The following is a 142,358-nucleotide window of genomic DNA, read 5'->3' as shown; positions in this document are numbered from 1 at the left end:
ACTTCTACTGTCACTTTGAAAGACAATGGGACAGTCCTGACACCATCCCCCACACCATCACCCACCAGCTCCAGCCCAACACCCTCATCACACCTGGGGCTGAACTCTCACACCTCCTACCACCACAGCTGCCCCCCACAGCGCCCCCCACTCCTCCAGTATCGACACCTCTGTCTGTCCTTGAAAGAGATGTGAACAGACTCTTCAAGAGACAAAACCCGCGTAAAGCTGCTGGACCAGACTCCATCTCCCCATCCTGCCTGAAGCGCTGCGCCGATCAGCTGTCTCCAGTGTTCACAGACATCTTCAACACCTCACTGGAGACATGCCACGTGCCAGCCTGTTTCAAGGCCTCCACCATCATCCCCGTCCCCAAAAAACCAGGGCCCACAGGATTAAATGACTACAGACCCGTTGCCCTGACCTCTGTGGTCATGAAATCATTTGAACGCCTGGTCCTGTCCCACCTCAAATCCATCACAGACTCTCTGCTGGACCCCCTGCAGTTCGCCTACAGAGCCAACAGGTCTGTAGACGACGCCGTCAACCTGGCTCTACACTTCATCCTCCAGCACTTGGACTCCGCAGGATCCTATGCCAGGATCCTGTTTGTAGACTTCAGCTCTGCCTTCAACACGATCGTCCCGGCTCTTCTTCAGGACAAGCTCTCCCAGCTCAACGTGCCTGACCCCACCTGCAGGTGGATCACAGATTTCCTGTCTGACAGGAAGCAGCACGTGAAGCTGGGGAAACACGTCTCAGATTCGCGGACGATGAGCACCGGCTCCCCTCAAGGCTGCGTTCTTTCTCCTCTACTCTTCTCCCTCTACACCAACAGCTGCACCTCCAGTCACCAGTCTGTCAAGCTCCTGAAGTTCGCGGACGACACCACCCTCATCGGACTCATCTCTGGTGAGGATGAGTCTGCCTACAGGTGGGAGATTGACCACCTGGTGACCTGGTGCAACAGCAACAACCTGGAGCTTAACGCTTCAAAGACAGTGGAGATGGTTGTTGACTTTAGGAAGAGCGCAGCCCCACCCGCCCCCATCACCCTGTGTGACTCTCCAGTGGACACTGTGGAGTCCTTCCGTTTCCTGGGCTCCATCATCAGCCAGGACCTCCGGTGGGAGCTGAACATCAGCTCCCTCATCAAGAAAGCCCAACAGAGGATGTACTTCCTGAGGCAGCTGAGGAAGTTTAACCTGCCACAAAAAATGCTGGTTCACTTCTACACTGCCATCATAGAGTCCATCCTCACCTCCTCCATCACCGTCTGGTACGCTGCTGCCTCCACCAAGGACAGACGCAGACTGCAGCGTATCATCCGCTCTGCAGAGAGGGTGATCGGCTGCAACCTTCCATCTCTTCAGGACCTGTACTCCTCCAGGACCCTGAGGAGAGCAGGGAAGATCGCTGCCGACCCCTCCCACCCCGGACACCATCTGTTCGACCCCCTCCCCTCTGGCAGGAGGCTGCGGTCCATCAGGACCAAAACCTCCCGCCACAAAAACAGTTTCTTCCCCTCTGCAGTCAACCTGACAAACTCTCACTGACCCCCCCCCCCCCCCCCCCCCAGAACACAAACACAATATACGTTATATTAACGTACATCACCCCTGTCCCCACTGCGTTACATTAACGCTCCCACCCCCTACTGGACACTTTATCTGGACACTTTACTTTATTCTGGTCACTGCACTGTTGTTATTTATCTTATCTTATTTTTTATTTTTATTCTTATTCTTATTTTAGCTTTTATATTCTACTACTTACTTCTATTTGTTATCAAAACAATAGCACCTTCAGACCACAGCAAATTCCTTGTAATGTATGTTACTTGGCAATAAACAGTTTCTGATTCTGATTCTGATTCTATCACCCTCATCTGTTTGGCAGGCCACGGAGCTTAGCTTTCTAGAGCGGTCATCACCCATCCATCCAGACTTCTGGCGTATTTTCAGGGTTTGCTGGAGATGAGCCTATTATTTTTCCGTGCGCCTTATTTTCGGCTGCAGAAGCAGTCCCAAGATCTTTGACTCTCTTTCAGAAGCCCTGTGCTGGATCATCACTAACAACTACAGACTCCCTTACATACTCCATCTTCCCCTCCTTACCTCGGGCTTATTACTCTCACGAAAGCTTTCTCAGACCTTGCCGTCCCTTTTTCCAATGAGAAAACCTTGGGGCCTAGCACCTCCATGGAGTTCTTAGGTATCACCCTGGACTCAATCTCCTTTCAGACATCTCTGCCCTCAGCAAAAATACAGCGCATCACTCTGCTTCTTTCGAACTATCTCCTGGCAGACAGATGCACCAAACGTCAGCTAGTAGCCCTCCTTGGCCACCTCAATTATGCCATTCGCATAATCCCACAAGCAAAATCTTTCCTGTCCAGCTGTTGCTGGTAAGCTTTAACTAAAGCTGCCCCTCTCTCCACGAAAGAGAGGTGCTGGATGGTGTATGCAAAATGAAAATGCGTCTTTGTCAACATTTCCTGTCTTCTTGGAATGGCATTTCCTTCTTTTACAACAACTACTATGGAGGGAGATGGTTTGCTTCCGCATGGCCCCCAGAGTTAAAATCTCTCGACTCTGAGTCCCATTTTCCTTCTTCCGCGCTTCACGAGCTATACCCCACCGCCACTCTTTGGGGGCATGAATGGTCCAGGAAATCCATACTCACCCACTCTGATAACACTGCAGTTGTAGAAATCCTAAACAAGGTCGATCCCGTTCTCCAGCCATCATGCAATTCCTGCGCAGACTCACATTAATCTCAGCTAAACATCAGTTAATCCTTAGGGCAGCCCATGTTCCTGCTTCGCTGATTCATTATCTCGTTTTTCTCATTTCAGATATTCAGACAGATATTCCAGAATCAAATTTTCATCCCACACACGTTCCACTGTTTTCAGCCACAACATTGCACTAGCTCCACAGCTGGAAAACCTCCAGCTTCACTCCAAGTACTCTCTCAGCCTACCTAACCGGCTGGAATTATCATCTGCTATTTCCTTCTCTGGACATCATGTCCATCTGCAATTTTATAACCCATGTTCAATCCATCCAAAAAAATCCGGTCCTCCACTATCCAGCAAGGCAGAATATAAGTCTAGTGTGTCAAGGTGCAACATTATTCAGTATTAGCTCAAAGACAAAAATGTTCCAAAACAATGTTTCTGTATCTACAGTAGCTGTTGAATGTAGAGAGAAGCTGAGGAGTTAATCTTTGACTGAAGTGTGAGACGCAGATGACGACGAGCAGGTTGAGAGCTACAGTGAGCAGAGAGATGGAGGACATCACAAGATGTATGAGCAGTGCTTCGGACCAAGGAGTCATGGGCTTCCTGCAGGAGGTGTTGAAGAGTTGTGGAAAGCAGAGCTCCGCTCCATCCTTAACCTCCATCCTCAGAGATCTGCAGATAGCTGCAGCTCTGGCAGCTTTCTGCCCAGAACTCTCTGTCATACAGCTGCTTTATCTCTTTCTACCATCGTCTCCATCCCTCCCCTCCTCTCTCACTGTCTCTGTTGGACACTGATGTCCTTCCTCCCTTGTCTACACATCCCACCATCTTCTTCATCACTTGTTCTGCCATCCTCTCTCTCTCTATCTCTCTCTCTCTCTCTCATACACTTTCTGTTATTCAGCCCACGTACCGGGAGCAAACTTCCTGGACTCCACCCCGACAGGAAGGGTCCCACTCAGCCACCAAGACTGAGCAAACAAAGGCCTGGACACGTGGAGACGTTGGCCTCTCTCTGTTGTTTGGGGAAGAGCAGTGGTTGGTGGACCAGGGAGCACTGGAAATGTGACAGACCAGTGGCAGAGATGCGGAGTGTGTTGTGCATATACTCAACCCAAAGCAGTTTTTTTGACTAAGAGGAAGGGTGGTTGGAGAAGATGCACTGCAGGACCGTCTCCATGTCCTGATTCATGGGACTCAGGGACTTCAGACCATCATCGACATAGAAGTCGCACATCACAAAGTTCTTAATATCAGAGTCGACGTTGAACTGGCTGACCTGAACAGACTGGTGTAGGCCATGAATTGCCGCTGCAGGTGAGGGGAAAGAAAACGTAGGAAGTCCCTGTCATCTTCTGTTACCAAAAAACAATAGAACATATGTTCTATAGTCCACCGAGAGGCCTGTAGCACCCAGTTAGCAGCGCACTGTTGAGCGATATATACCATAGTATTGGCACTAGAATCTAACAGCACTTGGATTTTTGGTTTGGGTTGGCAAGTACCATCATTCTTTTTCCTCACTGAGAAGAGGGGCTACGTCAGCATGGGCAGTTTTAAACATCTTGTCCATGAAGCTGAGGAAGTGGCCTTTTATTTCACGCTTCCTCTCAAAGTTGCACCTGAGAGACATGAGACAGCTCAGTGCTTGGGGCCTGTTGTTGGGAAGCCGTTGATGTGGACACTTAAATGGTAATGGTGCTACTCACCTGTTGCTTGAATCTTTCCGTAATGCTTCGTCCATCATTTTCAAGAAGGAGGCATCCTGAATCAAGTCACCTGGTTGTCATCTTCGGGCCACTTAGACACATTGCATCCCAAGTGGTCACCGTCACAGGTTGATTTCTCCTCTCCGCTTCTCCCAATGTTGGGGGTGATTGGTGTCCTGGATACGGAACATGTTCTAGCTCAGTGGTGTTTGTGTAGAACAGGGGTGCCCAATACGTCGATCGCGATCTACCGGTCGATCGCGAAGGTAGTGTGGGTAGATCGCATGGCATTAAAGAAATAGACGTCAGCCTATCATCCATCCTCACTATGAAATTTGTCACTTGATTGACATACAGGGCAGCCAGTCTGACATCTGATCTTTTCTGACACATGGGTCACCACGCATGCGCGTACAAGCGCGCCAAGTGCAGAAAAACAAGCTGCCGAGTTTATTAAGTCCAAATACCGTTTCACCTTCACTGATGATCATTTGGAAGTGTGCTACTGTCCGGACTATGCATCCCTGGCTGATTCCATTCAGTGCAAGTCATTGTCAGTAAGGTAATGACAAAAAATGTACAGAGTTATATTGTGCAATATGGGTTCATGCAGTTATGCAAGGTACACCAACATATATTGTACATATAAAGAATACTCACTATATTTATAAATAAATATATGTTTTGCATTTTTATAGTAGGTAGTTCATTTTGACTTGGTCATTTTATAAGTAGCTTGCATGCTGAAAAAGTGGTCAGTGGTTTGTGGACTTTACCTAGACATACATGCCTACAATGGTCCTCCCCAGGTTTAACTTCTGAGCATAGGGCAGGATGTGCGAGCCATTCACCTGTTTCCGGACTTCATGAACTCTGATAATTTCCCAACCCAAGAGAAGCATAAGTGGGGCTTGTGGGTCATTGTCTGGGATGAGGTGTGCCGCTGACTTTAGGTGTGCATGTTGAAGAGCCGCATTGGGGGTGGGGGGCTACGAGGCTGGGTGAAGGGATGCGGACAATGCCATCCAGAGATTCCACTTCATAGCCACTGACGCTTCTTCCTGCCAGTACCTTTACTCCAGCCAATTTTTTATAACGTGAAAGGAGCACTTGGACTCTGAACACTTGACAAACTAGTGACCTGTTGCTCTGCTCGTCCAGAATCACATACAGTTTCACTGCTTTGTTTCTGTGGCCAACTGGATATACTTTTTTCAAGAGATATTTTAGAGCAGGATTTGTCTGTAAGATTTGTGCCTCATACTTTTTTGCATTTGGTGGTAACATGAGATTGAGGTGAGGTTTCCTCCTCCTCCTCGACATGCTCTTGAGCAAGGTCCACCTGCCATGTCCAGGGTGTGGACCTCAATTCACTTCTTGTTTCTAGAGAGAGTTTCACAGACTCCTAGGTCCCACCATCAGGCTGTCCTCAGTGTTCCACCCACAGTCCATTGGCCTGACGTACTGCATGAATCAGGAAATGGAGACGGCCCTCCAGTGCATCTCATCCAACAACCAGTATTTGTGGTCAATACAACTGCTATGGGTTGAGTATGCGTACAACACACTGCCACTGGTCTGTCACTTTGCCAGTGAACCCACAGCGACAAACCACTGCTCCTTCCCAATCAAGAGAGTGGCCAACGCCTTCCCCCGTCCAAGGCCTTTGTTCACTGACTGTGGCTGGCGAAGTGAGACCCTTCCTCTCGGGGTAGAGTCCGGGAAGTTGGCTCCCTGTTTCATGGGCCCTTTCTCAAACTCAAAGGTGATCAACCCAGCTTCGGTCCACCTGCAACTGCCTCGGTCCATTCGGATCGATTCCACCATCATTGTTTCCAGGTTAAGCCTGTGAGGGAGTGCCAGTTATCTTCCAGTGTAAATACCAATTGAAAGTGGACAACATTAGTGCTAGGGGATTACGCCATTCAGTGTAAAGTCTGTGTACATACTAACAGCAGCAAAGTAGCACTGTGTGCATGGACTTAGCACAGAGTTTATGTGCCAGGAATCAGAATGAGATCTAATCGATTCACCCAGGCTTAGGGCCTCTATCCACAGAGCGTTTTTCTCTGGCAGAAAAGCGCTACCAGGGCGCTGGGATGAAGGCTTGTGCTGTGAAAGTAAAAACGCTGCATGTCGGTTTTGCTTCTATGACAACAATATCTAAACGCTATGTTAAGGGGTTTACTACACAGCTAACAACGTGTAGGGTGATAAAAGCACAACACCAGCAACATTCAGAGTCCGGCCGATCTTCTCCCACAAATGGGCTTTTCTGTCTCTCCAGTGCCTCTCTGACAAGTTCAAAGACCTTCAACTCGGAGCGTTCTGAAAAACCCTGCCGGGTGCAGCGCGTTTTCTCTTGGCAGGTTCATAGGGCCGCATACGCTCTCTCCTCATTGGGAACAATTGAAAAAAACACTCTATGCTAACACTGCTACGTGGACACAGGTCCTTACCGTTGTTCAACAACAAGCCTCTGTGTGTATTTAACCTGTGTTCTCCCCTCCTTCTGGGCCAGTTTGTCTTTGTCCTTTGTGCAAGCATTCCAGCGATCCCCTAGTGTTCTATGTCTTCTGTCTACCTGGGTTTTGATCACCTGTTTTGGATTTTGACCTCGCCTTTTGCCTACTCCCTTCAGGATTATCTGCTTTGTTTGACACATCTCCCGTGTAGTTTGTAATTACATCAGAGTTGTGGGAAGAGAGAGAGAAAGGGCGGCAGAAGAAGTGATGATGGTGATGGTGTGATATGTAGAAGGAGAGAGGAAGGACATCAGTGTCCAACAGAGACAGTGAGAGAGGAGGGGAGGGATGGACACGATGGTAGAAAGAGATAAAGCAGCTGTATGACAGAGAGTTCTTGGCAGAAAGCTGGCAGAGCTGCAGGTTCTCCTCCTCCGACTCCTCCTCTCTCTCATGATGGAGACCCAGGACGGAGCAGAGTTCTGTTTTCCACAACTCCTCAACATCTCCTGCAAGAAGCCGACACTTCCTTGGTCTGAAGCTGTGCTCCTGAACATTCTGCTGCCCTCCATCTCTGTGCTCACTGTAGCTCTCAACCTGCTTGTCATCATCTCAGTCTCCCACTTCAGGTAAAATTTAATGTCTCAGCAGAACCCACAGTTTAAGTTTTATAACTAGAAGAATTGAGCTGCTTTTGAAATCTGGCAAACTATGTATGTCTCCAACTGACGATATTCATTTGTTTCTTTGAACCAAGCCTGTGAAGTCTTTCATTGTCGAAGCTGAACCATACATTTTTCCACAGAAGATATTTTGACATGTCACAGTGACATATTTATTTTGTCAGTTATATATGAGGACTTGTTGGGTTATCGACTCTTTTCTCTTTCCCTCCAGGCAGCTCCACACCCCCACCAACATCCTCCTCCTCTCTCTGGCTGTCTCGGACTTTCTCGTGGGCCTCCTGCTGATGCCGGTAGAAATCCTCCTCAAAACATCCTGCTGGTTTCATGGTGACCTCATGTGCTCTTTGTATGTGTATGCATCGTACATAATAACCTCTGCCTCAGTAGGAGACATGGTGCTCATATCAGTTGACCGCTACGTGGCTATTTGTGACCCTCTGCATTACCCCACCAGAATCACTGTGACAAGAGTTAAACTCTGTGTTTGTCTGTGTTGGTCCTGTTCTGTTCTCTACAGCAGTCCCTTTTTAAAAAATGACCTGAGTCAACCAGACAGACATAATTCCTGCTTCGGAGAATGTGTGGTTGTCGTTGACCATGTTGCAGGAGCTGTTGACCTTGTTTTGACCTTTTTTGTTCCCATTACTATCATCATTGTTCTGTATATGAGAGTATTTGCTGTGGCTGTGTCTCAGGCTCGTGTCATGCGCTCTCACATCACAGCTGTCAGACTCCAGCATTCAGTGAGTCTAACAACTAAATCTGAGCTGAAAGCAGCCAGGACTCTTGGTGTTCTTGTACTTGTGTTTCTCATATGTTTCTGTCCATACTATTGTGTCATTCTTGCTCCTGACAACGTGCACAATGCTTCATCTGCATCTTATGTGCTCTATTTTAACTCCTGTCTAAACCCTGTGATCTACGCCTTGTTCTACCCCTGGTTTAGAAAAGCTATTACTCAAATTGTTACGTTCAAGATTCTGCAGCCTGGCTCCTGTGAGTCCAACATACTGCAGAGAGGCTATGGAGTCCCTTTTAAAATTAGACCTGCTCATTAATTTGATCATGCGAGTGAATTCACTAATCCAAGAGCAAAGAAAATGTGCTGTCTTCTCTTTAAAAATGTGTATATGAACAAAAGCATGTATGTTTTATGTGCAAACAAATGTTCATAAAAACAGGTTGATGGAAACACACCTTTTTTTAATTCTGCTCAATGTGGGCTTCACGTCAGCTGTGAAGAATTCTTTCTTTTTTAAGCAATTGTGATTATAATCAATATTCAGTTATCGTTTGAGTGTGTTGCTTGTAAATTGTGGCTGTATTATGACCCTCGCTGGCTGTTAGCTTGTGATTAGACAGAAGGGGTTTGTTGTCATTGTGTTCATTCCATGACTGTATGTATTCTGTACTCTGTTGCTGCTGTCATTTTATTAAAAGAACCCCGCACTTTTTCTCTGCCTCATCCAGTAAGCTGTGAATTGACAAATATATTGCACCTATGCACTAATCCTTTCTCTCAAGAAACCTTTTTCATTGCAGCACAACAGCATGGTACAATCACAGCGTGCGGTGGAATGCAATTTCAAAATATTGAATGAATTAAAATTCACGTAGTGATACAACATCCTCTATAGTACAATATACACTGTATATGACCTTTTTATCAAATTTTCACAATTAAAACAACAACAAAACACACACACCAATAAGGTAAACATTTTGCGCGTGCCAGGAAACATTCTGCTCTAAAACAGCTGTAGTGTAAAATAGGGCTCATAGTCTAATTAGTAATTATGTACAGCCAAGCCCCAGGTTATGTTTGTCTTTTGTGAAACTCTTGCTTTAGATGGGACACCCGGCAGAGAGCTGCATACGGTCATATTTGATTGCTTAACAATATGGTGGGCTTTGCAGCAACATGAAAAATTCTATACTGTATGTCATATAGAATTCAGTCCGGGAATTGAAGTAGTCTACCCTCTTTCACAAGTTCAGGCAAAAGTTCTGTAGCCAAAACAAGTCTGTTAGAAGTTAATTATAGAAGTAATACCAAACAAGAAAGACTGTAAGATTTAGAAGATTCTGAGACAGTGAAATGTTTGTGTATATGTCTATTTCTATCTCTATATATCTATATGATGTATATAAATATACTGTGTGTGTATATATATATATGTATATGTATATATATATATATCACAGGAGGCTTTTAAACACATCTAGTTCCACAGCTAGCAACTAGCAAAGCGTTAGCCGACGCAACAGTTTGTAGCCGACCTGAAGGACTGTTAAACTGGTGACGTTAATGGTTTTGGACTGGGGGGGGGGGGGGGGGGGGCGGTGAGTCAAAGGTCACAGCCGAGATTTACAAGAAATATTATTTTCTAATATAGTAACAACTAATAAAGTACTTTGTGATCCTCATGGGGAGGACATTGACAGTCTCACGCACTGCATGAGACTGTACAGGACTGTACAGTGTTTTTCCAACAACAAACCCTGGATTACCCCGGACATAAAGGCTCTCCTCAAGGAAAAGAAGAGGGCCTTTCAGTTAGGAAACAAGGAGGAGCTGAAGAACGTGCAGAAGGAGCTGAAGTGGAGGATCAGGGGTGGTGAGAAAAGCTACAGGAGGAAGATGGAGGATCAACTGCAGAAGAACAACATCAGTGGAGTCTGGAAGGGCCTTAGACCCATCTCTGGTTATAGGGAACCCAGCTCCCAGCCTGTGGGGGAGTGGGTGAATGATCTGAACATCTTCTTCAACAGATTTGATCAGCCATCTGCCCACCCCGCGGCTCAGTCCACTCTGCTGCAACCCCCATCGTCTACACCCCCAGCATACAGCCCCCCTGCTCCAATCTGTCCCTCACAACAAACCAGGTGAGGGATGAACTCAGGAGGATCAAGGCGTGGAAGGCTGCGGGTCCCGACGGCATCAGCTCAAGGCTCCTCCAGTCCTGTGTAGTCCAGCTGAGCCTGAGGCTGGAAAGAGTACCACAGCTGTGGAAAACATCCCGCGTGGTACCAGTGCCAAAGACCAGACCCAGCTCCCCAAGGACTTCAACAGCTACAGGCCGGTGGCACTGACATCGCAATTGGGAATACTGACCTAGAACTGACCCAGGACTTTGTGGACCGGTGCCGGCGGAAACGCCTCCACATCAACGTGGGGAAAACCAAAGAGATGGTGGTGGACTTCCGCCGGTGCAAACGCACCCCTCCCACACCAGTGAATATCCAGTTCTTTCCTCACGGCTGCTGTCAGGCTTTACAATCAGACCTGCTCCCAGTAGACCACCCTCACCGAAATGGACCATCAATCCACATATTTCAGAATGTAACAATGGTGCAATACCCACACCTCGATGTGGAATACAGTATAATCCCTTTGCCTTTCTTTTTTTTTTCTTTCTGTGAATTTGTAAAATTGTACACTACAGTTGTTTTTTACTTTTAGTAGCTTTTCAACAGTCTTTATTGTTCTGATTTATTATATCTTGATTTTCTACTTATGTCTCTATTTCACTCTCATGTACGCTGCTGGAACAAAGCAAATTTCCCCGCTGAGGGATCAATAAAGGATTATCTCATCTTATCTTATCTTATTACTGAAAACATATTTCACAGGTCATGTGAAGCTGACACTGAGCATAGTTTCCCTTCACCTCTTTTTATGCACATTTTCAATTTACACATGAAACATACACATTTTGGATTTCTGAATTCACACACTGAACAACATGATCAAATTAATGAGCAGATCTTCTGTATCTGCAGTAGCTGTTGAATGTAGAGAGGATGTTATTCTCTACCCTTGTTTCCTCATTTGTCCTACGTCTATACTGCTTTTTTAAAGACTGATTTAAGCAGTGTTTAGACAGACAACAATACTACATGGGAAAAACATTTATTTTAGTGAGGCCACTCCACACAGCAGGGGTGCCAACAAAGTGGGCTCCAGGGAAAAGCGCACATTTGTGGTGGACTATGCTGTAGTACCGCAGTATTTAGACTGTTTATCTGGCAACGCTCCTCCCCGAGGAGGGCGGATCTCTCTCTCTGTATTGGCTCTGAGGTTTTCTTCCATCTAACTATTAATTTGCTTTTACTTTCTTATTAAATGAAAAAAGCAACAGAGAGAAAAACACATACAACCATCATATAATGCAACTGATGAGAACCAAATAATTATTTTGTCATAACTTGTCATAATTATTCTTTTGCCCTCAACATGCAATGAGTTATAATCTTTACATAAAATTGACAATGAGTAGAACAAGGCGTGAGTTTTCTCATATACAGTTTATAAACTGTATACAGAGAGAGAAGAGAGGGCTTTCACTTCAATTTTTAGGATTTTGAATTCAGTGAAAATGTTTGTTTAGCAGATCTTGTTTCAGTCAGTCCACAGTCTCTCTACAGTATGTTGGCCTCACAGGAGCCAGGCTGCAGTATCTGAAGAGTAATAATGACTTTCATTGCTTTTCTAAACCAGGGGTAAAACAGTGCATAGATCAAAGGGTTTAGACAAGAGTTAAAATAGAACAGATACATCGCTAAGAATTCAAATGAAGGATTGAGCAAACTGTCAGCAGCAAGAATGATACAATAATATGGGCAGAAACATATTAGAAACACAAGTACAAGAACACCAAGAGTCCTGGCTGCTTTCAGCTCAGATTTCCTTGTTGAATTTACTGAACGCTGAAGTGTAGCAGCTGTGATGTGAGAGCGCATGGCACGAGCCTGAGACACAGCCACAACAAATACTCTCATGTACAGAACAATGATGATAGTAATTGGAACAATAAAGGTCAAAACAAGGTCAACAACTCCTGCAACATGGTCAGTGACAATCACACATTCTCCGTAGCAGGAATTATGTCTGTCGGATTGACTCAGGTAATCCTTTGAAAAGGGAATGCTGTACAAAACAGAACAGAACCAACACAGACAAACAGAGAGTTCAATTCTTCTCACAGTCATTCTGGTGGGGTAATGCAGAGGGTCACAAATAGCCACATAGCGGTCGGCTGATATGAGCATCATGTCTCCTATTGAGACACAGGTTATGGTGTATGCTATTAAAGTGGAGAAAGAACACATGAGGTCACCAAGAAACCAGCAGGATGTTTTTTGGTGGATCACGCCCGGCATCAGCACGAGGCCCACAAGAAAGTCTGACACAGCCAGAGAGAGTAGGAGGATGTTGGTGGGGGTGTGGAGCTGCCTCGAGGGAAGAGAAAAGAGATGATAATCCAACAAGTCCTCATATCTAAATGACAAAATGTTGTGTCATTTCAGTGCCTTCAAAAATAATCAAGGAAAAAGGTTTTCTTTGCTGATCTGCCGCACCAACAGGCCTTTTTCACGGCAGACATTTTGACCTGTCATAGTAGGAAAAGAACAGGTGTTACAGTACTAACATTACTGTTGTCATTATTCCCAGTAAAACATAACAGCGAGACATCACCAGCATGCACAATACCAGGACCCTGAAACTGAAGCACCTAAATGGAATTCAGCCATCATTCATTTTATGTTTTACACCTTTGTTTTTCCGACTGTGACATGTCAAAATATTTTCTGTGGTTCCATTGTTAAGGTCTGGTTCATCTTAGGCAATAAGACTTAACAGTAGAACAGTTAACAGTTAACAAAAGCCACAGAGTGTCAGAAACCATCTGACACTGTATGTTTTATACTTACAGTTGACATACCACTCGATTTCTAACTCAGTATATCAAGGTCATATATAAACTAGGGGTGGGACTCGATTAAAAAAAATAATCTAATTAATTAGAGGCTTTGTAATTAATTAATCTCGATTAATCGCATAACAATATTTGCCCCCAAAAGCAACATTTTTTAATTTCAATGGATTTTAGTAGAGTACATTTCATCGAGTTTGGGCTGCCGACACCGCTTGTTCGTACTCGGACCGGGACTGCTAGTGCCTGGCTCTGTGCTCGCTGCAACATGCTTTGCATTTAGGTGATACCGTAGGGTTGACGTGCTTCGGTGGTATGCAAACTCTTTTTTGCACAATTTGCATAAAACCACACTTTTGTCAATACTTCCATCGGATAATTTTTTGAAATGAAATTTTCCTTCCATCAGTCCTAGCAAAGAGCTTTCGTCAGATTCCTCCATTTTGGTAGCCGTTAGCCGAGCTCAGCTGTGTGCACCAGTGTAATCGGTGTACCAGGAAATCGTGCAGTGACAAACGTTCCGCGTTGTTTGGAATGCAAACTGCGATTAAATGCGTTAATTTTCTTAAATTAATTAATCGTAATTAACGCGTTAAAGTCCCACCCCTAATATAAACCTAATCCACTATACACACTGTATATACTGCATACTGCCATGTATACATGCATATACTGTACATATCCACATACATCATCTATATAAAGCACCCTGTTACATTAATCATTCAATATTTCTTCCAGCATGATCACACCCTGCACCATTATACTATCTAGCTCAATTCTTCTTGGATCTCAGTGTTCATAGTTGTAAAACTTAAACTGTGGGTTCTGCTGAGACATTAAACTTTACCTGAAGTGGGAGACTGAGATGATGACAAGCAGGTTGAGAGCTACAGTGAGCACACAGACGGAGGGCAGCAGGGTGTTCAGGAGCACAGCTTCAGACCAGGGAAGTGTCGGCTTCTTGCAGGAGATGTTGAGGAGTTGTGGAAAACAGAACTCTGCTCCGTCCTGGGTCTCCATCATGAGAGAGAGGAGGAGGAGGAGGAGGAGGAGAAGCTGCAGCTCTGGCAGCTTTCTGCCCAGAACTCTCTGTCATACAGCTGCTTTATCTCTTTCTACCATCATCTCCATCCCTCCCCTCCTCTCTCACTGTCTCTGTTGGACACTGATGTCCTTCCTCCCTCGCTCTACACATCCCACCATCATCTTCATCACTTCTTCTGCCGCCCTTTTTCTCTCTCTCTCTCTCTCTCTCTCTCATACACTTTCTGTTATTCTGGTTTGGGTTGGCAAGTACCATCATTCTTTTTCCTCACTGAGAAGAGGGGCATATGTCCATGAAGCTGAGGAAGTGGCCTTTTATTCCACGCTTCCTCTCAAAGTTGCACCTGAGAGACATCAGCCAGCTCAGTGCTTGGGGCCTGTTGTTGGGAAGCCGTTGATGTGGACACTTAAAGGGTAATGGTGCTACCCAACAGTTGCTTGAATCTTTCCTTAATTCTTCATCCTTCAAGAAGGAGGCACCCTGCATCAAAATAGCTACCTGGTGGTCTTTGGGCCACTTAGACACGTTGCATCCCAAGTTGTCAGCATCACAGGTTGATTTCTCCTCTCCACTCCTCCTGATGTTGTAACGGGTAGGTATGGGACCCAATTGTTGCAGCACAGATACAGGCAGGTATGGTTGGTCGTGAGCTCAGCTGAGCCGAACCAGAGTGGAGGTGAGTACAGGACAGGTAGACAATTCTGGTACTCACAACACAGTTCCGCGGGGAGCGGAGGAGCCACGAGAAACCCAGCAGTAGAATCTCTCGGGGAGCCGGTCGGTCCGGAACCAGTGGAGCCTGCAGCCGAAGCTGAACCACCAGGAAGGGGCAGACGAAGGGAGGACTGAAGGGTGGAAGAGAGGCGAGGAGCCAACATCGAGTATGCGAATATTCGTCAGAGACGTCCATGGCGGGATCCTCCTCCTCAGCATCAGAGGGTGTCTCATCCTCAGGATCATCTGACGCCTCGGACGACAGGGAGGAAGGTGGTTCAAGGGTGGTGTGCCCTGAGTGCGTGGCTTGACTTGGCCGGCTGGTCCGGGTGACGCCTGTGGAACTCCCTGATGAGCCGGGTGTCTAGGATGTGTCGCGCCGGAACCCAGGACCTCTCCTCAGGGCCGTACCCCTGCCAGTCGACCAGATACTGGAGACCCCTCCCACGGCGGCGGGAGCAAAGGAGGCGGTGAACTGTATAGGCAGGACCTCCATCAACAAAGCGGGGCGGAGGAGGAGGAGGTGCCGCGGGGACCAGGGGGCTCTCTGGGACCGGCTTGACCCTGGAGACGTGGAACATGGGGTGGATCCACATGGACCGAGGCAGCTTGAGCCTCACTGCTGCAGGGTTGATGACCTTCTGAATTTCAAAGGGACCGATGAACCTGGGTGCCAACTTCCTCGACTCTACCCGCAAGGGTAAATCTGAGGTGGACAACCACACCCTCTGGCCAGCATGGTAGATGGGGGCCTGGGTGCGGCGTCAGTTGGCAGCGGTGGTGTAGCGGTCAGCAGAGCCAAGAAGAGTGGCCTGAGCTTGGATCCAAGTCCTGCGGCAGCGGCGGATGAAGGCCTGGACTGACAGGCAGGACATCTCCTTTTCCAGGGCCGGAAACAGGGGAAGCTGGAACCCATAGGCGCAATGGAAGGGGGAAAGTCCAGTGGCCGGACTGGTCAAGGTGTTATGGGCGTACTCCACCCACAGTAGCTGCTGGGACCAGGACAAAGGGTGTTTGGACACCATGCAGCGCAGAGCCATCTCCATCTCCTGGTTCTTGCGCTCGGTCTGGCCATTAGACTGAGGGTGGAACCCGGGTGACAGGCTGACGGTGGCCCCAATGAGCGTGCAGAACTCCCTCCAAAACACAGAGGTAAACTGAGGTCCCCGGTCGGAAACCACATCGGTGGGGAGACCATAAAGACAGAAGACATGAAGGAGCATGAGCTCAGCTGTGGAGGGAACGAACAGGCAGTCTGGCAGACAGGCACTGGGTCCAGGTTGGTCCTCTAGGGCTGCCTTGACTCTTTCCTCCACCTCCCAGGTGAGAGAGGTGACCCGGTGTGGAGAGGGGAGGATGGTATCAGGACTGGAGGCGGAGTCCTCCTTCTCCAAAAACTGACAGGACAGGGCATCAGGCTTCACGTTGCAGGACCCGGGTCAGAAGGACAGGGGAGAAGTTGAACCTCGTTAGAAAAAGAGACCATCGGGCTTGGCGGGAGTTGAGCCTCTTGGCCGACTGGATGTACTCGAGGTTCTTATGGTTGGTCCACACCAGGAAAGGCAGCTTTGTCCCTTCGAGCCAGTGGCGCCATTCTTCAAGGACCAGTTTGACCGCCAGGAGTTCCCGGTTGCCGATGTCGTAGTTTCTCTCTGCCGGGGTCAAATGTCGGGAGAAGAAGGCACAGGGATGGAGTTTCTGGTTGCCGGCCGACCACTGAGAGAGGACTGCCCCCACCCCTACGTCAGAGGCGTCCACCTCCATCACGAACTGTCTCTCGGGGTCTGGTACTTGGAGGATGGGAACCGACGTGAACCAGGCCTTAAGAGACAGGAAGGCCTCGTCAGCAGCGGAGGACCACCGGAACGGAACCTTGGAGGAGGTCAGGGTTGTGAGGGGATTGGCCACGGTGCTATAACCTCGGATGAATTGGCGGTAGAAATTGGTGAACCCCAGGAAACGCTGTAGCTGCTTGCGGGAGTCAGGAACGGGCCAGGCAGTGGCAGCGGACACCTTGGCGGGGTCCATCTGTATGTTCCCTTGACCCACGATGTAACCCAGGAACAGATGAGGAATGGAACTCACACTTCTCGGCCTTCACGAAAAGGGAGTTCTCCAGGAGCCGTTGAAGAACTGCCTGGACGTGGTGCACATGTTCCTCCTTGGTCCGGGAGAAGATCAGGATGTCGTCCAGGTGGACGAATACGTGCTTGTTTAGCATGTCTCTGAGCAGTTTGTTTACCAGAGCCTGGAAGACAGCCGGGGCATTGGTGAGGCTGAAGGGCATCACCAGGTACTCGTAATGACTAGTAGGGGTGTTGAACACTGTCTTCCACTCATCACCTTCCCGGATGTGGACCAAGTGGTAGGCGTTGCGCAGGTCCAACTTCGAGAAGATGGTGGCCCCTTCCAGGAGCTCGAAGGCAGACGAGGTGAGTGGGAGGGGGTAGCGGTTCTTGACTGTGATGTCATTGAGGCCCCGGTAATCGATGCAAGGCCGTGGAACTTCGTCTCCACAAAGAAGAAGCCAGCGCCAGCGGGTGACGATGAGGGACGGATGACGCCAGCAGCCAAGGAGTCGTTGATGTATGTCTCCATGGCGTGTCTCTCAGGTGCGGACAGAGAGTATAGCCAGCCCCTGGGAGGAGCCGTGCCGGGCTGGAGGTCGATGGCGCAATCATACGGTCGATGAGGAGGAAGGGAGGTTGCCTTGGCCTTGCTGAAAACCTCTCCGAAGTCGTGGTATTCCACCGGAACCCCTGACAGATCCGGCACCGGACTGGAGCAGGTGGACTGCTGGGGGGCAGCTGCCTGCTTGAAGCACACTTGGTGGCAGGAAGGACTCCACCCGAAGATGAACCCCATCACCCAGTCGATGTTGGGATTGTGGCGCCGGAGCCAGGGATAACCCAGGATGAGGGGAAGGCGAGGAGACCGCAGGATGTGGAATTGGATGGTCTCATGGTGGTTACCGGAGAGGAGCATGCGCACACGGACCGCCTGGTGGGTGACTGTGCCCAGGAGATACAAAGCCAACAGCAGCACAAGAGTCCCATCCAGCAACTCAAAGGGCCGCACCACAGGGTAATCAAGTTGGCGACTCTCAGCCTCCTCTTTCATTTCCAACAGGTCTATCCTTTCCCCCCTCCCTCCGCATCCCCACCCCTTCCCTTCCCCAACACCAAAATGTATTTTCTCCGTGTCAATAACTACACTCTAGCAACAGCAACACCACCGAGCCACCCACCTTCATCAGCTTATCGCCCTTCTCCCTTCTTAACTCCCGCTGAATTTTCCTTGCCCTTGCTTTTTCTCTATACCGCAACATTATCTGCACAGCCTTTCCCGCACGGAAAGCCAAGCTAGACGATTATCTATCGTGCTAGACATGGCCTTACGTTTTGGAGGCACAGGTTTCTATAGCTGCCATGTTCATTTTGCTAATCAAGCTGCTGGCCGGTTACAGCAATTTATCCAGGGAACATACTGGGGCGCCCTGGACTCTGAACTCTACTGCCGAATCTTTGCTTCCCGTACGTCCCTCTCCTACAAGTTATGCGGAGCCCCTTCCCACCACTGCCACAGCATGCACTCCAGTGCTCCACCATCTCGCTCATGTCCCTCTTCCTCGCGCAAAGCCTCAGTTTATAACCGTTTATCACCCGCCGCACCCCCATCATCCCTAGGCCAAGAAGACATACGTCCTTCAGTTTATGTCCCCATGCCGAAGTAGACAAACGAAGATGGCCAATCCTCGACCAGGGAGGCAGGATGGTCTGCAACAACTTCAACCACCTGAGCTGCACCCTTTCTAACTGCCGCCTCCTGCACGTCTGCTCCTTCTGCGGGGGTGCCCCCACGATCCTACCATACCTGCGGACTGACTAGCATGGCACCTTGATATATCACTCTATATACCTCTGATATATCATCCACATTTGGACTACCTCCATCCCATCTTGTCAGATACTTTCAAATATGATAGTGTACCTCAACCATTTTTCCCAGCTTTTCATCACTTCCCCCAAAACAACCATGGGTTGATCTGCTTTCTTTGAAACTACATCAAAGAGCATCAATTTCCAAACTCAAACTCCCTCATGTCATTTAAAGATAGTGGTACAATTAAAGCAAAAACTAAATGGGAACAGGAGCTGGAGATGGAGTTAAATAGCACGTGGTGGGAGGCGGCTATAGACAGAGTGTATAACTCCACATCCTGTGCTCAACACAGCCTCATACAACACTAGGTATTGCATAGGGCTCATCTTTCCAAATCTCGGCTTTCTGGAATGTATCCAGATGTTGTCGATAAATGCAGTAGATGTAACGACACTCCCTGCAACCCAAGTCATATGTTTTTTCTATGTCCAGCACGGCACAACTATTGGGAAGGTTTTTTTAAACAATGTCTTGAGTGTTCAACCTCAACCTGCATCCATGTCCACTAATAGCAATTTTTGGAACCCCTAATGGAACTCTTGCTCTTAACTCTTAAAACAAACAGGTAAGTGCATTCACGTCTTTCATAGCCAGACGAATCGTACCATTACATTGGAACTCTGCCAAGAGTGCTTCTACATCCCAGTGGCTTAAAGATGTTATGTTCTTTCTCAAACTCGAGAAAATAAAATATACTCTCAAGGGAAAATTTTTTCATATATGGCAGCCCTTTATAACCCATTTCAATGTGTTGCACCGCTTGCCCTCCGATTAATCCCAGTACGTACCTGCCCAGCTATGTATGTTTGTTAAGTAGTTTCTCCATTTTTTTTTCCTGTTGACTCTGTATTTATTTTAGGAGTGTGATCACACCCCAGGTACAGTTATGTGAAGGTGTGTGTGTGTGTGTTTGTGTATGTGTGTGTGTGTGGGATAGGGTTGGTTGGGGGTTGGGTGGGGTTTGTAACATGCAGAGTTTAGTATTTTTATTCTCTGATTTTGATTTATTATTATTATTATTATTTTTTTATTATTGCACTAAATTTTTGTCGCTTAAATTGTACCTATATGTATATATTTATGTTACTTATATATTATAACGTTTGTCATTAATGTTACTGTTATTTACTTTTAAATGGTAATTAAATGGTAAATGATCTCACTTATATAGCGCCTTTCAACCTTCACGGTTCCCAAAGCGCTTTACAGCTAAGTCTCATTCACCCATTCACTCACACATTCACACACCAATGGCGACCGAGATGCCATGCAAGGTGCTGGTCTCCATCGGGAGCAACTTAGGTTTCAGTATCTTGCTCAAGGACACTTCGACATGACGGGGGCAGCCCAACCCGCTCTAACCAGCTTTACCTCCCGTGCCACAGTGCTAACCACTGCGCCACCATGCCGGATTTGTTTTTGTACAAATCCCTGTGATGTTGGGAAAACTGCAATATATATTGTACTCCATCTTACTATTAATTTGCTTTTACTTTCTTATAAAATGAATAAAGCAGCAGAGAGAAAAGACGCACAACCATCATATAATGCAACTGATAACAAAATTATTAATTTGTCATAACCTGTCATAATAATTCTTTTGCCCTAAATATGCAATGAGTTATAATCTTTACATACATTTCACAATGAGTAGAACAACGCATGAGTTTTCTCATATACAGTTTATAGTGAAATCTTCGTATAGCAGATCTCATTTCAGTCAGTCCACAGTCTCTCTACAGTATGTTGGCCTCACAGGAGCCAGGCTGCAGTATCTGAAGAGTAACAATGAGTTTCATTGCTTTTCTAAACCAGGGGTAAAACAGTGCATAGATCAAAGGGTTTAGACAAGAGTTAAAATAAAAAAGATAGAGTACAAAGAACTCAGATGGAGTATTGAGCAAACTCTCCCCTGCAAGAGCGACACCGTAATATGGGCAGAAACATATTAGAAACACAAGTACAAGAACACCAAGAGTCCTGGCTGCTTTCAGCTCAGATTTAGTTGTTAGACTCACTGAACGCTGAAGTGTAGCAGCTGTGATGTGAGAGCGCATGGCACGAGCCTGAGACACAGCCACAACAAATACTCTCATGTACAGAACAATGATGATAGTAACTGGAACAATGAAGGTCAAAACAAGGTCAACAACTCCTGCAACATAGTCAACAACAACCACACATTCTCCGTAGCAGGAATTATGTCTTTCTGATTGACTCAGGTCATCCTTTGAAAGGAGAATGCCGTACAAAACAGAACAGAACCAACACAGACAAACAGAGAGTTCAATTCTTCTCACAGTGATTCTGGTGGGGTAATGCAGAGGGTCACAAATAGCCACATAGCGGTCAGCTGATATGAGCATCATGTCTCCTATTGAGACACAGGTTATGGTGTATGCTATTACACTAGAGAAAGAACACATGAGGTCACCAAGAAACCAGCAGGATGTTTTTAGGTGGATCACGCCCGGCATCAGCACGAGGCCCACGAGAAAGTCTGAGACAGCCAGAGAGAGGAGGAGGATGTTGGTGGGGGTGTGGAGCTGCCTCGAGGGAAAGAGAAAAGAGTCGATAATCCAACAAGTCCTCATATCTAAATGACAAAATGTTATTTCATTTCAGTGCCTTCCAAAACAATCATTCGAAAATGTTCTGATCTGCCGCAGCAACAGGCCTTTTTCACAACAGACATTTTGACCTGTCATAGTAGGAAAAGAACAGGTGTTACATTATTGTTGTCATTATTCAAGTGTCCCAATAAAACATAACAGCGAGACATCACCAGCATGCACAATACCAGGACCCTGACACTGAAGCACCTAAATGGAATTCAGCCATCATTAATTTTATGTTTCCGACTGTGACATGTCAAAATATCTTCTGTGGTTCCATTGTTAAGGTCTGGTTCATCTTAGGCAATAAGACTTGGTTGAATAGTTGACATACCACTCGATTTCTAAATGAGTACATCACGGTCATATATAAACCTAAGCCACTATACACACTGTATATACTGCATACTGACATGTATACATGCATATACTGTACATATCCACATACATCATCTATATAAAGCACTCTGTTACATTAATCATTCAATATTTATTCCAGCATGATCACACCCTGCACCATTATACTATTCTACACGAGACAATGTGTTGTTGTTCATTGCTGTATTGTTTATACTATATATATATTTACCTTCATTCTTATATAGACATCATACCTAAATGTCTACCTTTGTTCAGCTTTGCTGTCCTTGGTTTTTAGCTGTATTTCTATTCTGTGTAAGTGCATTGAGAGCAATAAAAACATGTGTACACATACTTGGCCTTCTTCTGATTCTGACTGAAACATTACAGGCGTGGTTCAAAGAAACCAACGAATATTGTTAGTAGGAGGCATGTAGTTTGCCAGATTTAAAAAGTAGCTCAATTCTTCTTGGATCTCAGTGTTCATAGTTGTCAAACTTAAACTGTGGGTTCTGCTGAGACATGAAACTTTACCTGAAGTGGGAGACTGAGATGATGACAAGCAGGTTGAGAGCTACAGTGAGCACACAGATGGAGGACAGCAGAATGTTCAGGAGCACAGCTTCAGACCAGGGAAGTGTCGGCTTCTTGCAGGAGATGTTGAGGAGTTGTGGAAAACAGAACTCGGCTCCGTCCTGGGTCTCCATCATGAGAGAGAGGAGGGGGGGGGGAGAAGCTGCAGCTCTGGCAGATTTCTGCCCAGAACTCTCTGTCATACAGCTGCTTTATCTCTTTCTACCATCGTCTCCATCCCTCCCCTCCTCTCTCACTGTCTCTGTTGGACACTGATGTCCTTCCTCCCTCGCTCTACACATCCCACCATCATCTTCATCACTTGTTTTGCCACCCTTTTTCTCTCTCTCTCTCTCTCATACACTTTCTGTTATTATTCCTATTAGTCCATTGTAAGCATATATTTAGCAGTGGCTGCAGCTGTCTCTTTCTTATCAGTGAAAAAATCATAGATGCTTTCAACTTAGCTTTTTCTAGCTTTAGGCTGTCTTCTGGGGGACCGAAGGCAAGAAAAGGCAGTCACATTCTGAACATCTTGCTCCCAGAGCCTGTCTGCTGACCGCCTGCCAGACATGCCCTCAGCACAAGAACTCCTACCAGTTTTTTTCCAAGGCAACACATTTCATTCCTATCCCCAAGCTACGTACAGCTAAAGAAATTCAAACTCAAGCTAAAACATACTGTATATTCTGCCTGAATGCTCTCCCCAGGAACATAGTTTCTGACTGGGGACCTCAATTCACTTCTTGTTTCTAGAGAGAGTTTCACAGACTCCTAGGTCCCACCATCAGCCTGTCCTCATTGTTCCACCCACAGTCCATTGGCCAGATGTACTCCATGAATCAGGAGATGGAGACGGCCCTCCAGTGCATCTCATCCAACAACCAGTCCTCATGGTCAATACAACTGCTATGGGTTGAGTATGCGTACAACACACTGCCACTGGTCTGTCACTTTGCCAGTGAACCCATAGCTACAAACCACTGCTCCTTCCCAAACAAGAGAGTGGCCAACACCTTCCCCCGTCCAGGTATTTGTTCACTGAGTCTGGCTGGCCAAGTGAGACCCTTCCTCTCGGGCTGGAGTCCAGTAAATTGGCTTCCTGTTTCATGGGCCCTTTCTCAAACTCAAAGGTGATCAACCCAGCTTCAGTCCACCTCCAACTGCCTCGGTCCTTTCGTATCCATTCCACCATCATTGTTTCCAGGCCATTCAGTGTGAAGTCTGTGTACAAACTAACACCAGCAAAGTAGCAATGTGTGCATGGACTTAGCACAGAGTTTATGTGCCCGGAATCAGAATGAGATCTAATGTAGCATTGATCTATCCTTTTGACGCTAGCATTGATAGTCTAGACAAGACTTAGTATCCATAATATGAATAGTTAGGGTATCGATTCACCCACCCTTAGGGCCTGTGTCCACTTAACGATTTAACAACAAGCTAACAACGTGTAGGGTGATAAAAGGACAACACTCACCAGCAACATTCAGTGTCCGGCCTATCCCACAAATGGGCTTTTCTGTCTCTCCTGCTCCTTTCAGAGCGCTCTGAAAAAGCCTGCCGGGTGCAGGGCCACATAGGGAGTACTTCGCCATGTCTTCAACATGAGCCTGAGTCTTCAGAGGGTCCCCATGCTATGGAAGACGTCCTGCCTCATTCCTGTGCCGAAGATGCCGCGTTCCAGTGGCTCCAAGGACTACAGACCTGTGGCACTGACCTCCCACATCATGAAGACCCTGGAGAGACTCGTCCTGGAGCAGCTCCAGCCCTTGGTCAAGCCACACTTGGACCGCCTTCAGTTCGCCTATCAGCCCCGACTTGGAGTTGAGGATGCCATCATCTACCTGCTCAACCACGTCTACGCCCACCTGGATAAGCCAGCGAGCACTGTGAGAGTCATGTTTTTTGACTTCTCCAGTGTGTTAAACATCATCATGCATCTGGCTGTACTGGGTGAGAAGCTGACAGAGATGCAGGTGGATGCCCTCCTCGTGTCCTGGATTGTCAACTACCTGACTGGCAGAACACAGTATGTACACTTGCAACACTGCGTGTCAGACAGAGTGGTCAATAAACTGGACTGGCCGAAGAACACTAATGCCCTCTACAGGAAGGGCCAGAGCCGTCTTTATTTTCGGAGGCGGCTGAGGTCCCTCAACATCTGCCGGACTATGCTGAGGATGTTTTATGAGTCTGTGGTGGCCAGTGCTATCCTCTATGCTGTTGCATGCTGGGGCAGCAGGCTGAGGGTGGCGGACTCCAACAGACTCAACAAACTGATCCGCAAGGCCAGTGACGTTGTTGGGGTGGAGTTGGACTCTCTGATGGTGGTGTCAGAGAGACGGATGCTGTCCAAGCTGCGGGGCATCTTGGACAATGTTTCACATCCTCTCCATGACGTACTGGTCAGACACAAGAGCACCTTCAGTGGGAGACTCATTCCTCCCAAGTGCATTACAGAGCGCCACAGGAAATCATTCCTGCCTGTGGCCATCAAACTGTTCAACTCCTCCCTCTGAGTGTCAGACACTCAGAAGAAACAGACTGATTCTGGACTTTTGGAATTTCACCTCCGTCAGCAACTACGACCTCATTATTTATTCTCTATTTATACCAGTGCAATACATAAATATACAGACATATACATTGTTATTGTATATCATTTTTACTTGTATTTTTCACTTAAATATTGTAAATGTGTTTTTAATTTTCTATTTCTTATTTTTCTTATTTTTTATATATTATTTTTGTACATACTCTCATTTCTAGATTCATGCTACTTTCTACTGTACTCTTGAATGGAAGCACCGGTATTGTATAATTTCCCCCCAGGGATCAATCAAGTGATTCTGATTCTGAGTCTGATACTCACTGTCAATCTTATGTAAAGATTATAACTCATTGCGTATTTAGGGCAAAAGAATAATTATATCATAATTATTTTGTTCTCTTCAGTTGCATTACGTGATTGTTGTGTGTGTTTTCCTCTCTGCTGCTTTTTTCATTTTATAAGAAAGCAAAAGCAAATTAATAGTAAGATGGAAGAAAACCTCAGAGCCAATACAGAGAGAGAGATCCGCCCTCCTCGGGGAGGCCGAGCTAATAGCTAACAGTGCTAACAATATGCAGGGTAGATATCAGAGGTCCCAGTGTTTATGGTTGGTGACTTTTAACAGCTGTAGACTCGACAGTGTTCTGCCTTCATTTCAACAATACGTGGACAATATGTCTGACAAGAAGGGGAAACATTCTGGACTTCTGTTATGGAAAGACAAAATAACTGCTCATTAACACTTTAAGGGATTTGGCTCTCTTCAAAATTTAGCAATTTAACCACAATGGATCTGGGACGACCAGCATGGTCCTATTGTCCAGTCCGATGAGATCTTACGATTTCTATCAGCTTGGAGTCTATTTTAAGGTGATCAGATAATACTTTCTTGGCCTTGATCTCTGTCCCAATCCAAAATTCAGATTTTGAGTCCGGCACTCCATCTATCAGCAAGTTGTTTCTTCTTGACTGATTTTCCAAACAACTCATTTTTGTGCACAGATTATTTCTGGAAGTTTGGTAATCAGCAAGGCTGTCAGAGATGTGGTCGGTGTTCAGTGGCTGTGAGTATGTCACATCCCTAACGGCCTTCCCCTCTGGAGCCACAAAGCCCCTTAGAACACAAAGTGTGTACAAAATAGAAATAGCCGTTAGCTGGATGTATCTCCGGTTTTATGAGTACGTCTGGAGTGTGGAGTCCCAATGACTAATGTCCAATAAAAAAAGTAATGAAATAAATCAGGTTCTGATTAACTATCCTGTTTTTCTTACATACTACAAAAACACAAATACATTTTTTCGGAATGCTATGGAGATGTTGTGTGGGGTAGCAGAGGCACACAGGGAGTAGGACCCAAATGCAGACAAAGGCAGCAATGATGCAGATAAAAGGGTGTATTACAAAAAACAGGGGAACAAAGACTTACAAGGTGGTGAGGCAGGCAGGGGTCAAAACCGGGAAAGCAGTCCAAACAGGCAAACAGATCAGGCAAGGAATAGGCAAGAATCAGCGTCCAAAAACGTCCAAAGTCCAAAAATCCAAAGGGGGGTCAGGGGGACAGGGAAGGCACAGGGAACCTCAGGCGGACAGCCTGAGTGCAGGGCAGAGAACGAGCAGGAGACCTCAGGCGGACGGGTGAAGCAGGCTTGAGGCCAGCAGGCTGGGGTGAAGGCTGGAGGCCAGCAGGCTGAGGTGAAGGCTGAAGGCTAGCAGGCTGGAGGTTAGCAGGCTGGAAGTTAGCTGGCTGGATAGCAGGCTGGGGTGAAGCAGGCTGAGGTGCGGGATAGAGATCAGGTGTGTCAAGGAAGTCCTTGGTCCATTTAGGTAGCAAACTCCTCAGCCAAGGCTTGAAGGACACTAGTCAATGCTGCTTGTCTGTAATCATCATTAGGGGCCCTCCACATCCAACATAAATGACTGAACTAGACATACAGGAAGCACTGTGACAGGTTGGTTGGTCAGTCTGGTGTATGTCACTTCACTGTTTTGGCTCGCTCGCCCCTAAAGACTGTGGGCATAAGCAACGTGCGGACTGGCGCTCACTTAACGGCCACCAGTAGCTGTACTGAAATGGTTATATGAACATTGTTAATTTGGAGTTTCACTCAATGACACCATATGTGACAGATTGGTGTGTGGTCTGCACTGTGAGGCTATTCAGAAACGACTACTTACTGAGGCTAACCTGAAACTGGAAGAGACCATAGAGATAAGTACATCAATGGATATGGCTGCCCGAGAAGCACCACGTGTATAAGATGCCTTTGAGTCCAAGAACAAGGCAGCAGCTGTCAAGGCGTGCTACTGTTGTGGAAAAACAGGGAACCAGGATTGGTGTTGGTGTAAGGACTTGCAGAAACTGTGGTACGAAAGGACATATCCAACATGCCTGTAATAATAAAAAGACCCAGACAAACAAACAGCGCATTGAGGCAAAGAAAACTGACTTCGATAGAAACAAGAAGCAACATGTGAAGATGCACAAACAGGACAATAGTGACAAAGCAGTGTGGATGGACATCCAATACACGTGTATCCATGGTATCGGAAGCTGCTTACAAGGAGAAGCTGCTGCACCTAACTCTTCAAGTAACTGGGTTGACGTTAAGGACCTACATTGGTGCGGCCGTTCCAGTGTTAAATGGCAAGAATTGTTCCTGATTAATGATGGAGACACAGACCCCCTACAGGAGATCTTGAAGAAGCGCTCCAAAGTGTGTGACGGAGAACTTGGCAGCGTGAATGACATTACGATTAAGCTGAGAGTCAAAACAGGAAGCACACCAAAGCTCTCAAGGCTCAGGTTACCTGTCACACACACTGACCCAACACAAGCTAAGATCTTCTACTTCGAGGAAGTGACTGCTGCTCCAGTAACTTCGACTCGTGAAGAAACACACACACTGACCCCAGTCATGTCAAGTCTGAGCTTATGGACATCGTCAATTGAGGGAGGAGAGGTAATACGACACCAAGCTTGAAGCCTTACCTGTTGAGAAGTAACAAGCTTTCAGTCCAGTTGGGATGCCTATTGTGTGGCTATCGTGTCATTATTCCACCGCCGCTAAAAGAGAAAGTGCTTGACAAGCTACGCTCTGGACTCTGTGGTGTGGTGCAAATTAATAAATGAATGAAACTGAAATGAATAAATTGCAGCTATTTCTGGTGGCCAGGCCTGGATGCAGCTATAGAGGTGAAAGCAAAGTCATGTTCTGCCTGCAAGAAATCTCCCACAGCTGGGTCCATTACATCGGTGGAACTGGTCTGAAGAACCATGGCAAAGAGTCCATTTAGACTTTGCTGGACTGCTGGAGAACCATATGTTCTATGTCGTAGTCAAAGCTCATAGAAAATGGTCTGAGGTTTCTGTCATGAAGAGCACCTCCAGAACCATTGAAGAGATAAGGTCTATCTTCAGTCGTTTTGGTCTACCCCAACAGCTTGTTAGTGATAACGGCCCACAACTAGAGTTTAAGACACTTATGGAAGAGTATGCCGGTATTCAGCACATCAATTCTGCGTATAACCCAGCTACAAATGGGCTCACCGAAAGATTTGTGAAGACCATGAAGCAAGCTCTCAAGCCCTCACACGGTGCACAGTCCCTCAACAGGCCCTCAGTGGTAATACCGAAACATACCTCATGTTATGACAAAGGTGTCTCCTGCCTTGGCTAAGCTCAAGAGACAACTCCGCGCTCAACTTAACCTCCTGAGACCTCAAAAGACAAGAGAGGTTGTGCATCTTCAACAGAGAGCTACGGTGGACAGACAAGCGAAGGCAAAGTTTCCGAGCCTCGCAGCTGGAGATAGGGTTCTGGTCTGGAATGATACCACAGGTGTAAAGTGGACGCCTGGGACAGTTGTTGCAAAAGCAGGTCCTGCGTCATACACAGTAGAAATCAGTATTCATCTTCTCTGGAGAAGACACATTGATCAACTGCTCCTCACTTAGGGTTAGGGTTAGGTTAGTTCCTGTGATGACTCGCCTCAGCCAACATCCCTTGTTCCAGAGTTGGAGGCCTACCAGGAGCAGCATCCATCACCAGAAGAACCCCAGAAGCAGACTTCGGGAATGGACACTATTCCAGGCACACCTAGACCTCCTCAGGTGCCTACCCCAGGCATCACTCCTCCCACACCAGGACTCACACAGTCCTCACCAAGAGACAATGTGACTTACTTACCTATAGGTCGTACTTACCCTAGAAGAAACAGACGACCTCCTGATAGACTATCATTGTAGTCTAGATACCAACCCTTGACTATCCAGAGGGTAGAATAATCCAGAGGGTTCAATCCGGGAATCGAGGTAGTCCATCCTCTTCAAAAGTTCAGGCAAAAGTTCTGTAGCTGAAACAAATCAGTTAAAAGTTAATTATAGAAGGAATACCAAACAATAAAGACTGTAACATTTAGGAAAAGAGAATGTTTAAACTCAGACTTTTAAGAGAAAATTCTATCTATATATATATCTATATGATATAGATATACAGTATATATCAGAGGAGTCTGGTCCATAGAAGCAGAGGAGGTCCCTCCTCCTCTATTTGTGAGAGGCAAGAGGGAGAACGAAATATAAAAAGCGTAATTGGTTGAAATAAACCATCAACAAATCTCAGTTTCATTTATGAAATTATTTTTCTCTCTTCTTTGGAAAAAATCCATTGTTGAAATGCTGATTAAAGTGTTGCTGCATTCCGCTCACCCTGGACCACACTTCCCGACAGCCTCGAACCGCAGTCTGGCTGAATTTGGGTGGTGCAGTCTTGTTTATAGGTAGTAAACATATAAAGTAAAAGATAACTCTGTAAGTGCACCATCGGATCGACGCTCTGCAGGACTGGTATGCACAGAAGGTGCGGAACAAGAACAAGTATGCTATAGTATGCTGCTATAGGCCTAGACTGCTGGGGGGACTTCCCATGATGCACTGAGCTTTCCTCCTCTCCCTCGCCATCTTTACACATTCATCTCCCTCCAATGCATGTTACTAACTTTATATCTTCGCCCCGGAGCTTCTTTGTGCTTTGTCGTCTTGCAGGTTCCTGTGGATCCTGCTGCCATGGGCCTGCTTGACTCTCATCGCTATAATTATTATTATTATTAGTCATATTTCAGTTATTATGACAGCTGTAACTACTATTATTAGTCATACTTCCATTATTATTAGTATATTATATTATACATGATATCATAGTAGCTATGGCTATTACTGATGCCCCACCACCTAGAGTCTGGTTCTGCTCGAGGTTTCTGCCTCTTAAAAGGAAGTTTTTTCCTTGCCACTGTCTCCATAATGCTTGCTCATGGTGGGAACTGTTGGGTCTCTGTAATAAGATTATAAAGAGACTTTTTGGTGCTATATGAATAAAACTGAATTGAACTGAATTTAAAAGTAGGATCATAAAGGATCCCCATCACACCGGCAACAGACTATTCCAGATTCTTGGTCTTTAAGGTGGTATACCCTTAAGGCTGCAAACCCTGCATTTCACGGCACATGTTAGCGTACGTTGAATCCCTTAGGTTCATTGAATTTGTGAGTTTAAGTTAGTTTAGCTGTGTTCTGCTGGGTTTACCATGTGTGTGTGTAAGTGTGTTTTCCCCTATGTATGAATTCTTCTGGGAATATTGATACAATCCTCCATTTCCCTTTTTCCCCAAAATCAAGTTCATGATGTTTATTCAATTCAATTCATTTCAGTTCAATAACCACACAGTCAGCCTGGTGGAATGTGATACCTGTAAAACATGTGAGAGTTTGGTTACAACATCAAACAGCCGCAATATAAATACAGTAACACTGCTGTTGTGTTGTATTGTTTACTGTCACAAAGAGAAAGGTTTCCTTAGAGGAAAGTCTAAAAGATGATCAATATGTGCATTTTACATTTTATGAGCAACACACTCAAACTATAACTTAATATTGATCATAATCATCATTACTTAAAACGCATTTCACAGGTTATGTGAAGCTGACATTGAGCATAGTTTCCCTCCACCTCTTTTTATTCACATTTTCAAATTCACGCATAAAACATACACTTTTTGGATTTGTCAATTCACACACTGAACAACGTGATATGACATGAAAGTATAATTCCATTACCTTTCTGTGAATTTTTAAATTTGAACATTATAGTTGGTTTTTAGTTTTAGTAGCTTTTTTATAACGGTCTTCATTGTTTTTATTTATTATATCTTGATTTTCTACTTATGTCTCTGCTATTGCACTATGCTGCTGTAACAATGCAAATTTCCCTGCTGAGGGAATAATAAAGGATTATCTTATCTCATCATCACATTAAGGAGCAGATCTCATTGCATTCACTCCACAGCCTCTCTACAGTACGTTGGACTCACGGGAACCAGGCTGCAGAATCTTGAACGTAACAATTTGAGTAATAGCTTTTTTAAACCAGGGGTAGAACAGTGCATAGATCACAGGGTTTAGACAGGAGTTAAAATAGAACAGAGAGAGCACATAAGATGCAGATGAAGCATTGAGCGCATTTTCACCTGCAAAAGAGACACAGTAAACTGGGCAGAAACATATTAGAAACACAACTACAAGAACACCAAGGGTCCTGGCTGCTTTCAGCTCAGATTTCCTTGTTGGATTTACTGAACGCTGAAGTGTGGCAGCTGTGATGTGAGAGCGCATGGCGCGAGCCTGAGACACAGCCACAACAAATACTCTCATATACAGAAGTACGATGACAGTAATGGGTACAACAAAGGTCAAAACAAGGTCAACAGCTCCTGCAATGTAGTCAACGACAATCACACATTCTCCGAAGCAGGAATTATACCTGTCTGGTTGACTCAGGTCATCTTTTAAAAAGAGACTGCAGTAGAAAACAGAACAGAACCAACACAGACAAACACAAAGTTTAACTCTTCTCACAGTGATTCTGGTGGGGTAATGCAGAGGGTCACAAATAGCCACATAGCGATCAACTGATATGAGCACCATGTCTCCTACTGAGGCAGAGGTTATGATGTATGATACATAATTATACAAAGAGCACATGAGGTCACCAAGAAACCAGCAGGATGTTTTTCTGAGGATTTCTCCCGGCATCAGCAGGAGGCCCACGAGAAAGTCTGAGACAGCCAGAGAGAGGAGGAGGGTGTTGGTGGGGGTGTGGAGCTGCCTGGAGGGAAAGAGACAGAAAAGTATCATTATACATAGCGTCACACAATTGTGGAAGGTACAAGTTAACCCTGTCGTGTATCATATTTGACACATGAGTTTTTGAGACCTCTACATCATCAGTGTGATATTTTTTTTCCTGAAAAACCTGATGTATACAATCAGACACATGTAGTGCACCAGAAGAAATTGAAGCCCAGGCAGAAACCCATGCCCCCTGCGAAGGTTTCAAGCTGCTGTTGGCACCTCTCTCACAAGTGGGCAAAATCAAGTGTGGCAGACCACTATCCTCTCCAGAAGCAGGAGGAACACCCCCCCCACACACACACAAAAGGCCAACCTCTAGTGTGCCTGCTGATGTGAGAAAGGATGGCATTGAGACTCAAAGTTTAAGGGGTTAAAAATGTTGTGTTTTATATGTTTTTGTACAAAAATGATACAAATTAAAACTCATATATGCATTAATCTCTACCTGAAGTGAGAGACTGAGATGATGACAAGCAGATTGAGAGCCACGGTGAGCACAGAGATGGAGGACAGAAGAGTGTGCAGAAATACAGTTTCCGACCCATCAAGTGTCAGCTTCCTGCAGGAGGTGTTGAAGAGTTGTGGAAAGCAGAGCTCTGCTCCATCATTCGCCTCCATCAGACAGTGAGAGGAGGAAAGGAGAAGCTGCAGCTTCTGACCAAATCTCTCATATCATATACAATCTCTTTCAGACATTCAGTTTGTCCCTCCTCTTCTCTCGCTGTCAGTCTCTGGTGGATGCTGATGTCCCTCCTCTCTTGTTCATCTTCACACCATCATCATCCTCATCACTTTCTCTCCAATGCTCCCTCTGTATCACTCTCCTACCCCACCTCTGTTATTCTCCATCTTACCCTCACTAGTGAACAAGACCATGAGATACTCCTTCACTCGAAGCAAAAACTCATTCCCAACCCAAAGGTGGCAATCCACCATTTTCCAAGGACCATGGCCTCAGACTTGGAGATCCCGACCCTCATCCCAGATCAGATGCAATGAATAGATGAAGGTTGGAGGTAGACAGCAGAAGAGTCGGGGGAGATGAGCAGGGCCCACAGAGTCAAATCTGTTAAAAAACAGATTCAGTTCGTTGGCCCGGTCCACACTGCCTTCAGCTCCTCTGTTGTTGGTCGGCCTGAAACCAGTGGTGGTCCTCATTCCACTCCAGACCACTCTGGTGTTGTTCTGCTGGAGTTTCCACTCCAACTTCCTCCTGTACCTCTCCTTGGCCTCCCTGATCTTCACCTTCAGTTCCCCCTGGATAGTTCTCACTTCCTCCCTGTTGCCAGCTCTGAAGGCCCTCTTCTTTGCATTCAGGATTGCCTTGATGTCCTTTGTCACCCATGGCTTGTTATTTGAATAACTATGAACAGTCCTTGCTGGGACAGTGGAGTCTAGACCTGCTCTATTTTGTAAAGTGTCATGAGATGACTTTGTTGTGATTTGGCGCGATATAAATAAAATTGAATTGAATTGAATTGGAGTCCACACAGAAGTTGATATAACCCGTGAAGCACTCTGTGAGCCCATCAATGTCCTCTCCATGCGGCTCACAGAGCACCTGCCAGTCAGTCACCTCAAAACATCCCTGAAGTGTCTCAGAAGCCTCCTCCGACCATCTCCTCACTGTCCTTCTGGTTGCAGGCTGGCTCAGCTTCACCAGAGGCACATAACAGGGGATGAGGTGCACTAGCCTGTGGTCTGACCTACCCAGAAGGGGGACGGGAGAGGAGCTGTATGCATCCTTCAAGTTAGCATACAGCAAGTCCAGGGTCCTCTCCTCTCTAGTAGGACAGCTCACATACTGAGTGAAGGTGGGAAGTGTCTTAGCCATGGTGGTTGAAGTCACCAGAGATAGCAATGAATGCCGTTACACGCAGAGGGAGGGATGTAAACATTCACAACAATGGCATGTGAAATTTCCCTGGGCAAATAGTACGGTCATGGTGGATACACACTAATCACACACTGCACATCACATCATCAAGCTGTTTTTCAGCGGGTTTCATCAGGCAAAAACACAAGACTAGTGAGGTAGTCTGAGATGGTCAGCAGGAGAGGTTGGGGACGTGAAGCTGCCTGAACAGAGACAAAAGCATCATTTGACATAGTACAATAGCCATAGTTATAAGTATAATTAGATGCAGCGCAGGCATAGATATTGATAATAAAAATGAAAATAACTTCCAAGGTCACTTTACAACCAGGAGGCAGACAAAACAAATAACACGAGAACATAAATGATAGTAGCAGTGATTGCCAGGGATAGCAGAGGTAATTTAGTCCATAGGCCTTGGTGAAGAGGTAGGTCATCCGAAGATGCAGCATTGAGGATCTCTGCAAGGAGAGAGTTCAAAAAGGGCGGGGGGTGAGCAGACGTCTGTCCGAGGACCACAGATTCCAGGATGGCGTATAGGCGTGTAGGAGGTCTGATAGGTCCTGGGGGCAAGGGTATGGAGGGATTTGTAGGTGAGAAGGAGGATTTTGTATGAGAACCCTGGAAGCTGAAATCTGCACATACTGGAGCCTGTCCAGGTCTTTGGTGGACAGGACTCTGTTGCAGTAATCCAGGAGGGAGGGAGGGAGGAGTCCAGAATGACAACCAGGTTGCAGACTTCAGGGGATGGGCAGATGGAGCAGCCACTTCAAGGAGAAGACCTCCAACCTTCCGGAGCAGGGCAAGGCACAACCATGAGCTCTGTTTTGTTGCTGTTTAGCTGGAGTAGATTGTACGACATCCAAGTTTTTATGCTGTGCAGACAGTTGAGTAGGGAGTGTGAGGGGAGTGGATGGTTTAGTGCTGAGGTAGAGCTGGGTGTCATCAGCGTAGCAGCGGAAGCTGAGGCCGTGGTGGCAAATGATGTGACCAAGGGGGAGCATGTAGATGGTAAAAAGGAGGAGAGGCACAGAGCCTCGGGGCATGCCTTGGATGACTGGGGTCAGGGTGGAACTGGAGTTTCTGATGGTGACAAACTGTGTCCTGTTGGAGAGACATGATTGGAATCAGGAGAGAGCTGTACCGGTGCGGCGTAGGTATTCAGATAAGTGGTTGAGGAGGATGGTGTGGGAAACTGTGTCAAAGGCTGCAGAGAGGTCCAGGAGAATGAGGATGTGGCTGATTTTGATAAGGGTGGTCTCTGTGCTGTGGTTTGCTCTGACACCACATTGGAGGGGTTCGTAGAGTGCTGCAGGAGTCGGGCAGCAACTGCTCTTTCCAGGATCTTACTGAGAAAAGGGTTGGAGATCGGCTGGTAGCTGGAGAGGTAATCCGATTTGCTGGTGGATGGAATCTACTTCAGCCAGGAAGAAGTCCAGGCACCAACACCATTACAGCAATAGAGGAGCACCAGCTAGCTACTGCAGCCTCAAGCTGGGGAAAAGGTAGCCAGCCTAGGACCACAGCAGTGGTGCAGCAGTGGGGCCAGAGCAGGATGATGGGTCTAAAAGAGAGGTCGGGGATAATCCTGTCATGGCAGAGGACGTCCGGTCAGGGTATACTTAAGTAAATAAGTTTGTTGAGTATGACGGTGGATAGCAGGCTAACAGCTGGTCAGCAGTGTAGATTAGCACAGAGCCACAGGTGAACAACCATCAAACTGTTAGCAAGACAGGACTGGAAGATGCTGAGACAAAATGGAAAGTAGTGGAGACAGCAGTCCACACTTACTCAGATGTTGACTCAGATTGAGAAGCGGCGACCTCTCCCTCTGAAGAGCGCCACCAATTACTAACCGGACCTCACTGCAACGCACCAACATTGGTTCCGCAGTGTAAACATTAGGCAGGTTGTTGTATTTATGTTAATGAACAAAAATATGCTCTTAAAATTTCATTTAAAATGAAAATTATTCTTATATTTAACTCAAAATCATTAAATTAACTTAGACGGACTCTTATGGCAGCCACACTCCCACCAAACCACTGGTGATTTCTGGAATGAACTTGTGTTCAGTGTGGTTCAAGTGTAGGATTCAAATAAGAATATTTAAGAGACCTAATTTAAGAGGCATAAGGAAAGGTAAAGAGACAGCAAGGCTACATTATTCAGCATCAAGCAGGGTCTGACTGTCTTGTGGACAAACCTCTCTAGGTAGACTGGCTTGGTGTGTTGCTTTCCTTGATCATCTAGTCACTGATCAGCAATTGTAGCTTTCTCACACATCCATCTTCACCAGGGTACACTTTAGTGACCTTGGCCAGCTTCCATTCATCTCGTGGTGCAGTGCTGTCTTGCACAATCACTATATCGTTGATCTTTGCGTTCCTGTGCGTCTTGTGCCATTTTTGTCTTTGTTGCAGGTTTAACAGGTACTCTTTCTTCCATCTAGACCAGAATTCGTTGGCTAAATGCTGCACTCTGGCAAGACTATTGAAGGCTTCATCGTCAGGATGTGATTGGGCGTAAGAGGCTGTGGCCCAGCTGGATCGTTGAATAAGTGTGCTGTTAAAGGTCTGCTGTTTATGATTGCCATGACTTCATAAAGGTAAGTTCGCAAAGATGATCCGTCAAGTCTTCGGGATGACTGCTCCAGAATGGATGTCGGTACACTTCTTATTGTCCTGATTTGCCTTTCCCAGGCTCCCAGGTCCTTCTCTTTTACAGCTTCCAGGAACTCAAGTCTTGCACCGACAAAGTTAGTGTTCTGGTCAGATCGAAGGTGTCGAACGCTTCCACGTAAGGCAATGAGAGCACGTAGAGCATTGTTAAAGGCGCCGGTTGTCATGTCATCAAGTAGTTCTATGTGCACAGCATGAGAGCACAGACAGGTAAATAGCAGACCATAGCGCTTCAGCTCTCTTCTTCCCTCTTTGACAGAAAATGGGCCAAAACAGTCCATCCCACATTAAGTAAAGAGGGGCGTGGTCTCCATACATTCACGGAGTAAGTCTGCCATTTTGTGTTGTTCAGTGCACCTTCTGAACTTTCGACACTTGACACAGTTGTAGATGTAGGATGACACAGTATGACTACATCCTAGTATCCAGATGTCGTTTGATCATAGCTCATTCATTGTCATGGTACGTCCTTGGTGTTGTACTTGTTGATGATAGTGTTTGATCAGTAACTTTGAAATATAGCAGGTCTTTGGCAAGATTTCTGGATGTGCGAATGCAACGCCACATGCTCCAGTCGGCCTCCAACCCTGAGGATGCCTTGCTCATCCAAGAAAGGATTCAATCTGTACAGCCTGCTGGCCTTATCCTTGGTTGTTATCTCCCTCCTGTATTGAAGACTTTGGATTTCCTTAGAGAGGGTTGCCCTTTGGACAATGCCTGTATTAGTAAGTTCGGCTTCCTTTCTCTCTTCAAGACTTGTGGCTTCATTGGTTCTTGATGTCAAACCTTTAAGCTCTTTGACGCGTCTCATGAGTCTGGAGATGGCTTTGACTAACCTTGTCCAGCTGGAAAACTTCAGGAAGGGATCGAGCAGTGAATCTTCAGTTATCAAGGTCTTGTGTACAAAAGGCTTATACATTTCTGGATCTTTGACTGCAACGTCTCCCTCCTTAATATGTCCACTGGGAAGCTTGTCTTGCCAGAAAAAGTCTGGACCAGTAAACCAGTTGAAAGCAATAAGCTTTTTCGCTTTGAGGCCTCTTGACACATGATTGGCAGGATTTTCTTCAGAGGTCACGTGTCTCCATTGACTGGTACTGGTACTTTCCTTGATGTGCTGAACGCAGTTGCTACAAATACATGAAATCGCCAGGCATCGTTGTTGATATATCCCAGGACGACCTTTGAGTCCGTCCAGAAGAATTCCTGGGCATTCTCTATTTCCAACTCCTTTCTGAGCAGGTCACTTGTACGTACAGCAACAACTGCTGCTGACAGCTCAAGTCTTGGTACTGTGGCGACTTTCATGGGGGCTACTCTGGCCTTGGCCATGGCTAAAGAACAATGGATTTGTCTTGACGCACTGATTGCTCTCAGGTAAGTACATTCTCCATACCCTGTGACACTTGCGTAGTTCGTATCTTTGGACTTCTTTGACACCTGCTGGGAGGTAACATTGCCTCCTGGTGGTTGGAAATTAACTTGTGGATTTGTATCTTGCCAGAGCTGCCTTGCTTTGCTGACGAACTGCTTTGCTTCCTCTTCTGTTGACACACTTGACAGGTCGTCATCCACGTAGAAGTTTCTTTCGATGAAGCGGATGGATGCTTCATTGAAGCGACCTTGCCCTTGAGCGGCAATGTGTTTGAGACCATAGTTGGCACAGCCAGCTGATGAGGCTGCCCCAAACAAGTGCACTCTCATTCGACACACTGATGGTTGGGATTGAAAGTCTCCATTGTCCCACCAGAGAAATCTCAAATAGTCTTAATCTTCTGCTCTTACATGAAAATGATGGAACATGCGTTCAGTGTCGCACATTACTGCTACTGGACCCGTGAAAAACCAACAGAGAACACCTACCAAGGTATTCGTCAATTTTGGCCCAGTAAGCAGATGGTCATTCAATGACACGCCTTAAAACTTCGCTGAGCAGTCAAACACGACATGTATCTTTCCCAGTTTCTGTGGGTGATACACCCCATAGTGTGGGATGTACCAGGCAGGGCTCTTGTCAATCTCTTCTTGTCACATTCAATTAAAGGAGCAATCTCTTCGGCAAGGTGCTCTAGGACCATGCCCTTGCTGTCTTGGGTGTAGGGATATGACTTAGATTGGCAGGAATAAACTCTCTTGAATAAGTTACTGGGAGAGAGATTTTCTTTGATGAATAAAAGCCCCTGACCTGCAGCCCAGTTAACTTCTGACTTGGAATGACTGTACTTCTGGATGACAACGTGGAGGGTTTTAATTGCACAGGCTCCTTTGGTGTGTCCAAAGTTTCTGCCTTTTCTTGCAAGATGAAGGTGGTGTCACTTTGGTTGTCCAGACGTGCATATATACGAACTTCATTCTCTGGGTTACTTGTTGTATACAACCATACAGGAACAACTCTGGATGTGTTCTTCATGTCTTGCACCACTCGGTTAGATGTTGCTTCCCTTAACGTTTCATTGGTCTGTTTAGACTCCTTTCTTTTGACCTTTCCTTCGCCTTTACATTTTTTCCACTTTCCTTTCGTTTGTCATCCCATTGTTCTTTCTTTCCGTCCTCCTTGGCACGGCCTGCATGTAAACTTGTTGGGTGCTTCCTTTTACAGGTGTTGCAGACACTCCTCTTTTCACAGTTCCTTGAATGGTGTCCTGCTTTCAAATATTCAAAACACAATTTTTTCGTTTGCACAAACTTGACTTGTTCTGAGATTGACATGTCCATGAACCTTCGACATGTGTAAAAACCATTGTTTGACTTGTCACAAAAGATACACAGTTTAGCATCTGTTTTTTTTAAGAGCTGCTTGCCAGCACCTTTGCACCCACACTTCGCGTCTTTGGTGTCTTTTCATCATAACTAGACTTCAGGGTGTGAAGAGAGGTCACTGGATTACAAGCTATCTTGACTTCCTTTGAGACAAACTCAACAAATTTGCTGAAGCTAGGGAATGCCATAGTTGCTTCTTTGATTTCAATAACGGTTCTGTTCCATCTGGCTGTAACCAATCACACCAAAATTTCCGGTGCGTAGGCGCAGACCATGCACCCAGCCTGTTACAGTCGCTCCTGTTTGTTTTCTTGTTTTTTCTAACTTTTCTCCTGTATTCCTTTTATTTAACTCAGTACTTTTTAAGATACTGACTTTTGAAGTTGTGCCCTCTCCAAACATGCTGGTGGAGAGAGTTCTGGTACTTTTTTTCACTCTGGAATTACTTTCATTGAAACATCGGACAGTCGCGCAGCAACTGGAGTAAACGCTTTGTTTACTCCAGAGTTCAGCCGATCGCTCTGAAGCCGGCCGGCTTGGAGACCAGATCATCGGAGATCCCCGCTGAAATCTGGAGAAAAACACAGAGGATGCAGAGGAGGAACGAAGCGACGAGGGAAGAGAGTTGGGTCGATACAACAGAGGCTTATGGAGAAAAGGAGATATAAGCCATGTCTCTCCTCTCTCGTCATGGGCAACGTGAGATCGCTGGCAAACAAGATGGACGAGCTGACGGCGCTGGCCAGGAGTCAGAGGGAGTACCGGGAGTGTAGTTTAATGTGCTTTACGGAGACATGGCTGCACCAGGACATTCCCGACGACAACGTTTCCATTGACGGCTTTCAGACCGTCCGGGCCGACAGGGATTGCACCGGGAGCGGTAAGCGCAAAGGAGGGGGGCTTGCCGTTCTCGTTAACAACTGGTGGTGCAATCCTTCCCACATCACCATCAAGGATCGTGTCTGTTGCCCGGACATTGAACTGTTGGCTGTTGGACTCAGGCCGTACTATTTGCCCTGGGAATTCTCACATGCCATTGTTGTGATTGTTTACATCCCCCCCTCTGCCAACCCGAAGTCGGCGTGTGACGTCATTCACTCCGCCATAGCCCGTTTACCCTGGAGTGGAATGAGGACCATCACGGGTTTCAGGCCAACCAACAATGGAGGAGTGTGGACCGGGCCAACGAACTGAATCTGTTTTTCAACAGATTTGACACTGTGGGCCCTGCCACACTTGGACCCCCTTCAGTTCGCCTATCAGCTACAACTTGGAATTGAGGATGCCATCATCTACCTGCTCAACCGCGTCTACGACCACCTGGATAAGCCGGCGAGCACTGTCATGTTTTTTTGACTTCTCCAGTGCGTTCAACACCATCCGTCCAGTTCTACTGGGTGAGAAGCTGACGGAGACGCAGGTGGATGACCCATCGTGTCCTGGATTGTCAACTACCTGACTGGCAGACCACAGTATGTGTGCTTACAACACTGTGTGTCAGACAGAGTGGTCAGCAACACCGGGGCCCCACAGGGGACTGTCCTCTCTCCCTTCCTCTTCCCAGTCTACACCACGGACTTCAGCTACTGCACTGAGACCTGCCATCTTCAGAAGTTTTCTGGTGACTCAGCAGTAGTTGGATGTATCAGTAAGGGTGATGAGGAGGAGTACAGGGCTGCTGTGGACAACTTTGTCACATGGTGTGAGCAGAACCACCTGCAGCTCAACGTGACAAAGACAAAGGAACTGACTGTGGATCTGAGGAGACCAAGGTGCCGATGACCAGGGGGTCAGTGTGGACATTGTAGAGGGTGGGTCACTAACAGGCGGACCGCGGTCCGAGTCCGGACCCAGACGCCGTCCTATACGGACCCTGACCTATAATCAATAAATTGTTAAGGGATTTTAAATTTTGACGGGGCACTGGTTTTGCAGATCAGGAAACTCACAGACCAATTGCATACGAGTTACGCCAGCCCACGTGATGCTCCTCAGCCAATCAAATCTGTGCATTCCAGGCGATAAACTCTGCGACTCTGAATACAGACAGACGGGAGAGGCGAGAGACGAGTGAGCGGGAGGGAGAGAAGACACATTATTTATTGTGAAATTGGTTGAGACTGTTAAGATGTGAAACAGTTAACAAAGAAAAAGGGAAACTCAAGCTGCTGCTACACTTTATCTTGTTTTTCTAAAATTAAGCACTTTGTTTTAAGATGCACATTTTTTCAAAAGCTATTTTATTTATTTTCTCTCTTGTATTTTTAAATGCAGCCCTTCTTTTAGTTAATGAGAGAAGAACATTATACATATCTACAGTATTATATATCTGTAGAGTTCAATGTTAAGTGACAATAAATATGGTCAGAATGTTTTTGAATTGTACTTTCTTTATTTGAGTCAGTTGTTGATCACATGCAGCCGTTGATACAACTGCTAGGCTACTTCAGTATATATCACACTAAATCACAACGTAAGTTAGACATTATGATGTTCCGGACCTTTGCTTGAGGACATTTTCTCGAACTGGACCTCTTCGAATTTTAGTTGAATACCCCTGTTATAGAGGATTACAAGTACCTGGGAGTTCACATAGACAATAAACTGGACTGGGTAAAGAACACTAATGCCTTCTACAGGAAGGGCCAGAGACGTCTCTATTTTCTGAGGCGGCTGAGGTCCTTCAACATCTGCCGGACTATGCTGAGGATGTTCTATGAGTCTGTGGTGGCCAGTGCTATCCTCTATGCTGTTGCATGCTGGGGCAGCAGGCTGAGGGTGGCGGACTCCAACAGACTCAACAAACTGATCTGCAAGGCCAGTGACGTTGTTGGGGGGTGGAGCTGGACTCTCTGACGGTGGTGACAGAGAGGAGGATGCTGTCCAAGCTGCGGGTCATCTTGGACAATGTCTCACATCCTCTCCATGACGTACAGGTCGGACACAAGAGCAGCTTCAGTGGGAGACTCATTCCTCCCAAATGCACAACAGAGCGACACAGGAAATCATTCCTGCCTGTGGCCATCAGACTGTTCAACTCCTCCCTCTGAGTGTCAGACACTCAGGAAGTGACTGGAAATCTGGATCTACTTCACCTGTTCATACACAACAGTGCAATACATACATTGTTATTGAATACATTTTTTACTTTTATTTTCACTTAAATACTGTAAATGTGTATATTTTTATTTCTATTTTTTATTTTCTATTTCTTATTTTTAAATTTTGTACATACTTTATCTCTAAATTTATGCTACAGTACAATTTCCCCCCCGGGGATCAATAAAGTATTTCTGATTCTGATTCTGATCCTGATAAGGACTGTGTCTGCCCCCCCCGACCACTTAAATGAATTCAATCAAAAATAAAGGAGTCATTAATAATAACTTAATAAAAATGAAGACCACCACTGCTATAGGCCAAAACAATAGCAAAATTAAGTGCGGACTGTTAAACATCTGATCTCTGTCGTCTAAAGCTGTATTAGTAAACGAGCTAATATCAGATCATCATATTGATCTACTGTGTCTGACAGAAACCTGGCTGTGTCATGAAGAGTATGTCAGCCTGAATGAATCCACTCCGCCCAGTCACACTAATACTCACATCCCTCGAGGCACCGGCAATCTTTGACTCAAAGCCTGTTGATGAACTCTAGACCTAAACTGGATTATAACTAATTTGAAAGCCTTGTTCTGAGTCTCTCACTCCCAACCTGGAAAACACTGAAGCCAGTCTTATTCGTTATAGTCTATCGCGCTCCAGGTCCATACTCTGAATTCTTATCTAAATTCTCAGAGTTTTTATTAGGTTTAGTCCTTAAAACAGACAAAGTCATTATCGTAGGGGATTTTAATATTCATGTGGATGTTGATAAGGATAGCCTTGGTGCTGCGTTTATCTCTTTGTTGGATTTGATCGGCTTCTGTCAGAGGGTACAGAAACCCACTCACTGTTTTAATCACACCCTCGACCTGGTTCTGACATATGGACTTGAAATTGAACATCTAATTGTCTTTCCACAGAATCCTTTGTTATCGGATTATTTAATAACTTTTGAATTCCTATTACTGGACTACACGCCATTAGGCAAAAAAGCCTACACCAGATATCTATCTGATAGTGCTGTAGCTAAATGTAAGGAAGTGATTCCATCGGCATTAAATTCAATGCCATGTCTCAATACAACTGAGGACTCCTATGCTAACTCTCACGATCTTGTTGACAGTGCTGCAGGCTCAATGCGATTGACACTTGACTCTATTGCCCCTCTATTGATAATAAAACAAAGAAAGTCAGCTCCATGGTATAACACCCAAACCCGCAAATTAAAGCAAACAGTGCAGAAACTTGAAAGGAAATGGCGCTCCACCAAACTAGAGGAATCACGTTTAATTTGGCAAGATAGTCTTAGAACTTATAGGAAGGCCCTCTGTAAAGCCAGAGCAGCCTTCAGCACTGTAGCCAGGCTGACAGAGAGTCACAGCTCTATGGAGCCATGTATTCCTATAACCCTCAGCAGTAATGACTTCATGAGCTTCTTTAATGATAAAATTCTAACTATTAGAGACAGAATTGATCACCTCCTGTCTTCAGGTGGTACCTTACCTTCAAACACAGGAATCTCAGAAATAGCTGTAAAACCTGATGTATATTTAGATTGCTTTTCTCCCATTGACCTTCACCAAATTACTAAAACCATTTCTTCATCTAAGCCATCAACTTGTCTCTTAGACCCCATCCCAACCTGGCTGCTTAAAGAGGTTTCACCTTTAGTCAGCACTTCTTTACTAGACATGATCAATCTGTCTTTATTAACAGGCTACATACCACAGTCCTTTAAAGGAGCTGTAATTAAACCTCTTCTGAAAAAGCCCACTCTTGATCCAGAGGTTTTAGCCAACTATAGACCTATATCTAACCTTCCCTTTCTCTCCAAGATTCTTGAGAAAGCAGTCGCCAACCAGCTGTGTGATTTTCTACATGGCAATAGGTTGCTTGAGGACTTTCAGTCAGGTTTCAGAGCTCATCATAGCACAGAGACAGCACTGGTGAAAGTTTCAAATTACCTTCTAACTGCATCAGACAAAGGACTTGTCTCTGTACTTGTTTTGTTAGATCTTAGTGCTGCATTCGACACCATTGACCATCATATCCTATTACAGAGACTGGAACATTTAATTGGCATCAAAGGAACCGCAATAAGCTGGTTTAAGTCGTATTTATCAGATCGATCTCAGTTTGTACATGTTAACGATGAATCCTCCGTGCACACCAAAGTTAGTCATGGAGTTCCACAAGGTTCTGTGCTTGGACCAATACTATTCACCTTATATATGCTTCCTTTAGGGGATATTATTAGAAAACACTCCATACATTTTCATTGCTATGCGGATGATACCCAGCTATATCTATTGATCAAGCCAGAAGAACCTCATCAGTTAGCCAAGCTCCAAGCATGCCTTAAGGACATAAAGACCTGGATGACCTGTAATTATCTGATGTTGAACTCAGACAAGACAGAAAGTATTGTTCTCGGCCCTGAACACCTCAGAAACACAGTATCTAAGAATATTGTTTCCCTAGATGGCATTGCCCTGGCCTCCAGCGCCACCGTGAGGAATCTCTGAGTTGTCTTTGATCAGGACATGTCCTTTAACTCCCACGTAAAACAAACTTCAAGGACTGCCTTCTTTCACCTCCGTAACATTGCAAAAATCAGGAAGATCCTGTCTCAAACAGATGCAGAAAAATGAGTCCATGCATTTGTCACATCTAGGCTGGATTATTGCAATTCCTTATTATCAGGCTGTCCCTGAGGACTCTCCAGCTGATCCAGAATGCTGCAGCACGTGTACTGACAGGAACCAGGAAAAGAGATCACATTTCTCCTGTATTAGCTTCGCTGCACTGGCTCCCTGTAAAATCCAGAATAGAGTTTAAAGTCCTTCTCCTGACTTTCAAAGCTCTCACTGGTCAGGCACCATCATATCTTAAAGAGCTCATAGTACCCTATTACCCCACTAGAGCACTGCACTCCCAGAATGCAAGGTTGCTTGTGGTTCCCAGAGTCTCCAAAAGCCAAACAGGAGCCAGAGCCTTCAGCTATCAAGCTCCTCTCCTGTGGAATCGGCTCCCAGTTTGGGTCCGGGAAGCAGACACACTCTCTACTTTTAAGAGTAGGCTTAAAACTTTGCTTTTTGATAACGCTTTTAGTTCGGGCTGGCTCAGGTCCTGCCTGGACCAGCCCCTAGTTATGCTTCTATAGGCCTAGACTGCTGGGGGACTTCCCATGATGCACTGAGCTTTCCTCCTCTCCCTCTCCATTTTTACACATTCATCACCCTCCAATGCATGTTACTAACTTAATATCTTCCCCCAGAGTTTCTTTGTGCTTTCTCATCTCGCGGGTTGCTGTGGATCGTGGTCCTGGTACGCCTGGGTGCTGCTGTCATGGGCCCGCCTGACTCTCATCACTACAGTTATTATGTTTAGTCGTAGTTCTGTTACTATTAAAGCTGTTATTGCTATTATTACAGCTGTACCTACTATTATCAGTCATATTTCCAGTATTATTATAATTATAGCTGCTATGGCTACTGCTAGTGCTGCCATACATCTCTGCCTGTCTGTCTGTCTGTCTGTCTGTCTCTTGAATTGAATTGAATTAATATCAACTGCAATTAACTTAGCTTTAGTTTTAAACAAGTATGATTTTAGAATGACTTAATATGTCAAAAACAGCCTTTTACAATACAGATGAAGTCATTTGACACCTCCCTTTAACACTTAGCAAATAATACCCGTAGTGGTTATACTGCGCTTAAAGTCCCTTTAAATGTTATTTACACTGCGAAATTGCTTTGTCGTCAATAACTATCACTTTTTAAAGTTGTTAATAAATAGTTGCCTATTTACACCTGATGAATAAAAGTCCCTTTTAGAGTTTCGCTCTGTCTTTGGTCTCCACTAACTCTGAGGGAACTGGTAGGAGACATCTGGCCCTTTAGCTCCACTATGCTCACCAGCTAGCCTGGTCTGTCTGTCTGCTGGTTGGTGGTGGTTTTAGAGCTTTTTCACTGAAAACGATGTCGATGAGAGCAGTGAAAGTGGACCAAAACAGTAAAGTTGTGACCTCAAAACAAAAACAGTGAATTCAAAGGTGCTCCTGCAGAGTCGGCGATAAATCTCTGCGACCGGAGTGACCCCTCTCACGTTACACATTGTAATTTGATCCTTTGTTATCATAAAATAAAATGAAAATTTTAAAAAAGTATTGATATATTAAATATTGGACTCAACAACAAACGAACAGTAAAGGTCACGGCGGACACAATCTCAACTGATTGCATCACATGTTGACGCGTGTCGGCTGCATCATGTGTTTATTCTGAAGCTTGTTTTTCTCAACACCTCTGATTGCAGCGGCACCTCCGAGGTTGAGATGGCATCATCTGACACTGATCCACGCAGGTGTGAACAAACTTCCCGTCTAGAGGGGTTCAGCACACCATCATGAGAAGCAACTAATGGGCTGCGTAATGGTGCAAATTAAATCTCATGGGAATTAACTCAGTGTGTGTGTGTGTGTGTGTGTGTGTTGTGGGTCTGCAAATGGCCACAATACATGGGGGAAATTTCAGGGGCAATGTAGAGTAAATGGTCATTTACACAAAAAAACACTGATCTACTGAGAGATGAGTTTTTGCACTAGCTCTGCTCATTAAGTCCACCTGAGCATTCACATTAACTTTGTTTCATTTAACTTGCTGAAAACTAAAATGTTTTAATCCAGTTTTCTTTTCTTTTTTACTACCTTATGGTTGTATTCACTTGTAGCTTATGTCTGGTTTCTCTTAAGTTAGGGTACCTTGCCTCATTTGCGACCTCAGCACTCCCTATGTTACTGCGTGACATTTTGTTTCTACATAAACATGAGGAGAAAAGTCACAAGCATCATTTTTTAGACCCGGTATCCACCAGGCATTCTTGTGATTACACACAAGTAAACAAGGAGAGGTCAGGCAAACTCACCCAAAAGGAGGAGGTCAGCGACAATGGCGGGACCGCTCTCGAGGTCGACCATAAGGCAGGGCGGACGGGCCGCAGGTTCAGCCGGCAGGTTGGAGGTTGGAAAAGGCGGTCGGCAACCGATGATCCTCGCCGTAGGTCAGGGCAGGGCGCTGGACAGGCGGAGCGCTGGATGCCAGAGCAGGAAGCCGACTGGAGGTCTGGCTGGGCGTCGGTGGGAAAGGCCGACTGGGGTGTTTCTGGGGGTATTTCCCGTCGTCTCTCCATTATAGCTTTCTAATAAGGCATAAAATGCCCCCATCCATCCATTTTGTACAACCACTTATCCTTTGCAGGGTCGCGGTGGGCTGGAGCCAATCCCAGCTGACATCGGGCGAGAGGCGGGGTACACCCTGACCAGGTCAGGCCAGTCAATCGCAGGGCTGACACATCATTCACAGACAGACAATCATTCACACTCATGGTCACACCTTACCTAACCCGCGTGTCTTTTGGGGTTGTGGGATGAAGTACCCGGAGTACCCGGACAGAACCTACACAGGCATGGGGAGAACATGCAAACTCCACACGGAAGGGCCTCAGCTGGCCCGGCGGGTTCGAACCCAGGCGACATTTTCAATTTCGGTATACACCGGGTCTGCACTGGTACGTACTACGTCCAGGAAATAGCCACAGCCTCACACTCTGGGCCCCATCACTGTCAAGGGCCTGTCTTCTCCGCATACTTTTTTCCACCGCTGCCAGTTTAACTGACGACGCTGGTGATGAGTGTTATTTCACGCAGAGAAACACCATGCACACAGCCCACACTCACACTCCCATGCAAAGAAAACAAAGCGAGACAATTTGAAATGGTTTTGCACAAAAGTATATTGCGGTTTGAGGTATAAGAATCACTCTCGTATCAGTTTTATTTCCACAGGAAACATGAAATATTTGAGAGGGATTCAGACTTTCCCTGATTTTAGCAATGAAGGTATTATTTTATCAAAGCACTAAGAGAACTATGAGTATATACTGCATGGGTATAGAAATGAATTTACATTTCATGTACCACAGTGTTTTACGTGAAACTGTGGTGTGTGTGTGTGTGTGTGTGTGTGTGTGTGTGTGTGTGTGTAAACATAAAGGGTGATAAATGGAGCACCGGTACCGAGGTGCGGCGGGTCACATGTCACTTCGTGGATCCGTCGGGACATTTTTTCCACGCTTGGATCCGCGCACATTTCGGACATTTCTTTTCCACAAAACAGTGTTTGTGAAAGCAGGCCCTGCACACTGTAAAAAGAGAAGCCGCGTCAATACAGTCCCATCATTCATTCATCCATTAGCGTTCATTTGGAGGTGCGTTCGTGTCACCTCATGAATTTAAGTCCAATAGTGACTCTTTTTCTGGCCCCTTCAGCCGGATAGTTTCATCGCCCACATCCCCCCTGTAACACCAGTCCGGTCTGACTGAGGCCCACGTCTGTTTTTTTATTTGACGTCACCGCTGATCATTTGCCTCCGTCTTACAGCCCGTCAGCCTCACATCCCGCATTTGCTGATTTGAAATCTAGCGTTAGTCAGTGCTTACCTGGGCAGCGCCTGCACGTGTCCCTCTGAAAGGGGAAGATGATGTCTCTTTCGCGGCAGAACTCACAGATAAAACCCCGGGCCAGACACAACTGCGCGGAGAAAGTCAGAAGAATTGTCAGCCCAGTGTGAAATTTGACTTTTGTGTCAGTGGAAACATGCTAACACCAGCGTACAAGGCCCATTTTAGGAACCGATATGACAACAGAACAAATCGGGAGAGCAAGGCCCGCTGACGGCTCATCAAATTGCGGTTTGGTTGAATTGTCTTTTTTACTTAGGAGGCTTCCTCGCTGACTGAAATGACCCGGAAGTATCTTAAGTGGCACGATAATGTCGAATTCCTGAAATGCTAATTAAAGGTGCTGGGCCACCCTTTATGAAAGGAAAGGAGGTAATGCCATCCCACAATTCCTTGCAGCAGCAACATTTAAAGCCACCTCACACGGTGCTTCAGACCGACCTCGCAGTTCTCCACGTGATCGATGGCGGAGCGCAGCACCGCTCTGGCCGGCGCCGCAAGCTGACCCTTCTTCGCCCTCAAGAGGTCGTCCATGGAGAAGAGATGTGGCTGCTCCGTCAGGTGAGCGGGAAGCTGCTCAAACTCAGCCATCACCCTGGGACAGAAACAAACATCAGCGTCAAACCACCTGCTTTCTCCTGCCGGCAAACATCTTTGTTTGTGAGCTTTCGGTTGCGTTTTTTTTTTTTTTTTTTTTTTTTCGGTGCATTTGAACCGGAGTGTTTGGCGCGTGCTGGAGAGGTTGTCTTCCCGCCGCAACAGATCAACACAGCCAAAGCACGATCGGACTCTGTGAAAACCACCAGAAAAGCCTGCACTGCTGGCGAGAAGGGCAGAGAGAGAGAGAGAGAGACAGACGACAGGAGGGAACTCTACCTCGTTTTAGAGAAGTCTCGTGTTTCTTTCAAAAGGTGTGGCCGTTAATGGACGGGATGTGCTGGTGGCAATGTCAGAGCTAATTAGGCCCGAGGCCAGCTGTTCACCAGGCGGAATGAGGATCGCGCTGTGAGCCCTCAGAGGGGGGGGGGGTTTGGACACCCGGAAAGTTTAACCCCATAAGAACCCAGACCCATTTCCCCTCAAAGGAAAATTATGGGGAATACACTGATATTTTATACTACCCCTTAATGTTAAAGATCTGTGATGTCACATACACGTTACATTGGGCGTTTATGGTCAATTTACTTCATAAGAGATACGGTCAAAACAGGTTGACTGTATACAGGACAGACCATTAAAACATTAGAATCGTTAAATGGGTTCTAACTTACCTTTAGTATCAAAATACAGGCTTTTTGAAATGAGTTGCTTCCTTCACTTGTGTTTACATGTCACACCACCGTTTTGAAAAGGTCCCGACCTTTGACCTCAGGGACTTAATGAGTTAAGATCAAGCACAAAGCTGTATAAGGAAGATGCTGGGGGCCTTTGAAGTGTGTGTTACACTGGTGTCACCATTGTGGTTCTTACGGGTTAATGTAAGAATTGGCACAGAATCACCTCTGCTTTTGCATTCAGTGGTAGTTCATTTAATTGCGTGAGGACGCTCATGTGAATGTGGATCCACGTTCACATTTAAAACCTACAACTGGACATGACATAATAAATGACGACTGACGTGATTTTGTGGGATTATGGCATCTTTGGTTTCCTTTTTGCTGGTGAAACAGTGGTCTGCTGTGTCTTTTCTGATGCCGCCACTGGATGGCGCCAAAGTACCACGTTTTCAACTCCTACATCATGGTGACTTTATTAAATGATTATTAAACTCAATGTGATACACTTCAGTAAACCGAGATACTTCTTGGAATTTGCAGCTCTGCAGCAGTTTACACGTTTTTCAACAAACATTTAGTGCAACATTATCTGTAGCCGCAAAGTGTGTGTTTATACTCGCTGTGTGTAATAATGTAATAATGTCTACCTTCCGGATAATCTGCAGACTGTCAGCAGCTTCTTGACGGCCAGCAGCTGCTCCTGGAGCTCCTGAAGGAGAGAGGAAATACAGACAACAGAAATACAGACTTTTTCATAGACGCACACGAACAAATAACAACAAACAAACAAAAACAACTTAAAAACTGGGACCAAATTCAAATCATAGCCAGTGTTTATTGCATCTTACCGTTTCGCGTTATTGTCTGTACATTGTTTTTACACCTATGTCGGTTTAATTTGTCTAATCTGCCTGTTTCGTCACATTTGAAACAAAACGGAAAAAAAAAGCAATATTTTGCTGGCTTTTCGCGCCACATAACATACCTGTGGGGGGGGGGGTGCAACTTCAGCTAAAAATGCGTAAACATAAACAAGGAAGAGTACAAAAATCTGATCATGAGCCCGTAATAATGATGATAATAATAACTCCGTCTCTAACCCACCCTGAACTTGTCCAGCTCTTTCACTTTGCCGTAGAGAGTCTTGCCAACGCAGGTCAGGTCAAACAGAGGCTGGTGCCAAACTGAATCCAGCAGCTGTTTGGAGAAATCGCTCACGGGGTACCTGCAGTGTTAATATCAATTGATAAGGATAACGGTCAAGGGTGTGCGTCTGCCTGTGCCCCTGGTCCCCACCTGAGCCGAGCTGCTGTTTGTTCTGAGGTCGCTGAAGGGGGTCACATCGATAATCGTGTTTTAACTGCACTGACAGCAGCAGTAGCTTTGATGTTTGTCCTGGAATTCAATGTTGATGTTGTGTCATTGCTTTTATTAAGTCATCTGTGGTTAATAATTGAATTGCTTATTATTATTATTATTATTATTATTATTGCTTTAAGATGTTTTGGGAATGTCAATGTATTATTATTGCTGTTGTTATTAATAAACAACCGGCAAAACACCCATACCATGGAGTTCTTTATGATTTCATTTTACTCATAGTTGTCACGACAACGGGCCCCATGGCGCAGCAGTGGCGTCTTCATATCGATCATGACACTAGACACTGATAAGCGACAGATATTGGGGATGACAATATCAGTCATGGACCTGTTAGCGGTTGTATTAATACTGCTACTTAATACTTTTACCTGCCGAAGTCCCAGCAGGACAGAAGACGGCCAGGAACCACAGCCTCAGCGCCGCTGTGGCAGCAGTCACAGAAATACCTGTGAAATGAGTCAGAATGAACTAATGAGAACAATATTGAGTGTTTTGTTTTGTTTTATTCGTGGCTGTAGGGATGACACCTTCTTGGTGCAGACTGTGATGTCTGTCACATTTTGTAGACATCCAGGTCCCCCCCCCCCCCGGATGAACGGCGGCAGGGCCCTTCGTCCCGTTACGATACTGACAGCAAACAAATGATTCCACCTACCTGCCGAGGTATTCACAGTACCGCAACTTCTTGATGTACTCTGGTGGCAGGGAGAGAGAGAGAGAGGCAAAACTCAAGACTCAGTGAATAACAACCTTGCCGCCCTACAAATCATGCGATACTCACTGGGCTCCACCTCCGTCCCGCAGCCTGCACACAGGAAGTGCTGCAGAGCCACTACTTCGCTGCGTCTGGAGGAGGAAACACCAACAGTCAACAGTGAATGTTCACGTCCGTCCGTCCGTCCGTCTGTTGGTTTGCATTTATATTCAGTGTGTCTGAGTCTTGTCAGATGTAATCAAAGACCTGTGGGTTGGCTGAACGGTGAAGATGATCTGGAGGCGTGGTGGCGCCCAGCTCAGGGATCCTCTCATCCGGGTCCTCAGTCTGATCTCCTCTGCCAGGCTGTCGCTGCTCACCGCCACAGCTCCGGTGCCTGGCAACTGTCAGATAAAGAGAGGGGAAGGTCGAACATGTTACCTGCCTTCACATAAGGCGGGGACGGGACGATCGTGTTGAAGTCAGAGCTGAAAGTTTGTGGACTTCAGCTCTGCCTTCAACCCGATCGTCCCGGCTCTTCTTCAGGACAAGCTCTCCCGGCTGAACGTGCCTGACCCCCCCTGCAGGTGGATCACAGATTTCCTGTCTGACAGGAAGCAGCACGTGAAGCTGGGGAAACACGTCTCTGACTCGCGGACGATCAGCACCGGCTCCCCTCAAGGCTACGTTCTTTCTCCTCTACTCTTCTCCCTGTACACCAACAGCTGCACCTCCAGCCACCAGTCTGTCAAGCTCCTCAAGTTCGCGGACGACACCACCCTCATCGGACTCATCTCTGCCTACAGGTGGGAGATTGACCATCTGGTGATCTGGTGCAACAGCAACAACCTGGAGCTTAACGCTACAAAGGCAGTGGAGATGGTTGTAGACTTCAGGAAGAGCGCAGCCCCACCTGCCCCCATCACCCTGTGTGACTCTCCAGTGGACACTGTGGAGTCCTTCCGTTTCCTGGGCTCCATCATCAGCCAGGACCTCCGGTGGGAGCTGAACATCAGCTCCCTCATCAAGAAAGCCCAACAGAGGATGTACTTCCTGAGGCAGCTGAGGAAGTTTAACCTGCCACAAATGATGCTGGTTCACTTCTACACCGCCATCATAGAGTCCATCCTCACCTCCTCCATCACCGTCTGGTACGCTGCTGCCTCCACCAAGGACAGACGCAGACTGCAGCGTATCATCCGCTCTGCAGAGAGGGTGATCGGCTGCAACCTCCCATCTCTTCAGGACCTGTACTCCTCCAGGACCCTGAGGAGAGCAGGGAAGATCGCTGCCGACCCCTCCCACCCCGGACACCATCTGTTTGACCCCCTCCCCTCTGGCAGGAGGCTGCGGTCCATCAGGACCAAAACCTCCCGCCACAAAAACAGTTTCTTCCCCTCTGCAGTCAACCTGACGAATTTCTGATTCTGATTCTGATTCATAACCAATAAAACAAGCTTCATCTGTCGGGGGTGTTTTTCAGATTCGTTCATTATCGTACTTGCTCTCACCTCCTGCAGTGAACTACGGAGGCTTTGCCGTCCACGCCGGGGCCCGTGGGAAGGAAGCCAGCTCCTCCTGAACTGCAGCACCAGCTGCTGGGCCAGACACTCCGCGCTGCATTATGGGAAAACCACAGACTGACTGACTGACTGACGGACAGATGCGTCTTCAGCATTCAGCGTTTACCGAAAGCAAAGTGTGTGTGTGTGTGTGTGTGTGTGTGTGTGTGTGTGTGTGTGTGTGCCGGTGTGTTTTTCTTACTCTCTGAGGGAACCTCTCGGGGTCAGCGTGGCGTCGACGCCGCAGTCTGAATTTAAAACACACGCGGTGAGAGTCAGGAACGTGACGCAGCGTTAACTTAGGAGAAAAGACTTCCTACGGTGAGTTATGATACAGCCACTTCCTTAACTCATCTGCCAATATGGAGATTTAGATAACAAAACCAGGGAAAGTGAGTTCACCTTCGAATCCGCTGTCGGTGGAGAGGACAGAGAACGTCTTTGGTTGGTGCCCAGCTTTGCCGGTCCCTGCCTCCTCCCCGTCTTCATAGGACGAGGGCGTGTTTCCGCGTGGCGCCCTCGAGCTTTCGTCAGACCGCCTGCAGGGGTGCGCCTGTCCCTGTTCGCGTTCGCCCGGCGTCCACCCATCGGAGCTCAGAGTCCACTTCGCGCCTTCCAGCACCTCCAGCACCATGTCCACCACGACGAAATGGGCGTTCTCCTGCACATCAGCACAAGTTGAAATCGAGATATTTTACACAATTTTACGTGTTTACTGAAAGTGAAACTGTAACTGGACCGTGGACTCTCTACTGCAAGAGGGTAACGCACCTTTTCCAACTCACAGCTGGTCTTAAAGATGTCTGCGGAGAGTTCTGGGATGTCACTGAACCTTCTCTCCTTACTGTGTTGTGTCGAGGTGGAGAGGCCTGACAAAACACACACACACACACACACACACACACTTTTTTAGTTTAAAGTTTAGCTTCATTTAACAGCGACACTGAATCAAATGAATTTCTGTACGGCGTTTCTAGGGCTGCGGATCCCTCAGAGGAGGAATCCCACTGACTTTGATGATCATTGATGACTTTTTTCTAGCGTCACCATCAGGTTTATATATTTTGGGGGGGGGGCGGGGGGGGGTTTATAGAAATACCTCAACCAGTATTAGAAGGGTGAAATTTGTTACAGACATTCAATCAATTTGCCCAATATACTTTGGTTTATGACCAAACACCTGCGACACTAATGACGTTGCCGCAGCCCCGCTTTGTGCTCAGTGCTGATTAGCAAATGTCAGCGTGCTTACATGCTAAACCAAGATGGTGAGCCTCGACATGCTGGCATTGTCATTGTGAGCATGTTAGCGTCCTCAATTTAGCATGTGGCTCAAAGCACCACTGTATCTAAGGGGAAGACACTGACGAGGCGACCCGTGAGGTCTCGTTATTGCACGACATTTGCTCTCATCATGCGACCCACAGTTTGCGGTCGACAGAGTGTAACCAGCTTTGTGAGGCTGCTCATCCAGAATCCAAAATGCTGGCCAGGCGAGTTAAAAATGAGGCAGACCAAGCTGAGCTCCCTCTGAGGGGCAGGCCCTCGGTTTGGTGGCACCGTGGCAGCAGCAGTGGATACTACTACCTGACGAATGAGGGGCGTCACAGCTGGTTGAGCCCCGCCCTCCGTGCTCCTCAGCCAATCTCTGCTGTCCACTGAAGGGAAGGTGGAGCCCAGCGCTCAGGAGGCGGTTCAGATTTGACGTGACAGAGACGCAGCTGGGCTTCTTGTCCTCCTGGAGCGGGAACGAGCGGTGACAGGAGCCCGGTTTGGGCCTCAGGTCCTCCATACTGGTGACTTTCGGGCCCCCACATCGATCCAGATTCAGCGAACCAGAGACAGGAGGCGGGGAGGCCGAGCTAAAAGATATGTTTCATCTTAGTCAACAACAAAAAAAAAAAAAAATCATTCCTAGAAAGATCAACACATGAGGTGATTCCTTTTCTGTTTTTTGACCGCTGTCCCTGACTTTGTTTTTGGGGGGTAAACAAAAAATCGGACAGAAAATCTGACTGAAAACCCTCGATAACAAGAATGTTTGTGTCGTTACCTCGATGAAGGAGACGTATCGGTGCCTCCTCCATGCCAGGAGACGGGCCTGTGGCGTCTGGAGATGACCGGGCTGCTCCTGGGAAGGAAGAAGCTTTCCTCCGCAAGATGCAGAAGAACCGGGTCCTCTTCGTTCCCTTTCCTTCCGTCCTCGCCGTCCTCACCATCGCCCTCATCAGCTGGACTACGAGGAGGGGCTTCGTTAACCTTGTGCGCGGCGGAGCTGCGGTGTGGTGGGCTCAACTGGGAGTGACGGGAGCGCGTGAAGGCCTCGTGGTGTGTCCTCTTCGCGAAAGCGGACTGCGGGCGTTGACGGGAACATGTTGGGTTTGTTTCTCCTCCGCTGGCCTCCGGTGGCGACAGGAGGAGAAGTGGGACTGATCCTGGCTGGTGGTTTTGCTGAGAGGCTTCTTCTGGAGTGGCTTCTAGAGAGAAAGAGAGGGTAGAGTCAATGAATATTTCTATAAACTGTCTTTGCTGAGGGACGATAGGGGTTTTTTTTTTTTTTTTGGTTGTCTGTTTGAACCGGAAACAGTCAGGACGGTGATGATTAAAGAGGACCTGTCACGCTCATGTCCAGCTCTGTGTCTTTATTCTGGGACTCCACTAGAGCAGCTTTGCACGATTTGCGGATCAAATAAGTCCCTCTTCATCTTATGGTGGCCCTTCACGCGGCCCCTCGGTTCACCCTTGAGCTCCCGTCTCTTCAAGGCCCGCCTCCCTAAAAGCCCACTGTCTTCTGATTGGCTATCGGACTTTTACCTCACTGATTACTGTACAAAAACACGCGTAACTTTTATTCACAGACTCTGGTTTTCCCTCTGATGTCCTCCGGCTGACTCTGCACCAACTCTCTGCGATTTACGAGAGTTTCCTGACGGGCAGAAAGCTTTAGAAAGCAACCGCTAACTGCTGCTCTTCTTCTTCGCGGGGGTGCTGTCACTGCTGTGCCCTGAGCAGAGGAAGGAGGGAGCGTTCAGAGCAGTCTGAAGAAGCCTGAGCTTTTGGCTCACGGGGGATTACTTTAACATGCGTTTTCCTCATCGTTTGGCAACTTTGGCGACGTTTAATGGGAGCATCCGACCTTGTAACACCATGTATGTGAGAGAAAAGCATAATAGGTCCTCTTTAATAATACTCTCAGATGTTTCAAATGAAAAGCCTACCAGGGAGAGGAGCGGTGGTGACATTTGAGCTGCTGGAAGTCTTTAATTGTGAATCATCTTTGATCAGTGTTTCCCCACAGCAGCTCTGCAAAACCCGATATTTCCTGTGTGAACTCTGTAAACCTATTTTGGATCTCACCTGTCGCCGCCAGGGCCGCAGTTCCAGGCGTTGGAGGCTCCGTGGCGTCACACCCGCTGACATATCTGGATCTCTGGGGGGAGGAGGACGCGTCCCTGCAGCTCCCCCCCAGCTGTACAGAAGAGGAGGGACAAAGTTTCCCAATGACGGCAGCTTTGGTGCAAACTTCCTGGTGCAACAGGGCTTCCTGAGTGATAAGGAAACTGTGGCAGTTACTCACCCAGAGAATACGGAATTAGCCAAATAGATACGTCAATACCAGTGATTGTAGCTTGTCAACCTGTGGGATCTGGGAGCTCGCCTGCCCAGACAGTAGACCCGATCGGACAGGTAGTCAGTCATGGTGGGCTCATGTTTATGGACGCTGGTACGAAGAATTGTTGGAAAATATTCACACACTGAAAACCTTTAAGATGTCGTTTCAGGACTATGACTTAGTTTTACTTGTAGATTCGTGAAATCGCACGAAAAGCTGAACTGAGCGTAAAGATCCACATAAAGTTTACACGTGTGATATATCCGTAGACCTCCTCCTCTGGCAGTCGAGGGGCCCCCCCCCCGACCGTAAAAACTTCTGCTTCTACTTTCTAACATCAACCTGGGGACAACAGGTTTCTTCGTTCTTTGCAGAGCACCGATCCGACCTACTCCTAATGAAGGGGTCTCTGGCCCTGAAACGTTTCGAACTTGAAATAGAAACCCCAGCTGGCACCAGTTCTGTCCTGTGGTACTTCCCCGGTAATGCGACGCAGTTTCGCAGCTTCATAAGCATCAGCCGGTTTCACATCACAAAGTGGAGTCACGATGAGAAACGCCGCTGCAAGCGTTGAGGACATCCAAACCTGCCTCTGGGATCAGCGATACCAGTTTCAGTTACCAGTTTAAAGTGTCCGTTCATGAATTAGAATAGAAACCCGTCTTCTTCTCGGCCTGATGGCTGTGCCAAAGGGTTGAATGGGAATCCTGATTGCAAACATTTAAGTCGTGTCATAACTTGTTTTCCAAGGCCCCTGACTCTCCACCGCTGTCGTCTTACATAAGTTATTAGATATCATGAAACAATCTGATTAATCATTTTGAGCTACGGATTCTGAAACATCAGGAATGAACCAAAAACGAATCAATACAACCAAAATATGCGACACCGGCCCTCCAACTCATCAACCTCTGACTGCCGTTTTCTCTTTGTTATAAGCTGCTGTTAACCAATGTCTCTTCAATCCTTTTTTTTTTTTTTTTTTACTGATTGGAGATCAGCCCCATGTCCTCTTAATGATGAGAAATAACAATAAACGTCCCTTAAAAATGTAAAAACCTGGAATGAAGAAAAGGTCTCAAGTCGCGAGAGAAGAAAACCAGTGACGGTTCGAGTTGGTGTTCAGCCGAGTCAAATTCAGATGGACATGTCAATGTAAACACATTGGTCTCACTTGAGGAGGCTGATTCACCTACAGCAGCAGCACAGCTTCCTGTGTGAGTGCAGAAGTAGTCTCTGATTGTGAATGATAAAGCCAAGATGTTTCCCATTTACAGCAAAAGGAGCAAATGGCCAAAACACCGGCAAGTCGCAACATCAGTCACATCAGACTCACCATTTTTTTTGCAGACTCCTGAGCTGACGCCGCGAGGAAACCCGTCAGAGGGGCCGAAAGGGACTGAAACGAGTCTTCCATCCACCAAAAAGTGTCGCAGAGAAAGGAAGCGAGGTGGTTGGCTCTCGGCACTTCCTGTATTTAACAGTGGTTTGTACTTTCTGTGGCTGAGCCGTCAGCAGTGCTCCTCCTCTCGCTGTACTTCACGACGGAGGTCCCTGAACCCCCCCCCCCCCCAAAAAAGTGCCTTATTTCCTCTTTAATCTGAAACTATTTTTTTTTTTAATGACAGGCAGTTTATTCTTCTTTTTTTTTTATAATCTGCCACATAAATATTTTAGTTTATAAGTCTAGAATATCTTCGAAGAGCGCGGTAACACAGTAAAAATGGAATCGAATAAAAATGGAGACTCAATATGGACTCAAGAGAACATGATGTGAGCAAATTTTTAACAACAAAAAAAAAAAAAAAGATGTTCAGAGGTTATACTGGTGCATCTTCCTCAGCCTAACGGGAACCACAGATACGGCGACGTAAGGCTTTGTTCTGCAGAAAGCCCCCCCCCCCACCCCCCACCCCTCAGCTCAGCTGGCAGCTGCTGGAGAAGAAAAGAGGAAGTTTCTCTCAGAGTCGAAGTATCAGTGGGTCTGATGGCTTCAGTTAACGGCATATGTTTCATTATGTGCTTATAACAGAAAACTCATCTCCCTTTAAAAGGCCTTGAATGTTTGTTGGGGTTTTATTTTTTTTTTTTTTGTCTGTCTTCGTGAGGTCCAACTGGACGTTTTTTCAGAGAGTGTAACATTAGGGTTGTAAGAGTCATGTCAATAGAGGTCCTCGCCGGTATACCAGTACAACAGTGGTTTGGCACACACAGTGTAATCAGTGATCAGCGCCGTATATCTGCTGACACAAGCTTGTTATGTAATCAGTTGACTCAGCACTCCTGCTCCCCACTGGAGCTCTCCCACTGTAACACACACACACACACACAGGCTACATGGACATCAGATGGTAGTAAATATGGGCTTTTACCTGCAACACAAAGGCTCCAGACCTGCTTTCACTTCAAAGCAGCGACCTTTTTATTAAACATTGCACACAGCTTTTCAAATGTCTAATTTACCTGCGTAGGTTACACCGACTCATAAAAGTTGCGAAACTGAAAGAGAAAAGAAAAATGCAGCTTGGCCTTCATGACTAAGGCTGAGTATCGAACCTTTTTTTTTTCTCAATACTTTTCAGTACCAAAATGAAAAACTGCGTAGTACCAAAGAGGTTTTATAGGAACAACATGGTTATATTTCATAAGATCATGAATCAAACAGGTTGACGGGTGTCTGTACGGACACTCGGGCTAGCTCAAAGCTCTTTGGAGTGGGGGGGGGGGGGGTGTCAGTCTGTCGCTGGTCCACTTCAGTCCAGACTGACATGGCCGAACAGCCACTGCCATGACATTTTGAACAGACATTCGTGGTCCCCAGAGGATGAGGATCACTGACGTCTCACCGAGTGCCACCAGCAGGTCAAAAGTCTTCACTTCATCCCGCCGAAACATCTCACCTCCTACTCGCTTCTGTTCAGACATTCGTGGGTTTCAGAGGATGGATTCCTCTTCCTCTAGCAGCGACATTTCGTCTCTTTCCCCCGCAGGATGAATTGTAATAACTTTGGTGACAGCACGGAGCTTCATCATCATCATCATCATCATCATCGGCGGTGATGATGAAACAGCGCACAGGGTGGAGATGGATGCAACGGCAACAACCTTTAGACTGAACAGCGGATCCTTTGAGAAGGATTACAGCTGACAAAAAGTGGCTGGGTGCCTTCACAGAAATAATCTGTCCAGGAAAGATGTCGTTCATTTCTGTCATTTTCTGCAAGCAGGTCGAAATGCAGTCCTAAATATTCAGCAGTTCTTGTGGGCTTGTGGGCCCCCTAAAAAGGACCAGGATGTGGGCTCCACGTGGCTGGAACAGATCGTAAGCCACCACAGTAACCTGCAGCGTCACTCAGGTGTGAGTCAACACTGTGGTAGGACCCTCTGGAGGGCAGCAGATGTCGCTGTTTACCGAGTTTTCCGCGACTGTTCGAAGTCCCCCTGCTTGTTTCACAGCGTCCACAGTCCAGTGCGCAGCCGCAGTGAGTGAGCTGCGTCAAGTCAAAGAAATGCAGAGTGAAGCCGGAAACAAAGGGGGCCTATCTTCAGAATAAAATACATAAGGCAGTGGAGCATTGAATATATCCAATATACATTGACTCAGTCGTCCTGTTGACAATGGAACATCCTGTTTCAAGTCATACTTTTTTTCCCCCCAATGTTCTGTTTTCTTGACTGTAATCATTATTCGACTGACTCGGGCCATTTATCCACCCACACAACTTCAGCATTTTTCTGATAATACTGATTTTTTTTTTTTTTTAAGCTGGAGTTATAGCCAATATCATAATTCACAGACAGCTTTCTAGTTGACCTCAATCATGGTGCCCAGCTAGGGTTGCTCCAGCGTCATTTACGTACACATTTTATATTTGTTTAGTTTGTTGAACAGTAAATACATGAAGAAACATAACAAAACAATAAACATGGGGAGATGATACACGTAATACAACGTGAATTACATGGGATGGTAGCTTTGTAAACATTGTAATGTGTCGTCTGTGAAAGCGAGATGTGGAAGTTAGCGTGAGTGCACGTAAGCATTCAGGTCTGTACAAATGGAAACGTCTAAATAAGCTAAATGTCAAAGCAAATGAGTGGAGGTTTCTACATGCTCCTTACAGGAAGCGCAGTTTGTGTTGGGGAAGAGTCGACAACTTTATTTTGAAAGTTGACGACCGGATGCCGCTCCGCTGTTTGATCGTTGACGCTTCACGCACCGCGCAGACAGGGAGGCGGACGCGGCGGCGACATTTGAGGAAGGAACTGATGCGCGGCACGGCACGGCACGCCTGTGAAGTCCCGCTGTTCGCCTGAACGTTAGCTAGCCCCGCGCGCGCTCTCTTTCTCGGATATAACCGACACACACACACACACACACACACACACGCGGACGACACCGGAGAGGGGGGATATTATGGCGACGTTGGGGCCGGAGTCGGCTCGTCCTCCTCTTTCCCAGCTCAATTCTTCTCCGTCGATCCAGTCTCACATCGGCAGCGCCAACCTGCCTCCCAACCGGGGCTTGGAGCGGGCTCTGGAGGAGGCGGCGGCCAGCGGCGTCCTCAACCTCAGCTCCCGAAAACTGAAGGAGTTTCCCCGGACAGCCGCCAACCACGACCTGACGGACACGGTGGAAGCAGGTAAGGGACCCCTCTGGCATCTCTCCCTGGCTAGCTTCACTGAGTAGAACCGGGCGACACACCGGTGATGTGCGGTAACGGACTCCCAGTGACGCGTTACGGCGGCGTGGATACTTTCCCCTCTGAGCGTTGTACTTTATTTACAGAGCTGGCGTTTCCGTTGCTCGTTTAAAATCAAGTGTTTATTCATGAGCCACTCGGGGGGTTGAACCCTCCACCCCGGTGGTGTTGACACGTTCGTGGGTCATTTGTGGCCCCGGCTTGTGCTTCACCTGGACCGGATGCACAGCTGGATGTTACTCCTCCGATGAGTGGTCACATGTACACTACATGACGTGTCCAGTCTGTCACTGTGGACAGGATCTGGGTGATCCTGTCCTCATGTAAGACTCATGTGGGGGAAAGGGTCCTCAAGTTTCTAGGCTGCAGGGTCTGACTGCTCAGTGGGCCTGCAGTGGAATTCCCCACCACTTCCTTTTAATCCATTTAGAGCAGTAAACAGGCCGGAGAGCAGGGAGAAGCCCAGACACACAGTCAAGAGGGACCGCATACAGCAGAGAGAGAGCAGCTTTTTCCGTGGTTGTTTGTTATGGGGACGATCCAACTGGCGGGTCCTCATGCCCGCATCAGTGACCCACAGCTCTGACCTCCGCGTGCCCACGGTGGTTTTCAGGATGGCGCTCCAGCATGATGTGGGTCTTGCATGCACGTTAAGCTGATCCGCTTTCAATGTGCTGCAGATCAGTCCACGACTTGGCTTGCAGGCCCCGGGGTCACACAAAGTCAGCACTGTGGAGGGACACCTTTTTTTTTTCTTTTTTTTTACCTCTGCCTGGTGTCATCCATGCAGATCCTTCTGGTGTTGAGGTATCTGGCTGTTTTCAGGAGGACCATTTCTCCGGTCTTTACGGCAATGAATGAGTGGCAGTGATTAATCCAGAGCAGACGGGGACACTGTTACGTGTTTTCCAACCCAAGTTCCATTCACCTCCATTGTGTTGGTCAGACATCTCAAAGCCTCAGCGTGTAAAACTGAAACCATCCACTCATCCGTCTGTTGTCTCCCACAGCAGCATGAAGATCAAGGTCAGCCGTGCTGCAGTCGGACTGGGACGCCTCGGTGACGTTATGTTGCCGTACTTCACTCTGTTTATGTACACACACACAAAAAAAGAAGAAATGTGGCTTACGTAACCACACAGGGGCGATAAGCAGCGTGGAAACAGCAGTGGAGTGAGGGGATGGGGGCTTCGGTTCCAACAGCTCCGCAGCACTCTGGGTCAGGATCCAGCCTGCCTGATAGCTGAGGTTTTGTGTCTTTTGACATTTCTGTCCAGAAAACACACAAACTGAGGGTTTCTGTTCCACGGCGAGCAGGACCACGTCGCTCGCACAAGTATTTAGCCAGTGGTGGTTTGTAGCTGTGCAGTTTGGGGGATTATTGTACTTTCGCCTCATATCTGATGGCGTTTGGAGAGTCCTTACTACAGATTAAAGGTCTCTGATTCCAGTCTAGTACAAATCTCAGGTTTTTCCTCTTACACATTTTTTTTTTTTTTTTACAGAAAGCTCCCCCCTAAGAGACCCTGATGAGGTTTTAACTGTGTCTCATTAAGTCAGCTTCATCTTAAAGCTGTGTGTGTGTTTTGGGTTTCAACTCATGATAGCTCTCATCATCATTTGAATCTGTCGATTCTTGATTTTGAGTCAGTCTGTATCGTAAACAAAGTGCATTATGACATCTGCCACTGTCCAAAACAAGAACGTTGTGTTTTTTGTTTGATAGATGACGGTTCATTTAAAGTTGTGGATCGTCTTGTCGGTCAACTAATTTTATTAACGGACTAATTGTCTCCGCTCTATTCGCAGTGCATCCAAACTCTGCTTTCAGAACATGAGGAAAGTGCACCCTCCCGTTGCTCTCCTGCTTACCCATAATGCCTTGTGGTATAGTGTTGTTCTCTGCAGCTGGTTTAGATTTCATTCTCGCTCCCTCGCTAACAAACAGGAAGTTGCTAATAATTCTGTGTTCAGATTAACGCAGTGTCTGATTCAGGCCGCCAGTGAGGTGCACATTTTGGTCTTCCTGCGGAGCTCACGGCTAACATCTTAACTGCTGCCTCTCCATAAAGCCGTCCTCATATCTGCACGAGCAGCCGTGCATGTGAACATCATCGGCGTTACTGCAGTCGCTCGCTCGAATTAAAAACACCAGGCTTCATTAATCTGAGCCACAGACCTGCGGCTTCAGGTGTCAGGTGTTTACATTGTTCGCTGACAAACACCTGAGAGAACATCACGAACGCTGTGAGGGGTGGACGTGCCGTTAATGACGGGACACACCGTCCGGATCAGGTCATCAACACGCCGGGCTGATGGTAGTTCACAGTCCTGTGTGTCTCCGGTCAAGCCGCAAGATATGGAATGAGACGAGAAAGTAACAGAGTGGGGGGCGAACACGTGGTGGACTCACACACGTTTTCCTCAAACCTGCTGAACTGCACTCAGCAGCAGTTTGTCAGACGCACCACACACAAATATGTATACGACGCCGACGATGTGTTCGTATCGCGCGCTGATGCGAGGAAGGTCACAGCCTCCTCGTCGCTCCACACAGACCTGATGTTTCCAGCTCTTTTTTTAAGTCACGTGCTTCATGTACGGCATGTTGTTTTCCTTTTATCGATACACAAACTGTTCCACGTAAAAAAAAACGTAGACTTTCCTTCAAATTTCTGGCACTTCCACGCAGGGTTTTTATTTCACGCACACATTGAAAATGCGTGGATGGAGATTTACAAAGATTCTTCGGACGCGTATTGCTGCTCTCTCCGACCGCTACTGCTTGTTACGTGGTGGAGCTTCATGCTTCTGCCAGTGTCGGCGTTCCCTCTTTGTTTGGGTCGACCACATTTTGGATTGGGTCTAAATATCGTTTTCATTTCTTGAAGGAGTCTTCCTCGGGTATTTTTCGGATTTGGTCTAAAATTTTAGTCCCAGGTTTAAATCGCAACGTCTTGCACAGATCACTGTGTAACGTTGTGTCATCATATTAACTGCATATTTTTTGCGCAATAGTAAATTAGTTGAATGGAATTCAGCTGGGAGCCTGTTTTGTGGATCCGCCTTTCTGCTTTTCTCCTCTTTATATCATCAGAAACTGAATGTGTTTGTTTCGGACATTTGAAGACGTCGGTTTACGAACTTATCAGTTGGTCAAAAAAAAAATTTAAAAAATGAGTGAGTCCAGGAACAGAGAGAGATGAAGGAGGGGGTTTCCAAACCAAACCAGCCGGTCAGTCTGCTCTCATTCGGCTCACATGGTGGTATCACCTGCATCCGCCAAACCCTGACTGTGTGTGTGTGTGTGTGTAACTGCCAACCTGCTGAGGCCTTGAAGGTGAACAGGTGGTTTACTTCTGAGGAATAACTTTGTTTGGTCTGACCTGCTGTAAAGTAGGCAGTGAGTATATGTGATCCGTCCACATTATTGATTAATCTACTGATTTCATTGTATTTATTGAATAATGCTGCAATCTCTCTAAGCATGGCAATAGAAAGTAAAACTAACGATTGCATTCTCTGAGGAAGTCCTGAGTAGTTTGGAGTTCTGGGGGATTTTTTTTTTTTAAAGATGGTGGATATCACCTGAGTCCAGGAACAGGAAGGTGAAGGAGGGGGGTTTCCAAACCAAACCAGCCGGTCAGTCTGCTCTCACTTCAGAGCCCAAACCGAACACTGCTGACGCTGCAGCAAAGGGTTATTTTTAGGATAGATCTTATCGACTCATCGGCTCGGTCCATAAAATGTCAGAAAATATTTTAAAAAAACACAATTTTTGTCAAGCCCAACTTGACACATGCAAAGTCTTGTTTTGCCTTTGAACCCGAAGATATTCAGTTTAATATCACAGAAGTCTGAAGAAAGCGGCAGATATTCGCATGTGGAAAGCTGGAATCAGAAGGCAGTTTGACACGTTTTCTCAAGAAGAAAAAAAAAAGATGCTCATGCACGAGGTGACGTCTTTTTCTTTTATGTTTAAATGTCTCGTTTGTCCAAACTCCAAACATGTTCAGTTCAGTTCAAACGAACATCAGCAGCAAAGCCAAGAGGACGCAGCGAATGTTTGACGATTGCTTTCCGCTTCAGCTCTAGTTGTTTGTGTATAAGTGTGGGGTTTGTGTGTTTTCATCAGTTTTGTTCTTATCTGCCGGACGCTCAACTGTTTTACTTTCTGTTCTTCTTCCACTGTTACTGCTGCAGATGCTGCTGCTTGGAGAATGATACAGAAACACTGTGTCACCGCCTCTATATACTCTCTCATGTTCTACAATGCAGAAAAATGACTGGCTGTGTGTGTGTGCGTGCGTGTGTGTGTGTGTGTGTGTGTGTGTGTGTGTGTCTGTCCAGTAGCAGCCGCCCTCCAAACCATGTCCCCAGCTTCAGACAATATGCATTTCTGCAGTGTTTGGCAGTTTTTCAGTGGACACACACATACACACACGTCATATTGTCAGAAACAACATCCCCTGTGTGTGTGTGTGTGTGTGTGTGTGTATAAATGTGTGTGTTTGAACCACGCAGAGAGAGAGATTACATAAGATTACGTGTTGGTGATTCACATTATAACCATCTGCAGGATTTTTTTTTTTTTTTAGCTCTGACTGACCTCCTTCTCTGCTCACATCAGGCTCACAAACCCAGATAAAAATAGATCTGCTGTAAATTTCACTGGGTTTTTTTTCTGTCCGTCCCTGCTCTCAACTCTTTTCTTTTTTTTGTGTGTGTGTCTTCTATTTTTGCTCGTGAAATGTTCGCTAATCCACACATTTCTCATCACCACAGTATTTCCCAAAGTTCACACGTCGGCCAGTCACACCCGAACTGTTCCTTTCCTTCATTTATCTGGTGGTAAAGCAGTTGGCTCTCCTCCATAGTCTTAAAACAAATCACCGGTCAGTAGATTAGAAGAGTTGAAAATAATCAGCAGCAATGCAAAATAATGCGAGGAAATGTAAAGATTTGCTGCTTTTCTCATCTGAAGGCGTCACGTGGACTTTTCACTCTGTTCTGACATGTTACAGACTGAACGGTAAATCGACTGAAGAAAGAATCAACAGATGAATTGATAATCAGTTGCAGCCCTGCTGATAATATCAGCTCCTTTCTGCCTTCTTCTTCTTCTTCTTCTTCTTCTTCTTCTTCTGCTGCGTGTTTTTTGGTGACAAACGGTCTGATGTGAAGGTGTCTCCCATCCAAAGACAGCAACATTACGTTCACATTGACCTGCGGAGGTGGAGCCGCTCTCTGGCTCATCTTAAAGGGAGGCTAACCCAGAAAATGTCAATTTTTATGATGCAGCAGCTCGTTGAGGCCGTCGGTCACAGCGCAGCAGCGGAACAAGAGCGATGCAGGAAGTGCTGCCGTGTTTTTAATGTGTGCATGGATACATGACGTGAGCCTAAGGCATGATACACCACCCAGAGTTTACCACCCTCACTTCCTCTACCTCACTGCTCTTCCTTCCCCTTTTTTTTTTACAATCCACACACACACACACACACACACACACACACACACAGAGAGGAAGCTGTGGATTCCCAGGAATGTGGTGTGGTGTTGGGTAAGAGGAGGGTCTATCCGCTCCGTGTTCCCGCCACACCTGAACGTAATGGCAGCTGGGACGGAAACACGCACACCCTCTTATTTATACTTGTGAGGACATCTCTTTAATAACTACAGTACAATACTACACTAGAGTATTTCTTTGGATGTGTCCAAAAACAATCAGCCTTTTTTTTTTTTTTTTATAAATTGTGACAGTTTAAAGGCCCCCAAAAAAATCCAAGAATTGTGCCAACTTTGATTGGAGCGGTGAAAAGTGGGCGTGTCACAACCGACGTACCATGCTAGCTAGCTAGCTAACTAATGAATGTTAGCTCTGTGCCGCTAAAAGTTGATTGATGGGTGGATGTCATGATATTATTTGTTGAAAGCACACGTCATATTTTGTTTTACAGGAAGATTTTGATGTAAGAATACAAAGAAATAGATAGCTATAGATATAAAAACTAGATTTATTTTTTTTGGACATATATTGTTTGTAAGTACACAGTGGATGTGATCTAAAAGTGTTAAAAGGGCATTTGTCATTCAATCTCTACTTTAAACTGACCCTGACCGTGACCTTTAACCTCACAAAGACATGCTTTTACTTGAACACTTACTTTAATTTTCACCTTCAACCTCATTCTGTTGATGGACATAGGGCTGTGGAGGAGGGGGGGGGGGCTCATGCATAGTGAATGAAGCACTTAATGGAGCAGTTAATGGTTTCTCTCAGAGGAGCGAGCAGCTACAGAGACAGCCGACAGAATGGATGCACAACAGGAGATCAGAGTAGAGCACAGCGGACTGAGATAGAAAATAATAGAATACAATCAAACAGGACAGAATGGAGGTCGACTGCTGTCAGGCTGGATCAGTGCACAGAGGTGCTTCACTGTAGTATAATGTAAAACAGGAGGCCGTACATTTCTTCAGTCTGCCCGTTGGAATCTCTATATTTCTCTTTGTTGCTTATTTGAAACCCTGCCATTGAAATACTAATGAAATGTGTGAATGATGAATGGTTTGTCATTATTTACAATGTGTTCATTTTTATGGCTTTTACTTTTACTATTTTCTTTTTTTCGCTTTGTGTTTAATATGTTTTGGTTTTATTGTCAAGCACTTTGAACTGTTTTGAAAGGTTATAGAAATAAAGTTTATTATTTCAACTTTAAGTGTCTGTTGTGCTGTGGCAGCACACAGCACAACAGAGCTGAAACAAATAGTATTGTAATCGATTAGTCAGTCGGCAGCTGTTTTGGTAATAGATTCATTGTTTAAGTGATTTTTCAAGCAATAAGTGAATGTACAGCCAAGCTAGCTGCTCTTTGACACAGTGGTGCTTTGAGCTAAATGCTAAGCTTAGTACGCTAACGTGCTCGCCGATGGCCTCTGTTCCTCTAGCTTTGCTCAGACTGTATTTTTCTCATAGAGGGTTTGGGATGCTTCCAGTGGTCCGTTGAAAGCTAGCGGAGCGGAAGCTGACCTGAAGCCGGGGTTTAGGATTCTCGCTATTGACACTGTGAGGTGGGGTGCCGTGGTGGAGCTGGTCCTCTCACCAGCACAGAGACAGGAAGTGACCGCTCCCCACCTCATTGTTTTCAGGAGGCAACAGCTCGGATCTTTTCCTGTCAGGGAAACCAAGGACCCCCCCCCCCCCCCGCCCCGCCCCACCAAGCTGTGAAGTACAGCGTCTGTTGGCATCGTTTCAACTGCATGCCTGCCAAATATTAGACATTTTTGCAGGTAATTGGCTGTAGATATGTAGCACTTTTATATCCAAAGCGCTTTACAATCTGCCCCTCATTCACTCACACTCTGACACACTGCAAGCTACCATGCAAGGTGCTGGCCTGACCGTCATTCATTATCAGGGCACCACGGATATCTGTACTAAATGAAATGATAATCCATCTAACAGTTGGAGATACGTCACTTAAAAACAAGAATGTCAAACAGCAAGTGCCGCAAAAAGGAAAAGTCAGGGAATCGGCTAAACCAGTAGGATTCATCCTCTTGGGACCATGAACGTCTGAACCAAATTTCATGGCAATCAATCAAATAGTTTTGGAGATGTTTCGGTCTGGACCAAAGTGGAGGATCAACCGACAGACAACCACTGCCTTCCCTAGAGCCAAACTGCTAGCATGGCTAAAAAGCCTCCTTTAGCCAGTATGTGGTCCAGAGTGGAACAGCTGGCAACCCATGTCTCCGTTCAAAGGTGGTCTGTAGGTCATATGAAGACAACCATCCTAACTCCACCTGCCGATGAAGCCCGTGATATACAGTTGAAAGCGCCAGAGAAAGCTAGTAAGCGGACCTTAAAATAAAAAGGTTATTTTGTCAGACTACTCTTCCCAAAGCAAGGATGAACTTTCATGTTCAACTTTCCAGTTCAGACTAAAGACTTTAAGATTACATGAAACATGAACCCTTCCCTGAAAAACGGACATGTTTGTAGTCCGTCTGTCTGTGATGAGAGTGACGCTGCGTCTGGTCAGAAAGGATCTTTGTGCATCGGAGGAGGTCATGGCCTCACTGTGGGACACCTGATCACGCAGGAAGTAGTCTTTTCTTTTGATACCTGACACCGGCGAGTCAGGCCGCGACATCGCTTTACACGGTGAAGCCATGAAGGTGACGTCACACATTGCATCATACGTTTTTGAACTCTTTGCGTTCACTTCCAGCTCAGACCTGCAGTTGTGTTGCTGTGTTGAGGTCATGTCTTGTGTTTGTGCCCAAATTAGGTCTTTTGAGGCTTTTTTTTTTTTTCCTATCAGTGCTTTTCATCTGCTGCTGCACAGATCAGACCGACTCTCTGAAGCTGCTATTTGGAACAGAAAATAGAAACTCACATTCACAGACTTCAGACCAGACTTGACTCTCTGGTGACGTAAACCTGCATTTGCAGCGCATGGACTCAATGGACCCCCCCCCCCCGCCAGGGGTGGGTGGGTGGGTTAGCAATTACCATGACATTTAGTACATATGTTGTTTCCCACAAGATAAATCCTAAAGGTGATCCTCTGACTTTTCCTGTAGCGCCATCATCGGGTCTATATTTAGATTTTATAACCGTATACAGCCAAACTAATGCCATTCCCATCATCCTCGGCTGCACTGTCCGTTAACAAATCTTAGCATGCTGCTGCACCACGCTAAGAAACCTGCTAAACATTGGCACGTTAGCGTTGTCATTGAGAGCATGTTAGCATGCTGAGATCAGCATTTAGTACAGCCTCACAGAGATGCTAGCATGGCTGTAGACTCTCGGGTTAGTTTATTTTGAAATGTTTGAATATTCTTTGATAACAAAAGGTTTGTATCGAAAAAAATGATTATTTCGGTGTACCAAAACCCGGGTATCGTATCGGCACTAGTTTAAACGGCTTGCTGATCTGTTATATTTGGTTTGTTTAGGTTCCCACTGACTAATGACACCCAGCCACCTGACTCACAGGGAGTGCGTTTACTGAACAACCCGACAATAACAAACCAGTCCGGCCTCACTGCTGTAATTTACCTCCTCTGGAGTTCAGCTGAAAATGGGCATCGGCACAGTCCTCATTTTGGCTTTCTGTGCAATAGGCTCTGCATCAGTCTCCCTCTACCCATAATCCCCCGTGACTTGCGTTTGTTTGTAGTGGGTTTATACTGTGTTCTTACTCGTAATGAATCACACTGCCTCTCTCTTCTCAGAGGACTCGGACTCTTGTTTTTGGGCGTTTATGTGCTGTCATGTGGCACAAAGAGGTGGTGTACAGTTCAGAGAACACCGTAATTACACAAAACAATATATACAATAGAACGGCAGCAGAAGTGTTTAATAATTTCAGGGGAATATAAAATGATCTCAAAGCAGTTATAACGCAGAAAGTATGGAACAAAATGCTCTTCATTGTGCACCGTGTAATACGTAATAAAGCTGCACACGAGCTGCAGGCCGCCGTGAAACAACATCATCATCATCATCATCATCAACATGGCGTCGTCCTGCAGCTTCGGTGTTCCTAAATCTGAGACGTACAGTGTGAGTCTGTCCTGACAGACGCCGAATCCCTTTGAATAAATAAACAGGAACAGTCTCTCATCCCTCCAAATGTAGGCCAAATTCACCCCCAACACACACACACACACACACACACACACACACACACACACACACACACACACACACTGACACACACCTCTATCTCCCACTTAAATCCCCCTGGCATCATACTGGCATCCAAATATCGTACACACACACACACACACATCCATAACTGGTTCACCATGACGAGCACATACACTTTCCATACCCCTCTCCTTCAGGCTTATCCTAATACACCATGAAGCACACGCCAGCATACATAAATGAGTGTTCACATATGCTCATAAACACACACACACACACACACACACACACGCATAAAGCAAAAATAAATCCACATCCAGACAAATGAAAGCTGTGGTATTAAGCCTCATGAAGTAAAATCCTTTCAAATGAATCTCAAGTTTCAGCGTCTGGCAGCCTCACCTGCTCAGGTGTGACATTAAATCACACGGTGGGGGTGTTTTGATGGGGGTGGCGCGTGTGTGTGTGTGGCATACATATTCATGAGTTTATTTCTGCGCAGATATTTTAAGCGTGGTGTTGCTGTCATGAAGAGTCTGTTGGTTGCCGATGCTACACAAGTCGGCATAGGGGGTCATTTTGTTTTGTTTTGCGCCAACCAATCAGTAGCAAGTGTCTTTGCTAGCCGCTGGGAGCAGTTAAGGGTGACAATACCGTTGCTATGGTGCCACGTTTTTTATGAGTGGCTCTTCTGCTTGTATCATGCACATGCGCGTGAGCAACGTGATAAGACACTCCTGGTGCTATTCCGTAACACGCCAGCAAATGTAGCAATGCACCAGCGGAGGCAGCGAAGAAGACTGCTAGCAAACGTAAACAACGCACGACTTAAAGTATTTAAAAAAAAAACCTAGCTTTGTGTTTTGTGAGGAAATAGACTCAACGCGTTTCTCAGAGCTCAAGGATTCTGATGCTGTTTTTCAAGGATGTAGCCAGGTAGCTAGCTAAGAAGGAAAGATGGCATCCCCGTTCTTCATCCCACCCGATTGGTTGGCTCTCTCTCCAACCCAGGGGAAATAGCCAGTAAAAAAAAAAAGTACCTCTCCTTCCAATCAGATCTTTCTGAGGGCCAGGGCCCGCCCACATCAGCAGAGCTCAGAATTCCAGGAATCATGTTTAAAGTTTGTGTGTGTGTGTGTGTGTGTGTGTGTGTGTGTGTGTGTGTGTGTGTGTGTGTGTGTGTGTGTCAGGGTTGGCGTGTGTTTTGTGTGTGTTTGATGGGACTGGGTGGTGGTTTGTGAGCATGCCATCCCCTGCAGCCACACACACACACACACACGCAGACAGTTCCGTGATATGCTGACAGCAGAGAAAGATGTGGGTCAGTGGTGGGGGTCTTGTTGTTGTATTTGATGATGTGTGTGTGTGTGTGTGTGTGTGTGTGTGTCAGCAGCAGAGTGGTGTATGTTGACAGTGTGCCTGGTGGGTTGCCAGTTTGAGGAAACTCCCCCTCTCTAATCCTGTTAGTGTCTCTGCCTTCCAGCTCTCTTCCTCTTTTTCTTTCTATTTTTAAACTTGACATTTTTCCCTCCGACTCTCGCGCTGCTTTTCTGTCTGTCTGTCCGTGCGTTCACCATCCTTGTCTTCACTACAACATCAGTGATTTTGTTCTTTTTTTTTTGTGTTGTGTCTCTTCATTTAACGCTTCATGTCAAACACTTTGAATTGCCTTTTGCGTCTGAAAGCTGCTGTTCAAATGAACTCTAATGTGCTCTTTCCTTTTCTGGTCAACATGCTCTGTCCACCTCTACTCGGTTACATGTGGAATAACAACGGCATAGATTAGATTATAGAAGGATTATGTCAATGTGCTTTTTTGTAAATTGAATTGGCGTAATGAGCTGCACATTCGTGGGGAGTCAGTGAAGGAGTTTAAAAAAAGGTGATCCCAGTATTTCTTCTATGCGCAGTATCTTCACTCACGTTAGCTGCCTTTATAGATAATCACTGTCTGAAATTAAAATCCTTTTTGTTTTTGATGTGTAGAAATCAATATTTATCTGTGTGCGAGACCCCATAACCATCAGCCCCCAACACTCTAAATCTACCGCATACCGCTAATCCATGGCTGTCTGCTGGTCACTGGGTCAGACAGACGAGAGATCACACACACACACACACACACATACACACAGCTTTTGTTTTTGTGTGTGTGTGTGTGTGTGTGTGTGTGCCAGATGGAATACAACTGGTAAACAGAGAGGCCACTGCAGGTTATAGACAAGCACATACAAACAGTACAACACATGAGAGGTCTTCACGAGTCCGGGACCTGAGTCGGACCGGGTCCAAATGGGTCTGTGTGTCGGTATATTTATATTAACATAATCACCACGGTAAAAACACTTCTTCAAGACTTCTACAATCGACAGAATCTTGTGTGTCTTTGTCTCCCTTGACTTTCATTTCTATACATTTGTCTTGCAAGATTACTTTATGCACGTCAGGTAGGTTTTACCCGTGAAGATCCCAGTCATAAAAACCAAACATGGTTGAGATGGGTGTATTGAGCGTAATGGACAGATTCGATTATTTCCGTTCTCGATTAATCTTCCGATTATCCGTTATCCGATATTCACATGCGATGTAAAACTCGGCTCTCGTGGAGAAGGGTTGGCACGTTGATTTTGTCTGTGGGACACCCAGCTGATGACCTTTCAGTGTTCATTAAATCGCAACACACACACCACACACACACACACACACACACACACACCGTACATCAGGTTCCTGTGAAGTTTCAGCCTGCTGCTGTGTTATCCTGATTGACACTTCTGACCTTTGCTCACCTGTACACACAAGCCGATGCTGTGAACACACACACACACACACACACACACACACACACACACACACACACACACACACACACACACAGTCATATGATGATATTTGGTTTACTTTATCTAACAGCAAAACGCAGCAGATGTGATTGTTGTTGTTTTTTCTTTTTTAAAGATGGAAAGTGTAAAATCTGACATGTCTGACATTTATTTCACCTCCCACCCAGAGTCACCTGCACTTTCAGTTTCATGATCACCAACCTGCTACAGGAGCCCGACAGGGTCAAAGGTTGCAAAAGACTGTAAAACCGCGACTGTAAAACGAAGCAGTGAGAGTAACAGAAGACAGTCACTCCAGTTTCCCGTTATTTATTAACTTAGAACTTATTGGTGTTTTCCTTCATGTGTTTCATGTGTTTTACCCCCCCCCCCCGATGAGTTGGGGACATACGATCACACACTGCGCTGTAATGATCTGTCTTCTGATCCGGTCGCTGCCCGTTGTTTTTATTAAGATCGTTTTAAACATGTTTGATTTTTTTATTTATTTATTTTTTTTTCACAAACTGGGATCAGGACTATTATCAGGAGAGTGAGCTGCTGTAAAAACAGTTGTGCCATGGGTTATTTAATAATCCAGCACATCAGGTCAGAGCCACAGTTCATCTTGTACAATATCCCCCCGGGGACCAATAAAGTATTTCTGATTCTGATCTGAAGTTCACCTCAGCCTGAAGAGGCTTTCCCACTGCTAGCATGAGCTGTTTTTGACGGCTGTCGGTGTCAGGGAATTTGTGTTCTCACTGGATTTTTGGGATCATACAGTCATGTGACTCCAAACACAGTCCACCTGCCGTCAGGTGTGTTGTCTCAAATCAGTCGAAAAACCAGTGTATGCTGTTATGTGTTGGGTTTAGGTGCACCGGGTTGTGGTGTTGAGCTGAAAGGATAGTGAAGCTGTCTTCCCTTTATTGGACAAAAATAGTTTTCAAGCAGGCTCCGCGAGGAATATGTTTTTATTCCATTTGTTTTGATTTATCTTGGGGGTCTTGTTCTCGAGTGTGGTTCAAATGGAGCGTGACATCGACAGGCGGAGCTGGGAGGCAAAGCTTTCAGTCCACCAGTTGATGTGCGCTCCAGCAGCCCTCACCTCCGGTCATGAGCTTTGGGTGGTGACCCAAACAATGAGGATACAAGCAGCCGAAATTAGTTTCCTCCGTCGCTGCTCCTCTTTTTTTTCCTTTCTTTTTTGTCTGGCCAGTTGGGGTGGTTCGTGCATCTGATCCTCCCTTTAGAGGAGACCCAGAGACAGGCCCAGAACACGCTGGATAGAGTATATGTATCATCTAGCCGGGGAACGCCTCGGGATCCCCCCAGGAGGAGCTGGATAACGTTGCTGGGAAAGAGGAGCCTGCTGCCACTGTGACCCGGCCCCGGATAAGAGGATGTTTTTATTATTATTGATTTCATTGTGGGGGGGGTGTTTTTTTCCCCGTCCACCATAGCAGGGCTGGGGAAACGTGAAACCAGAAAGCTCATAGTGATGTAGCTGCATTATAAGTTTACAACTTATAACAGCGGGAGCTGCCTGTCGAGATTCACTCCGGCTTCACTAACTGCACCAGAGGAATCGAGACAGCCTTTAATATCAAACTGTCTGTTCACGGAGGTCGACGCAGCTCTGCTAACCTACATACTGTGTGTATGTGTGTGTGTGTGTTTAGATTCAAGTGTGTGTGTGTGTTGCTAATTTGCAAATCTTCAACTACAGTCATTTTACTGCATTTGCCAGGCATTAAACAACTACACGTACTCCATCATATTATTGCTGTAACAACTTAATTAGACACGACTTTCCACAACGTTGGCTGTGTGTGTGTGTGTGTGTGTGTGTGGATGAAAGGAGGAGACTGATCTTTCTGGGTGTTCTTCTTCTCTCGCCCTACTTTTCCTCCCGTGGAGGCAGGAAAGTGGGACGAGCGAAGCAGCAGCAGCAGCAGGAGGACGAGACGTTGATCTCTGCTGCGTGATGAGCAAACGAATAGACGACAAAACAAACACACAGATTGCAGACTGTTTTCTTTACGTTCGTTAAGTGCAGCGGTTCCCTCCCCCCCCCTCACCCCCCGGCTGTGGCTCCGTCAGTGCCGTTCTGCACACGAGGCTTCGCTGCTCCACTCAGAGTGAGTGGATGTGGGTGGGTGGTTGCTCGCTGGAAGTACTTGCTCTCTGTTATGCAACAGTCAGTTTGTGTCGCTGTTCTGGAGAACAAAACATTCAGAGTCAGAGACAAATGGAGCGAGGGAAACGAGACGTGGGGGGGAGGGGGGGGGGGGGGGGTCTGAGAGGGAGGAGGGGGAGAAGAAGAAGAAGAGTGAAACCTCCAAACAACAGGATCAGGATGGTATTATTATATATTTGTCTTACTGGCAACAAATCCCATGAAAAGCTCCAAAGCAACAACGTGTCATTCTGTCTGTTACATATTCTTCTTCTTCGTCTCGCTTCTGTTCGGTAGATAATCGTGCTCTGACTTTTTTGGAAATGCATTTCCCACAATTCTTTGGATTTCGACAGGAAGTGTTGCCCTTGTGTTTTGCTAAGCCTGTGTTTGTTTACATTTTGTCAAGTTAGCGCGATTTGAAAGTGAGCTGAGTCAGCTGTTAGCAGCTCCAGTTCTATTGGGACACAATCGTGGAGCAGAGAGGCTCCTTCACCGTTTATTTCTGTGGTCTGTCCAGAAAGTCTTATTCTGCTGTGCACTTCACTGTAAGCCCCCGCGGATAGATCAGCCACACAGAAACTGTCTCCATATAGAAATATGAGACATAGATATATAGAGTCCCCCCCCCCCCTGCTCTCAGTAGAGATCACTGCCTGTAGTAGAAAAACAAAGTGGACCTGAGATCACTTTCTGAGGTCAAATAAATCTCCTTCTGGTAGACGAGGAATGTTCCAGTAGCGCAGGAAAACAATTTGGGGGGTGTGTGTGTGTGTGTGTTTCCCTCCCATAAACAGACCTTATAAAGCAAATCTCATGTTTTAATGGGTTTTTTTTGGATGTGAGTGAGTGTGTGTGTGTGTGTGTGTGTGTGTAAGAATGACTGGCCTCCCACAGGAATCCTACATGACCTATTTCTCGACCCTGTCCATCTGCCGCAACACACACACACACACACACACACACACACGCACACTCATGCCCACACACACTCATGCCCACACATATTTGTGCAGCCGCTGATGCGTTCAGTATTACAGACATGTGACTCTGCATCCATGCAGAAAGTCTCACATGGTCGTCATGGTGACAACCATCAGCTTAGGGCCGGCCAATATGGCCAAAGTCTTCGTGGTGTATATATATATATATATGTCATCTTATACCACAGCACAGCAACTGCTCCGTAAAGTCATTCATTGATTTTGTTCCAGGTGAACTTATGAAACGTAATGAAAACATTTTCAGCCGTCACTGATTTGAAGAAGGGAACCGTGCCAGAGGGTTTTATGGCGCTGCTCTCTCGGTCGTGCTGCATTTGAACTAGTGGAAACGGTGAAAGTTGGAAGTCGCCATTGGTTGGAAATGGAGACGATGAAGAAGTAAAGCTCATACTGCTACTGATTTTGCCTCAACATTTCTGAAAAGAGTGAACCGTACATTTGAAGAGTTGTGAGTCACATTTCTGTCCTGATTCGTCTCCGTAAAGTGGCATTAATGAAGTAGCTTCTGGCTGTTAAGACACCACACTCAGTACAGCTGTAGTTGCTTCTCGGTGTTATATTTCAGTGTCATATGAGAGCTGGCTGCTGACACAAAGCAGATTATCATCATCATCATCAGCACAAAACCGAGTCTGAGGCAGCGTTTTTTTTTTTTTTTCCCCCTCCCAGCAGCACCTTCAGCATCCTGGACCGACTCCACCCGTCTGAGAGCCAGCTGTTTCCTTTGTAGTCAGCAAGTGGTGAGGACACCGCCAAGAAAACCCCCGTCCTGTGCCACGCACACACACACACACCCTGTCCGACGTCCCTGCGTAGTTCAGCTCAGTGATTCACATCTGCACTCCGGACCGAACGTCTTGCTGTTCTCGGTCTTTGTTTAGATGAACAGTTCCAACTTTGTTTTCGTTCATAACAGACTTGTCGTGTGAAGGGAGTGTGATTTACAGAAACTGGTGTGTCCAAGTACCTGATTTCATGGCAGTTATACTGATGCACGGAGAAGTGATCACATGACATGTTGTGGATCATTCTGGCATCCCAGTATCACCACAGACTGGTGTTGCCTTCATGTGTGCCTGTAGACTTACACATGTGAGTACATGTAACCACAGAGCCACTTGTAGTCATGGTCATGCTGATAATGATGATGATGATGATGATGATGAAGATTAACCAAAGCAATAAGGTTCAACACTTCTATTTTTTTCTGCGCTGCACTCGGGGTGAGACTGTTTGGTAGTCTTGCTCTATTAGGGTGTGTGTGTGTGTGTGTGTGTGTGTGTGTGAAGCCTGTCATTACCGTACTGCAGGGAGGAGCCTCGCCTCTTCCTGCACAGCCAGAGGATGCAGCTGCAACACACACACCCCCGAGCGTATTCTTACTTTAGAGATCTTCAGGCGACCTGACTCGCCAGAAACACTCTCCACCTCCAGCCAATCACAATGCAGCACATGACTGACACATTTACGCGTTAGCAGTTTCACCCCCAACCTTTTTTCTTTCTTTTTTTTTACGCGTAGTTTGCTTTCTTTATGCTGGAATCAAAAAGAACACAATATCGTAAACGGTGAGCCGCACCATATGGTCGAAAATGACAAGAACATGGAATTAGGCCCGCTAAAACAATAAAAGTAGGTACATTTACTAATATTGTGACAATAGTTACTGCTAAATAGTGAAAATTGGACAATATATGTCTAAAAATCTCATCGTGGAAACATGAGTAATCAAAAGTACATGATAATCACAATAGCTACCCCCCCTCCCAGAGACAGAGCTCTGCGTTAATGAGTAGGCAGGAAACATTCTTGTGCCTCATTCAGCTGCGCTCAGCCTCCACATTCCTGCTCCCTGTCTGAGTGTTTGTACAGTACGAGTCTTTGTACATCCGAGGGCACACAGCTCCCACCACTGCTCACATGTCGCCTTTCTGCACTCCGACGAGCCAGTTCGCGCAGTCGGGCCCGGATGAACGGATCTGGGTTTCATGTCAATCTCCGCCATGTCATTTTACTTGCTCTGTCCGACTCGCAGTGTCACAGAGGTGACGACGCGTTGAAAGAGGAGATTCACGGCGAGCAGTTGGCGGGAAAATAAAACTCACGCTTCGGGACGACAGTGTCAGCGCCTCCTGTGGCCTGTTAGCCTGTGAGGTGCCCCACGCCCCATTACATTCACTTGAATGTCAAACAACTCATCTAATTCGGGGGAACTATCAGACCTCAGTCATTTTTGAGGCTTTTAATGTGAAACAGCTGCGCAGGAAGTGGTGCGTTCATTGATGGCAGCTTAACAGGGACTGAAGAAAAAAATGAAAATGGGAGCAGGTCATGACACAGGAAGGCTCATCACTAAAATAAAAGCTATACTTTACTAAAGTCCTAGGGGGGGAAACTAGGACCCGTCACCAGTCAATGTGCAGACAACTGTCACTGGATTACTGTGATACCGGAAACTATGATTCTGCAGTTAGGAGCCTTTTTTTTCGTTTACAATGATGATAACGACACAGCATATCCGCTTCATGCCTCTCCTCTTCTTCCCTTTCCTCTTCCAGAGGTCAAAGGTCGCACCCCGACAACACCTCGTGACCCCGATGACATCGCCCCCTGTCTCCTGAGAGAGGGAGAGTGCTGTTATTAACACAGGAAGCCCCACGCCTGCTTCACAGGGTGGGGTGCGTGACTGTTGTTTGTATTGCAAACAGTTTTAAGGAAATCGGATTAACAAACGAGTTCTTGTGGAAATAATTTGCCACTCGTTGTTAGTTGTGGCCTAGTTGTTTATAGGTTCAAACTTTGCCTAGTTATAACGTACGTGTTCGCTACATTGAAATAAATATTTATTTATTTATTCTTTTAAACAGTGCAATACATACATATATATATATATATATATATATATATATATATACATGCATTATTACTGTATATATTTTTTACTTTTGTTTTTCACTTAAATATTGTAAAGGTGTATGTTTTTTATTTTTTATTTCTTATTTTTCTTATTTTTTTCTATCTTATTTTGGTACATACTCTCATTTCCAAATGGATGCTACTTTCTACTCTTGAATGGGAGCATTTGAAGGCATCAGCAGTCACCTGCGGGACACCGTGGTGATGATGTTTGTAAATGGATCTGTTGCTGCAATGCGCTGGTGCAGTTGATTTCCTTTCCTTCCTGCATCGTCGCATGCTTTCTGATTGGACGCTGCCACCGATGTGTCTTATTAACTGATCTAGACATCAAGTAAAGTCTTCTCTTTGTTGACTGGTGCAGCCCAATTCAGTAACTCGCTAGTTTGCAACTAGCTGAGCAGCCCTCTCTCCGGTTAGGCTCATTAGTGTGGTACAGTACTGAAGTGCCTGCAGCAGGCTGACTGTTAACACAGCCACCTCCGTACACAGCAGCCGCTGACGATCAGGATCAACAAACTGAAACCTTGAGAGGAGGTTCACTGCCGGCTTTGCTTGTTTACCTCTGCTGCCGCAAGTTGGAACAAGTTAACTGGAGAGAATTTGGCCTCCAACTCTGGCGCGAACTCAGCTCGTGGCCTCTGAAACATGTCAGGGGCTCAGACATGAGTTGAGAGAGGGAAGAATCCTGCAGGTTAAGAGCTGCTTGGTTGCCGGTTTGAATCCCAGACAGACTGGAAATGATCCTGATCCATCGGCGGCAACTGTCGGCGGCGTCTCGAGCGTATTCGAACGCCACATTTGGACGTTTTTGGACTCGGTGTGGTGTGTGTGTGTGAGCTGTGAGTTCTGTGACACACCTTCAGCCTCCTCAGCAGCAGCAGCAGCAGCAACAACAACAACAACAACCGCCGCTGCTGTTTAATGCGCTCGTGTTTTATTGGGGACGTGACTGGAGAACACGTTGGTGCTTGCATGAAAAATGCAAAGACAGCATTAACATGAAACATGACACAGCAGTCACATCACAAGTTAAAACAGGGAGCGTCTATATGAACTCATATGAACTCGTCTGTAGGAACCACATAAAACATCAACATAATACTTACTTACTGCTTCTTTCAGGACGATTGACAATGATTATTTAAAAAACATTCATTCACACTTACATGTGTTAAGTGTGTGTGTGTGTGTGTGTGTGTGTGCGTGCGCGAGTTTGACCCTCAGGGAACAGATGCTCACTTGCTCACGAGGTCAGCGGTTCGTATTGATGCATCCCGTCAACAACATCAACTAACGTCTTTGATAAGGCTCCATTTTAAATGAGGCTATTACAGAATATTGACCAAAATATCTGTAAAAAAATGTGTGTGTGTGTGTGTGTGTGTGTGTGTTTCATGGGTTACTATCATCACTTGTGTCACCTCACATGACATCATGCAACCTGACAGATGTGTCCCTAAAGTGTCTCTCTTCTTCTTTGTGTGTGTGTGTGTGTGTGTCCGTCCAATATTTTGCAGTACGAGTCATTGTCCACTGTATTATTTAGAGGTTTAAGAGACGGGATGGTGTTGGGCACGGACACACACACACACACACACACACACACACACACACACACACACACACACACACACACACACACACACACACACACACACACTCACACTCTGCCAGTAACAGCAGTGTGTTTTCAGACAGCAGTTGAGTCAGACTGCTGCCGCTTGTTTGGAGGATGAAAGCAGGACCGAGGAGCCGTTTGTTTCTCTGCCGCACTGTTTTAAATAGCACTTCCTTTGACTCCCGTGCTGTTGATGCTCGGATACATCAGACCGGCATCAAGGCCGCCCCCCCCCCCTTAGAAAGAAACGCGCTTCCACATAACGAGAGAAACAGGAAACAGCTGAAAAGCTGTTGTGTAGCAGGTTGTAAAACTAAAAACAACCATATTAATAATAAAAAAAAAGCACGAGTGCTGGAACGCAGCTGGTTATAGGATTCTGACAGATATTCAGCATAAACAGTCCATGTGAGACGTGTCTTTTGTTTTGACATGGCTGAAAGTATTATTAGTAGTTTTCAGTGTTTTGAATCTAAACACTGAATATAAAAAATAAAAAAAAAAACACTCAAACCTCTCCATGATTGTTGCCTCCGGAGGAAATGAACTCTTGGTCTGTTCTCGCTCCGTTAACAAAACAAATGTGTTTTTAAGGGTTCAGCCTCACGAGAACAATGTGGAGTAATTGGCCCGACAGCCCTCGGCCTTATTTGGCAGGATGTGATTTCACCAGTCCTGGCCTCGAGCGGCTGACCTCGGCCCCTCCGGCCGGGTCTGACGACAGTCGGACCTCGAGTTTCTCTGCTGCTGCTGCTGTTTGTACGAACGGGACAAGCTTCATTTTCCCCCACATTGAAAAGTAAAAGTGTCTTCCTCTTCTTTCTTTACTTTAAAAAACATGACCCTCTTTGTAACATCATGTATTCAATCATTTTCTGCCCGCAGACCTGTCAAAGAACAGACTGACCGACGTCCCCTCGGAGGTCTGCCACCTGGTCGCCTTGGAGACACTAAACCTGTATCACAACTGCATCAGGACCATCCCAGACAGCCTCATCAGCCTGCAGTCACTCACCTCCTTAAATCTCAGGTACACACACACACACACACACACACACACACACACTTGGTGTCATTGCAGCCTCGCAGTGTGAGAGCCTCAGCTCTCGCTCTGCTGCGCCAGGGAGAGCTTGAGGAATTTAAGAGGGTGTTGCGTCCTGGGTGCGATGCAGCAGTGTTGTTGCTTGTGAGCCTGTCGGTATCCAATATATACATGAATATACACACAACACAACATCCGTGCGTCCGTAATTGTAAAGTCAAGGTAGAACATTCTCGGCAACAATCCAACACGGGTCCAGTTTCAGACACACGGCCAGCGTTTAAAGGCTGCTGTCAGATTTGTGCCTCCACTAACATCAGGCTGAATCAGAGTGACGAAGCAAAAACAAAACAGTGTCATTGTCCCTTAATGTGAGCAGACTGAATTGTGTGCGGGCTTACTCTTCACTGTTCTGCCCGTCTGAGCTGTGTGAGTCACTGCAGGTGTGTGTGTGTGTGTGTGTGTGTGTGTGTGTGTGTGTGTGTGGCCTTTTCACCAGCGCTGTGCCATTGGTGGGGACATGGCTTTGTGTGTGTGTGTGTGTGTGTGTGTTGTACCATCGATGCTGCAGGCTGAAGCGTCGCTAACACAGTTCAGTGGACTGAACCTCTCTCTCACACACACACACACACACACACACACACACACACACACACACGCCTTGTGCTGACCTTCACACACACACAGCGTCTGGCCCTCTGTCAGGTTGTGTTTACAGGTCGAGGTGTCCTCTCCGCGAGACGTGACTCTGTTTCTAAATCGATTGATCAAGAAGATTACCAAAAATTCTCTGTGTCCAGCTTCTCAGTCCCGATGATTTTCTGTGTTTCGGTGGTAATTTTCATTATCTGTGTTTTCTGTCACAAAAAACTGAATATCTAAACGTCACTTTGCTCTTTAGCAAATAATGATTGGCGTTTAAATACACTAAACACATAATATGAAACTATACCATTAAACATTTAAAACAACACCAATAAAACCAGCAGGAAGAAATAATGATGTGAGTATATATATATATATATATATATATATATATAAACATGTAAGAGCTGACAAGGTTAGAGACCTCCAAATTAAAAGCCCGAGAGGTCTTTCATTTGTTTTTAAAATGGTAGGAATGATTTTCTCTTCAGTGAATCAGATCGTTTCCTCTCGGCTTCACACCTGCAGTCACCTGATCATGAGTGACTCAGTTATTATACATCCCCACACACACACACACACACACACACACACACACACACACTGTGTTTCCAGTCATGGTGCTATCGCTGAGTAAATTAGTAATTTAATGAATGATCAATTTAATTAGGCTTTTAAATGCTGATCTGGTAGGAAGATAATCAGAATGGTGTGTGTGTGTGTGTGTGTCCAATTTGAAGTTTGAATCCACACACACACACACACACACACACAGACAGTCTGTGCTGTCAGAACAGGAAGGACGCTCTGCCTTCCTCTCCAGGAATAATGCCGCGCTATTTTTAGTCTTTAAAGTCAAACGGCTCGTTGTCTGAAACGGAGAAGTATGATCATTTGACTCGTTTGACTCAAATTACACACATGAATAGAATTTTTTTTTACAACACAAGCAGGCTGCTATGGCTGTTTTGAAATGACCACAAATGTCAGTAGGATGAACCGTGAATATCGGAACCACGTTTCACAACGATCCAAGTCTGTGAACGCTAAAGAACCCCGACACGCTGACAGTGAAACACTCAGCACGTTAGCCGATGTTAGCCCTTCAGCTCACAGCACCGCTGTGCCTCGGTACAGCCTCACAGAGCTGCTAGCATGACTGACGACTCTCATCGCCCTAAAACATAAAAACAACCCCGAAAGAAGCTGCGGGGCTATTTTAACAAACTTTATCTCAGATGTGTGGTCAGCTTCAACAAATATAATGTGGCTGCTTTGTGTGTGTGTGTGTGTGTGTGTGTGTGTCTGTGTCTGTGTGTCTGTGTCTGTGTGTGTGTGTGTGTGTGTGTGAGAACAGCTGGATAGACTCACTTATATTTCCGGAATGTTATTTTGAGAGCTGAGTCAGAGTGGGTTTCAGTCTTGTGGTGTGTGTGTGTGTGTGTGTGTGTGTGTGTGTGTGTGTGTGTGTGTGTGTTTTTCTGGTCGGAGATTAAAGACGCTGTTTGGTTTCTTTTCTCAGTGAGATTTATTTGTACAGAACGCCCAAAGTGCTTTACAGTGTAAGTTAAGAAAAAAAAAAAAATCTAAATCAAAAGTAGTTTTTATTGTCAAGTAGTAGTATTTCTTTAGTCTTGAGTCTGGTGTTTCATCATCATACTAGCCAATGAGAGAGCCAGGACAAACCAATTTTGTTTTTATCATAATATGTGGGTCTCCTGGAGGTTTCAGACAGGTCACCCCCCCCCTGCCTTAAACAGAGTGCAGAGTCACAAAGTGCAATCTGAAGTTCAGACTTGACTCAAAGCAGAAGAGCACGGCTTGTAGGGGGAACGTCAGGGTGTTTGCATGCAGTCGAGGTGATGAGTCAACAGGAAAAGGTTCCTTTAGTTCAGCCCACCGAAGGCAGATCAAATACAGTCGTCCAAGTCGCTGTGTGCTCATCCTGCGTTATGTGCCGAAAGTCACACACACACACACACACACACACACACATATGTTTGGACGACGTATCTAACGTCTCGCGCTCTAAGATATAACCAGAAATCAGACCACCCTTGAAATGTCCGAGCGAGCACCTGGCCTAAAAGTAGTCGACATCACAGCATCGGGATCAGCAGATCCAGGCGTCCCGGTCCTGTGTCTGTTTCCTCCGGGTACGGCAGCCGTCAAGTGTGCACTGTGAAGCCGTACTATGTAATAAGAACAGAATTATAACAGTAAATACTTTAGGTTTGACACACACAAAAAACATGATACCTATCTGAAAGTGCAGCACAGGAACAACTTGTTGTGTCATTTATATTATGATTCATCTGTGTATATGTATATATGTGTGTGTGTGTGTGTGTGTGTGTGTGTGTATTATAGTTATATGACCACAAACCTGTTGTTGAACGTTAGTTGTTTCCCTACTGAGATGAGCTTCCTGTAGCTCGACCGCATGTTGCTGTTCCCTCTTTGGAATTTAAACATATCAGATGCATGTGTGTGTGTTACGTCGTGTACGTGTAGAGATGTCATATCTTCACATGCGCACACACACACACACACACACACACACACACACGTATGTGGAAGAAAAGGGAAGTGTTGACGTGAGATTATTATTATTAATTTATTTTTTGTCCCGTGGGGCTTCCTGTTGTCTGTATGACACAAAACTACCAGCAGTAAACACCTGACACATTATAGAACGCATTTATTCTACGACGCATTCACTGTTCCCGTCTGCGTTGGAAGAATCGGTGTTAAGATATTCGCACGTATGCCACATTCACGTTCCTCCTAATGTCTTTGAAACGGCTGACGTGATCCTCTGCCATCGGAATTAGTTTTCTGGGTGAATTCTTTAATATTTCTTTGTTTTATAACGGACAGTGCACATTTATCAACTCCAATATAAATGCGCCACAGTTATCTTGACGGCTAGTTTTGCAGCAGTCCTCCCAGATAACAGTGTCTAAAAGATAAGTGTCTTTTTAAATGGTTTTCAGACTTTCTTTTTTTTTCTCTGTCTTTTGATCGTTGAACATCATCGACGCGATCATAACTCCGTGTTTGTGTTTGCGTTGCAGTCGTAACCAGCTGGGCTCTCTGCCGGCCTGTCTGTGCGGCCTTCCCCTGAGAGTCCTGAACGCCAGCAACAACAAGCTGGTCAGCCTGCCGGAGACCATCGGACAGCTGCACGGCCTGATGGAGCTGGTGAGGCTGGTTATACTGGTTCTGCTGGTTTTTACTATCCGTAACTCTGATGGGCGCTTCATGTGTTTTTGTGCGGATATATAAAATTGATTTTGTCCCAAATTTCTTTGAGCAGAAAGTGTTCAATAGATGTTCTTACTTGCAGAGAAAGTATTCTAAAGTATAATTAGCATGATCACTTTGTGAAAATACTCTCATTCAGTATAAAAGTATTAGCAACAAAAAGTAAAAGTACTCATTAGGCAGCAGATGGCTCCAGTCACTGTAATGCTACTGTATTATATATTCTTTTATCTAATTATTACTATTAATGTTGTAGCTCATTTTAACCACAATACTTTATATACGTTATTATTATTATTATTATTATTATTATTTATTTCAACCATTAACAACAAAAGATTTGAGAAGCTCGTATGTTTTCTGTGTAAAATCCTGATCTTTAAAGTAACTAAAGCTGTCAGATAAATGTAGTAAATATTTTATGTTTGTACATCAAAATTGTACTGAAGTACAGTACTTGAGTGAATGTACTCAGGTACCTTCCAGCACTGATTATTTGTATTTTTACGTTTCCTGGCATCAGTTTGTCAGCCGCTCTGTCCGAGGACTCTGTTACAGTAATCTGCCTCCAAGACATTAACAAAGAGAAACCAGCCAATATTTGATCTAAATTTAATATTTTCCTATCTTCTTTTCACCTGGATCTGTGAGTGAGAGGTGTTTTCGTCCATTTTTAAAAGAGAATTTATTCACACAGAGAATAATGAACCTGAAGGGGGTTCAAAAGACATGTGCAAGCAGGTTGTCTGTCGTATGTATTGATGCTCGACGGCAGACGGTGTTATGACCCGTGAGTCAGCGTAAATCTGTCAGCCGTCACCGTGGAATAATGAAATGCATGCAGAAGCCTCAGCAGCTGTGAACATTCGAAGCGCTGTTGTTTCCCCCCCCCGTCTGCAGGACATCAGCTGCAACGAGATCACGGCTCTTCCTCGCCACATCGGCAGACTCAAAGCCCTGCGAGAACTAAATGTACGCCGAAACCTCCTCTGCGTCCTGCCAGAAGGTGAGTTTGAGGGGGGGGCATCTTTCTTTTTAAGTTCAATGTTGCCCGAACGATCCTTTCTGTCCTTTTCTTCTCTGAGGTTGGTGAGGTTTACTTGGAAAACGTTTGACCTGCTTTCAGAGTGTAATTTAGACGAAACTACCGTTGACGTTCTCTTTAGTTGGGATTGTGATCGAACCAGCCCCCGCCCCCCGTTTCTGTTTTCAGCAGAGCCCTCTTCCCCTTTGCATCTTGCAGAAGAGCGCTGTGCACTTCATGAAGGCAGTTTTAGCCGCTGCTTTTACTTTTATTGATGCTCTGCCACACCCGGCCCAGTCCCCCAAAATATACTTCAGATACTGAACCTCGGCATGACCGAGGAACAACCTCCAGTCCCCAAATAGGTCAGGGACACAGAGACCAGTGAGGACCACAACACTCTGGAGCTCATCTGGAGAGACACCACCCTGACTGTCTGTCTGTCGGACTGACTGACTGACTGACTGTCTGTCTGACTGACTCACTCACTGTCTGTCGGACTGACTGACTGTCTGTCTGACTGACTGACTGTCTGTCTGTCTGTCGGACTGACTGACTGACTGTCTGTCTGTCTGACTGACTCACTCACTGTCTGTCGGACTGACTGACTGTCTGTCTGACTGACTGACTGTCTGTCTGTCTGTCGGACTGACTGACTGTCTGTCTGACTGACTGTCTGTCTGTCTGTCGGACTGACTGACTGTCTGTCTGACTGACTGTCTGTCTGTCGGACTGACTGTCTGACTGACTGACTGACTCACTGTCTGACTGTCTGTCTGACTCACTGTCTGTCAGACTGACGACTGACTGACTCACTGTCTGACTGTCTGTCTGTCTGTCTGTCTCTCTGACTGACTGACTGTCTGTCTGTCTGTCTGTCTGACTGACTGACTGACTGACTGACTCGCTGTCTGTCTGTCTGTCGGACTGACTGTCTATCTGACTGTCTGTCTGTCTGACTGACTGACTCACTGTCTGTCTGTCTGACTGTCTGTCGGACTGACTGTCTGTCTGTCTGTCTGTCTGACTGACTGACTGTCTGTCTGTCAGGTGTTGTACCTGTCGGCTCATTGCTTGAAAAACACAATACCTGCTCAGTCTGTGTTTCTGTTGGACGGATACAGTTCAAATAAACCGGAGTCTACAGTTGTTTGTTCAGTTGTCTCTTGATGGACCAACCGTTAGTGTTGAACAGCAAGTACTTTCCCAACCTCGCTGCACTCTCGTTATCTTTACTCCTTCACATTTTTCTAGAGTTACATCTGTGTTTTTCTGAGGAGCGATGAATTATGCTGCTGCTTCCTGAGCCTCCTGATGTTCGCTGAATAGAACATTTTGAGCTGAGTGTTTTTGTTTTTTTATCAGATAAGCTGTCCAGGGTCACGCTCTGATATTTGACCTCGTACTTCTTCTTTCCTGATGAAACTTAGCGGCTCAAAATACTTTGTTCTAAAACTAAAACTGATATGAAACCTAAACACAGTGCACAGGAATAGAAATGCGTGTAAATGCAGCCGGAGCATTAAAGCAGTGTTGTCACTCTTCCAACATGGTGGTGGGTCTTTAGTAAACAGACTGGAAGACAGTCTGTTTCCTCCTGTTGATGTTCTGAATGACGAACGACTGCAGTTTTCTGGATGATTCGTCTGGCTTCATCCCTGCGCTTCAAGTCCGCCAGGCTGTCTGGATTCGCTGCTGTATTCTCCTGACTTGACGCACGCTTGTCCCTCACTATTGTGGCCATATCCCGGGTTGATTGATGAGCTTTGATCTGGCTCGGCGGCTTGATGCCACAGCGACAGGGAGGCTTGGGCCGAGCAGACTGGACGGCAGCCTGACAGAGGGAGGGATGTTGCTTTTGATTTAATATCTGTTGAACTTGTGCAGACTTCGTTGCCGCTCCGCAGAGCCCCAGAGATAAGACCACCGTGACAGTTTTAGTGGTTTTTTAAAGGTTGGCCAAGCTCGGGGGTGGCGAGACTCTAATGTTAGAGAGTCAAACTCAGATCTGAAGATCAAATCTGCAGACCTGACGGAAAAATGTTCCTCGAAGCCAGAAACATCCCTTTGGCAGCAGAGATGCTTTGGTTACAACAACGGTAGCACAAAACATACAGCGGTAACCTGAATGAAAAGCTTTACAGAGCTGGTTCACTGTTTTAAACTTGCAACCTCCGTGAGTGAGGCTGCAGGGATCTTCTAGCAGTTGACGATATGGCCAACTTCATCCCTCAGTTAGCTAACAAGTCGTTTGATAACAGCTAGCATGGTTCGTGTTGAAATATGATGACGTTTCCCTCAGCTGGCAGGACAAATATTCATCGCAATCTCAACATATCTCTTGGACTGACGCGCTGACATCACGGTTACAGTGCGGGATTGGGTTGTGCAGGAAGTGTTTGAAGGAGAAAACAGCTCTTCAGATAAACAGCCATGTTGGTTGTAGAATTGATGTAAAAGTGAAACATTTGTTTGGTGTATTGAAGTTTCTGTGACTCAGTGGTTTGAGTTGTTCTGCGGTTATACTCGCTGCCCAGTAACCTGCTTTGTAAACCAAAGTAATCCAGATGGTATGGGTTAGCTAGTAGCATTTGGAACTGTTTACTGGCTTACAACCACATGAAGGCAAACCTCCGAGAGGCTCCTCCATAGATTCTGTGCTGCTGCTGGGTAGCAATTACCTGCCCCGAGAGACACAAATATACCTGCGCTCGGCTGACTGGTTGCTTTTATTCTTTGTGGACGATGACGTGTTGTGTCGGTGACTCAGCGTTTACAAAACACAAAATCAGTGAGGAATTTCATTTCCAGGGCACAGAAATGTTGCCTTTCAGCCCTGAGTTTTGTGCTTAGAGAACAGAACATCGGTCGGTTTAAACGCAAGTACAAAAAAATATTACAAAATACAAATGTAAAAATATAAAATACAGGCATTCATGGTCCCCAGAAGATGAATCCTAAAGACTTTGATGATAGTCTGACTGTTATCGTGCTAGCACCAGCAGCCAGAAAACGTTGTTCATGAACCCCCCCCACACCCCCCCTCTCAGGATGAACTGTAATAACTCTGGTGATCCTCTGACTCTTCATCTAGCGCCATCATCAGGTCAACATGTTCATGCGTCACTTTGGTTTATGAACTGATGACACTCATGACGCCTCAGCTGGACTCAGCTAATGTTAGCATGCTAACACGCTCAGCCAAGATGGGCCAGCATTTAGCTCACAGAGGCAGAGACCGTCGGCTTATCCCGTAGCTTCTTTGCATAGTAAGTATTCTACCGAGTCTTTTCTGACTAAATTTAAACAGTTGTCCTCTGTGACCTCAGCAGGAGTGATCATGTTTTTGTATACAATACAATCGGAGACATATTTTTATCCAGTAACCAGAGGAATGCTCTCTGGTGGCGGCCCTCCCTCCGTCATGGCTGCTCAGCCGACATTATTACCGCCTACAAGGGGTTTTAATTACGAGACGCTGTCAGGAGGAGTCTGTAATGTTCGCGTCGTCAGAATTGATGGGTGCTTCAGTGATGCATCATTGGCAGTCTGCAGGATGTGACTCCCCGAATGGTTTCTCACCACAAACCCACACATCAGTCTGAGCTGTTTGTGTTCGCGTCCGTCCGAGGGGCCTGAATGTTGAAGGATTCACGTCAACACACGCACACATCCAGTGAGGAGGAGTTTATTTATAGAGTGACGGGGAAACAACCAGGAATGAGAACCACAATGTGTTCTACATCGGAGGAATACTGCACAGGAGTCGCTTTCAGTATTCATTCATCTGCCATGTCATTCTTTCAGCTCAGCATTTAGTCTCGTCCGACACGGTCGCGAAAAGTGACATCTTCAAAACTAGGAACTACAGTCAATTGACCAACTAATTAATTAACCAATGAATCAGCTAATCACGTTAGCACTATTCTTGGGTGTCAACTAGGATTGCGAAGGGTCGGTAAGGTTTTTAGAACCTTCTGTAGAAATCGTACTTTTTTCATAGTGCACAAAGAAATAAGATGAAGGTTAAAATACACAGAGGTTTCGTCTTCTTCTTCTTCTTCTACTGAAGACACAACATGAACAGCAAGAGTCAAAGGGTGGAGGTGTCCAACGTCTCAGGTCAACAGGTCAACCCTCCTCTTTATATATCAGAGCAACTGATGTCTCTCAGTCTCTCTGTCTGTCTCTCTCTCTCTCTCTCTCGGTCTCTCTGTCTGTCTGTCTCTCTCTCTCTCTCAGTCTCTCTGTCTGTCTCTCTCTCTGTCTCTCTGTCTGTCTCTTTCTCTCAGTCTCTCTCTGAGGCTCTCTTTCGAGGGCCAGGTCTCTCTGTGTCTCTCTCTCTGTCTCTCTCTGTCTCACTCTCTTTCGAGGGTCAGGTCTCTCTGTCTCTGTCTCTCTCTCTCTCTGTCTCTCTGTCTGTCTGTCTCTCTCTGTCTCTCTCTCTCTCTTTCGAGGGTCAGGTCTCTCTCTCTCTCTCTCTCAGTCTCTGTCTCCCTGTCTCCGTCTCTCTCTTTCGACGGTCAGGTCTCTCGGTTTTAATAGGTGAAGTGATCTCTGCTGAGTGAGTCAGCAGCTCTGTAGTAAACCACCCACGTGCTGAATCATTCGGTGTTACCACTACTTTTAAAATTGAAACTGACTGATCCTCTCTCAGTCATCACAGTCAGAACAAACGATGCTAAATTGAACATCTTCGAGTTTGTAACTGTTTGTGGTTATTCCTACTAGTTCAGCCTGAGGTGACTGATGACGTTCAGGTTCCGCACGTGTCCATGTTCAATGTGAACGTCCTTCTCAGCTCTTTAACTTATCTGGTCACCAGTTGGTTGAGTTTTATAGCTTCAGTTCACGCAGAAGCCTGCAGACATGGCTGTAACTGTTAGCAGGCTGCGTTCACCTCGAACACTGAATTAAAGCTGAGGGACAATTAGAACAGCCGTTTATTTCCAGGTATTTTAGTTCTAAAGTTCAAGAATCAAGTTCACATGAAGAGAACCGGAGAGAGACGCTCGCCTGCTAACAATTACAAACCTCTGGAAATAACAACAGCTGCATTGTTCTGTGTGATGGGAAACATGTCGGCGGTTTGAGCCGTGTGAGAGAGTGTGTGTGTTTGTGTGTGTGTGTGTGTGTGTGTGTGTGTGTGTGTGTGTGTGTGTGTGTGCGCGCGGTCCACTCCAGATTTGCAAAATTCAACAAGTCTTATCAGACACCACCTTGTAAATGTTTTATTTCAGTTCATTTTAGTTCAGAATTGCAAGTAAGAGTTGGCTTCAAAAGACTCACTATAAACAGGCTGAAGCAACAAGCTAACACAGCAACATGAAGTCCTCGAATACAAGATGACCTTCACTTTTTCATACGGAAAAAAGTGTTGTTTTATATCTGATCTGAAATTAAACCTGATTAACCTGTTTAACTAACTGATGATTTTGTGTGTGTGTGTGTGTGTGTGTGTGTGTGTGTGTGTGTGTGTGTGTGTGTGTGTGTGTGTGTGTGTGTGTGTGTGTGTGTTGTTGTTCCTGCAGACCTGGCTGACCTTCCTCTGGTGAAGTTTGACTTCTCCTGTAACAAAGTGTCGACCATCCCGGTGTGTTACAGAAAGATGAAACAGCTCCAGTCCCTCCAGTTAGAAAACAACCCACTGCAGAGTCCACCTGCCCAGGTGCGCACGCACACACACACACACACCCCACCCCACTCCTGTCTCTTAGTACCACAGCAGATATCACATTAAAAAGACCTTCAGCCCAAAGTCACTTTCGGTGTCAACTAGCTCAACCGGAGACATTTCTACTTCCTGTGTGGACAGGAAGTTAAAAGACAAAGTAACAGAGTCACTTCCTTAGAAACACTGCAACCTGCTGCAGTGACAGTGGAACACAGTTCTTACATTTACCACATTGAAACATACTGTATATAAATATGAGAATTATATAATTGTACGTTTTCAGGTTGATTCGGACCACGTCACATACGCCTGGGCCGACATGTTCCCAGGAATGAGATCACATGATAACTTGAAGTAGGAAGGTTAACCCACAGTGAGAACGGTATCACCATCATCAGTCTGCTGCTTGACAAGGCATCAGTGACATCCTGCGTCATAGCTTTAGCTGAAGACTCTCCAGGTTGTTCAGGTTGACGTCTGCGTTGACGCAGGAGAAGAGAAAGCCGTTTCTCCTCGTCCTCATCCTCATCTTCTTTTCTCTTTCAGATCTGTATAAAGGGCAAAGTCCACATATTCAAGTATCTGAGCATCGAGGCATGTCGCAGTGAGAAGATGCCCGACTCTCTCTACCTGCCTGTCATCGAGCGACTCAGCCTATCGCGGCCCACCACCGGCAGGTCAGTTACTGTGGCAACTTAAACATCGGCCAATGGGAGGACACCATCCTCTCCCTCTCCTCCGCATGATCCCTCATCTGTTTTTATGCTTGTATCACAGCAGTTGTTAAACCAGTAAAACTTAATGGGAACACTGTCGAACACAGTTCTGGCACATGGAAGACTGATGGCCTCATCGATCTTGGAGCCTTCTGGCACATGAGACAAAAGCACCATTTTAATTTTCCAAACAGTCATTCTGGAGCAGCTGCAGAGCGCGCTAAAATGATGTTATGATGTCATTTTTCACATGTTGATGATGAGCAAATCTTATATTTCACTTCAGGTATCTGAAACATTTGAGTGATGGATTCTCTGTAGTTCTCTTGAGTTATTCCCGGCTCCACATGAAGAGATCCAGTTCGTTTTCTGCGTAGACTGACTGTCGGACTGTTTCTTGGCCGGGACCAGTAACTTCCTGAAGTCTCTACTGGTTGCCTGGCAACTGCTCAGAGCCACAAAGTTGTCCAAATTGTTGTTTTTACACTTCAGTTTGTACAGATTTAAAAAAAAAAACAGATATAACGGGTTCATCTGTGAGCTTTAGAGGTGCTGGTGGGTAGATTTTTCTTTCTGTTTCCCCCTGTTTCCAGTCTTTATGCTAAGCTAAGCTAACCAGCCGCTGGCTGCAGCCTTATATTTAACAGACAGATATGAGAGAGGTTTCAATCTTCTCAGCTAACGCTCAGCATGAAAGCAAAGAAACCTATTTCCCAAAATATCAAACTATTCCTTCGAGTCAACTACGATTCCCAAGGTGCATTTCAGTGAGAAACATCAAAGCGTCGTGAATTTGTCCCTTTTAACTGTTTTTGTCTCCATAGCAACGGGGGCTGAGGTTAATGGGTATTGTAGTTTGGTTTGAACGACATCACGCCGTGTGGAGGGACGGCGTCTGTCTCTGCTGGAACAGAAGCGGCTGTCTGAACAAAGTTTCCTCAGTTTCTCAGACTGGAGCCAAATCCCCCATTAGTCAGCTGAAACTGATCCGTCCCGACTCCCCGCTGGGTCTCGCCGACGGCCCGTCTGCCATCGGAGGAGTCCGCCGCAGAGTTGGGCCAAATCCCCCCCCCCCGATGCCGGAGGATGAGATGAGATGAATGATTGCTGGACGGAGGAAGATACAAACAACAGAAAGAGCGAGGAGCAGGTGAAGGAAAGAAAGAGAGGAATCTCACAAGAAAACAAAGGAGCAAGTGTTGGCGTCGCGGACGGAGGAATGAAGGGAGTGAAGCCAGCCGTGTGATCAAAGGGAGAGATGGAGGAGAACGTAGGAGCAGAAGTGTCAACAAGGGAGCAGTTGTAGAAGTGGGAGACTGATGGAAGGAATGCGCGGACAAAGGAAAGACGGAACAAATGAATGGACAAACACGAACGAACAAGAACGACTACGCGGCCGCTGGACTGCAAATGAACGAGGCAGTAAGGGATGTGCACAGACGAGAAGTAAATGAAGGGAAGTGTGTTTTAATAAAGCCGCGGTGAAGGCAGAATACACACTCGACGAAGCCGATAATGAAGCAACTCTGGCTGCTACAAACAAACACGCACGTCAGACTCTCAGTTTGAAATGCCTGAACGGTTTTTACAGATGTAGGCTGAAAGTCAGCTCAGCAAGAGCACTTTAGGACGTTTGGACCGCGTTTGACGAGGTGTGGATGCGTGACCTGGGAGTCCACAAGTCTCACAAGAATGGCCTGTTGACTGGGGGGGGGGGGGGGGGAGAGGTGAAGACGTCAAGGACGGAGGGAGCGAAAAAAGACGAGAGAAGCGAAGCGCGAGCCGCTTCAGACCCTGAAACTGAGCCTCTCGGAGGACGTTGAGCTCTGTAATGTCCGCCCTCATAAAGCGCTCCCAACACGTGGGCGGGAAGAACGCTTCCTCTTCTCTTCTCCTGGAGCGCACACACCCACGCCCCTCATCAGATTTGTCCTCCATCTCTCTCCGTCATCCCGTCCTTCCCTGTGGTTTTCTCTCTCGCTTCCTGTTTGCTTGTTTATCTCTCTACCCCCCCACCCCTGTCTTTATTCCTCTTTCTTTTACTTGCGTCTCTTTTGATTCTTCCCCAGTCTTTATTTTTTCCTCTCTCTCTCTCTCTCTCCCTCTCTGTTCTTTCTCTGGTCGTCTCTCTTCAGGAGACTTTGTCGACATCTGACATGTGATGCCGAGCGACTGTTTTAGTCAACAAATCCTCCAGATTTTGAAAGATGAATTCAGATGTTCTCTCTCTCTTTCTCTCTCCAGAGGAAGCTGAGAACTGATTCGTGCTATTTTTAAAACTCCATTAAGACAAAGACCTGAAGAGAGACGGAGATAAGAGTGACACGCAGTGATGCTCAGTTTGCCTCTGCAGGTGCCCCGCCAAAATAAAACGACAGTCTTGAGTCTGATCCTCTCGTCACATCTGCCGTCGGAGAATTGCATTTGCATTATTTGGCATTTACGCGATGATTATCAGTGTTCAATAAGCTTTGTGTTTTAAATCACTAAGATGACGAGCAGGTCTGGGGTCAGAGGTCACAGAGGGACCGGGGACGTTTATCATGAAACAGCTCTGTGACTGTAGATCAAGTGGAAATTAATTCAATCAATTCAGGATGATCCAGTGGAGGAGAGGAGTGCAAATATTGCCCACAGGAGCTTCATTTAGTCCTAGCCTGTGTGCGCGTGTGTGTGTGTGTGTGTATTCCAGCACACAGCATTTTTCAGTTGCTTAGAGACTGCCACAGGGCTGCGTTCACACTGCAGCTGAACGCTGCACACTTGCCTCAGATCTGTTCTTGTAATTCAGTGTAAAGAGAAAATGAAATCAAAAGTTCTTCTCCGGTCAATGTGATAAATAAACGAGGTAACAAGATGACGTGAGATGATGCTATTTGGCAACTTACAGCTCCGCCTGGCCACTAAGAGGATGAGACAGCGATAAGGTTACACTACCGAGAGAAACTGTTGCCGTGCACCGTTGACAGAGAAGCTGTTCCAACACGGACGCGGAAACACAAACTTAGGCGGCATTCGGACCGAATCCGGTGTCACGCTGCTGAGATCAGATCGGAAGACGCCCACGAGAAGAAGAAGAAGAAGAAGAAGAAGAAGAAGAAGCTTGTTTTCCGAAAGTAAATGTGTGTTCTAAACGTGTTGATGCGGACGGACGACCTCCCGTACGAGCCGGCATACTAGCAGCTCCCACACTGCCGCACAGCCGAATGCAGCCTCGCTCTATCACCTGAAGGGTCACCGCTCAGTAAACCACTCATGGCAACGTTTCACTCTGGGGGGTTTCCAAAGATTGATTGATTGAAGAGTTGTGTGTTTATTTTTCTGTAATTGATTCCTTTAGATAGACTTTGTGTTTTCAGCTCTTACAGTTCTTGCTCAGTTTTTAGGATTGAAGAACGCTGCTTGGGGAAATTTAAGCTTAAGGGGATCCTGGCGCTCAACAAAGTAGTGCCTTCATTTAGTGATGTATAGGTTCTGTCATTTTGTCCGTGTTCGTCGTTAGCACCTGCCTGTCAGTGTGGAAAGAGGAGCTGTTCAGAGCCGTGTTAGTCACTCTGCAAAACCTAATTAAAACTGAGCAGGAAATCAGGATTTACAGAGCAGTGTGAACACATCCTGACGGGGTGGGGGTGAGGGTGGGGGGTAGAGATGGAGGCTGTGCTCTCTCTCTCTCTCGCTCTCTCTCTCTGTTTCACTGCGGCTCACTTTGTCTTCAGCTCGCACACACACAGTGTGTGTGTGTGTGTGTGTGTGTGTCAGGTGTGTGACCTGTGCTGTGTGTCTGCAGTGTGGAGGACATGGAGCAGCAGAAGAAGCAGGACAGCGACTCAGGAGTTGGCAGCGACAACGGAGACAAGAGACTGTCTGCTACTGAGGTACTGAGAGTGTGTGTGTGTGTGTGTGTGTGTGTGCCTGTCTTTGTGTAATTGTCTCTATGTGCTGTGTGTGTGTTTCTGTATTTCTGTTGTAATGAGTGTCTGTTGTGTGCTGCTGATATTTGAGTTTCAGCAGTAGAAAATGTTTCTCTTGTTTTCTGATCAGCTGTCTCATCCTTACTTTTACTCTGAAGACTCCACCTTGTCGGTGACATTGAAGTCGGATTATTTGAGAGGTCACTCTGTTGTAACAAAGCAAAACTTGTTCTTTAAATTCTTTAATCCCTCTATGGACTTCTGCACTGTCTGTATGTGTTTGAGTCGATAATGAAAGTAATTGTCAGTTGCAGACCTGCATGTTGCAAAATGTCTTTGGAACATTTTGAAAATTCTGATTGAGAAAGAGGGTGCAGTGTTTTACAGCTGGAACAACCAGCTTTATTATCAAAGACGACGGCAGCATTAATTAGAAGATAACGGTTAATTTAATTTTAACTAATAACTTTCCCATCGAGTCCGACTGCAAACAGAAGCGGTCTTCAGCACTCAGTGTTTCTTCATTACACTTTAAAGTTGTTTAGAGCTGCAGCTAATGATTATTTTCATAACGGTGACACGCAGTGACGTCTTTAAATGTCTCGTTTGTCCAACCGTCCAAACCCCCCAAATATTCTGTTTGTAAAGATATAAAACAGAAAAAAAGCAGCAGCCGGGACCATATAATGTCTGGCATGTTTGCTTAATAAGTGACTTAATCTACTAATCAAATAATCAGTAGTTTCAGCTCTAAAGCTGTTTGTTGTTGTTGTTGCTGTTGTTGGTTGCAGCCGTCGGATGAAGACAGCCTGAGTCTCAACGTACCGATGAGCCACATCACAGAGGAGGAGGGGATCAGTAAAGACGACTCGAGTGAACACCTCAGCTCCCTGACAGGTACGCGCACACACACATACACACACACACACGCGCACACACACACGCGTCATCTTAAATGATCGACTGAGGATCTACATGTTTGCTGATGACTTTCGTCGAGATATGACTGACACGAGGTCGGCTAGAGAGTCTTGATGCTGCTCTCCGTATTTCCCAGCACTATCATCTGATAGTTTCAGCACTAACCGGATTTATCGACCTGTTAGACTGAAACAGGAAGGTTTGTGTGCTTCACACAGTCACTGTGGCTTCTCTTCATTACCTGCCTGCTGTGTGTGTGTGTCTCTCAGTATCTGGGCTGTTGGACTCTATTAGAGACACAGCAGCTCCCCAGACACACAGTTTAAATAGACTTCAATCAGCCTCAATCAGGTCACAGCTGATGGAGGGTCACATTTAGCTGAGTGAAAAGAGGCTGTCTGGGTTATTCTTCTCGCAGCCTCTCAGCGTTCTGTGCACCCGTCTTTTCAAAAATGAGCAGGTTTGAACATCCAGAGGTTGCTGTGATGACAACTGACAACCCGTTTTAGTGAAGAAAGAAATGTGGAGAAAACACTAATAAGTCCCTTAAAGCCCCTTCGAGTTGACATCTCCTATAAAACCAATATGTATTATATTCTACACACAATAAAAACGAACAAACAAAAATAATTGTAATGGGATTATAAATAGTTTCTGAGTGGAAATAGAGAGCAACATATCCACTGAGTCTTGTTTATTTTATTTGAATAAATCACTTGTTTTCCTTTAGTTAGTATGTGAGGCTGAACTCACCTCTATCAAATGTGCAGTGCATTGTGGGATTGTTAGCAGAAAGTAGTGCATAAGACATTTTAGGACAGGCGCTACGGTGTACGAGGATCACCTGAACGCTCCGTGATAAACTGATGGAGATGAAGATGATAACAACAATACATTTACACACTGAAGCAAGATGGCGGACAGCGAAGTGACTCCAGAGCACGCGTGTTCGAGACATTCACGGCTCACGTTTCTTTTGTTCCAGCAGACCCAAACTCCGACTCGGTCCGGCTGATCGAGGAGAGCCCTACGGAGGCCCTGAGGGACCAGTTCAGCTACAGAGACTCTGCTCTCAGCACTCGCTTCGTCAACTACATCAAGGCGAGACTGCATGTTGTCGTGCCCCCCCCCCCCCCCCCTCAGAGTTTCACTCAGTTTATTATTAAAGAGCGACGCAGTAAATGGTCCTCTTCATGAATAATGAAGGGTGGTTATGTAAAACGTGTTCCACTGTTAGTTAGACTGCTTGTCATCGGTGGGGGGGAGGGGGGCTCCTGAAGTCTGCAGCTTGTTCTAATGGAGCCCAAACTGTCACTGTGTGTCAGTAAATAATCATTTGATTTACTTTTGGAGTTCAAAGTTGTCTGTTGACGTGTCACGAAAAGCCCAGCAGCCGGAGAGAGAGACGGCCCTGTTATAGATGGTTACGTCACACTGAGCCTGTGAGTCACTGTGGAGACTCGGCTGTGACCAAATAAGGACTCAAGAATAAAACAAGCGGACCACACAAAGAGCTGAGGAGCCGGTGGGTGTAGATTCATGCAATATAGCTGGGTATTGAAATCGAGTCTGTAACGGTGAAGAAGCACGAGCACGTCAGGCGACCTCCAGATTAGACGAACGAAGGTGACGGCAAAAATGACACCCAAACTGTCTGATTGTAAACATCCGTCACAGCTCACAGATTCCGCTTCCCCGCCTCAACTTTGACCTGCCGTACTTGCTATAGCTGTGTGGGGATTATTGCCTCCAGATAAAGTGGTTTAGATAATCTGGATAAACTGTTCCGTGCTCCCAGATCTCAGATCAATGAACTTGGCGAGTCCCATGTTAATATTACTGACAGGAAGGAAAACTACCAAAATAAGACCCGAGTTTAGTTCTGTGTCCTTACAGGCCCGTCTAAATTGGCAAAATATGGATTTGGCTTGAAAGAAGAAGTGACAACAAAAAGTGGTCTGGCTTCATCCCAGTTAACCCATTCATCCCAGTGAGGAACAAGGAGAGAGACAGAGAGAGAGAGAGAGAGAGAGAGGAGGAAGGAAAGACTCTGTGACAGTGTCCTTATTGTTGAGTTTATGTACCAGGGGATGGCGGTCTCTGAATTTTGGCCAATGGCTGAGTGATTGTGTGGATCATGTGACAGCTGCAGCCGGTGCTGATGGTGAGTGTTAGTGTTAATGTGTGTGTGTGTGTGTGTGTGTGTGTGTTAACATGTGTTTCTGTGCAGGGCCGGACAGCAGCAGACTTTGACGAACCCCTCAGGATAGAGGAAGACTCACAGTGGCCAACACAACAAATGTAAGTTCATCCGTCTGTCTGCGTTTCTGTCTCTTATGTTTTGCGCGTTTGAGGGCTTTTTATTATTTTTGCCACAGTTGTGAGTCAACAAAGGCAGAACTGAGAGATGTATAAAAACACACTTTCAGCATTTTATATTTAAGTTAAACTGATATGAATCTGTATTTTATATTGTATCAATAGTGTTAATGATATTTTCATGCGTTTTATATCTAGTTGACATTCAGGCAACTCGTGTCCTCTATGGCACGATGACCACCTGCGATTGTAGAACATTAACGTTACTCACCATCACTTGCGTCTTCGGGGGTCGCAGGTCAAAGGTCACAGGGGGCACAGAGCTCCACATCGACATGATCAACCAGCTGAAGGAGGCTGTGGAGCTGCTGCAGGACCCGAGCAGGTGAGAACCAGCAACAACACGTCACGGAGTGGAGTTCAGGTCGAGCTGCGAACCTTCTCCACACTACTACTACTGAGTAGTATTGCGTTTCTCTACCTTCATGTTTTCTATTTCATGTCTCATGCAACGGTTATGTTTTCTTAACGCTAAAAGTAGCACTGCAAGCAAAATGCAGTGTGCTATTAGCAAAATTACTGTTTATTGATATTCAAAATAAATAGCGGTCAATTCCCAGTGCTTTGAAACATTAAAGTGCAAATAAGGAGCCCTGAGAATGATTTTTATCTCAACTAGAAAGCACTCTGTGTAGACTTGCACAACCTTCAAATTAAGTTATTTTAATTACAGAAATGTTTAGGACTTGCTCTGCATGCACATAGTTCGGAATCAGAAATACTTTATTGATCCCCGGGGGGGGGGGGGGGGTTATACAAAAATGTGGCCCAGGAGTTGCTGCGCGACTGTACGACGTCTGAATGAAAGTAATTCCAGGGTGGGAAAAAAAGTACCAGAACTCTCTCCACCAGCATGTTTGTAGAGGGCGCAACTTCAAAAGTCAGTAAAATTTAAAAATATACGGAGTTAGGATAAAGGATAAAGGACAAAAGTAAGAAAAAATAGGAAAACAAACAGTAGTCAATGAGAAACAAAATCCTGTTTCACAGTGTTAAAGAAATCCGTCACTTCACGTACACATCACTTTGCATCCCTGGGGACAGCCATGTGTGAGGAGTTTGAAATCTCTAAATCAAATGAATCGATTTGATAACGACTTTCTCGTGTTCGTCAGAGTGAACGCAGAGCAGGACGATCTGTCTGGAGTTCGGCTCTACCCGGTGGAGATGGTCACAGTGGAAGAGTCACTCAAGTAAGACTTTGAGTGTGTGTGTGTGTGTTTACTCATTTCTGTTTGGCTGGTAAAATTGTATATAAGGACACATCAGAGGTGGTTCTGGTCCACAGTTGTTCTAACTCAGCGCCTCAAGGTATGTTAAACTGAATGTAACCATAGCAACAGTACTGATGTTTCATGCTCTGTTAACTGCTGGTGAAATGACGAGTTAAACTGACCGTCTTTGGTAGGTGTCAGTCCTCCATCCTTTGTCCAACTTTTCCAGGAAATACCAGGATCGCACTGCCCAGTGTCCGACCTTGAAATGACCCACACTGACTCCCATTTGAGAGTTCTTTTAACGGCGTACGGCTTTGCCTTGTGAAGTTCAGCCACTCTTTTTACTTTGACTGTCTGCATGTAGGATAATCAGTAGATGCATTTTGTCACTGCTGCTGTGTCTGCATAGTTCATCGTGTCCTTCCTTTGTCTCCAGTGGGCAGGACAGTGATGACGGCGTCACCACACCGAAGGTACCGTGTGCAGACCTTCTCTTCCTTTGAGTCAAAACAATATGTTGTCGTCAGCGTACGTGATGATAGTTGACACCTGTGTTGTAATTTGACAGTGAATAACAGCACTTGTTTTATATTGAACTTCAGTCATCGAGGTGACGCTTTTATCTGGAGAGACTTCCAGTGAGTTTGGCGTAAACTGCAGTTTCTAGATCAACAATTTACAGAAAAACAACAGTAAGGAGGTCAATCTAAGATCACAGAACTAAAGGCCCTGTAATGAGTTCAGAAGTCTTCATTACGTCTGTCTTTGATCATGTGACGGATGTCTGTTGGTGTCCAATGAAAATATGTGGTCAGTTACGATAAATGTTATGTTTTTGGGAGTTGTTGAACAGACGCAGCCTAAACATGATATGGCACATTTATGCCTTGAACATTAGCCACAGCTAATAATTATTCAATATCAATTAACCTTCTTTCAATTAATCATTTGAATATCTATTCAAATGGCCATCCTGATTCAGCAGAGCCCAAAGGGAACCTCACGCTGCTACATGGGTCAACAGTCAACAAACACAAACGTATTCAATACAAATGACACAAAAAAGCGTCTGTGGTCATTTGCTGTCTGTCTTATCTGATGCTACCACTGGGGGCGCCAACGTGGGACATTTTGAAATCCTGCACATAGTGGCGTCACATCTAGCAGCTGCCGTGAAGTTAAATGCATTTTCCTTGATAAGTACACCCGCATGGTAGAGATCCAGTAGCTCCTAAACCACTTTGTGTCTCTATAAAGCCGATAAGTATGTGAGTAATACGATTTAAGGTAATTTAAAGCGTTTGATGCGTTCTGTAGCAGCTCACGGAGGAAGGTGGCTATGAGTTCCAGAAGAAGAGACAGATGATTCTAGAGAAGGCCAGGTTTGAGGCCCAGCTTGCATGCCGGGAGTATGAATGGCATATGTCAATCAAGGTAAACCTAGCACCAAACCACTGGATGTAGGTTCTGTCCCGCCCCTCAGCCCTGAACTGTCCTCAGTCGTGTTCCCCACTAATCTGACGCTCTTTTACTTGTGTGTCTGTTTGCTGTGAGTTATTTGGCAAATAAACCACACTGAGCTTTCACATGTGTCACATTTCATCTGGCAGCAGGTCACCCGCGTTAACAGGTGGGGAGTATGTTTGTGTATCGCTCTACATCAGTCCGACGTCAGGTGCTTCACCAGTCACTCTTGAGTTCTTGAGTAACATCTCATTTGTTTGACTAAAGTCTTGTGTTGCATCCCCAAATACTGTAAACTTCCTGGAAAACAATGACAGGAGCCAGGCGAGCCACTTCCCCCTGCTTCCAGTCTCCATGCTAAGCTAGGCTAACCACGTCCTGACTTCAGTTCTGTACTTGACGCACACGACACGAGATGGGCGTCGATCCTCTCATGTCATGTTTGCAAAGAAAGCCAATGAGCCTGTAAACCAACAGTTTGCACTGCCAGCAAACATCACAGCAAAACCACTTAATGAGGACAAGCGGTCCTTTAGGATCATCGTTGACCTCTGTCAGTTTGTCCTGGAGGACGGGCTGGAAAACCTCTCTGCTCTGTTGTTTTTGAGCTGAATCCCCATCAGCTGTTGTTTGGGCTTATCTCAGGATTTCAGGTATCGCGGAGGAAACCCGGAAACCTGATTTAGAGGATTTCCCTTTGTGAAAATCTCTACCGCTGTAAATTCTGTTAAATTGAAGGGGGGTCTCTTCTCTTAAAGAGTGCTGACTCTGAATCAGTTTCTGCTGGTTACGTAAGATGAATGATGGTTTAAGACAGGAGGGAGGATCAAGTAGAGAGGTTAACTTTAGGCCACTGATCTGTTAAAACATCTAACTTCATCACAGGAGCGTTTGTGCTTCTATGTACTTTATGTCTCTTTTTGTGTCTTTCGTCCGTCTGCGTCTTTGCAAACATCCCCGACATGAAGCGCAGGACAGAGAACATCCAGCGTCTGTTTATGAATTATACTTTCACTGTTTGTTAGTGAACCTGACTTCTGAACTGTGTTGTTTTTCCTTTTCTGTCGCCGCAGCGAGACGACAGGTCTCCAGCCAGCGGACCCCCGTCCTTCTCCAGCCCGGTGTTTGGACTGAAGCCCCGCTCAGGTGAGTTGGATTTGTGCTTAGAGGGTGGGTCAGGTGCCCGGTCTACCCGACCCATAGGTCGATTCACTGGGTGGGGTGTTCTTCATATGTTGGTTTTCTGTACAGCATCGCGAGTACAACGTCTAAACAAATCTAGACGTGATTGATGATTTGATCAAAAAAGCTCTGTTCATACATAGTTTGTAGTTTTTGCGGTGTAGTTTAAGGCGGGTGTAAGGAAATAAAAATCAGGATTAAATCCAAACAAGAGAAGCCGTTAACATCAATACAAAACAAATTAAATCTGTCATCTTGACTTTAAAGAGCCTGAAAACACATTTTCATTAGAACAGATTAAGTTGTATGTCCGCAGAGATTTCTGTTTTGGGTTTTTTTTGTGGTTTCACAGTGGTGAGTTGTTTGCGTATGTTGCCACGTTACTGTCAATCAAATCCGACAGGAACCACACCCGCACGGTCCCCGACGGGCGGACTAGCTGAGTCTTTGACCGTTCAGTTCTCAATATAAATATGTAAAGATTTGTTTGTTCAAAACTTTGATTGTTGCTTATTTAGTCATGAATATTTAGCGTTATTGAGACGTTTTTATGAGCTTTACTGGAAGACAAAACAACCTGCCAGACACAGTGGTGGAAGAAGTGTTCAGATCTAAGTAAAAGCAGCAAAACCACAGTGCAGAACTACTCTGCACTGACCCGACATCAGTTTTTTTCCATCTTAGATTTCCTACCGCCCAGTGTATTTGCATTTTCAGCAGTCGTCCTGTAACAAATGTGATGAACGATCCAGGACCGCGATATGAGCATGACCGTCCTGGATCGGCGCTACAAGCTAACCCAGAGTCGGTGCAGACTATCAGCCCCCTGCTAACGTTAATCCAGTTCGGCAGCCGTGTTGGATGCAGCTTCGTGGCCTCTTGCTTGTCCGCTGTGTTCGTAGGATCATAGCAAACTTCAGCCTCATGCTTTTTTTTTTTAATTTTCTTTTTTAGAGCTAGCAACCATCCAGCCTTTGTTTGCTAACTGTTACCAGTGTGCGAAATGTTGCTAACTGCTAATGAAGCTAACATGATGCTAACAGCATGTCAGGTGATCTGTAAAGTGAAATGCCACTAATCTTTATTTTGTTTTTGTGCTGTTGTGTGTTATGTGTTGTCATGTCTTGGTGTGTCTCCCCGCCCCCCCCCCTCCCCTCCTCTTCACATCCTCCTTTTCTTTTATACGTGATTCATTCTGTTCCTTCATTTCTCCTCTCACTGATCTGCTGCATGACTCTTAATGTTGAAATCATAATCTGCCCTGCCTGCATGTGTGTGTCTCTTGTATCAACACCTGCCTCCCATTGGTCTATTTATTTCCTGCCAACCAATTGTTCCGGACCTTTCTCCTGGCGATATTGGTGTTTTTTTTCGGGGTGTGTTTTTGTGGAATGAACTTTGCCTTGCTGTACTCAATTCACCATGGTGCACTACACACACCACGCCCACTTCCTGCGTCTCTGACCACGCCCACCTCCTGGTTGCAGCCCCGCCCTCGCTGCCCTGCTCGCCCCCTCCTTCCTGTCTCGACCCCTCCCTCCTCTCACAGGCCTCGCCCTTCCATAGAGATACACCTCGTAGCCATGACGACGGAGGCATGCACAGCCGCGGTAGGTCCCGCCTCTTTAAACTAACCCGCCTGGGAGGCTGCAGAGTCAGGTCACACACTCACCTGGACGCAGGCTCTCATGTCTGTACGGTAAATATGAAGGTATAGCCAGGAGGAAGTTAGCTTAGCTTAGCATAAAGACGGGAAACAGCTAGGCTGGCTCTGTCCAAAGGTAATAAAATCCACCTACTGGCGCCAAAACATATCCCTCTGCCGTGGCCCGGCATGGACATGAACTTATTAAACTGTATGTTTGGAAAATACCCACTAGATGTGACAATCAATACAGCCTTTAGTAAAGATTTGTGCGTGTTGTTTTTTTTACGTGAGTTAAAACTCCAGTCCAGGATTTGGGTTCACCTGAAGCATCTAGATCATCCACAGCTGAATGAAGCTTCTCTTTTTCATATTAAATGATTCCTTGACAGATGCTATGAGTAGTGCAGCCCGACAGAAGCATCGGTATCAGTTGATTTTAGCCTCGTCATACACATATCAGCCAATAAGTGAGAAGAAACTGCAGAGAGAAATGTCAAGACGTGTTTGGGAGAGTCTCCATTACATCGCGCGTCCACCCAGAGAGCACTGACGAATCTGAAGTCACAATTCTTTGATGAACACATTAAAGTTCATTAAAGCTTGTACTTTAATATATCAATGTTGGCCTCAAAAATCCAATCATTTTAACTCCTGTTTGATGTAACGATAATATTCATATACAGGCTACTGCTCGCAGATAATTGACATATTGCAGCATTTCCGCCTGCTGTCTGAACCCGGCGTTAGGGTGTTGTAGATGACTGCTGCAGCTCTGTGTGTGTGTGTGTGTGTGTGTGTGTGTGTGTGTGTGTGTGTGGTAGCAGCAGACACTGATCAAAGAGCACCATACACTGCTTTCATCTCCAGCTGTTCACATGTGTGTGGTGTGTGTGTGGCGGCTGTGGACGAGCAGACGGTAAAAGTTAGGTTCCCTTTGTGTGTGTGTGTGTGTGTGTGTGTGTGTGTTACTATAGCAGTGTGGTCACACACAGACATTGAAGCTCACCAAAATGTGTGAGCATTAAGATTCTGGAAAAGGTTGAATACAGGGTGTGTTCAAGAGGAGTCTTGTAAGGTCTGAAATTATCTAAATTCAACACTGTACTTGAGTACGTGTTACAGTTTGTGAGGACTCAACTGTTCAGGATCTAATGAAAAAGAGCTTTTCTGTGGCTTCAACAAAAGTTTTATTGAAGTTTGAGTTTTTCTCAGCTTTTTCATTTTGACAGTGAAGGTCCTGTCTTGAATACATTTAGTGACGTAATGAACAGCCCAATATCTGCATCTTAAATATCGGCATCTTAAAAAAGCTGTTTGTCTTGGTGCACTTTTGTTTTGGTGAGAATTTGAATCTGACGGAACAAGTTTAAGTTTTTCTATGTTAAGTGCCATTTGTAAGAAAGTCTTAATGGCAACTTACTTACCAGCAGCATCCTGACGTACGTCGTCACTCCTGTTGTCCTGTTTCCCTCCGTCGGTACGTGTCGAGGTTCCAGAGAAGCAGCGGTTTTATCTCGTGTTCTGGCTGCTGTACGCTGACTACTCCCTGTCTGTACGGTGCCTCAGAACCTGAGACAGCAGAGGCCTGATGTCTCTCCAATTAGCTTTTATTATCTAATTATCTGTGTGTGTGTGTGTGTGTGTGTGTGTGTGTGTGTGTGTGCGCAGCGTCTGCTGTATGAATGAGTCTGTTCACATTTGTGTGTATGTGAGTGTATTTTTAGCTCCTATATTTTAAGTGTTAGATAATGGTCCCTAAAGGAGTATCCCACTTCCACTGGAATGGAGTCCAAGATTTTAGATGGATCACAGCTGTGTGTGTGTGTGTGTGTGTGTGTGTGTGTGTGTGTGTGTGTGTGTCCTCCCCGAGGCGAGCTGTGTCAGTCAGTTGGTCCATAAAAGGCTCTGTGTGTTGCAGGAAGTTAAGAGTGACTGTGAGCTGTGAAACTGTTCTCACATTAACTTCTGAATGTTAACAAACCCCTCACAGACCACAGAGACCCTTTCAGTTTACTTTGAAACCACAACATGTTAAATCTTGGTTTTACTTCAACCTCTGATGGCAGGGCTCATCGCTAACATCTGAATCAAAACTACAACGTATGCTATTGTGCTAGCACGGCGCCTACAGTAACTTAACATACCAGTAGTGCTTAAAGTTGTCATTGTAGTGTGTGTTATGTTGGTGAGAAGCATCAGTGTATTAGCATTAAAGCTATTTAGCTTAGCTTGTGCTAAGCAACATGAATCTACGCGTAAAACAGGTGGTGCCGGTAGCTTGGTGACGTAGTGACTACCTCAGGACTAGTAGGTTAGTGACTGTAGCTGGTGAGCTAACCGGTAACATGCTAGCTAGCCGGGAACATGCTAACATATGTTGGAGTCCACTGATTGCAGTGAGCCCTAGTGTATGCATGTGCAGTGTGTTAGCATACTTTTAGCGTATGCTAAAATGTTAGCATGGAGCCCTCTGTAACTCAGCATACTGTATGCTAAAGCAATACCTTTTTTAACCCCTATTTTACTGAATAGATGTGCTAAACAATGCTAACAAGTATGCTAAATATGAAATGCTAAACTAACACGTTTTGTTTCTGGTGTGTAATGAACATTACAGTCTCACAGGGCTGTAAAGTTTTTTAATTTTATTCATATGAATTTTTAACTTTCGCCCCCCCCCCCCCCACAGTTATCCGACTCTCAGCTCTGACCGTAGAGGACAGTTCATTTACAAATCAGTGAGGATCAGTCTTTCTGTGCTCCGACTGACACAGTTTGGTGTTGCAGTGATAAGAACATTTTTCCTCTCTGAAAGCGTTGCGTGTTTCTACATGAAGAAACATTGCCTGTGTGCGAGTGTGATAACACATTATGACTAATGGCCTGTAATGGGCCCAGGCCTCAGGGAAGGTGACATCACCAGGAACTGACACGCTCCCATCATCATCGCTCCTGACCTCATTAACAACCAATCATCCCCCTGTTTGAGTGTGTGTGTGTGTGTGTGTGTGTGTGTGTGTGTGAGAGAGCAGTAACAGTAGTTTCTCTCGTGGTGGTGGTGGTGGTCCAGCTCCATCTGTTAACAGGAACTCTAATATTACATGTTTTGATCGGCCTGCCGGTGGAATGAGGTGCTGATAAATGTAGTTTCAGTTCCTACGGTGGAGGTGAACGGAGCCCCAAGTTAGCGCAACTAAATACGGACAAGGTGGCGATTTCAAACCCCCGAAGCTGTCTGCATGCCTCAGTGCCAGTAGGCGTGAGAAGAATCTGTTTTTGTGATTTGGATGAATCGGCCCTTTAATAAGTCCTGCTGAGGTGCTGTTGAGCACGTGATGCCGACTTCAGAAGATACACACAAATACACCCATTGCAATGCAGGCGAAAGATAAAGTTCTGTTAAAGTTCTGTTGTTTCCAAGGCTACGGCGCAAATGGAGTTGAGATACAACAAGACTATGGAAGCATTTACATTTTACAGCAGGGAACAGCAGAAAAACCATGTTGTTCACAAGCTGTTTACGTTATACACAGCCAATAAGACCCTAAACTGGAATTGTGCAAACATATATGTGCAGAAATAGTGAGCAAATAGTGAGTCTAATAAGAAATTGACAGGAAAAAAAAAAAAGCTGCTTCAACAGGCTGCCAACCAGCTGGTGCCGTCTGTCTATAAAACTACAGAGTTCAAGTTTATAGGTTTTTTTTTTCTTTGTTTTTCTATGAATTCATTTGTGTATATTCTCTTTAATATTTCTGTGTATATGTTTTCCATCTAGAGCTCAGAGGAATTAAACCTGGGACCTCAGCAGAGGCAGCACATTTATACAGAAACTCTCAGAATAGAAACAAACACTCACACTGTGAGAAAAGTTCACTTTCTCACACACAAGCACCAGCTCAGCTCTCTGATCAGAGATATTATCTGTCAGCTGTACCAGAGAGAGAGAGAGAGAGAGAGAGAGGTGCAGGTAGCATCAGTGGCACCGAGCAGTCACCATGGTAACAAAGAGACGAGGAGCTCACACAAACAGTGACTTGCTCTGAACTGTAATAACTCTGGTGAGCCTCTGACTCTTCATCGAGCGCCACCATCAGGTCAACATGTGTCCAACGCTTTGGTTTATGACCAAACACCTGCAGAGCTGATGATGCTCATCAGCCTCACATGTTTACTGCTAGTTGGCAAATGTTAACATGCTGACACGTCAACCTAAGATGGTGACCATTAGGCGTTCAGCAGCTTGACCTAGAAGATAAAAACCCTAACCCGAGCCAAACAAACAACTCATCACTGAGTCTGCTGTACGTTCAAGAGGCTGTTCACAGCTCCAAGAATTGGAAAGACTGGAAAGACTCGTGACCATCCTACCCGAACCTGAGTCGATACAAAACACCTGCAGGTGCACGTTAACACACACACTCTCTTCTCAGCAACCTGAGACCCACTGAATCACCCGAAAAAAGAGAAAATGAGTGTGATATTAATGTTATTTATTTTATTTACAGTGCAGATGATCAAGCAGTTGATTCATCCGTTGATTGTAGAACCAGAAGGACATGAAGATTTCTGACTAAATGTCTTTTCTTTAGGAGATGTTGAATATTTGCTGCCTTTAGACAATTTCCAGAAAGTCAGACATGCTTTTAGTAAAGGGTCTTCCTCCAGTTTCAGGGTGAGAGAGAGAGAGCTGAAGAGAACGTTTTGAGTGCTTGAAGACCAAAACATTCACATCCTGCAGACTTCATGTCCCCCCGCTCTCCACTACAGGACATGAACCCACCGTAGAGACCCTGTAGCTCCCTCCTGTGTCACTCAGCGGAACTACACATCCAAAGCCGCCTGCAGCTTCATTTAGCTGTAAAAGGCAGAGGGGGGGGGGTCATGTGTTGTTGGTTCAGTGTGTGAAGAGGCATGTTTCACTCTGTCCTCCTACACACTGTTTGGAAGCTGCTCTTCTCTCTCTCTCTCTGCCTGTTTATTATTAAAGAGTCGGATTCTACTTATTAATTCCAGTTCCCATCGAGTTCTTCTTCGTCTGATTCGTCTCATATTGACATTTTGGGAAGCCGGGTTGTTAGCTCAGCTTAGTTTAGGGATGGGGGGGGGGGGCGCTCTGTCCAATAGTTCTGTCCAGTAGTTCTTTAGTTGTTTGTCGAAGATTTTAGGAGTATTAAACTGTTATGTTGAGCTTTACCAAATTATTCCTATGAAGGAAACCTCGTGCCATCAGAAGCAGCTGACAGATGTTGTAATCCTCTCCGCACACAGAGCTTTTAAAGTGCAGTCAGTCAGTTTTCAGTGCGTCGCTCTTTGCAGGCTGCCGCAACCAGAGCCATGAATTCCCTCCACGTGACTGCTAAAAGCTAAAAGTGCACTGAGCTCCGACTGCACGGGTGCGCGTGACTGCTGCGCTTACGTAAGCCCCTCTGCATCTTTTATGGCAGAAATGCCTTTTTTCTGTGTCACCGAATATCTCCAGTGTGGATGTGGACAGCGTTTCTGTCAGCGAGAGGAGACTTGAGTAACGGAAACACCTCAACGCGCGTCCTCGAAAAGGATCCCACAGCCGAATCAGCTCGCCTCTGAAATAAGCCTCAACACAAACTGAACATTATGACCTTCGTTCTTTCTTATACTGCTGTACTATCATGCTACGGTTAACTAGCTTCACCATTCAATACTGGTGAGGAGGCAGACTTTTTTTTACTGGGGACCCATTAGCTTTATTTTTGCACATCACAGTCCTGAGCGAGCGTGATGTCGTGGATGGAGCCATTAAAAACAGCGTGTTTTGCGGGTTTCTCATCATGTTAGTCGGCGTGAAACGCTCAAAAGTTAACCAGGACAGAGTTTCAACCGGTGTTAGTTGGTGTTAGCTAGCATGCTAGCTACAGCTGATCGGTCTGCCAGAGACGGTCATCGTTTCAAATTCAAATTAGAGGCTAAAGGACCCATTTGTTCGAAGGAAAAAAAAATATATATATATTTGATGGTAAATCTGCCTCTGTTATCATCATAAAATGCATATGTGCAGTTATACAGTGGAAAGCTTGACAGGCGTAGCAACAGTAACTAAGGGGGGGGTGGGGCTTAGCTAAACCCAGCTCCTCCCATCAGGCAGACCTCGAAGCGGAGGTGATTTCTCAGTGTAACGCTGGCCGCCCCCTCTCGTTGTGTTTGTCGCAGTGTTCCTGCGGAGCCACAAGAGTCTGGAGTCCGTTGATCCTCAGTTCACCATGAGGAGAAAGATGGAGCAGCTGCGCGAGGAACTGGAGCTCATGGAGCAGCTGCGAGACGTGAGGCACACTTAACTTATCACTGTTTGACGAATCCACCAGTGTGTGATTCCAAGGGACGCTCTGTTCTGTCCATTCATTCGGTCACGGGAAAAACATTGGAAAAAGCAGACGATCACACGATCACATCGAGAACAAATCTCGAGCAGAGAACACGTGGAGCTTTCTGAATCTGTTGCAAACATCCCACAATGCAATGCACAAAGGAAACGGAGGACTGCTCTGTCGTGCTTCTCTCGATGTGCATCAGTGAAACTCTTAATGCATAATTTCGTGTTCGTACAAAACAGCGAAAACCTTTCATCTTTGATTTAATAATTAAAGTGATGAGTTTTGCTTTTACTTCCCTCCCTTCCTGACTCGCGAGTGTTCATGTCCGCCGTCTTCTCTCAGAGCATCGAGAGCAGGCTGAAGGTCGCCCTCCCCGAAGACCTCGGCTCGTCTCTGATGGACGGCGTCGTGCTCTGCCATCTGGCCAATCACATTCGCCCGCGCTCCGTCGGCAGCATCCACGTCCCCTCGCCTGCAGTGGTACGTCTCCCGACAGTCGGTCTTAAACCTTTTTACCCCTGAGATGAATGAATATTCATGACACTCTTGAAGCCAAAGTGCATAAAACATTCCGGATCCTACGCTTTGTTCAGGAAACGATGATCTCTGTGTGACTTTGTGCTTGCAGCCCAAACTCAGCATGGCCAAGTGTCGGAGAAATGTGGAGAACTTCCTGGACGCCTGCAGGAAGATTGGAGTACCGGAGGTAAGACATGCCACTTCATACAATACACCCCCCCCCCCACCACCACCACCACCACCCTGTTAGTGCTCTGACAGCAGTACAGTCGCCTCTCTGAACTGGGGGTCGTTTTCAAGTTTAAACACATGAAACACAAACATCCATAAATCGGTTCAGATCCAGTCGTCTGTTCATCCAACAGCTGATTCAGCTACTTTTCAATGGAGACTGCAAACAAATATAACTGTCATAACTCTCCGACGTTACGCTTCCTGTACTCCCTCCAAAGCATCATGGGAAATGAGAGCGGCAGTTGATTTTGTGTGTCGGACCTGTTGTGGAGGACTGATGCATTGAATCTATGTAGTTTATAACTGAGGAATCAATGCAAGTAATCAGTGGTTACACGCTGGTCTGAAACCAGTTTGTTGGGGTTTGAACCCAGCAGCCTCCAGCCTGAAAACACCTCCAGTTCATCAGAGAAACTTCCCTGACAACAATAATACAAAACAGTCGCAGCTCGTCGGTGTTTTTCCGGCTTCAGTTGACTGACGGAGATGTAAAAGACAGTACAAAGGAACTGTGAAGGTGTCCTGCAAAAAAAAAAAAGAGGAGTCTTCAGTCTCCTGAACACTTTCAAAGATCAATTATCCCACGTTAATGAGGGCGGCGGCGGCGGCCACGTTGTCTTGTGATTTGTGTGGGTAAGCGAGGTGGAAAGTGAAACTGAGGATTTTTGCAGGACACTGATCACGACGACACTGAAGTGTCAGCCAGATCTGGGAGGACGGCTGGTGATTCCATGTTTTTAACAGCAGCAGCAGAAATAGGACAGGACTTTTTTTTTAAGAGAAGCCTGGACCCTCAAAGTTAAGAACTTGCTGAAACCAACCGGTTAAAATGTGTTCCTGTCGCTAAGTTCAAACTCGAGAACCACTCGGCGTCCTCCCAGGACTGGTTCAGTGTTCCTACCTGCCCCCCCTCTGTTCTCATCGCTTTTAAAATGGGTTGTTGATGTCGACATTTAACGCTGACTCATCACCGCTGTCATCGCTGCCTGTGGCTTCCAGCTTCCTCCATCACGACAGGAGTCGATCCAACAGAGCTGCTCGGGGGTTTTACTGTGTGTGTGTGTGTGTGTGTGTGTGTGTGTGTGTGTGTGTGTGTGTTGCTGTTCATATGCTCTGCCTGGTGGCTTCTGGGAAATACAGCAGCAAAGAGAGAAAACCCAAAGGCAGTCTTAATAGAAACGCTGCACTCTTTCTGGCTGAGTTAGAAGAGAGGATTGAAACTAGCTGTTTCCCAGCCTTTGTGCTAAGCTAAGCTAAGCTAACCGGCTGCTGGCTGTAGCGGCATATTGACCGCGCCGTGTCAATCGTCTCCTCTGACTCTCGGCAAGACAGCGAATGAGCGTATTTCCTCAAAATCCCTTTCCTTTCGAATCAACAGAAAAGCGCTTTGCACACTTACAGTATAGATTCGGAGGCATCGGTGGACGGAGACCCGCAGTTTGTTTGTATTAAACGTTTGTGTCACCATTAAAACAACCATCTGAGAGCTTCTGGCGGGGGGGGGGGGGGGGGGGGTCAGTTTAATGATGCTGACTGCTGGTCGGCAATACTTGACAATATGATTCTGTTCATATCGACATCAAACCAGGAAAGTGAATGATGGAAGTTTTCTATCAAGTCAGGATTGTTTGGTACTTTAATGTGATTTTTATCTTTAAAATCATCTTCGTGTGTAACTCTTTAAAACGTCTTTTTTTTTTTTTTCCTTTACAAAATATTGGCCGGGTCAATGGCTGTAGTTCTTTCCCGCTCTGAGCTGTTTATCTGCACTGACTGGTTGACCTTTGACCTCCATCTCTGCTGCTGCTGCTGCTGCTGCTGCTTGCTGACTGTTCCCTGCCTCTGTGTGGACGCTGCTAACTAGCCGGCTACCTGCAGCCTGAATGCTTTACTGACAGCGCTTCTGCAAGCTGACGTGCTAACAGCTTCTCCGAGCTGACGCGCTAACAGCTACTGCGCTAACGTGCTGGCCTGCTGCGCTGTTGGCTGACTGCACTGGTTCTCCCATCAGCCACCTCGCTCCTCATCGTGGTCTGCTTACTGGGAGAGAGGAGGGGGTCACCGTCGCCTCCGTCCTCTCAGTAAGCATCCCTGCTCGTTTCCATGGTAACCCCTTGCCTGCCCCCCCCCCCCCCCCCCCCCCCGCAACGCCTCATCCCACCAGCTCACGCTCTCTTTGTCTGTGACCTTTGACCTCTGTGTTCATTGGTTAACCTCCTGCCTTTTCTTTCTCTTTTTACTTTCCGGCTGGATCGCACCACGTCTTCCTCCTCCTCCCTCTCCTCTCCCTCTTTCCTTCTCCTCTTTGTCGACATTCTCTCTTTTGTATAATTTGTTTTTCACTTCTTCTTTTTTTTTGTCTGTCTTCATTTTTTCTTCTTGATTATTTGAAACCGCCTCCGAACTTTTGGTTTTGGTTCAATGGTTTGTTCATCTCTCTCGTCCCCCGTCCTCTTCATCACATATCCGTGTCCTCTCCTTCATCCGTCACCTTTTATTATGTTTCTGATCTCCTCCATCTTTCCTCTTCGCCCCTCCGCTTTTTGGTTCTTCCTCATTGTTTTTTGCTCTGAGAATATTTCACTTGTCTCTTCTTCTTCTTCTTCTTCTCCTTTTTCTGGTTGTAAACACTCCACCTCCTGCACTTCTTTACCTCCAACTCTCCCCTCCTTCTTTTACCCCCTCCTCTGTTTCCTCCTCCCATCTTTGTTCGGTCTTCATTTCCTCTTTTCTTCTGTTATCCTTCCTTCATCTCCTTCATCCCTTATTCCCTACTTCCTCCTCACTTCCTTTGTTTCCTCCTCTTTCTTCTCCTCCCTGGCTTTTTTCTCCCTTTCCTCCTCCCTCCCTCCTTTTTTTTTCTTCCTTGTTTTCATTCTCCCCTCCTGCCCTTTTTTCTCCCTCCCTCCCTTCCTTCCTTCCTTCATTTATTTCCCCCTGTCTTCCTCTCGGGGGCGCCAGTCTTCCCTCTGTTCGCCCTATGACATCATCCAGTGCCGCCTGCAGCCGGTTCGCGCCACAGTTCAGGCGCTGGTTGCCTTGGATACAACCTCTCCGGACAGGAAACAGGAAAAGGCTATCTCGACTCCAAACCCCGCCTCCTCCGGGGTGTCAGAGACTCCCTCACTGGTTTCTGTTACCACTCAAACCCCGCCTCCCGCATGGCAGATCTGGGACCTTATTGGCTCAAGCCTGCTTCACGTCCTCTGCCTAGTTCTGCTGTTTGTGGCCTATAGTTGGAGCGAGCTAACGTAACCCGTGACAACAGGCCCTTGTCAGTCACCTGCCAGCCCCGCCCTCTTTCTGCTCCGGTCTACTCCTCCTTTTTTTTGCTGCATTTATGTCACATGGGAAAAATCACACTCAAAAATAAACCTTGTCTGGAAATGTGTAACGACACCCAAAAATACAGCATGCTCAGTCACAGTCTTTAAAGAGTCTCTGCCCCCCCCCCCCTTATTTAAAATGCTTTTGTCTTGTCACTTTTAAAGACTGTGGCTCCGAACCGTGATGGACACCTCTGGTTGATGCATTGATGATGAATGAATAATATGAATAAAGAGACACCGGCCCCACAGACCCCCACACCGGTAGAGACCCATGTAAGGAAACACCCTGGCTGAGCTACAACACAGGTGCCCGCACAGAAACTCTCTCCGGGGGAACGCAAACGTGCTTCTGTGACTCCCTGGGGGTCTTTGGGCCGACCGCAGTTGCTCGTCCCTGGTTAGGGGTCAGGGTTATTTAAGGGTGTTCTTGCTCTTTGTGAATCATACAAAACCAAGCTGACAACAAACTATTCATACACTCCTGTCATGACATTTTATTGATCCTGTGCGGGATCAATAAAAACCCTTCTAATCTTTAACTTTCTCTTCATCCCATGTGATTGGAATGCAGCGTCAGCATGAGCCTCTCTCCTCCTCTTTGATTTTTTTTTTCTTCCTCCTCTTGAATCAGCTCGGACGTTTTTTTCGTGTCTTTCGCAATAAAAAGTGGACACTGGACTCGCGTGGAGCAGCAGCTCACCCAAAGTCACCGCTGTCTTATCAACGCGCTGTACCGCGGCGATAATCTGGTCTGAGCCCTGGTTCAAAACGTTCAGGATCTAATTTTAAGTCCACCTGCCGGAGCCACGTACACACACTGCGTGTACAGTACGTAGAGCAGCCTGGTGCCAAATAAGGTCACAATAGCATCTGACTTGCTCGGCTCAAATCTCCCAGCAGCCATTTGGCACCATCATGGAGGTCTAGTTAGACGGCTGGCTGAAGGGGCAATGACAACTGGGTGTCCATGTAGCTACTCTCTGTTGTCGGATGTAGATTACAGATGACCCGGTAAAGGTGGACCCCTCCACTGTTCATCCATATCTAGTAATAATATACAAAATATTTGTGTTTTGCTTTAGTGGTCCGCCTGAATGCTGATGTTTATGTTTTAACCTAGATATCTGAAAGAAACTCACTTTTTTTTATGCAGTTTTAAGTAAGACGTCTTTTGACCTCAACCCACAACAACAACAACAACAACGACGACTGTTAGCTAACGAGCTAACAAAGCCAGTCAGGTGGACCGGTGGAACGCGTCCACCGCATGATGCGGAGAAGGAGTGCCGGAGACCTCCAATATGGCCGCCAAATGGTTGAAGCGCCCGCGTTTGACCAGTGACGCTCTTGAAACGAAGAGCGGGACGAAGGACTCGGTTTCACTTGAATCTTGAATCTGATCCACCCGCGCATTTAAAACTTGAAGTCGTGCGTGGTGGTTGCTCCCGTAGGCACGGGGGGGGGGCTGGACCGTGCACAAGTGGCGCTTTTGTTCTTTTCAAGCGGCGAGGAGCACGCGGAAGCCATATTACAAAAGCTATTTAGATGTTTGTTTTTCGGTCTGAATTTGTCGGATGATGATTTTAAAACGGTTATTCTGAGATGTTTTGACATTTTAAGAAAATGTGGATTTTATTCATTAGACTCATTAATTTCCATCTGTTTTGCTTTTCATTTGTTTGAATTCACACCGACCAACTCTGCTGTATCCTGATATGCAATGTGACCGTTTCCGAAGGGCTACAGACGCTAAGATGAGTTTACGAAGTTACATATTTATTCTTCTTCTCGAGCTGCTTGATACGAATACGGAGATTAGAGTGCCGCTCCGTTTGTTTGTAATGTTGCGATTAAAGCTGAGGAATGTGGATATTTTGCCGTGCCCGCTAGAAACTTTGAAAAACCTTCATCACTTAGCGCCGCCATGACGGCAGCTGGATCGGCTGTCGGGTTAATTCACAGGAACTGAACGAGTGCAGACGTGGAAACAGAAGGTGGCTCGTACATCATGAGGACTGGGACGTGAACGTTAAGACGCAAACCCGGCGTCAGAACCGTCTCTGGAAGCCGCACTTAACTGAAGTCGTTCGCTCATTCGTGTTCTGTGAATTAACTCCCGCAGTTCACTTCAGTTGTCTTCACCTCGTCTGCACAGATTTTCTAACTTTTCGTGCTGATGTGAATGGATTCTTTTTATGACTTGTGTGTGATGTCTGACGGTGTTTTAAAGACTGAGGTAATAAATGCAGTTTCGGGATGCAGTCTGTTCCGCGGAGTCATTGTTTCAGAGGCCTTTGAAGCAGACCTGCGGGCGAACACTCGAGGACCTGACCCCGACGGGAGACGCCGCGCTCTCATCTGTCCGTTAGAAACGACTAGCGGCCAGCCGAGAAACGATCCGGAACATAAACCCCCCCCCCCCCCCCCCCCCCAGCTCGTTGTTTTTGCCCAGATTAAACATGAGTCGGCGAGCTTCGGTTCCCGGTCTCTTTACGTGAAGCCAAGCTAACTGTCTCATGGCTGTCGCTTCATATTTAACGGACAGATGCGTGGTGTCGGTCTTCTCTCAACAAGAAAAGTAAATCAGCATGAAGTGTCAAACAGTTCCTTTCATCTGAGGTTTAATCTGAGGTTTAATCTGAGGTTTAATCTGGGGTTTAATCTGGGGTTTAATCTGGTCCAGAGCTCGACAGCAGCTGGAATAACTGGACGCAGAACGCCAGTTGACATGTTTCAAGTCCTGTTACATGAGACAAGATCTTTTCTGTTCAAGTATCAAGTATGACCCCCCCCCTCCCCCCCCTCCAAGATTAAACTACCCAACTAGTGTACTAACAGTATACTATTGATATACTTCTACTTTAGCTGATAATTTACATACTTCAGTAAGGTCTTGAACGCAGGACCTTTACTTGTACTGGAGTATTTTCACAGAGTGGTATTAGTACTTCTGAGTACTTCTTCCACCAGTCGTGGAAGAAGTACTCCAGAGCTCCAGAGTGCTGTGTGTGTCTCTCATGTCTCACTTCGGGTCTGAACCTCTAAATCTATCAGACCTTCAGGCTTTACACAGGGCTCGCTAACAGGACGTGTTTATTCTTCCAAGACCCTGTGTGTGTGTGTGTGTGTGTGTGTGTGTGTGTGTGTGTGTGTGTGTGTGTGTGTGTGTGTGTGTGTGTGTGTGTGTGTGTGTGTGCGTGCTGAACTCAGCAGGTGTTTGCTGTCCAACAGAAGTGCAGGTGAGACAGAAGCACACCTCACGTTTGGCAGCATTGTGTCTAAATCGTGTGCTGCCCTTGTCTCCTTCCTCCTCCACATCTGCTCCTCTTCTGTCTCCTCTCCTCTGCCCTGACTCTGGTCTCCCAGGACAAACTGTGCCTTCCCCACCACATCCTGGAGGAGAAGGGCCTGGTGAAGCTGGGCATCACGGTCCACGCCCTGGTGGACGAGACCCCCTCCAAACACCCCCTCCTGACGTGAGCGGCGGGAGACGGGCGGCGCCTCCACTGGCCGGCACGTCCATCAAACGCGCGCCTCATTCCGCATCCCTCTCTTCGACGGAGTGTTTTTTATTAGATTTCAGGATGCAAAGTGGTGTTCAGGGAACTAAAGAAGTGGATTTATTTACTGAGTCGTGAGGGGCGAGCCTCTGGTGGATTAAGGACTGATGAATCCAGCTGACGGAAGGTCAAAACGCCTTGACTGGTTCCCATCACGTGTTTGTGTCGGTTTCGGGGTGCGAGTGGAAATGAACCCCCGATGATTTCAACTCATTCCCTTCAGGTAAACTGTCGACTGAAGGGCGTCAATGCAACTCCGCTGTTTTCTTTTTAGAATTTCCTACACTGATTGGTACCAAAAATAATGACCGGCGGGAGTATTAGGGCCGCCGTGAGAGGGAGTAAAGTCAAAATACTTTCAGAACATCATGAGAACAAAGTGGTAGTATCACCAGATTTGATGGCTTTATTTATAACTGTCGTAACATTGCATATTTTTACTTACTTCACTCTAAAAGATCTGACATGTTTTGGCCCTGATGCTACTGTTGTACAAACATAATTTTTTTTTTAAAAATCCGGTATTTAAACGTAAATGAGATTTAGCGTCCGTGGAGCCGTTTGCAGCTTCCAATCTGAACCCTCTGGGCTGCCGTAGGACTTCACCTGTTTATTTCCTGCACTCTTAAAATGATTTTACAGACCAGTCAGTCATCCACAGATGATGGGCTTAGTGTTGCCGGACTGTTGAGGATTTGCTCTCAGTTCCCTGAAGAAGAAGAAGAAGAAGAAGAAGAGGAAGAAGTCGACTTTTAGAACATGAACGTATTTATAATATAAAGAGACGCTGAGATAAAGTGTGCGAGCTGTTGTAAACATTCAAGAAGAAATATCCCCCAAAAAATATTTTTCTCTAATATATTTTCGGTATAACCGTGTGTTTGCTAAACGTTTTCCTGGCTTTTCTGTGGCGCTCTCTGGATGTCCCCGAACCGGGTCCAGAGTCTGTGGGGACCCTGATGTGTGTTCATCAAGCCTCTGCTGGATTGAAACCAGTCCAGGTAATACTCTGATTTGGTCTTCTCTCACATGGCGGTAGTCAGTGTTCAGTCGGGGAGGGGGGGGGTGTAAGGGGCTAAAGGCAGACTTTTGAAGTGAAACTTGTTCATGTTTGGTTTCTTTACGAGATTCAGTGTTCTGATGTGCCAAAACTCGCGAGGTGTCGCTGAGAGGTGAGAACACACCCGCCACTGCTCAGAGGGTCAGCTATGATTCATCTCACCATCGATGTAGGCAGATAGAGGGGGGGGGGGGGGGGGGGGGGGTCGGGGTTTACTACACTGTCCGTGCTTCATTCCTCAGCCTGCTACGTCAGCAGTATTTCTGTGTGTGTGTGTGTGTGAATAAGGGAGTTGGCCTTTTGAATCATGTGGTAAAGCCGATCTGGCACAAACCTTTTTAAAGGGGCAGCAAGTAACTGTTGACCTTTATTAACCTGCTGGAAACTACAACCAACGCTGACATCACCGACTTCACCGTCGTCCAACTGCAGCAGCTGAGGATGCGTTCACAAATCTCTCGAATCTCAGAAAGCCCGTTCGGTTTTTCTTTTAAGCTGCTTTGATTTGGTTTTGGCCGCTAGAGGGCAGAGCACGCCGCGTTACGAGTGAGAATGATTTTTAATGAACCTCCAGGCTTTCCGTTCGTTGATTACTGATTCAGGGACAGTCAGAAGGCGGCGAGGCGTGGCTTGGGTTTGGTCACACATTTACGCGCCGCCCCCTTTTTAAACGCCACAGTGAACCCTCTCGCAGCGGCAGGCGTGTGTGAATGAGGCTTCGTCTTTCTGTACATATGAAGCAGCTCGGCACCCAGAGCTACTCTTTTTACGTTTCAGCAGTAACGAGAAACGCGAGCTTCCACTGGATCGATCCGACAGTTGCCAAAACAAGCATTTCCTCTCTTGCGAGTAAAGGACTTTATTTAAATGTACTATAGCCTGTGTACATATTATTTATCACGAGGACTTCTTGTCGTTGACTTCAGATTTGAGTCTGTATTTTATTTAAATTTTTTTTCTTGTACACTTCACCGCGAAACACTCACAAACACCTGTTCTTCACAATCTGCTGCCGAGTTGTCCACAATATCAAACTTAAGATGAATCCATGTTCACGCATTTCAACACTACGGGCAGCAACACAGATATTATAATATATATCAGCTATTATAACAGTATCATGTCTCCTTGTTGGCTAATCTGTAAAATAGAAGTCTTCCCAACAGTAAAACACCTTCACGTCAGGAGGATCCCGTCGGCCTTCTTGTGGCAGAGACGCCGACGTCTGTTTGTGTTCCAGCCGCGAGACGGATAAAGGTTTGTTCGTACGGGACGCGATCTCAAGACTCGTCATCGAGCGTGTTTTTTGGGAAAAGCAATAAAAACCAAAGCGGCTGCTTCCCCCCCCCCCCCCCCCCCCCGACAGAATCTGCACTTTAAACGTCCGTGTTTGTGTCTTTGTTTTGGCAACTGAGAGAATCGGAAATCACCGTTTAATCTGAGCTGAAGAGTTTCAAATGTGGCGCTGGTGTGAAACGTGCACGCGTGGATTTCCTGCTGAGCGCGAGGCAGCGTTGGGTGTTTTCTAACGTCTCTCTTTGTAGATATATAAACGGCCTCCCGCTCCCCCTTTTTTTTTTTTTTTTGTACTTTTCTGACTGGGAGGAAATGTATTTTTTAACGTGGCTTCTTTTCAGGTCTGTTGAAGCGTCGACGCAGCGAGACCTTTTGTAAAACTCTTTGTGAACCCTTTGTGTAATTTGTTGTACAGCAACTCAAATTGACATGCATGAAATGCCCCCTTTTAATGTCGCCTTAACTGCTGTGAATACTGTAAATACATGCACTGTATTTCTCATCACTTTATCAGTAAAGACCTCAACTGTCAAAACACGCTGCTTGTGTTCATTCGGAAGATGCTGCGGATGCTGAAAGGGTTCCACGTTCCCATCAAACCTTGACTCGTTTTGAAAATAAGAGTCAAAGTGATTCGACTTGAGTTGGTTGAGCCGTTGATTTCCAGGGGTTTAAATATTAATGAATTACTTGATGAGTGAAACATACTTATGAGTTATTTAACTTACGTACTGTAAATGTGTACATTTTTACATTCTGTAGAAAAGCCTGGACTGTAGTACCTTAACACAACTTATGAAATGGATATTTAGCTATGTGTTGATCTTTTTATCAAATGTTAATAATGGGATTGCAGTGGTGGTTGTAGCTCTCAACCTCGGAGGGATCCTGGACGATGATGATTTGAATGACCCCATGACCTTTCCTCTATCGCCACCTTCAGGACAAACTCTACACGTTCAGCTCCCCGGCGGGTAAGACTGTAATAAGGTCCGCTCCGCCGTGATGAAGAACACGTTAAGGTGTTTGGCAGGTTACTTTCGGTCAAGAACAAAACACCAAAATGAACAACCGAGGCTTTTATTCTGAAAAATACAGCTTTGACGGCTCTGCATCAACAAAAAACGGGCCGCAGGAGCGTTTCTTCGTGTTTGTTCTTATTCGAGGCTTCGGGTGCAACAGCTTCAGACTGGGTTGAATTGGTTACCAGGAACAGGGCTGAACACGAAGCAGAAGAGCTGGAGGCGGAGCGGAGCGCCCTGAGCCGCCCTCCTCTCTTGGTGGAGGTTCAGGCGTTCAGGTACTTGGCGTGGTGCTTGATGTGGTCGTTCATGAAGGAGTAGATGAAGAAGTAGCTGTGGTCGTAGCCCTGCAGGAGGAAAAACGCAGCGTTACCGCCAAAGTCTTGAACGTGTCTGCAGGTTTTGCCTTTGAAGGAAATTCGATGGATGTCAAAGGCTTTAGATAACCTTTAACCAAGAGGATGTCGATTCTGACGGAATCTCTGGGGCCTCGGCATGCTTGTCAATGACGAGATGAGGTCTGGGATTCATTCGTCTACATATTAATAATGAACTGAGGTATTTCAAACAAGTTTACAATAATAAATGTCAGACAAAACAAGACGTCTGGAGGTCTAGACTGCAGAAAAGTCTTTCTATTATCTGTGACTTTCACTCGTAATTCTATCACTTACGCTAGTGAAACGACTCACTTTAGACCACAGAAGGGTGGAACTGGGGTAAATTATAGACAGTCTGCAGCATGTTGATAAAAATAAGATGCACTTCAACTGTGAACTGATAGCCTGACGCTGTTAGTTTATTATGAACATGATGTTAAACCATTTATCTGTGCACTTGAATTAAGACCAGGACGTGAGGCGCTTTGTCTATGTGGCCACATGGTGGCGCGGTGTGTGGTTAAAAACTACTTCCTATACGCTGAGAAAATAAAAGCTGATGCTCAAACTGTTGTATTAATAATATTAAAGGCTAAACTGACTTCAAGCTGATTCATAAACTATTTACAATAAGTTCTACATTTGCATTTTTCCCATGTTATATCTTAGATGTTTAGATATTTATGAATGTGTTTATTATCAATTACACATATCATTTTCTTAAGCATGTAGTTTTGTGAATAACTACTTTTTTCTTGCTTCTTATTTACTTACACACACACGTGTGTACGTGTGTGTGCGTACAGACAAATAAAATTGTATTGAATTATATCACAAAGGTCGTAAGCACACATGCCATTGGAATGTGTCTTATTAAGTTTCTCATTTCATGTCATTATAAAAGCATAAAAACAGGTTTATGGTCCTCTGTCATATCTGATGCTACATCAGACTAACTGATTCTTTTGGTTTAAAAAAAAATAAACCCATTCAGTAATTAATAATGAAGATGAACACTGTAGTGACAGCCCTAACACACAACACCTGACTGCCTGCCACGATTCTCCCAGCATGCAACCGTTTTTAAAGAATGTCTTCCTGAGACTTTACTGTGAAGAGTCAGTGCTTTTACTCTGACAGACTACGGGAACTGACCGGCTGCAGTCGGAAGACGACGGGGATCTTCTTCTCGGAGCAGACGGCGATCAGGTTGTCGGGCAGCAGCTGGCTGGCCGACAGGAACTGGTCGTCACGGCCCTGATCGATGAGGATGTCGAGCTGAGGACCGGAGTACGCCGCCGCCAACGCGGTCGCATCGTACGCCTGAGAGGCGGCGAGAGGAGAGGAGGGTTAGTTTAAAACACCTCTGACACCATCGATCATCGACCGGCAGTCCGGGGTGCTCTCACCTCCCACGTGGACCTGTCGGAGCCCAGGTACCCTGAGAAGGCCTTCTGTCCCCAGGGACACTGCATGGGGTTACAGATGGGAGCGAACGCGGAGACGGCCTGCGGGAGACGGACGAAATACAAGCATCGACAGGAAGTGGTTGACAAGGTCAATCACTGATACTTGTCCCTGTATTTATGTCATCATGTTTGCACATTGCGAACAATAAAGTTTCTCACTCTTTACTTTGTGTTTGTTTTGTTTGTCAGCTGTGGTTCACTCTGTAGCAGTGACCTCGTGTACTCTGTGTGTGTGTGTGTGTATTTAAATAACATCACTTTCACCTGTTACATTACTGGGGGGGGGGGGGGGGGGCTTTTGATTTGGTATTTTTGCTCAAAAGAAAATTGCCAATAAACCCCAAACTGCTGTCTGACCCTCTGAGGTGGTTCATTAAATACTGCCACACTCCAATCATCAGTGTATGCTGTACCTTGTATTTCCCGGGGTTCTTCAGGGCACAGGTGAGCGCCCCGTGGCCGCCCATGGAGTGACCGCTGATGGACATCCTGTCGGGGTCGGTGGGGAAGTTAGCGTTGATCAGTTTGGGGAGCTGAGGGAGAGAGAGGGAGATCGTCAGGAACACTAATCAGCTCGAAGTACAACTGAAAGGTGTTTTTCAGATGAGCAGGTGACGTTAAGTCCAACGTGCCTCCTGAGTGACGTAGGAGTACATGCGGTAGTTGGTCTTCCAGGGGTCCTGCGTGGCGTCGACGTAGAAACCGGCTCCAGTGCCGAAATCCCAGCTCTCGTCCTCCCCCTCGATGTTACAGCCGCCTGATGCAGGAAACAGGAAGTGATCTAAAGCGGCTCAAAGCTGGTTGCTGGTCCAGGCTTATGATTGGCCAGTCATACAACTCTCTCGTGTGTGTGTGTGTGTGCATACGTGGGCTGGTGTCCGGAGCTACGATGATGATGCCATGCTCTGCGGCAGCCAGCTGACTGCCAGCTTTGGTGATGACGTTCTGCTCGGAGCACGTCAGGCCTGCAGAGAAAGACATGACTTCTGATTTTAGGTGAAAGGTGATCAGGTCTTATATTTTATTTTATTTAATTCACAGCCTGATGTCTTCCTCTTCTTAAAACTCATCAGGGAGCCTCACTGTTGTTTCCTTCAACACACACACACACACACTTCAGTTTATCTTGACACACACGCACCGCCCTGCTGCCCCAAACACTCACCACATTCCGCACCACATGTGGATTCATCCGCCGATGAAAATAGTCCCCAACACATGCACTATTTCCTCCTGTTGGTTTTGATGAAAACTACAGTGTAGCAGCTGTTCGGGGGACACGACTGAGCCTTTTGAAACATGAAACTACACATTGGTTTTGTAGTTGTTGTTTTTTTAGGATTGACGTCTTCACCGAGTGCCACAGACAGACGGGAAGCAAGAAAGTGTTGAGAGACGGACACTTTTTTTTTTTCATGGGATTTGTTAGCAATAAAAATTTAAAAAAAACAACACAGAATAAAGCTTTAAGATTTAAGAAGATGAACATGTGGCCTAAGTTACTGCACCAGAAGACCTCTCCCTCTTTTATCTCTTGTGTGTGTGAGCTCGTTCATCACCCGACAGCCGGCCGCGCACTCACCAGAGAGCCAGTACATGACGGGACATTTGTCGGCCTCAGCTTTGGGAGGCAGGTAGACGGCAAACTTCATCTTACACTTGAGCTCGGTGCTGCACGGAGGAGGAAACACAGACGCACGCGTGAATTCACAGCTCCGCAGGTGCGCGCCACAGCTCCCCGCTGAACCTTGGGGGTGTGCAAAGATCTCACCTGTCGTGTTCGAACACCTTCTGGAGGCCACCAGCGCACTTGTTGGAGGACACTTGCGTGAGGGCCATCTCTGATCTACAGAGAGACAGGGGCAGAATGATAACCACAACTGAATCTCATACTACACCACTGCTGTCCCAACCAATTTAACCCCTAACACCTAATTGAGGATCGATGAGGATCTCTCCCAAAAAGGCAGACGAACACATTATCAGGTCTGCAGTAGTTTGACGACTTGTGTAAAAGTTGGATTGGGGGGGGGGGGACTGACGCACACGTTTGGAAAATGAATGAGTGAGGTTGGTGAGCATTAATAACCAGTTAGCCCTCGTTAGCTAAAAGGAAATAAGCGTCACGTCACTCTGCAGTTTTATTGTTGTTCACAGAACTATCAATTAGCACTATTAATTGACTCATATTAAGCTGCTTCCACTGACTCGTGGCCTCCTTTGAAATGGTAGAATAAAATATCACTGACTTTCAGACGTTACCGTTAGTGGCAGCGACACACACACAGCACATTAAAAACCACTACTACGTCATTCAAATAACGTTTCCCATCGTCCGTGTGCCCACAACATGTTTCCAAATTCGAAATAATTATGAATATATGCTCGACCACCGCCTAGTTTAATAAGCAAAGAACATTAAAAAAAATACATAATATTTTGAATAGAGTTTGGCGTACAGTATCCCATATCAGGGGGCGGTGGGAGGGGGGGGGGGGCGCGTGCAGGGGTTAGCAAGTAAAGTTAGCGCTCGTGTCAGCATCGTTAGCTGCTAATCATGAACGCCAGCTTTAAGTTGAATCGCTTTATAAGTTGCTAAAAGCAGACAAACTAACTACTACGTATATTCCTCGGAGCATACCTCACTGAAACACGGTGTTTCGTAGAAAAACGTGCTAGCTAGCTAGCTAACTCCGCCGCCGGTGCAGTCCAGAGCGTCCAGAGTCCAGCGACGTCGGGGTAAACGGGGTGACGTCAGGGGAGCCGCCCCCTCCACGGTTAACGCCCGAGGCGTAACGCGCACGCTCGGACGCTAGATGGCGGTGGTGTTTACGTATGGGTATCTCTATATGCTGATGTAGATATGCATGTCCAGTTCATTGACTTCTTGTGGGTTAGGGTTATTATTACTTGTCACAAGCACAAAAACAAAGTAGATGGATTATTATTGTGAGACTAGTAAAACATGGCTCTTCTGAATGCTTGACATCACAGGAAATGTGCAGTTATACAAAACAAATAAATAATTCTGATGCAAAGAGATATCCCTTCATCCCCGTGCAGGTTTCATTTTTCCATTTTCAATTTTTCTGTTTTTACAGGAAGGAACACACGCTGATCAACGTCCCCGCAAATGTGTCAACTGTTGTTCCTCCATCAGAACGAGAGATTATGATATATATATATATATATGTAAATGAAGCTACCCAGCAGTATTTAAAGCTCCACTATCACCAGCTGCAACAATAAAGTGATGAACACATTAAAGCATCGATAAGCAAATAATATGATATATGCTGTATTATTCTGAAATGGGCCATTCTGCATAATGAGTACTTTTATAGTATGTTTTGATGATAACACTTCTCACATGAATGCAGGACTTTTACCTGTAACAGAGTCCCAAAAGACATGTTCCACCTTTGGAGACACATTTAAGTCTTTTCCAAAGAAAATAGATATAAAACCTCACAGTTGTTGAAAGCTGAGCATCATATCGACCATCCCTGATCACCCGTGTGTGTGTGTGTGTGTGTGTGTGTGTGTGTGTGTGTGTGTGTGTGTGTGTGTGAGAGAGAAAACTCACTTCGTGTGACTAAAACACTGGAAAATGAAATGACTGTCCCTCTGTGTTTTTGTAGTCTGTATCATTTCCCTCTCTGGTCATATCTGCCTGTTTCCCTGCACCACCTTCCTCTCCCTGTCAGCCTCCATCTCCTCTTCCTCGCTCTCCATGTCATCAGTTTCCTCGGCGATCTTCATCCCGCTCACCTCACCTGTGTCCGCAGAGCAGGATTTGGGTTGTAAAAATATATTTTTTAAATACACACACAGTGACACCAATACTTGTGTTTTGTCTGTCTCTGCAGCTGCTTCCTAAATTAGACCGTTTCAAATCACGCCCCCCCCCCCCCCCCCCACACACACACACACACACACACACACACACACACCAGATTAAATACACTGAGCATCCTCAAATACACTCTCCGCTCTCAACGTGATTATGGTTCCGCCTGCAGCCATGTGAGCCGGAAGATTCCATTAAAGTGAATCAGTCACACGTTCTCATCAGGAGACGTCCTTCACCTGGACAGGCGTGTGTGTGTGTGTGTGTGTCCTGACATCTACCCTGCTGAAGTGTCCCTGATCAGGGTTTTGGTCTGTACCTGACCTCTGATCTCCCTCTGACTGTGGGACTGAACTATTGACAATCATCCACCTTCTATTAAATAACACTTTCATTAAAAAAAAAAAAAACATGGAGATTTCAAAAATAAAAGTCATAATTGTGAGAAAAGTAAGAATATTTAGAATGGGAATATATGGGAATATCATCGTGTCATCACACACACACGCACACACGTCATCGACCGGCACCTTCTTCTCGGTGTGTCTCCGCCAGACGTCTCGCGCTTCGTGAAACACCTCCACACGTTCAATTTGGACAAAAGGAAACCATGAACTCGAGGGTGAAGTCAAAAAACATTTTCCTGTGTGTGATTCACCGCTTCTCGTCCTGGATATGGACAGCGGCTCCTCTCTCCCCTGGCCAGCCCTCCCAAATACCACCTGTCAGTCAAAGTCCGTATTAGAGAGGAGGCTCAGCGGGAGCCTCTGAGCACGCGTGTGTGTGTGTGTGTGTGTGTGTGTGTGTAAACATGTGAAGGTAAAAGAAGAGTAATTAACCTCTCCCCCTTAAAGAGGACGTCTGCAGGCTCAGACGGAGCCGCTAATAATCCTGCAGGACACGAACAGAGAGACAGGCGAGGTCTCGCCGGGGACAGCGTCCGCCATCTGGAAACCTCACAGAAATGTCAGCCGGGTCACGTCACTTTCGGTTTGCTTGGACCATCACTCGGAGGAGGTTTTGACTTTTGGGTATTTTTTTTTTTTTTTTTTTTTGAAGGTTTCAGTCTGAGAAATAGTAGAGCTTCAAAAAAAAAAAAAAGCACAGAAAGTCAGAAAAAAGTAGAAGAATAACCTGCAACAGGGCTCCGTTAACCCCGTCAGTCCCAGCCGAGCGCTGCCGTCCCACTCGCTGTTTAAACTGACTGGTCTTTTCTGGCTGTCAGTCGACGCCGATCGCTTAGACGTGGTCCTTGTGTCTGTTAACGCCTCCTGACGGGAGATGATGCTGAACGCTGGACAGCTGGTTGGGACGCTTCAGTGAGCTGTGTGTTGACCCTTGACCCCACGAAAGTCAGAAAAGTTGGCGGTGCTTTGAGTAAATCTAGTTCTCCTCCCGCCTTACTCAGTGATCAGCAGTGTGTCGTGTCAGTTTCAGCTATCTCCTGTTTAACCTTCAGTCCTAATAAAATACATCTTTTTTTATATATATATATGATATATCTTGAGCCAATAGAGCTTCATTTTCAAACAGTTCTGTGCTTCTTAAACGTAATAAGTGTTTGTCAGCGTCACTCACAGAAAGCCGAGAGGACCAAACGCTTCCTGTGCCACTGATGGTCTGTTAAATATTTCATTTCATTTCATCCCCCAAGTATAAAACATTTCTTTGTGTCGTTTTTGACAGATTACAGCATGTGCTTCAGCGTCTCTTTGTGCTGCTGCAACAACTGCTGATCTCTTCCGAAGATCATCTTTTTTTCTTTTCCTATTTGAACCATTTCACTGTTCATCCATGTACTTTTTCGTCTTCATCTCACAGGTGCGAGTGCTCCCCGCTCGGGAATCACTCGCTTTTGAGTATCGAAAGTAAAAGTTAAACGAGTTAAAGGCGCCTGTCGGTAACTCCAGCTGTGGTGGAAGAAAAGGTCCAATATTTTCCAGTCCTATGTTTGTTTTATTTACAGCGCTGTAGTCTGCTGTTTTCTATGAACCGTGCAGCAAATGAATTTCTGCAAGTGCTTCCGAGCTAAAGAGGAAAGTACCTCCAATTTGTACTGTAAGTGCAGTACTTGAATACATGTGCAGTTGGTCATAGTTTTTATTTGCATTGCTTTCCATCGCTGTGTTTCGAAGTCGTCAACTTAAACGTGAGAGAAAATGAAGAAAATGAAAATGGACCTCAAGAACCTGCTGGTCTCTCCTGCACACTTTTTTTTAAAATGTGAATCGCCTCATAACAGTCGGAGTCAGACTCCAAAGACAGAGCGCTGATTAACGTTGTCATTTATTTAGTCGCGAGATGATTTAGTAATCATTTCAAATATTAAAACGACGTGTGGAAAAGTTCTGGAATTAATGAATGTTAACAAGCTAATAAAGAGGTAAAGAGTCAAATGAATAAGATATGGACAAAGTTGGAAGTCATGAATCTGCGTCTCCGGGAGTCAGCGATCATGTGACTCCTCAGCAGCGGGATAACGACACTCGGAGACGATGCCCAGAGGTCCTTCATCAGCAGACTGCCGGCGAGAGGACACCTGATCTATCTCAGTGACATTGATTCAATTCATGAAACGACAAAGAGCTCATTATGAGAAGACTCACGGAGGTTGTTGGGTTTTTTTTTTTTTTTATGAACTTGTGATGTTAACGTGCGCGCCCAAGATAACAAAAACAAATCCTCTCTCGGCCGGAGTGACAGTTCAGGACATTCATAGACCACAGGTACTGGATCTGTTTTGTTGACGTGGTTTCTGCTCACCGTTTATGGCAGTCACATATCTTCTACTACACGGAAAAACTCAAAAAACATCCCAAATGCGAAGAAAACGGAGTGAAGTCGTGATGTCATGACGATGTGAGGTCGTGATGTCATGACGATGTGAAGTCGTGGTGTCATGACGGTGTGATGTCATGACGTGCTGACGGCCGACCTGTCCCTTTCTCCTGGACATGTCTGTTATTTTGCAGCAGTTAGCGTCACTTTCCTGCAGGACCTTTCTGCCTTTAATACACTCCCTCTCAGCTGCTCGTCCACGTGCACGCCGCGCACTGACTGAACCCATTGCTGCGCACGTGATCCTGCGACCGATCTGGTGCTGCCCCCGTCTTTCAGGACTTTGGGGGCTCCATCAGGACTTTTGGAGTTAATCGTGCAAATCGCATAAATGTCTGAAGTCTAACTCTGACACGCTGGATGTTACAAACACAGTAGGATAGGGTCGATCAATGAAACGGCCAATAGACACGCTCACTGAAGACCGTCTGTCTGCAGTGTCTCCATCCCGCTGTTATGTGGAGACACGGAGCCCTGCTGTAAAACGAAGTGAGACCTCAGTGGAGTCCAAACTGTCTCAGAGGTTTCTCTCACTTCGCTGGAGTATCGAACACACTGTCGTTAGTCCAAACACCTCCACCTGTAACACCCTCGGCTTCACCTCAGGGCTCCGCGCTGTCACAGTCGAACACAGCAGATCACATCGTTCTGTTTTATAGATTCTTCGGTCCTGCTCAGCACCACCAGTCTGCTTTCTGCCTCGTCTCTGAGCTCAGTTGCGGAGGCTGACGCGCCGCCGGTCCCGTCCCCTCTCCGCTCGCTCCTCGTTCTTATTCAGTTGACGGAGCGGACGGATGCCGGCGAGGCGCCGCCAGAGTCTCAAAGGCTCAAACCAAACTGGATCGAGCTGATTGTCACGAGCCCCTCGCTACAGATTAGACGGCATCTGTAACACGCGGCTGTAATTGCCATCTTGGCATTTTGAAAACTTCCCCCGTGTTGCAGCTTCTGAAATCAGACAAACAAACATTTATCACAGGTTTATGGACTTTAAATGGACTGAAGTCTCCTCATAACTGCTCCCAGCAGTCTTCGAGCTTGGCACATGTGAAGACGTGGATCTGCAGAACAGCTTCAGGTCTCTCGGGCCAGCGAGCAAAAGTCTGCGGGACTTCTGCTGAACCCGGCTTTAAATGAAACCGCCAGCTTCTTGGGTTTCTAGCTTGGTGTTATGATCAGTTGCAATAATTGCAACGTTGCCAACTTTGAGAAATCACTTATTTAGCTCTATTTGGTGGTCGAGAATACTCACTCACTCACTGTCGCTGCATGAAGGCGAAGTTAGCATGTTAGCTCCTGCCCAGCTAGTTCACTAAGCAACCCCCCCCACCCCCAGACTCCTTCAACTTCTTTCAAGAGGTCCTGCGAGCCTCGAGGCTGTCCCCTTCGCTGCCTGTCACATTTCATGGGACACCACACGCGAACGCTTGCGCACTTGTTTTAAGCGCTTATGTAACGTTGGAAACTGGCTCTCGCATCTGCTGCTTTCTGGACAAAATAGCAGAGGCGCCGCTCTGCCGGCGGCTGGATGCTGAATTACGGCATAAGGCCGCCTGACGTCACTCCGGTGCATATTATTCATCTAATTTGCATCTTTCTTTTAAGTAGTCTGGACTTGGGATGTTGCTAACGAGGAGAGGACGTTCTTTAGCGACTTTAAAGAGATGCATTTAGTGACTCTGCTGGGCGGACATTTTCTATTTTCCCTTGAAGGAAGGACTTCTGTGTGAAAGGCTCGACGCAGCACTGAATGAATCAACCAGCAAGTATAGTGTGTGTATCACAGCCTGATATATCTTCTTCTTCTTATTATTATTATTATTATGTTCCTTCATCAAGGCTTCACATCTTCAGTAGGAGCCACAGACGGGTCAGGAGATGGGTTCTCACTGAGAGACGGACTATTTCTTCGTCGGCAGCAGTGATTCCCCAGGAGTCCTGTCGGCCACGTGTTGTTGTTTTTCACACTGAAACAAACAAGACGCCGCACATTAACCAGTGAGCTTTAGCGGCTTAGCTGCTTCCTTCGTGCTCCTTTTACTGACTGGCTGCTCGTTGCAGGACGATCTTCTCCCCGAAAGAAAGCGAGGAACTGCATTTCCCAGCTGCTCTTCATCCTCGCAGCTCCCCCCCCACCCCCACCCCGTTTCGTCTCCTCATTCTCTCAATTGCCTTCAAACACCGAGGCAACTCCTGCGTGGCAGCTGGATCACTGTAATTGGACCAAATATATCTTCAGCAGCTCCGGTGGGAGAAAGAAGTCACGCAGGAGCCGAGGCCGTCGATATCACAGCAGCAGAACTTGATGCTTTCTTGGACTGTGACACCACCAGCTCGTTGGGTCGCGGGTGGAAAGTGCCCCGTAGCCAGTCACACAGTCATCTAATCCCACCCCCCCCCCCCCCCCTAAAATGATTGACATGACAGAGCACCCCAAATATTAACACACCTCACTCTAAACATAAATCAAACAGAAAGGCCCAAATTATAACATGCATGTACAGCAACGCAAATATTATTTGAGGGCCCCTCAGAGAGTCCTCAGAGCCCTGCGGGTCTGAAGGAATCCAGTGTCTGAAAATATCAAAACAAGAAAGTGTTGTTGTTTTTTTTTTAAAGTAAGTCCTCGCCTTCAAAATAAAACGCTGTGTGTCTCAGGTAGTTTCAGTGTTGCTGGCAGCTGATCTGGATGTGAAATATCTTCCTGTGGCGGTGAAATGTTTTCCCTGTCCCTTCAGTTTCAGACTGCAGCCTCAGAGTCCTGCGACACAGTGAACACACACAACACACACACTTTAAACTACAAATACTTCCTCAGTCTGCAAACACACACGTGTAAGTATGAAACACACGAAAACAACAACAACAACAACACTCTCTCTCTCTCTCTCTCTCTCTCTCTCTCACTGTCATTCTGGCTCGTTTCACCTTTTCGCCTCAGCTCGTCATCTGTCCTCATTTTTACTAAAACGTGTTTCAACATTTAGAGCTTTAATCGGTCCCGTAGCCTAAAAGGGAACTTGTATTTGCTCATTACCCCCCTCAATAGCATTTGAATAGTTAACGAGAAAAGTAACGACTAATTAGTTGACCTCATCCCAATCTTTTTTTTTTTTTTGCGAGCGTCGCATTAGAGACGTTTTTTTGCATTCGCTTGAGGTCCCTTTCTGTTGAGTTGATGCGCTGAACGACGATGATGCGAGTGATCGGCGGTTTCAGCTCACTCGGCCCCGTGTGTTGTGGGGTGTTTACGCTGGAGAGCGTGCAAGGAGTAAAATAAGTTCAGGCGTCGAGGAGCAGATCTGTGAAGGCGCGATGAGCTCGGAGTAACCGTCCGCAGCTCCGAAGCCGACATAATGAAATACCTTTTTATTCGCTCCTGCTGCTCCGACAGACGGAGCGCGCTCGGAGCCAGAGAGGGAGCTGTCAATCAAGCAAATGGAGAAGGAGAGTGTGTGTGTGAGAGAGAGAGAGAGAGAGAGAGAGAGAGAGAGAGAGCAAATACAACCATCTGCACAATAAACTCTGTTTCTGTAAATCCACATAATGTGTGTGTGTGTGTGTGTGTGTGTGTGGTACAGTACGTCTGCAGATTCGCCTGGTGTCTGGTTGCCTTGATGTGGCGTTCGGCTGCCGTGGCAACAGCTGCTGCCGCTCTGCTCCTGACTGACATTGATTGGCTATGATTGGCTGACCAGCTCCTGTCAGACGAGCAGGAAGCGGCTGTAATTGGCTGCGACACGAGTGCTGAGGGAGGTGACCAGCGTAAAGGTCAGCCGGCTCATTGGACGAGTGTGTGTGTGTGTGTGTGTGTGTGTGTGTGTGTGTGTGTATGTGTGTCCTGTTGCATTTCAAATCTTTTTGAGGACCAACCTGAGCTTTGGACTGACAGTGAGGACATGTTTTGAAAGTGAGGACGTGGTCTGTGGATGTTTGAGGGTTAAGACCTGGTCTTAGGGGTTAAGGCCTGAATCAGGTTGGCGTTAGAGGGGCAGGGGAAGTACAAGCATGTGGGTTCATGCTCTGTCTGTACTCTTACCAGAGCAGTGACAACACCACAAGAATTGGACCACCACTTTGGTCCAAAACTGAACCAGGACAGATAAACCAGGAGCTGAGAGTAAATCAGGAGCTGAGAGTGAACCAGGAGCTGAGAGTGGACCAGAACAGATAAACCAGGAGCTGAGAGTGAACCAGGAGCTGAGAGTAAACCAGGAGCTGAGAGTGAACCAGGACAGATAAACCAGGAGCTGAGAGTAAACCAGGAGCTGAGAGTGAACCAGGAGCTGAGAGTGGACCAGAACAGATAAACCAGGAGCTGAGAGTGAACCAGGAGCTGAGAGTAAACCAGGAGCTGAGAGTGAACCAGGACAGATAAACCAGGAGCTGAGAGTGAACCAGGAGCTGAGAGTGGACCAGGAGCTGAGAGTGGACCAGAACAGATAAACCAGGAGCTGAGAGTGAACCAGGAGCTGAGAGTGAACCAGAACAGATAAACCAGGAGCTGAGAGTGAACCAGGAGCTGAGAGTGGACCAGGACAGATAAACCAGGAGCTGAGAGTGAACCAGGACAGATAAACCAGGAGCTGAGAGTAAACCAGGAGCTGAGAGTGGACCAGGACAGATAAACCAGGAGCTGAGAGTGAACCAGAACACATAAACCAGGAGCTGAGAGTGAACCAGGAGCTGAGAGTGAACCAGGACAGATAAACCAGGAGCTGAGAGTGGACCAGAACAGATAAACCAGGAGCTGAGAGTGAACCAGGAGCTGAGAGTGGACCAGAACAGATAAACCAGGAGCTGAGAGTGGACCAGGACACATGAACCAGGAGCTGAGAGTGAACCAGAACACATAAACCAGGAGCTGAGAGTGAACCAGAACAGATAAACCAGGAGCTGAGAGTGAACCAGAACACATAAACCAGGAGCTGAGAGTGAACCAGGACAGTGAAGTCACAGTAAAACACAGCTGGAGACTCAGGTGATAATTCTCTGTTGAATTGTTGAACCCCCTTCACATTACAGAGTTACTTGATCCAGATGCAACAGACTTGTCGCTTGGGCGAACTCATTTGTTTTCGGTAAACATATCAATTTGAAAATGCTACACGTGGCATATACATGTTTTTTTTCTCCCCTTTTCTTTTTTTTCCTCATGGCTCTCACGTATTTAGATGTTCGACATGTTCTTTGGCTGATTTCCTAATCCACGGCCTCCACCAGCTCTGCGCAGCCAAATCCACCATCTGGAGCCATTTTATTCTCCTCCCAGTTAAGAGTTCAGCTGAATACAAACGAGGGACAGCAAGAGGTCAGGAAAGGTCAGAGCTCCTGTTGAAAATGTGAGGGTGTGTAGATGGTCCCACCTTTACAGCCCGCCTCCCTTCAGCTCGACGGGGGGCTCGTCTCTCCCGGACTCTCAGAGTTTCGGTACTACTTCTTGACTAGCAAAAGCGTATCCATCCGCCGAGCACTTCTCTGTGGCTGTCGTGAGATACGGTCAGCGAGGTTTTGGCTTTCGGGTGTCAAACCTGGCAACCTCACTGTGACCAAAGAAACAGTTGCTGCTCTGGACTCCCCTGAAGAATTGTTGCTTTCACATTTCTGCCTACGTACAGATAAAACAAAGGAGACACGACGTTACAACGCTGACTTCTGAATCTCATAAATAAATAAATGAATAAATAATAGACTTTATTTATACAGTACCTCTCAAAACACAGTTACAAAGTGCTTCACATAAAAAGTACGAAGAACATAACGGATATAGAACAGATCCACCGACGGTAAAGGAAAGTAAGTGGTGAGTATGACACGACCCCCCCCCCCTCCCCTCCCCATCTGGACGGGGAATGAAATGGTTCAGGCAGAAGCAGTTTCGGGTGAAAAAGCGTTTCTGTCTGTCAGAAATCCTTTGAGTCAGAAGCAGAGATTTGCGTCGCTGAACTCAAGTCATATTTTTAAATCCTGCTGCTGCATTAGTCTGGGACCGCCTCAGACCGTTGTCGGGGGGGGGGAGAAAAGACTGAGAGCGGATGTCAGAGGCAGGCCGATGGAAACTTGGGAGTCAGGCAATGCCACAATTCAGCTGGCTTTTCTTTCCCGACCCCACCTCGGAAAGTGAAGCGCGCAGCTGCCTCCGGCTGGGACGCGGCAGCGCCTGAAGAGCTGCACCGGATGAGCGTCTCACCGGTAACCACCGGAAAACATCCACGTTAACCCATCGAGCTCAACTCCCCCTCTGCTGGCGCCCCTCTCTCCGAATGCGCTTGTGTCACATTCAAAGGAATGGTTCTGGGAAATACTCTCATAGCTGCGCGCTCAATATGAAGCTACAGCCAAGCTTAGCATAGCATTCACCACTGGAAACCCCTCCTTTCTTAGGCTGTGCGCGGCGGGTTGAGATGCTAGCGCGCTCACAATGACAATGCTAACATACTTGAAGCTAAAAAGCAGCTAGCATGCTAACATTTCTTAATGAGCGCAAAACTTAAAACTGTGGCCCGAGGCTGACGGGAATGTTATAATGTTCTGCAGGCACTTGGTCATAAAGAGTGTGTGGACGAAGTTTGGCCTGATGGTGGCGCTAGATGGAAAGTCGGCGGATCACCGCAGTTATTAGGATTCCGTCCTCTAAGGAGCGACATTTCATGTCAATCTAGTGTGAGATTAAGAGTGTGACAGGAAGTTTATGCTCCACAACATGTTACAACGTCTCATGTGAATTACGCATTTGGCACACGAAGTGCTACATCATATGCAGTTATATTTTAGTCATATACAGTTTGTATTCATTTTTATTTGTAAAGGATTTGAAAATGTGAAAAATTTGGCACCATCCAGGGCACACCGCAACACGCGGACAGGGGGCGTCCAATGAACGTTGGCGCTGTAACCACATAAAAAACATTGCACGTGTAAAGACGCTGGTTTTCGTTACTGTTTTGGAGAAAATGCTGCCGGAGAGAAATCACACACCGAAATGTGTTATTTTTAGCATTAGAACGTTTGTAGAAAATGTGTATTATAACCTGGATCTGCATGAAAATACACAAACAGCTGCTTTTTTTCGCCAGTCAGTGTCAAATTCAGCACATCCGGAGCTGCGCGACCACGTGCAGAGTGATGCTCGTGTGCATTCCGAGCTGATGTCGGAAGGGTAACATCCAGCTTTAAAAACCAATTGAAATGAACTCACTCAGAACACGGTGCGCCGGTGAAGGTGCCCCTCTGACAGGAGCCGTGGAGGTCCGCGAAGGTTCCCGCTGGTCTAATTGGGAATTCATGTCTTCACGCGGCTCAGCAAAGCTCAGACTCCGGGGGCATGGTGAACTTCCGTTACAAGCAGGTTTTCTTACGGGGTAGCCCCATCTATTGGATTCTCTTTCCTTGAAAGGCACCAGGATTGTGTCGGCTGTGGTACTTTTTAACAGTTCCTTTGAAGGTATTAAGTTACCTGTGTAGTTCTCTAATTTATGCTTTCATAATCCTGAAGAATGTCGTCTCAGACAAACTCCTGTTCTCTAGTTTCCGCCTCAGCTGTCACATCATTCCCATAATTTCTCCGTGAAATTCTTCCTAATGGCGCAGCAGCAGCAGCAGCAGCAGCAGCCATTAATCATTGTAGTAAAACAGCAGACAGAAATAACTTCTGCTGCAGCTGGATGTGTCGTGTAATGAGTCAAGGAGAGCATGTTTGGATTTAACAAGTCCCTTTGGGCTGGAGTCCATGTTGCCTCCACCATCTAGTTCATTAGGACCCCGTTAGTATCTTTAAGATCGGGAGGGAGGGAGAGAGAGAGAGAGAGAGAGAGAGAGAGAGAGGCAGCGGGGGCAAAGACAGTTCGTGTTTCTCCTCGGGAAGCTTCCGCGCTTCCCAGAAGCTGCTGGCGGTCAGCGGCCGCACGTGTTCTCACACCTCTGGCTCATAAACCTCAGGGAACCATCGAGTCTCGCCGAGCGACGGGCAGGAATTTTCACCGGGCAGGATGTTTTCGGGAATTAAACGCAGACCGGAAAGCTGTGTGGAAAACCGCGTCCTGCTGTGCAGTTTCCAGCCTGCGCGCGCTGACTGACCCCGGACCCCGAAGTTTAAAGTTCAAACCGGTTTAAACATCCGACACAGACGCGGGTAGCAGCGCAAGCCGAGGCCCTTTAAGTGAGCGACTGCAAACTGGGAGACCGTCATTCGTTCGCGTCCCTCTCTCTCTCTGCTTCTCTGATCAGCTGATCGTGGGCGCTCACTCTCTCACTATCCAACCACATTTTTGCCGCAGTCTCCATCGGCCAATCAAAACTTCTCTGATCTGCTCTCTCTCTCTCTCTCGCTCGCTCGCTGTCAGCTGTCATCATCCATTCATCATCCAGCGTCCGGGTTGAGCTCATCAGAGGACCACCACCACCACCACCACCAGCGTCTAGACTCCATCAGGGGGGTTCTCCAATACTACCCAAGGCTTCACTAACCCCTCAAATATGATGAAAGTGTCACGATGGGGTCTAATCGCCGAAGACCTTCACATGTCATGTTGTCCAGACATTCATGCCCCCCCTCCCCCAGAGGATGATTAGAGGGTTTTTAAAAAAAAATCCTTTTGTTTCAGTACCTTCATGTGGACCCCCCTGGTTCAGAGACAGAAGCTCCCAAACACGGG

General features: G+C 46.3%; 7 protein-coding genes across 7 annotated transcripts; 2 read left to right on the top strand and 5 right to left on the bottom strand.

Moving 5' to 3' along the window:
* The first annotated feature begins 7,171 nt into the window (after positions 1-7,171).
* On the top strand, positions 7,172-10,725 carry LOC139292586 (trace amine-associated receptor 13c-like). Its single transcript, XM_070914946.1, has 5 exons — positions 7,172-7,193; positions 7,285-7,549; positions 7,818-8,634; positions 10,143-10,492; positions 10,578-10,725. Exons 2-5 carry the CDS (start codon positions 7,374-7,376, stop codon positions 10,723-10,725), a joined length of 1,491 nt encoding a protein of 496 aa, XP_070771047.1. The 5' UTR covers positions 7,172-7,193; positions 7,285-7,373.
* Positions 10,726-12,028: 1,303 nt separating this feature from the next.
* On the bottom strand, positions 12,029-14,349 carry LOC139292757 (trace amine-associated receptor 13c-like). The gene is made up of 2 exons (XM_070915131.1): positions 14,174-14,349; positions 12,029-12,842 (listed from the first exon to the last, which is right to left on the bottom strand). The coding sequence occupies exons 1-2, from the start codon at positions 14,347-14,349 to the stop codon at positions 12,029-12,031; spliced, it is 990 nt and encodes a 329-aa protein (XP_070771232.1).
* Positions 14,350-20,763: 6,414 nt separating this feature from the next.
* Positions 20,764-22,756, bottom strand: LOC139292381 (trace amine-associated receptor 13c-like). Its single transcript, XM_070914708.1, has 2 exons — positions 22,537-22,756; positions 20,764-21,577 (listed from the first exon to the last, which is right to left on the bottom strand). The coding sequence occupies exons 1-2, from the start codon at positions 22,710-22,712 to the stop codon at positions 20,764-20,766; spliced, it is 990 nt and encodes a 329-aa protein (XP_070770809.1). The 5' UTR covers positions 22,713-22,756.
* Positions 22,757-30,813: 8,057 nt separating this feature from the next.
* LOC139292302 (trace amine-associated receptor 13c-like) lies at positions 30,814-32,963 on the bottom strand. Its single transcript, XM_070914608.1, has 2 exons — positions 32,761-32,963; positions 30,814-32,289 (listed from the first exon to the last, which is right to left on the bottom strand). Exons 1-2 carry the CDS (start codon positions 32,931-32,933, stop codon positions 31,476-31,478), a joined length of 987 nt encoding a protein of 328 aa, XP_070770709.1. The 5' UTR covers positions 32,934-32,963; the 3' UTR covers positions 30,814-31,475.
* Positions 32,964-48,523: 15,560 nt separating this feature from the next.
* rubcnl (rubicon like autophagy enhancer) lies at positions 48,524-57,875 on the bottom strand. Its single transcript, XM_070914945.1, has 17 exons — positions 57,852-57,875; positions 57,534-57,720; positions 56,230-56,650; positions 55,764-56,038; positions 54,948-55,045; positions 54,579-54,837; positions 54,379-54,424; positions 54,126-54,231; positions 52,882-53,018; positions 52,702-52,766; positions 52,576-52,615; positions 52,289-52,366; positions 51,642-51,762; positions 51,185-51,246; positions 49,702-49,855; positions 49,240-49,330; positions 48,524-48,941 (listed from the first exon to the last, which is right to left on the bottom strand). The coding sequence occupies exons 1-17, from the start codon at positions 57,873-57,875 to the stop codon at positions 48,838-48,840; spliced, it is 2,268 nt and encodes a 755-aa protein (XP_070771046.1). The 3' UTR covers positions 48,524-48,837.
* A 4,232-nt stretch (positions 57,876-62,107) lies between these two features.
* Positions 62,108-118,155, top strand: lrch1 (leucine-rich repeats and calponin homology (CH) domain containing 1). Its single transcript, XM_070914463.1, has 20 exons — positions 62,108-62,432; positions 83,593-83,737; positions 87,472-87,598; positions 88,562-88,667; positions 94,217-94,353; positions 94,906-95,036; positions 98,863-98,950; positions 99,778-99,883; positions 100,893-101,008; positions 102,138-102,208; positions 102,525-102,611; positions 103,402-103,479; positions 103,940-103,976; positions 104,821-104,937; positions 106,041-106,113; positions 107,637-107,759; positions 113,987-114,096; positions 114,490-114,627; positions 114,776-114,853; positions 117,862-118,155. The coding sequence occupies exons 1-20, from the start codon at positions 62,207-62,209 to the stop codon at positions 118,153-118,155; spliced, it is 2,388 nt and encodes a 795-aa protein (XP_070770564.1). The 5' UTR covers positions 62,108-62,206.
* Positions 118,156-125,209: 7,054 nt separating this feature from the next.
* esd (esterase D/formylglutathione hydrolase) lies at positions 125,210-129,755 on the bottom strand. Its single transcript, XM_070914407.1, has 9 exons — positions 129,658-129,755; positions 128,788-128,862; positions 128,599-128,687; positions 127,883-127,981; positions 127,649-127,773; positions 127,430-127,549; positions 126,957-127,055; positions 126,703-126,870; positions 125,210-125,514 (listed from the first exon to the last, which is right to left on the bottom strand). Exons 2-9 carry the CDS (start codon positions 128,853-128,855, stop codon positions 125,434-125,436), a joined length of 849 nt encoding a protein of 282 aa, XP_070770508.1. The 5' UTR covers positions 128,856-128,862; positions 129,658-129,755; the 3' UTR covers positions 125,210-125,433.
* Between the last annotated feature and the right edge of the window lie 12,603 nt (positions 129,756-142,358).

This window comes from Enoplosus armatus, chromosome 11 (assembly GCF_043641665.1).
Source record: "Enoplosus armatus isolate fEnoArm2 chromosome 11, fEnoArm2.hap1, whole genome shotgun sequence".
Classification (NCBI taxonomy): domain Eukaryota; kingdom Metazoa; phylum Chordata; class Actinopteri; order Centrarchiformes; family Enoplosidae; genus Enoplosus; species Enoplosus armatus.
This window is presented reverse-complemented; position numbering and strand designations above follow the sequence as displayed.

What these genes read in the sequence shown, in the direction of transcription:
- LOC139292586 (XM_070914946.1), top strand. Translation starts at nt 7,374, where the DNA reads ATGATGGAGACCCAGGACGGAGCAGAGTTCTGTTTTCCACAACTCCTC. An exon ending in ATCTCAGTCTCCCACTTCAG is followed by an intron (nt 7,550 to 7,817) that starts GTAAAATTTAAT and finishes CTTTCCCTCCAG; the next exon opens with GCAGCTCCACACCCCCACCA. An exon ending in TACTGCAGAGAGGCTATGGA is followed by an intron (nt 8,635 to 10,142) that starts GTCCCTTTTAAA and finishes GCTCTCCTCAAG; the next exon opens with GAAAAGAAGAGGGCCTTTCA.
- LOC139292757 (XM_070915131.1), bottom strand. Translation starts at nt 14,349, where the DNA reads ATGATGGAGACCCAGGACGGAGCAGAGTTCTGTTTTCCACAACTCCTC. An exon ending in ATCTCAGTCTCCCACTTCAG is followed by an intron (nt 12,843 to 14,173) that starts GTAAAGTTTAAT and finishes TCTTCCCTCGAG; the next exon opens with GCAGCTCCACACCCCCACCA.
- LOC139292381 (XM_070914708.1), bottom strand. Translation starts at nt 22,712, where the DNA reads ATGATGGAGACCCAGGACGGAGCCGAGTTCTGTTTTCCACAACTCCTC. An exon ending in ATCTCAGTCTCCCACTTCAG is followed by an intron (nt 21,578 to 22,536) that starts GTAAAGTTTCAT and finishes CTTTCCCTCGAG; the next exon opens with GCAGCTCCACACCCCCACCA.
- LOC139292302 (XM_070914608.1), bottom strand. Translation starts at nt 32,933, where the DNA reads ATGGAGGCGAATGATGGAGCAGAGCTCTGCTTTCCACAACTCTTCAAC. An exon ending in ATCTCAGTCTCTCACTTCAG is followed by an intron (nt 32,290 to 32,760) that starts GTAGAGATTAAT and finishes CTTTCCCTCCAG; the next exon opens with GCAGCTCCACACCCCCACCA.
- rubcnl (XM_070914945.1), bottom strand. Translation starts at nt 57,875, where the DNA reads ATGACTGACTACCTGTCCGATCGG. An exon ending in CTGACTACCTGTCCGATCGG is followed by an intron (nt 57,721 to 57,851) that starts GTCTACTGTCTG and finishes CTTATCACTCAG; the next exon opens with GAAGCCCTGTTGCACCAGGA. An exon ending in CACGTGCAGGCGCTGCCCAG is followed by an intron (nt 48,942 to 49,239) that starts GTAAGCACTGAC and finishes CTCTTTTTACAG; the next exon opens with TGTGCAGGGCCTGCTTTCAC.
- lrch1 (XM_070914463.1), top strand. Translation starts at nt 62,207, where the DNA reads ATGGCGACGTTGGGGCCGGAGTCGGCTCGTCCTCCTCTTTCCCAGCTC. An exon ending in GACGGACACGGTGGAAGCAG is followed by an intron (nt 62,433 to 83,592) that starts GTAAGGGACCCC and finishes TTCTGCCCGCAG; the next exon opens with ACCTGTCAAAGAACAGACTG. An exon ending in GCTTCGTCAACTACATCAAG is followed by an intron (nt 101,009 to 102,137) that starts GCGAGACTGCAT and finishes GTTTCTGTGCAG; the next exon opens with GGCCGGACAGCAGCAGACTT.
- esd (XM_070914407.1), bottom strand. Translation starts at nt 128,855, where the DNA reads ATGGCCCTCACGCAAGTGTCCTCCAACAAGTGCGCTGGTGGCCTCCAG. An exon ending in AGCTCCGGACACCAGCCCAC is followed by an intron (nt 127,774 to 127,882) that starts GTATGCACACAC and finishes TTCCTGCATCAG; the next exon opens with GCGGCTGTAACATCGAGGGG. An exon ending in ACTCCTACGTCACTCAGGAG is followed by an intron (nt 127,550 to 127,648) that starts GCACGTTGGACT and finishes TCTCTCCCTCAG; the next exon opens with CTCCCCAAACTGATCAACGC.